This window comes from Mytilus californianus, unplaced genomic scaffold (genome assembly GCF_021869535.1).
Source record: "Mytilus californianus isolate M0D057914Y unplaced genomic scaffold, xbMytCali1.0.p SCAF_6, whole genome shotgun sequence".
Classification (NCBI taxonomy): Eukaryota; Metazoa; Mollusca; class Bivalvia; order Mytilida; family Mytilidae; genus Mytilus; species Mytilus californianus.
The window spans coordinates 22,107,670-22,251,848 of NW_026262712.1; the positions used below are offsets into that span (position 1 = coordinate 22,107,670).

Below are 144,179 nucleotides of genomic sequence, written 5' to 3' on the forward strand. Positions count from 1 at the left end.
GGGGGCAACTCGTTCTATAAAAGCCGTGACTGGTCGCATGTGTCTTGTGACATCATTTCATGTCTAAGCAGTCCCAAACAAGTACATTTTTGAGTATACGCCAAGACGAGCATCATATTTTCAACTTTTGTTTCATTTTGTAGACTGTGTACCTCAAATTTTTTAACTGAAAAAAAAAATGTCTTCATCGGGAACTCTCCAGCTGAAACCTACACTCTTCAGTTTAGCAGGGACAATACTCTGTTTTTTTAATTTTGTCATTTTTGCGCATGGGATCGTTAAAGACACTGTCAGTGGTTCAAAGTATTGCTTGTCAAAGACATGTCTACTAAGTTAGCGAATGCTGCATTCGAATAGGGACTGTTCTATTCATTCTCAGAAATTTTGCAATCTTTTGACATAGAAATTACCCTTTTCTGTTTAAAATAGATATTCTACATTATAAGGTGTCGACATTAAGTTAGTAATGGAACTTGAATAACTTTGAAAAGTTTAATTTGTTTTAAGCCTTAAACAAAAGGTTGCCACATATGTAATATGATGGACACACCAACCTTTAAAGTCAGGTCCCTTTAATGTTGCCTTATCCTCGGAAATCTGAAATATCTGCTCAATACTTATTGCTTTCCCCTAAAATAGCTGACAAATATTTAAAATAGTTCTGCTTTAAAATTCATCTATTCTCCTAGTTATTCAAAATTATTAGAGGTTAAGCTTTTTCATGTCCAACGGCACATATTACAGTGTTATCTGGATTCACCATTATACGATGCGGGAAAATTGCTATTGTCAAATTCAATTTAAAAAAAATAGATTCGTGTTTAAAAAAACTACGAGATGTGTTTGAAACGTCTAAGATATACAATGATTGATGTATTCATTGTTGGTCTTTAACGCCACTTTTATCATTATTTTTCTATTTCATGGTGACCAGGTTTTTTTGTGTGTAGAAAGCTGGGACGCCCGGAGAGAACCACTGACCTTCGGCAAGGAAACTGTCAATCCTAGTCAATTAAGATTGGAGTCGAACCAAGCTACCACGTGTAGGGTTCGAACTCTGAGATAAAGCAATGAAGCAGTAATTTTCACTAATAAAAGAAACTTATTTCTCACTTTATCCAGTTTTCGTTTGATATATAGTTTTATTTTCTATTATTCAAGTTGAAGAAGCCAAGACGTTTTAAAAACGAATTGAAGAAAAAAGGTAGCCAAGTGCATAGTTCTTTCAAACATATTCTTTTATCGCTGAGATGCTGTCTCGTCATGCCAAGAAATTGCCTCCGTTGAAATTTTGCAAACATCCCATAGAGCAAATTACATGGATGATTAATATTGACCATTTGGTATATGGCCGTTTTCTAAGCGACACGTACTTGCAGGTCATAAATTAGTTTGTTGAATGAAATCAAATCTTTAACTACTAATAGGTGCCGTAGGAGGTCCACCGGAATTTTTAGCGAGGATTTCTTGGCATGTAACAGATAGAAAACTCAGGATTCCAATTTATAGAACAGACAAGGGGCAGTGGCAAATATTTCGTGTATATTATGAACACAGAGAAGATTACCCCGGCACCCTTTGAAAAAAAAAAATCCTTCTTTTTCTTCTATGTGCCTTCGGACTTTATGTTTTGAACTGTAGTTTCACTTTCCATATTCGGTATTCATTCTAATGTAAGCTCCACGTGGCAAAAATCACGTGATGCAGGAATGTAGTATCTTGGAGTTAGGCTATTTCTTTCTTTTCGGGCGGGGACTCCAAGCAGACAACATGCATTTATATAACGGCACTGTAGATTTTCTTATTAAATAAAGAAAGTTCCCGGTCCGGTACATGAATAGATTGGTTAGAAAGCAAGATTTTAATTTTAATTAGATTGGAAAGCCTTATTTGGGGGTTGAAATTGGAGAGCACCAAAAAAAGAAAGGAAGGGGGGGGGGGGGGGTTCCACAGGGAATATTTTTATCTTATGAACTCAACATTCGAAAGTTTTTTTTTTATTTAATTAAAAGAGAGAAAAACAAATGTAAGACAAATTGTGAATGATCTTTCTTCCTTTATCACGTGAGGGAATCTCGCATATATCTGGTTTACCGTCAAACCGAGCACATGTCTTTTGGTTATTTCTGTCACTAGGTGGCTGTCTCATTGACGTTTACCCCATATTTTTTCATTGAAGCACAATGCACACGTATATGTTTTAGAACATGAAGTTAAGGTTAAAACTTTCATGTCATGAATAATAAAGTGAAAAAAAAAGCAAAAAAGAGACTCAAAGAACTAAATAGAAAAAGACGAAATGATCTGATTTTCAAAAATGACCTGTTTGGTCGCTCGTAATCGATTGTCTACAAATATAGTTCCTGTCATTTGTAATGAATGTAAACTTTAATATCTGTGGGGTTTTTTTTCATATAAAATTTTATGGTTAAAATTATTAGTTATGTTATTTCTTTTATAGTGGATTTTAAGATATTTTTTATTATGCTTTAGAACATTAGGGCATTGTGGGACTATGTGTCAAAGGTGTATGATTGAGGGGGCAACTCGTTCTATAAAAGCCGTGACTGGTCGCATGTGTCTTGTGACATCATTTCATGTCTAAGCAGTCCCAAACAAGTACATTTTTGAGTATACGCCAAGACGAGCATCATATTTTCAACTTTTGTTTCATTTTGTAGACTGTGTACCTCAAATTTTTTAACTGAAAAAAAAAATGTCTTCATCGGGAACTCTCCAGCTGAAACCTACACTCTTCAGTTTAGCAGGGACAATACTCTGTTTTTTTAATTTTGTCATTTTTGCGCATGGGATCGTTAAAGACACTGTCAGTGGTTCAAAGTATTGCTTGTCAAAGACATGTCTACTAAGTTAGCGAATGCTGCATTCGAATAGGGACTGTTCTATTCATTCTCAGAAATTTTGCAATCTTTTGACATAGAAATTACCCTTTTCTGTTTAAAATAGATATTCTACATTATAAGGTGTCGACATTAAGTTAGTAATGGAACTTGAATAACTTTGAAAAGTTTAATTTGTTTTAAGCCTTAAACAAAAGGTTGCCACATATGTAATATGATGGACACACCAACCTTTAAAGTCAGGTCCCTTTAATGTTGCCTTATCCTCGGAAATCTGAAATATCTGCTCAATACTTATTGCTTTCCCCTAAAATAGCTGACAAATATTTAAAATAGTTCTGCTTTAAAATTCATCTATTCTCCTAGTTATTCAAAATTATTAGAGGTTAAGCTTTTTCATGTCCAACGGCACATATTACAGTGTTATCTGGATTCACCATTATACGATGCGGGAAAATTGCTATTGTCAAATTCAATTTAAAAAAAATAGATTCGTGTTTAAAAAAACTACGAGATGTGTTTGAAACGTCTAAGATATACAATGATTGATGTATTCATTGTTGGTCTTTAACGCCACTTTTATCATTATTTTTCTATTTCATGGTGACCAGGTTTTTTTGTGTGTAGAAAGCTGGGACGCCCGGAGAGAACCACTGACCTTCGGCAAGGAAACTGTCAATCCTAGTCAATTAAGATTGGAGTCGAACCAAGCTACCACGTGTAGGGTTCGAACTCTGAGATAAAGCAATGAAGCAGTAATTTTCACTAATGAAAGAAACTTGTTTCTCACTTTATCCAGTTTTCGTTTGATATATAGTTTTATTTTCTATTATTCAAGTTGAAGAAGCCAAGACGTTTTAAAAACGAATTGAAGAAAAAAAGGTAGCCAAGTGCATAGTTCTTTCAAACATATTCTTTTATCGCTGAGATGCTGTCTCGTCATGCCAAGAAATTGCCTCCGTTGAAATTTTGCAAACATCCCATAGAGCAAATTACATGGATGATTAATATTGACCATTTGGTATATGGCCGTTTTCTAAGCGACACGTACTTGCAGGTCATAAATTAGTTTGTTGAATGAAATCAAATCTTTAACTACTAATAGGTGCCGTAGGAGGTCCACCGGAATTTTTAGCGAGGATTTCTTGGCATGTAACAGATAGAAAACTCAGGATTCCAATTTATAGAACAGACAAGGGGCAGTGGCAAATATTTCGTGTATATTATGAACACAGAGAAGATTACCCCGGCACCCTTTGAAAAAAAAATCCTTCTTTTTCTTCTATGTGCCTTCGGACTTTATGTTTTGAACTGTAGTTTCACTTTCCATATTCGGTATTCATTCTAATGTAAGCTCCACGTGGCAAAAATCACGTGATGCAGGAATGTAGTATCTTGGAGTTAGGCTATTTCTTTCTTTTCGGGCGGGGACTCCAAGCAGACAACATGCATTTATATAACGGCACTGTAGATTTTCTTATTAAATAAAGAAAGTTCCCGGTCCGGTACATGAATAGATTGGTTAGAAAGCAAGATTTTAATTTTAATTAGATTGGAAAGCCTTATTTGGGGGTTTAAATTGGAGAGCACCAAAAAAAGAAAGGAGGGGTAGGGGGTTCCACAGGGAATATTTTTATCTTATGAACTCAACATTCGAAAGTTTTTTTTTTATTTAATTAAAAGAGAGAAAAACAAATGTAAGACAAATTGTGAATGCTCTTTCTTCCTTTATCACGTGAGGGAATCTCGCATATATCTGGTTTACCGTCAAACCGAGCACATGTCTTTTGGTTATTTCTGTCACTAGGTGGCTGTCTCATTGACGTTTACCCCATATTTTTTCATTGAAGCACAATGCACACGTATATGTTTTAGAACATGAAGTTAAGGTTAAAACTTTCATGTCATGAATAATAAAGTGAAAAAAAAGCAAAAAAGAGACTCAAAGAACTAAATAGAAAAAGACGAAATGATCTGATTTTCAAAAATGACCTGTTTGGTCGCTCGTAATCGATTGTCTACAAATATAGTTCCTGTCATTTGTAATGAATGTAAACTTTAATATCTGTGGGGTTTTTTTTCATATAAAATTTTATGGTTAAAATTATTAGTTATGTTATTTCTTTTATAGTGGATTTTAAGATATTTTTTATTATGCTTTAGAACATTAGGGCATTGTGGGACTATGTGTCAAAGGTGTATGATTGAGGGGGCAACTCGTTCTATAAAAGCCGTGACTGGTCGCATGTGTCTTGTGACATCATTTCATGTCTAAGCAGTCCCAAACAAGTACATTTTTGAGTATACGCCAAGACGAGCATCATATTTTCAACTTTTGTTTCATTTTGTAGACTGTGTACCTCAAATTTTTTAACTGAAAAAAAAAGGTCTTCATCGGGAACTCTCCAGCTGAAACCTACACTCTTCAGTTTAGCAGGGACAATACTCTGTTTTTTTAATTTTGTCATTTTTGCGCATGGGATCGTTAAAGACACTGTCAGTGGTTCAAAGTATTGCTTGTCAAAGACATGTCTACTAAGTTAGCGAATGCTGCATTCGAATAGGGACTGTTCTATTCATTCTCAGAAATTTTGCAATCTTTTGACATAGAAATTACCCTTTTCTGTTTAAAATAGATATTCTACATTATAAGGTGTCAACATTAAGTTAGTAATGGAACTTGAATAACTTTGAAAAGTTTAATTTGTTTTAAGCCTTAAACAAAAGGTTGCCACATATGTAATATGATGGACACACCAACCTTTAAAGTCAGGTCCCTGTAATGTTGCCTTATCCTCGGAAATCTGAAATATCTGCTCAATACTTATTGCTTTCCCCTAAAATAGCTGACAAATATTTAAAATAGTTCTGCTTTAAAATTCATCTATTCTCCTAGTTATTCAAAATTATTAGAGGTTAAGCTTTTTCATGTCCAACGGCACATATTACAGTGTTATCTGGATTCACCATTATACGATGCGGGAAAATTGCTATTGTCAAATTCAATTTAAAAAAAATAGATTCGTGTTTAAAAAAACTACGAGATGTGTTTGTAACGTCTAAGATATACAATGATTGATGTATTCATTGTTGGTCTTTAACGCCACTTTTATCATTATTTTTCTATTTCATGGTGACCAGGTTTTTTTGTGTGTAGAAAGCTGGGACGCCCGGAGAGAACCACTGACCTTCGGCAAGGAAACTGTCAATCCTAGTCAATTAAGATTGGAGTCGAACCAAGCTACCACGTGTAGGGTTCGAACTCTGAGATAAAGCAATGAAGCAGTAATTTTCACTAATGAAAGAAACTTGTTTCTCACTTTATCCAGTTTTCGTTTGATATATAGTTTTATTTTCTATTATTCAAGTTGAAGAAGCCAAGACGTTTTAAAAACGAATTGAAGAAAAAAAGGTAGCCAAGTGCATAGTTCTTTCAAACATATTCTTTTATCGCTGAGATGCTGTCTCGTCATGCCAAGAAATTGCCTCCGTTGAAATTTTGCAAACATCCCATAGAGCAAATTACATGGATGATTAATATTGACCATTTGGTATATGGCCGTTTTCTAAGCGACACGTACTTGCAGGTCATAAATTAGTTTGTTGAATGAAATCAAATCTTTAACTACTAATAGGTGCCGTAGGAGGTCCACCGGAATTTTTAGCGAGGATTTCTTGGCATGTAACAGATAGAAAACTCAGGATTCCAATTTATAGAACAGACAAGGGGCAGTGGCAAATATTTCGTGTATATTATGAACACAGAGAAGATTACCCCGGCACCCTTTGAAAAAAAAATCCTTCTTTTTCTTCTATGTGCCTTCGGACTTTATGTTTTGAACTGTAGTTTCACTTTCCATATTCGGTATTCATTCTAATGTAAGCTCCACGTGTCAAAAATCACGTGATGCAGGAATGTAGTATCTTGGAGTTAGACTATATCTTTCTTTTCGGGCGGGGACTCCAAGCAGACAGCATGCATTTATATAACGGCACTGTAGATTTTCTTATTAAATAAAGAAAGTTCCCGGTCCGGTACATGAATAGATTGGTTAGAAAGCAAGATTTTAATTTTAATTAGATTGGAAAGCCTTATTTGGGGGTTGAAATTGGAGAGCACCAAAAAAAGAAAGGAGGGGGGGTGGGGGGTGGGTTCCACAGGGAATATTTTTATCTTATGAACTCAACATTCGAAAGTTTTTTTTTTATTTAATTAAAAGAGAGAAAAACAAATGTAAGACAAATTGTGAATGATCTTTCTTCCTTTATCACGTGAGGGAATCTCGCATATATCTGGTTTACCGTCAAACCGAGCACATGTCTTTTGGTTATTTCTGTCACTAGGTGGCTGTCTCATTGACGTTTACCCCATATTTTTTCATTGAAGCACAATGCACACGTATATGTTTTAGAACATGAAGTTAAGGTTAAAACTTTCATGTCATGAATAATAAAGTGAAAAAAAAAGCAAAACAGAGACTCAAAGAACTAAATAGAAAAAGACGAAATGATCTGATTTTCAAAAATGACCTGTTTGGTCGCTCGTAATCGATTGTCTACAAATATAGTTCCTGTCATTTGTAATGAATGTTAACCTTCATATCTGTGGGGTTTTTTTTCATATAAAATTTTATGGTTAAAATTATTAGTTATGTTATTTCTTTTATAGTGGATTTTAAGATATTTTTTATTATGCTTTAGAACATTAGGGCATTGTGGGACTATGTGTCAAAGGTGTATGATTGAGGGGGCAACTCGTTCTATAAAAGCCGTGACTGGTCGCATGTGTCTTGTGACATCATTTCATGTCTAAGCAGTCCCAAACAAGTACATTTTTGAGTATACGCCAAGACGAGCATCATATTTTCAACTTTTGTTTCATTTTGTAGACTGTGTACCTCAAATTTTTTAACTGAAAAAAAAAATGTCTTCATCGGGAACTCTCCAGCTGAAACCTACACTCTTCAGTTTAGCAGGGACAATACTCTGTTTTTTTAATTTTGTCATTTTTGCGCATGGGATCGTTAAAGACACTGTCAGTGGTTCAAAGTATTGCTTGTCAAAGACATGTCTACTAAGTTAGCGAATGCTGCATTCGAATAGGGACTGTTCTATTCATTCTCAGAAATTTTGCAATCTTTTGACATAGAAATTACCCTTTTCTGTTTAAAATAGATATTCTACATTATAAGGTGTCGACATTAAGTTAGTAATGGAACTTGAATAACTTTGAAAAGTTTAATTTGTTTTAAGCCTTAAACAAAAGGTTGCCACATATGTAATATGATGGACACACCAACCTTTAAAGTCAGGTCCCTTTAATGTTGCCTTATCCTCGAAAATCTGAAATATCTGCTCAATACTTATTGCTTTCCCCTAAAATAGCTGACAAATATTTAAAATAGTTCTGCTTTAAAATTCATCTATTCTCCTAGTTATTCAAAATTATTAGAGGTTAAGCTTTTTCATGTCCAACGGCACATATTACAGTGTTATCTGGATTCACCATTATACGATGCGGGAAAATTGCTATTGTCAAATTCAATTTAAAAAAAATAGATTCGTGTTTAAAAAAACTACGAGATGTGTTTGAAACGTCTAAGATATACAATGATTGATGTATTCATTGTTGGTCTTTAACGCCACTTTTATCATTATTTTTCTATTTCATGGTGACCAGGTTTTTTTGTGTGTAGAAAGCTGGGACGCCCGGAGAGAACCACTGACCTTCGGCAAGGAAACTGTCAATCCTAGTCAATTAAGATTGGAGTCGAACCAAGCTACCACGTGTAGGGTTCGAACTCTGAGATAAAGCAATGAAGCAGTAATTTTCACTAATGAAAGAAACTTGTTTCTCACTTTATCCAGTTTTCGTTTGATATATAGTTTTATTTTCTATTATTCAAGTTGAAGAAGCCAAGACGTTTTAAAAACGAATTGAAGAAAAAAAGGTAGCCAAGTGCATAGTTCTTTCAAACATATTCTTTTATCGCTGAGATGCTGTCTCGTCATGCCAAGAAATTGCCTCCGTTGAAATTTTGCAAACATCCCATAGAGCAAATTACATGGATGATTAATATTGACCATTTGGTATATGGCCGTTTTCTAAGCGACACGTACTTGCAGGTCATAAATTAGTTTGTTGAATGAAATCAAATCTTTAACTACTAATAGGTGCCGTAGGAGGTCCACCGGAATTTTTAGCGAGGATTTCTTGGCATGTAACAGATAGAAAACTCAGGATTCCAATTTATAGAACAGACAAGGGGCAGTGGCAAATATTTCGTGTATATTATGAACACAGAGAAGATTACCCCGGCACCCTTTGAAAAAAAAAATCCTTCTTTTTCTTCTATGTGCCTTCGGACTTTATGTTTTGAACTGTAGTTTCACTTTCCATATTCGGTATTCATTCTAATGTAAGCTCCACGTGGCAAAAATCACGTGATGCAGGAATGTAGTATCTTGGAGTTAGGCTATTTCTTTCTTTTCGGGCGGGGACTCCAAGCAGACAACATGCATTTATATAACGGCACTGTAGATTTTCTTATTAAATAAAGAAAGTTCCCGGTGCGGTACATGAATAGATTGGTTAGAAAGCAAGATTTTAATTTTAATTAGATTGGAAAGCCTTATTTGGGGGTTGAAATTGGAGAGCACCAAAAAAAGAAAGGAGGGGGGGGGGGGGGGTTCCACAGGGAATATTTTTATCTTATGAACTCAACATTCGAAAGTTTTTTTTTTATTTAATTAAAAGAGAGAAAAACAAATGTAAGACAAATTGTGAATGATCTTTCTTCCTTTATCACGTGAGGGAATCTCGCATATATCTGGTTTACCGTCAAACCGAGCACATGTCTTTTGGTTATTTCTGTCACTAGGTGGCTGTCTCATTGACGTTTACCCCATATTTTTTCATTGAAGCACAATGCACACGTATATGTTTTAGAACATGAAGTTAAGGTTAAAACTTTCATGTCATGAATAATAAAGTGAAAAAAAAAGCAAAACAGAGACTCAAAGAACTAAATAGAAAAAGACGAAATGATCTGATTTTCAAAAATGACCTGTTTGGTCGCTCGTAATCGATTGTCTACAAATATAGTTCCTGTCATTTGTAATGAATGTTAACCTTCATATCTGTGGGGTTTTTTTTCATATAAAATTTTATGGTTAAAATTATTAGTTATGTTATTTCTTTTATAGTGGATTTTAAGATATTTTTTATTATGCTTTAGAACATTAGGGCATTGTGGGACTATGTGTCAAAGGTGTATGATTGAGGGGGCAACTCGTTCTATAAAAGCCGTGACTGGTCGCATGTGTCTTGTGACATCATTTCATGTCTAAGCAGTCCCAAACAAGTACATTTTTGAGTATACGCCAAGACGAGCATCATATTTTCAACTTTTGTTTCATTTTGTAGACTGTGTACCTCAAATTTTTTAACTGAAAAAAAAAATGTCTTCATCGGGAACTCTCCAGCTGAAACCTACACTCTTCAGTTTAGCAGGGACAATACTCTGTTTTTTTAATTTTGTCATTTTTGCGCATGGGATCGTTAAAGACACTGTCAGTGGTTCAAAGTATTGCTTGTCAAAGACATGTCTACTAAGTTAGCGAATGCTGCATTCGAATAGGGACTGTTCTATTCATTCTCAGAAATTTTGCAATCTTTTGACATAGAAATTACCCTTTTCTGTTTAAAATAGATATTCTACATTATAAGGTGTCGACATTAAGTTAGTAATGGAACTTGAATAACTTTGAAAAGTTTAATTTGTTTTAAGCCTTAAACAAAAGGTTGCCACATATGTAATATGATGGACACACCAACCTTTAAAGTCAGGTCCCTTTAATGTTGCCTTATCCTCGGAAATCTGAAATATCTGCTCAATACTTATTGCTTTCCCCTAAAATATCTGACAAATATTTAAAATAGTTCTGCTTTAAAATTCATCTATTCTCCTAGTTATTCAAAATTATTAGAGGTTAAGCTTTTTCATGTCCAACGGCACATATTACAGTGTTATCTGGATTCACCATTATACGATGCGGGAAAATTGCTATTGTCAAATTCAATTTAAAAAAAATAGATTCGTGTTTAAAAAAACTACGAGATGTGTTTGAAACGTCTAAGATATACAATGATTGATGTATTCATTGTTGGTCTTTAACGCCACTTTTATCATTATTTTTCTATTTCATGGTGACCAGGTTTTTTTGTGTGTAGAAAGCTGGGACGCCCGGAGAGAACCACTGACCTTCGGCAAGGAAACTGTCAATCCTAGTCAATTAAGATTGGAGTCGAACCAAGCTACCACGTGTAGGGTTCGAACTCTGAGATAAAGCAATGAAGCAGTAATTTTCACTAATGAAAGAAACTTGTTTCTCACTTTATCCAGTTTTCGTTTGATATATAGTTTTATTTTCTATTATTCAAGTTGAAGAAGCCAAGACGTTTTAAAAACGAATTGAAGAAAAAAAGTAGCCAAGTGCATAGTTCTTTCAAACATATTCTTTTATCGCTGAGATGCTGTCTCGTCATGCCAAGAAATTGCCTCCGTTGAAATTTTGCAAACATCCCATAGAGCAAATTACATGGATGATTAATATTGACCATTTGGTATATGGCCGTTTTCTAAGCGACACGTACTTGCAGGTCATAAATTAGTTTGTTGAATGAAATCAAATCTTTAACTACTAATAGGTGCCGTAGGAGGTCCACCGGAATTTTTAGCGAGGATTTCTTGGCATGTAACAGATAGAAAACTCAGGATTCCAATTTATAGAACAGACAAGGGGCAGTGGCAAATATTTCGTGTATATTATGAACACAGAGAAGATTACCCCGGCACCCTTTGAAAAAAAAAAATCCTTCTTTTTCTTCTATGTGCCTTCGGACTTTATGTTTTGAACTGTAGTTTCACTTTCCATATTCGGTATTCATTCTAATGTAAGCTCCACGTGGCAAAAATCACGTGATGCAGGAATGTAGTATCTTGGAGTTAGGCTATTTCTTTCTTTTCGGGCGGGGACTCCAAGCAGACAACATGCATTTATATAACGGCACTGTAGATTTTCTTATTAAATAAAGAAAGTTCCCGGTGCGGTACATGAATAGATTGGTTAGAAAGCAAGATTTTAATTTTAATTAGATTGGAAAGCCTTATTTGGGGGTTGAAATTGGAGAGCACCAAAAAAAGAAAGGAGGGGGGGGGGGGGGGGGGTTCCACAGGGAATATTTTTATCTTATGAACTCAACATTCGAAAGTTTTTTTTTTATTTAATTAAAAGAGAGAAAAACAAATGTAAGACAAATTGTGAATGATCTTTCTTCCTTTATCACGTGAGGGAATCTCGCATATATCTGGTTTACCGTCAAACCGAGCACATGTCTTTTGGTTATTTCTGTCACTAGGTGGCTGTCTCATTGACGTTTACCCCATATTTTTTCATTGAAGCACAATGCACACGTATATGTTTTAGAACATGAAGTTAAGGTTAAAACTTTCATGTCATGAATAATAAAGTGAAAAAAAAAAGCAAAAAAGAGACTCAAAGAACTAAATAGAAAAAGACGAAATGATCTGATTTTCAAAAATGACCTGTTTGGTCGCTCGTAATCGATTGTCTACAAATATAGTTCCTGTCATTTGTAATGAATGTAAACTTTAATATCTGTGGGGTTTTTTTTCATATAAAATTTTATGGTTAAAATTATTAGTTATGTTATTTCTTTTATAGTGGATTTTAAGATGTTTTTTATTATGCTTTAGAACATTAGGGCATTGTTGGACTATGTGTCAAAGGTGTATGATTGAGGGGGCAACTCGTTCTATAAAAGCCGTGACTGGTCGCATGTGTCTTGTGACATCATTTCATGTCTAAGCAGTCCCAAACAAGTACATTTTTGAGTATACGCCAAGACGAGCATCATATTTTCAACTTTTGTTTCATTTTGTAGACTGTGTACCTCAAATTTTTTAACTGAAAAAAAAAATGTCTTCATCGGGAACTCTCCAGCTGAAACCTACACTCTTCAGTTTAGCAGGGACAATACTCTGTTTTTTTAATTTTGTCATTTTTGCGCATGGGATCGTTAAAGACACTGTCAGTGGTTCAAAGTATTGCTTGTCAAAGACATGTCTACTAAGTTAGCGAATGCTGCATTCGAATAGGGACTGTTCTATTCATTCTCAGAAATTTTGCAATCTTTTGACATAGAAATTACCCTTTTCTGTTTAAAATAGATATTCTACATTATAAGGTGTCGACATTAAGTTAGTAATGGAACTTGAATAACTTTGAAAAGTTTAATTTGTTTTAAGCCTTAAACAAAAGGTTGCCACATATGTAATATGATGGACACACCAACCTTTAAAGTCAGGTCCCTTTAATGTTGCCTTATCCTCGGAAATCTGAAATATCTGCTCAATACTTATTGCTTTCCCCTAAAATATCTGACAAATATTTAAAATAGTTCTGCTTTAAAATTCATCTATTCTCCTAGTTATTCAAAATTATTAGAGGTTAAGCTTTTTCATGTCCAACGGCACATATTACAGTGTTATCTGGATTCACCATTATACGATGCGGGAAAATTGCTATTGTCAAATTCAATTTAAAAAAAATAGATTCGTGTTTAAAAAAACTACGAGATGTGTTTGAAACGTCTAAGATATACAATGATTGATGTATTCATTGTTGGTCTTTAACGCCACTTTTATCATTATTTTTCTATTTCATGGTGACCAGGTTTTTTTGTGTGTAGAAAGCTGGGACGCCCGGAGAGAACCACTGACCTTCGGCAAGGAAACTGTCAATCCTAGTCAATTAAGATTGGAGTCGAACCAAGCTACCACGTGTAGGGTTCGAACTCTGAGATAAAGCAATGAAGCAGTAATTTTCACTAATGAAAGAAACTTGTTTCTCACTTTATCCAGTTTTCGTTTGATATATAGTTTTATTTTCTATTATTCAAGTTGAAGAAGCCAAGACGTTTTAAAAACGAATTGAAGAAAAAAAGTAGCCAAGTGCATAGTTCTTTCAAACATATTCTTTTATCGCTGAGATGCTGTCTCGTCATGCCAAGAAATTGCCTCCGTTGAAATTTTGCAAACATCCCATAGAGCAAATTACATGGATGATTAATATTGACCATTTGGTATATGGCCGTTTTCTAAGCGACACGTACTTGCAGGTCATAAATTAGTTTGTTGAATGAAATCAAATCTTTAACTACTAATAGGTGCCGTAGGAGGTCCACCGGAATTTTTAGCGAGGATTTCTTGGCATGTAACAGATAGAAAACTCAGGATTCCAATTTATAGAACAGACAAGGGGCAGTGGCAAATATTTCGTGTATATTATGAACACAGAGAAGATTACCCCGGCACCCTTTGAAAAAAAAAAATCCTTCTTTTTCTTCTATGTGCCTTCGGACTTTATGTTTTGAACTGTAGTTTCACTTTCCATATTCGGTATTCATTCTAATGTAAGCTCCACGTGGCAAAAATCACGTGATGCAGGAATGTAGTATCTTGGAGTTAGGCTATTTCTTTCTTTTCGGGCGGGGACTCCAAGCAGACAACATGCATTTATATAACGGCACTGTAGATTTTCTTATTAAATAAAGAAAGTTCCCGGTCCGGTACATGAATAGATTGGTTAGAAAGCAAGATTTTAATTTTAATTAGATTGGAAAGCCTTATTTGGGGGTTGAAATTGGAGAGCACCAAAAAAAGAAAGGAGGGGTGGGGGGTTCCACAGGGAATATTTTTATCTTATGAACTCAACATTCGAAAGTTTTTTTTTATTTAATTAAAAGAGAGAAAAACAAATGTAAGACAAATTGTGAATGATCTTTCTTCCTTTATCACGTGAGGGAATCTCGCATATATCTGGTTTACCGTCAAACCGAGCACATGTCTTTTGGTTATTTCTGTCACTAGGTGGCTGTCTCATTGACGTTTACCCCATATTTTTTCATTGAAGCACAATGCACACGTATATGTTTTAGAACATGAAGTTAAGGTTAAAACTTTCATGTCATGAATAATAAAGTGAAAAAAAAAAGCAAAAAAGAGACTCAAAGAACTAAATAGAAAAAGACGAAATGATCTGATTTTCAAAAATGACCTGTTTGGTCGCTCGTAATCGATTGTCTACAAATATAGTTCCTGTCATTTGTAATGAATGTAAACTTTAATATCTGTGGGTTTTTTTTTCATATAAAATTTTATGGTTAAAATTATTAGTTATGTTATTTCTTTTATAGTGGATTTTAAGATATTTTTTATTATGCTTTAGAACATTAGGGCATTGTGGGACTATGTGTCAAAGGTGTATGATTGAGGGGGCAACTCGTTCTATAAAAGCCGTGACTGGTCGCATGTGTCTTGTGACATCATTTCATGTCTAAGCAGTCCCAAACAAGTACATTTTTGAGTATACGCCAAGACGAGCATCATATTTTCAACTTTTGTTTCATTTTGTAGACTGTGTACCTCAAATTTTTTAACTGAAAAAAAAAATGTCTTCATCGGGAACTCTCCAGCTGAAACCTACACTCTTCAGTTTAGCAGGGACAATACTCTGTTTTTTTAATTTTGTCATTTTTGCGCATGGGATCGTTAAAGACACTGTCAGTGGTTCAAAGTATTGCTTGTCAAAGACATGTCTACTAAGTTAGCGAATGCTGCATTCGAATAGGGACTGTTCTATTCATTCTCAGAAATTTTGCAATCTTTTGACATAGAAATTACCCTTTTCTGTTTAAAATAGATATTCTACATTATAAGGTGTCGACATTAAGTTAGTAATGGAACTTGAATAACTTTGAAAAGTTTTATTTGTTTTAAGCCTTAAACAAAAGGTTGCCACATATGTAATATGATGGACACACCAACCTTTAAAGTCAGGTCCCTTTAATGTTGCCTTATCCTCGGAAATCTGAAATATCTGCTCAATACTTATTGCTTTCCCCTCAAATAGCTGACCAATATTTAAAATAGTTCTGCTTTAAAATTCATCTATTCTCCTAGTTATTCAAAATTATTAGAGGTTAAGCTTTTTCATGTCCAACGGCACATATTACAGTGTTATCTGGATTCACCATTATACGATGCGGGAAAATTGCTATTGTCAAATTCAATTTAAAAAAAATAGATTCGTGTTTAAAAAAACTACGAGATGTGTTTGAAACGTCTAAGATATACAATGATTGATGTATTCATTGTTGGTCTTTAACGCCACTTTTATCATTATTTTTCTATTTCATGGTGACCAGGTTTTTTTGTGTGTAGAAAGCTGGGACGCCCGGAGAGAACCACTGACCTTCGGCAAGGAAACTGTCAATCCTAGTCAATTAAGATTGGAGTCGAACCAAGCTACCACGTGTAGGGTTCGAACTCTGAGATAAAGCAATGAAGCAGTAATTTTCACTAATGAAAGAAACTTGTTTCTCACTTTATCCAGTTTTCGTTTGATATATAGTTTTATTTTCTATTATTCAAGTTGAAGAAGCCAAGACGTTTTAAAAACGAATTGAAGAAAAAAAGGTAGCCAAGTGCATAGTTCTTTCAAACATATTCTTTTATCGCTGAGATGCTGTCTCGTCATGCCAAGAAATTGCCTCCGTTGAAATTTTGCAAACATCCCATAGAGCAAATTACATGGATGATTAATATTGACCATTTGGTATATGGCCGTTTTCTAAGCGACACGTACTTGCAGGTCATAAATTAGTTTGTTGAATGAAATCAAATCTTTAACTACTAATAGGTGCCGTAGGAGGTCCACCGGAATTTTTAGCGAGGATTTCTTGGCATGTAACAGATAGAAAACTCAGGATTCCAATTTATAGAACAGACAAGGGGCAGTGGCAAATATTTCGTGTATATTATGAACACAGAGAAGATTACCCCGGCACCCTTTGAAAAAAAAAAATCCTTCTTTTTCTTCTATGTGCCTTCGGACTTTATGTTTTGAACTGTAGTTTCACTTTCCATATTCGGTATTCATTCTAATGTAAGCTCCACGTGGCAAAAATCACGTGATGCAGGAATGTAGTATCTTGGAGTTAGGCTATTTCTTTCTTTTCGGGCGGGGACTCCAAGCAGACAACATGCATTTATATAACGGCACTGTAGATTTTCTTATTAAATAAAGAAAGTTCCCGGTGCGGTACATGAATAGATTGGTTAGAAAGCAAGATTTTAATTTTTAATTAGATTGGAAAGCCTTATTTGGGGGTTGAAATTGGAGAGCACCAAAAAAAGAAAGGAGGGGGGGGGGGGGGGGGGGGTTCCACAGGGAATATTTTTATCTTATGAACTCAACATTCGAAAGTTTTTTTTTTATTTAATTAAAAGAGAGAAAAACAAATGTAAGACAAATTGTGAATGATCTTTCTTCCTTTATCACGTGAGGGAATCTCGCATATATCTGGTTTACCGTCAAACCGAGCACATATCTTTTGGTTATTTCTGTCACTAGGTGGCTGTCTCATTGACGTTTACCCCATATTTTTTCATTGAAGCACAATGCACACGTATATGTTTTAGAACATGAAGTTAAGGTTAAAACTTTCATGTCATGAATAATAAAGTGAAAAAAAAAGCAAAAAAGAGACTCAAAGAACTAAATAGAAAAAGACGAAATGATCTGATTTTCAAAAATGACCTGTTTGGTCGCTCGTAATCGATTGTCTACAAATATAGTTCCTGTCATTTGTAATGAATGTAAACTTTAATATCTGTGGGGTTTTTTTTCATATAAAATTTTATGGTTAAAATTATTAGTTATGTTATTTCTTTTATAGTGGATTTTAAGATATTTTTTATTATGCTTTAGAACATTAGGGCATTGTGGGACTATGTGTCAAAGGTGTATGATTGAGGGGGCAACTCGTTCTATAAAAGCCGTGACTGGTCGCATGTGTCTTGTGACATCATTTCATGTCTAAGCAGTCCCAAACAAGTACATTTTTGAGTATACGCCAAGACGAGCATCATATTTTCAACTTTTGTTTCATTTTGTAGACTGTGTACCTCAAATTTTTTAACTGAAAAAAAAAGGTCTTCATCGGGAACTCTCCAGCTGAAACCTACACTCTTCAGTTTAGCAGGGACAATACTCTGTTTTTTTAATTTTGTCATTTTTGCGCATGGGATCGTTAAAGACACTGTCAGTGGTTCAAAGTATTGCTTGTCAAAGACATGTCTACTAAGTTAGCGAATGCTGCATTCGAATAGGGACTGTTCTATTCATTCTCAGAAATTTTGCAATCTTTTGACATAGAAATTACCCTTTTCTGTTTAAAATAGATATTCTACATTATAAGGTGTCGACATTAAGTTAGTAATGGAACTTGAATAACTTTGAAAAGTTTAATTTGTTTTAAGCCTTAAACAAAAGGTTGCCACATATGTAATATGATGGACACACCAACCTTTAAAGTCAGGTCCCTTTAATGTTGCCTTATCCTCGGAAATCTGAAATATCTGCTCAATACTTATTGCTTTCCCCTAAAATAGCTGACAAATATTTAAAATAGTTCTGCTTTAAAATTCATCTATTCTCCTAGTTATTCAAAATTATTAGAGGTTTAGCTTTTTCATGTCCAACGGCACATATTACAGTGTTATCTGGATTCACCATTATACGATGCGGGAAAATTGCTATTGTCAAATTCAATTTAAAAAAAAATAGATTCGTGTTTAAAAAAACTACGAGATGTGTTTGAAACGTCTAAGATATACAATGATTGATGTATTCATTGTTGGTCTTTAACGCCACTTTTATCATTATTTTTCTATTTCATGGTGACCAGGTTTTTTGGTGTGTAGAAAGCTGGGACGCCCGGAGAGAACCACTGACCTTCGGCAAGGAAACTGTCAATCCTAGTCAATTAAGATTGGAGTCGAACCAAGCTACCACGTGTAGGGTTCGAACTCTGAGATAAAGCAATGAAGCAGTAATTTTCACTAATGAAAGAAACTTGTTTCTCACTTTATCCAGTTTTCGTTTGATATATAGTTTTATTTTCTATTATTCAAGTTGAAGAAGCCAAGACGTTTTAAAAACGAATTGAAGAAAAAAAGGTAGCCAAGTGCATAGTTCTTTCAAACATATTCTTTTATCGCTGAGATGCTGTCTCGTCATGCCAAGAAATTGCCTCCGTTGAAATTTTGCAAACATCCCATAGAGCAAATTACATGGATGATTAATATTGACCATTTGGTATATGGCCGTTTTCTAAGCGACACGTACTTGCAGGTCATAAATTAGTTTGTTGAATGAAATCAAATCTTTAACTACTAATAGGTGCCGTAGGAGGTCCACCGGAATTTTTAGCGAGGATTTCTTGGCATGTAACAGATAGAAAACTCAGGATTCCAATTTATAGAACAGACAAGGGGCAGTGGCAAATATTTCGTGTATATTATGAACACAGAGAAGATTACCCCGGCACCCTTTGAAAAAAAAAATCCTTCTTTTTCTTCTATGTGCCTTCGGACTTTATGTTTTGAACTGTAGTTTCACTTTCCATATTCGGTATTCATTCTAATGTAAGCTCCGTGTGGCAAAAATCACGTGATGCAGGAATGTAGTATCTTGGAGTTAGGCTATTTCTTTCTTTTCGGGCGGGGACTCCAAGCAGACAACATGCATTTATATAACGGCACTGTAGATTTTCTTATTAAATAAAGAAAGTTCCCGGTCCGGTACATGAATAGATTGGTTAGAAAGCAAGATTTTAATTGTAATTAGATTGGAAAGCCTTATTTGGGGGTTGAAATTGGAGAGCACCAAAAAAAGAAAGGAGGGGGGGGGGGGGGGGGGGGGGGGTTCCACAGGGAATATTTTTATCTTATGAACTCAACATTCGAAAGTTTTTTTTTTATTTAATTAAAAGAGAGAAAAACAAATGTAAGACAAATTGTGAATGATCTTTCTTCCTTTATCACGTGAGGGAATCTCGCATATATCTGGTTTACCGTCAAACCGAGCACATGTCTTTTGGTTATTTCTGTCACTAGGTGGCTGTCTCATTGACGTTTACCCCATATTTTTTCATTGAAGCACAATGCACACGTATATGTTTTAGAACATGAAGTTAAGGTTAAAACTTTCATGTCATGAATAATAAAGTGAAAAAAAAGCAAAAAAGAGACTCAAAGAACTAAATAGAAAAAGACGAAATGATCTGATTTTCAAAAATGACCTGTTTGGTCGCTCGTAATCGATTGTCTACAAATATAGTTCCTGTCATTTGTAATGAATGTAAACTTTAATATCTGTGGGGTTTTTTTTCATATAAAATTTTATGGTTAAAATTATTAGTTATGTTATTTCTTTTATAGTGGATTTTAAGATATTTTTTATTATGCTTTAGAACATTAGGGCATTGTGGGACTATGTGTCAAAGGTGTATGATTGAGGGGGCAACTCGTTCTATAAAAGCCGTGACTGGTCGCATGTGTCTTGTGACATCATTTCATGTCTAAGCAGTCCCAAACAAGTACATTTTTGAGTATACGCCAAGACGAGCATCATATTTTCAACTTTTGTTTCATTTTGTAGACTGTGTACCTCAAATTTTTTAACTGAAAAAAAAAATGTCTTCATCGGGAACTCTCCAGCTGAGACCTACACTCTTCAGTTTAGCAGGGACAATACTCTGTTTTTTTTAATTTTGTCATTTTTGCGCATGGGATCGTTAAAGACACTGTCAGTGGTTCAAAGTATTGCTTGTCAAAGACATGTCTACTAAGTTAGCGAATGCTGCATTCGAATAGGGACTGTTCTATTCATTCTCAGAAATTTTGCAATCTTTTGACATAGAAATTACCCTTTTCTGTTTAAAATAGATATTCTACATTATAAGGTGTCGACATTAAGCTAGTAATGGAACTTGAATAACTTTGAAAAGTTTAATTTGTTTTAAGCCTTAAACAAAAGGTTGCCACATATGTAATATGATGGACACACCAACCTTTAAAGTCAGGTCCCTTTAATGTTGCCTTATCCTCGGAAATCTGAAATATCTGCTCAATACTTATTGCTTTCCCCTAAAATAGCTGACAAATATTTAAAATAGTTCTGCTTTAAAATTCATCTATTCTCCTAGTTATTCAAAATTATTAGAGGTTAAGCTTTTTCATGTCCAACGGCACATATTACAGTGTTATCTGGATTCACCATTATACGATGCGGGAAAATTGCTATTGTCAAATTCAATTTAAAAAAAATAGATTCGTGTTTAAAAAAACTACGAGATGTGTTTGAAACGTCTAAGATATACAATGATTGATGTATTCATTGTTGGTCTTTAACGCCACTTTTATCATTATTTTTCTATTTCATGGTGACCAGGTTTTTTTGTGTGTAGAAAGCTGGGACGCCCGGAGAGAACCACTGACCTTCGGCAAGGAAACTGTCAATCCTAGTCAATTAAGATTGGAGTCGAACCAAGCTACCACGTGTAGGGTTCGAACTCTGAGATAAAGCAATGAAGCAGTAATTTTCACTAATGAAAGAAACTTTTTTCTCACTTTATCCAGTTTTCGTTTGATATATAGTTTTATTTTCTATTATTCAAGTTGAAGAAGCCAAGACGTTTTAAAAACGAATTGAAGAAAAAAAGGTAGCCAAGTGCATAGTTCTTTCAAACATATTCTTTTATCGCTGAGATGCTGTCTCGTCATGCCAAGAAATTGCCTCCGTTGAAATTTTGCAAACATCCCATAGAGCAAATTACATGGATGATTAATATTGACCATTTGGTATATGGCCGTTTTCTAAGCGACACGTACTTGCAGGTCATAAATTAGTTTGTTGAATGAAATCAAATCTTTAACTACTAATAGGTGCCGTAGGAGGTCCACCGGAATTTTTAGCGAGGATTTCTTGGCATGTAACAGATAGAAAACTCAGGATTCCAATTTATAGAACAGACAAGGGGCAGTGGCAAATATTTCGTGTATATTATGAACACAGAGAAGATTACCCCGGCACCCTTTGAAAAAAAAAATCCTTCTTTTTCTTCTATGTGCCTTCGGACTTTATGTTTTGAACTGTAGTTTCACTTTCCATATTCGGTATTCATTCTAATGTAGACTCCACGTGGCAAAAATCACGTGATGCAGGAATGTATTATCTTGGAGTTAGGCTATTTCTTTCTTTTCGGGCGGGGACTCCAAGCAGACAACATGCATTTATATAACGGCACTGTAGATTTTCTTATTAAATAAAGAAAGTTCCCGGTCCGGTACATGAATAGATTGGTTAGAAAGCAAGATTTTAATTTTAATTAGATTGGAAAGCCTTATTTGGGGGTTGAAATTGGAGAGCACCAAAAAAAGAAAGGAGGGGGGGGGGGGGGGGGGGGGGGGGGGTTCCACAGGGAATATTTTTATCTTATGAACTCAACATTCGAAAGTTTTTTTTTATTTAATTAAAAGAGAGAAAAACAAATGTAAGACAAATTGTGAATGATCTTTCTTCCTTTATCACGTGAGGGAATCTCGCATATATCTGGTTTACCGTCAAACCGAGCACATGTCTTTTGGTTATTTCTGTCACTAGGTGGCTGTCTCATTGACGTTTACCCCATATTTTTTCATTGAAGCACAATGCACACGTATATGTTTTTGAACATGAAGTTAAGGTTAAAACTTTCATGTCATGAATAATAAAGTGAAAAAAAAAGCAAAAAAGAGACTCAAAGAACTAAATAGAAAAAGACGAAATGATCTGATTTTCAAAAATGACCTGTTTGGTCGCTCGTAATCGATTGTCTACAAATATAGTTCCTGTCATTTGTAATGAATGTAAACTTTAATATCTGTGGGGTTTTTTTTTCATATAAAATTTTATGGTTAAAATTATTAGTTATGTTATTTCTTTTATAGTGGATTTTAAGATATTTTTTATTATGCTTTAGAACATTAGGGCATTGTGGGACTATGTGTCAAAGGTGTATGATTGAGGGGGCAACTCGTTCTATAAAAGCCGTGACTGGTCGCATGTGTCTTGTGACATCATTTCATGTCTAAGCAGTCCCAAACAAGTACATTTTTGAGTATACGCCAAGACGAGCATCATATTTTCAACTTTTGTTTCATTTTGTAGACTGTGTACCTCAAATTTTTTAACTGAAAAAAAAAATGTCTTCATCGGGAACTCTCCAGCTGAAACCTACACTCTTCAGTTTAGCAGGGACAATACTCTGTTTTTTTAATTTTGTCATTTTTGCGCATGGGATCGTTAAAGACACTGTCAGTGGTTCAAAGTATTGCTTGTCAAAGACATGTCTACTAAGTTAGCGAATGCTGCATTCGAATAGAGACTGTTCTATTCATTCTCAGAAATTTTGCAATCTTTTGACATAGAAATTACCCTTTTCTGTTTAAAATAGATATTCTACATTATAAGGTGTCGACATTAAGTTAGTAATGGAACTTGAATAACTTTGAAAAGTTTAATTTGTTTTAAGCCTTAAACAAAAGGTTGCCACATATGTAATATGATGGACACACCAACCTTTAAAGTCAGGTCCCTTTAATGTTGCCTTATCCTCGGAAATCTGAAATATCTGCTCAATACTTATTGCTTTCCCCTAAAATAGCTGACAAATATTTAAAATAGTTCTGCTTTAAAATTCATCTATTCTCCTAGTTATTCAAAATTATTAGAGGTTAAGCTTTTTCATGTCCAACGGCACATATTACAGTGTTATCTGGATTCACCATTATACGATGCGGGAAAATTGCTATTGTCAAATTCAATTTAAAAAAAATAGATTCGTGTTTATAAAAACTACGAGATGTGTTCGAAACGTCTAAGATATACAATGATTGATGTATTCATTGTTGGTCTTTAACGCCACTTTTATCATTATTTTTCTATTTCATGGTGACCAGGTTTTTTGTGTGTAGAAAGCTGGGACGCCCGGAGAGAACCACTGACCTTCGGCAAGGAAACTGTCAATCCTAGTCAATTAAGATTGGAGTCGAACCAAGCTACCACGTGTAGGGTTCGAACTCTGAGATAAAGCAATGAAGCAGTAATTTTCACTAATGAAAGAAACTTGTTTCTCACTTTATCCAGTTTTCGTTTGATATATAGTTTTATTTTCTATTATTCAAGTTGAAGAAGCCAAGACGTTTTAAAAACGAATTGAAGAAAAAAAGGTAGCCAAGTGCATAGTTCTTTCAAACATATTCTTTTATCGCTGAGATGCTGTCTCGTCATGCCAAGAAATTGCCTCCGTTGAAATTTTGCAAACATCCCATAGAGCAAATTACATGGATGATTAATATTGACCATTTGGTATATGGCCGTTTTCTAAGCGACACGTACTTGCAGGTCATAAATTAGTTTGTTGAATGAAATCAAATCTTTAACTACTAATAGGTGCCGTAGGAGGTCCACCGGAATTTTTAGCGAGGATTTCTTGGCATGTAACAGATAGAAAACTCAGGATTCCAATTTATAGAACAGACAAGGGGCAGTGGCAAATATTTCGTGTATATTATGAACACAGAGAAGATTACCCCGGCACCCTTTGAAAAAAAAAATCCTTCTTTTTCTTCTATGTGCCTTCGGACTTTATGTTTTGAACTGTAGTTTCACTTTCCATATTCGGTATTCATTCTAATGTAAGCTCCACGTGGCAAAAATCACGTGATGCAGGAATGTAGTATCTTGGAGTTAGGCTATTTCTTTCTTTTCGGGCGGGGACTCCAAGCAGACAACATGCATTTATATAACGGCACTGTAGATTTTCTTATTAAATAAAGAAAGTTCCCGGTCCGGTACATGAATAGATTAGTAAGAAAGCAAGATTTTAATTTTAATTAGATTGGAAAGCCTTATTTGGGGGTTGAAATTGGAGAGCACCAAAAAAAGAAAGGAGGGGGGGGGGGGGGGGGGGTTCCACAGGGAATATTTTTATCTTATGAACTCAACATTCGAAAGTTTTTTTTTTATTTAATTAAAAGAGAGAAAAACAAATGTAAGACAAATTGTGAATGATCTTTCTTCCTTTATCACGTGAGGGAATCTCGCATATATCTGGTTTACCGTCAATTCGAGCACATGTCTTTTGGTTATTTCTGTCACTAGGTGGCTGTCTCATTGACGTTTATCCCATATTTTTTCATTGAAGCACAATGCACACGTATATGTTTTAGAACATGAAGTTAAGGTTAAAACTTTCATGTCATGAATAATAAAGTGAAAAAAAAGCAAAAAAGAGACTCAAAGAACTAAATAGAAAAAGACGAAATGATCTGATTTTCAAAAATGACCTGTTTGGTCGCTCGTAATCGATTGTCTACAAATATAGTTCCTGTCATTTGTAATGAATGTAAACTTTAATATCTGTGGGGTTTTTTTTCATATAAAATTTTATGGTTAAAATTATTAGTTATGTTATTTCTTTTATAGTGGATTTTAAGATATTTTTTATTATGCTTTAGAACATTAGGGCATTGTGGGACTATGTGTCAAAGGTGTATGATTGAGGGGGCAACTCGTTCTATAAAAGCCGTGACTGGTCGCATGTGTCTTGTGACATCATTTCATGTCTAAGCAGTCCCAAACAAGTACATTTTGAGTATACGCCAAGACGAGCATCATATTTTCAACTTTTGTTTCATTTTGTAGACTGTGTACCTCAAATTGATAACTGAAAAAAAAAATGTCTTCATCGGGAACTCTCCAGCTGAAACCTACACTCTTCAGTTTAGCAGGGACAATACTCTGTTTTTTTAATTTTGTCATTTTTGCGCATGGGATCGTTAAAGACACTGTCAGTGGTTCAAAGTATTGCTTGTCAAAGACATGTCTACTAAGTTAGCGAATGCTGCAATCGAATAGGGACTGTTCTATTCATTCTCAGAAATTTTGCAATCTTTTGACATAGAAATTACCCTTTTCTGTTTAAAATAGATATTCTACATTATAAGGTGTCGACATTAAGTTAGTAATGGAACTTGAATAACTTTGAAAAGTTTAATTTATTTTAAGCCTTAAACAAAAGGTTGCCACATATGTAATATGATGGACACACCAACCTTTAAAGTCAGGTCCCTTTAATGTTGCCTTATCCTCGGAAATCTGAAATATCTGCTCAATACTTATTGCTTTCCCCTAAAATAGCTGACAAATATTTAAAATAGTTCTGCTTTAAAATTCACCTATTCTCCTAGTTATTCAAAATTATTAGAGGTTAAGCTTTTTCATGTCCAACGGCACATATTACAGTGTTATCTGGATTCACCATTATACGATGCGGGAAAATTGCTATTGTCAAATTCAATTTAAAAAAAATAGATTCGTGTTTAAAAAAACTACGAGATGTGTTTGAAACGTCTAAGATATACAATGATTGATGTATTCATTGTTGGTCTTTAACGCCACTTTTATCATTATTTTTCTATTTCATGGTGACCAGGTTTTTTTGTGTGTAGAAAGCTGGGACGCCCGGAGAGAACCACTGACCTTCGGCAAGGAAACTGTCAATCCTAGTCAATTAAGATTGGAGTCGAACCAAGCTACCACGTGTAGGGTTCGAACTCTGAGATAAAGCAATGAAGCAGTAATTTTCACTAATGAAAGAAACTTGTTTCTCACTTTATCCAGTTTTCGTTTGATATATAGTTTTATTTTCTATTATTCAAGTTGAAGAAGCCAAGACGTTTTAAAAACGAATTGAAGAAAAAAAGGTAGCCAAGTGCATAGTTCTTTCAAACATATTCTTTTATCGCTGAGATGCTGTCTCGTCATGCCAAGAAATTGCCTCCGTTGAAATTTTGCAAACATCCCATAGAGCAAATTACATGGATGATTAATATTGACCATTTGGTATATGGCCGTTTTCTAAGCGACACGTACTTGCAGGTCATAAATTAGTTTGTTGAATGAAATCAAATCTTTAACTACTAATAGGTGCCGTAGGAGGTCCACCGGAATTTTTAGCGAGGATTTCTTGGCATGTAACAGATAGAAAACTCAGGATTCCAATTTATAGAACAGACAAGGGGCAGTGGCAAATATTTCGTGTATATTATGAACACAGAGAAGATTACCCCGGCACCCTTTGAAAAAAAAAATCCTTCTTTTTCTTCTATGTGCCTTCGGACTTTATGTTTTGAACTGTAGTTTCACTTTCCATATTCGGTATTCATTCTAATGTAAGCTCCACGTGGCAAAAATCACGTGATGCAGGAATGTAGTATCTTGGAGTTAGGCTATTTCTTTCTTTTCGGGCGGGGACTCCAAGCAGACAACATGCATTTATATAACGGCACTGTAGATTTTCTTATTAAATAAAGAAAGTTCCCGGTCCGGTACATGAATAGATTGGTTAGAAAGCAAGATTTTAATTTTAATTAGATTGGAAAGCCTTATTTGGGGGTTGAAATTGGAGAGCACCAAAAAAAGAAAGGAGGGGGGGGGGGGGGGGGGGGGGGGGTTCCACAGGGAATATTTTTATCTTATGAACTCAACATTCGAAAGTTTTTTTTTTATTTAATTAAAAGAGAGAAAAACAAATGTAAGACAAATTGTGAATGATCTTTCTTCCTTTATCACGTGAGGGAATCTCGCATATATCTGGTTTACCGTCAAACCGAGCACATGTCTTTTGGTTATTTCTGTCACTAGGTGGCTGTCTCATTGACGTTTACCCCATATTTTTTCATTGAAGCACAATGCACACGTATATGTTTTAGAACATGAAGTTAAGGTTAAAACTTTCATGTCATGAATAATAAAGTGAAAAAAAAAGCAAAAAAGAGACTCAAAGAACTAAATAGAAAAAGACGAAATGATCTGATTTTCAAAAATGACCTGTTTGGTCGCTCGTAATCGATTGTCTACAAATATAGTTCCTGTCATTTGTAATGAATGTAAACTTTAATATCTGTGGGTTTTTTTTTTCATATAAAATTTTATGGTTAAAATTATTAGTTATGTTATTTCTTTTATAGTGGATTTTAAGATATTTTTTATTATGCTTTAGAACATTAGGGTATTGTGGGACTATGTGTCAAAGGTGTATGATTGAGGGGGCAACTCGTTCTATAAAAGCCGTGACTGGTCGCATGTGTCTTGTGACATCATTTCATGTCTAAGCAGTCCCAAACAAGTACATTTTTGAGTATACGCCAAGACGAGCATCATATTTTCAACTTTTGTTTCATTTTGTAGACTGTGTACCTCAAATTTTTTAACTGAAAAAAAAAATGTCTTCATCGGGAACTCTCCAGCTGAAACCTACACTCTTCAGTTTAGCAGGGACAATACTCTGTTTTTTTAATTTTGTCATTTTTGCGCATGGGATCGTTAAAGACACTGTCAGTGGTTCAAAGTATTGCTTGTCAAAGACATGTCTACTAAGTTAGCGAATGCTGCATTCGAATAGGGACTGTTCTATTCATTCTCAGAAATTTTGCAATCTTTTGACATAGAAATTACCCTTTTCTGTTTAAAATAGATATTCTACATTATAAGGTGTCGACATTAAGTTAGTAATGGAACTTGAATAACTTTGAAAAGTTTAATTTATTTTAAGCCTTAAACAAAAGGTTGCCACATATGTAATATGATGGACACACCAACCTTTAAAGTCAGGTCCCTTTAATGTTGCCTTATCCTCGGAAATCTGAAATATCTGCTCAATACTTATTGCTTTCCCCTAAAATAGCTGACAAATATTTAAAATAGTTCTGCTTTAAAATTCATCTATTCTCCTAGTTATTCAAAATTATTAGAGGTTAAGCTTTTTCATGTCCAACGGCACATATTACAGTGTTATCTGGATTCACCATTATACGATGCGGGAAAATTGCTATTGTCAAATTCAATTTAAAAAAAATAGATTCGTGTTTAAAAAAACTACGAGATGTGTTTGAAACGTCTAAGATATACAATGATTGATGTATTCATTGTTGGTCTTTAACGCCACTTTTATCATTATTTTTCTATTTCATGGTGACCAGGTTTTTTTGTGTGTAGAAAGCTGGGACGCCCGGAGAGAACCACTGACCTTCGGCAAGGAAACTGTCAATCCTAGTCAATTAAGATTGGAGTCGAACCAAGCTACCACGTGTAGGGTTCGAACTCTGAGATAAAGCAATGAAGCAGTAATTTTCACTAATGAAAGAAACTTGTTTCTCACTTTATCCAGTTTTCGTTTGATATATAGTTTTATTTTCTATTATTCAAGTTGAAGAAGCCAAGACGTTTTAAAAACGAATTGAAGAAAAAAAGGTAGCCAAGTGCATAGTTCTTTCAAACATATTCTTTTATCGCTGAGATGCTGTCTCGTCATGCCAAGAAATTGCCTCCGTTGAAATTTTGCAAACATCCCATAGAGCAAATTACATGGATGATTAATATTGACCATTTGGTATATGGCCGTTTTCTAAGCGACACGTACTTGCAGGTCATAAATTAGTTTGTTGAATGAAATCAAATCTTTAACTACTAATAGGTGCCGTAGGAGGTCCACCGGAATTTTTAGCGAGGATTTCTTGGCATGTAACAGATAGAAAACTCAGGATTCCAATTTATAGAACAGACAAGGGGCAGTGGCAAATATTTCGTGTATATTATGAACACAGAGAAGATTACCCCGGCACCCTTTGAAAAAAAAAATCCTTCTTTTTCTTCTATGTGCCTTCGGACTTAATGTTTTGAACTGTAGTTTCACTTTCCATATTCGGTATTCATTCTAATGTAAGCTCCACGTGGCAAAAATCACGTGATGCAGGAATGTAGTATCTTGGAGTTAGGCTATTTCTTTCTTTTCGGGCGGGGACTCCAAGCAGACAACATGCATTTATATAACGGCACTGTAGATTTTCTTATTAAATAAAGAAAGTTCCCGGTCCGGTACATGAATAGATTGGTTAGAAAGCAAGATTTTAATTTTAATTAGATTGGAAAGCCTTATTTGGGGGTTGAAATTGGAGAGCACCAAAAAAAGAAAGGAGGGGGGGGGGGGGGGGGGGGGGGGTTCCACAGGGAATATTTTTATCTTATGAACTCAACATTCGAAAGTTTTTTTTTTATTTAATTAAAAGAGAGAAAAACAAATGTAAGACAAATTGTGAATGATCTTTCTTCCTTTATCACGTGAGGGAATCTCGCATATATCTGGTTTACCGTCAAACCGAGCACATGTCTTTTGGTTATTTCTGTCACTAGGTGGCTGTCTCATTGACGTCTACCCCATATTTTTTCATTGAAGCACACTGCACACGTATATGTTTTAGAACATGAAGTTAAGGTTAAAATTTTCATGTCATGAATAATAAAGTGAAAAAAAAAGCAAAAAAGAGACTCAAAGAACTAAATAGAAAAAGACGAAATGATCTGATTTTCAAAAATGACCTGTTTGGTCGCTCGTAATCGATTGTCTACAAATATAGTTCCTGTCATTTGTAATGAATGTAAACTTTAATATCTGTGGGTTTTTTTTTCATATAAAATTTTATTGTTAAAATTATTAGTTATGTTATTTCTTTTATAGTGGATTTTAAGATATTTTTTATTATGCTTTAGAACATTAGGGTATTGTGGGACTATGTGTCAAAGGTGTATGATTGAGGGGGCAACTCGTTCTATAAAAGCCGTGACTGGTCGCATGTGTCTTGTGACATCATTTCATGTCTAAGCAGTCCCAAACAAGTACATTTTTGAGTATACGCCAAGACGAGCATCATATTTTCAACTTTTGTTTCATTTTGTAGACTGTGTACCTCAAATTTTTTAACTGAAAAAAAAAATGTCTTCATCGGGAACTCTCCAGCTGAAACCTACACTCTTCAGTTTAGCAGGGACAATACTCTGTTTTTTTAATTTTGTCATTTTTGCGCATGGGATCGTTAAAGACACTGTCAGTGGTTCAAAGTATTGCTTGTCAAAGACATGTCTACTAAGTTAGCGAATGCTGCATTCGAATAGGGACTGTTCTATTCATTCTCAGAAATTTTGCAATCTTTTGACATAGAAATTACCCTTTTCTGTTTAAAATAGATATTCTACATTATAAGGTGTCGACATTAAGTTAGTAATGGAACTTGAATAACTTTGAAAAGTTTAATTTATTTTAAGCCTTAAACAAAAGGTTGCCACATATGTAATATGATGGACACACCAACCTTTAAAGTCAGGTCCCTTTAATGTTGCCTTATCCTCGGAAATCTGAAATATCTGCTCAATACTTATTGCTTTCCCCTAAAATAGCTGACAAATATTTAAAATAGTTCTGCTTTAAAATTCATCTATTCTCCTAGTTATTCAAAATTATTAGAGGTTAAGCTTTTTCATGTCCAACGGCACATATTACAGTGTTATCTGGATTCACCATTATACGATGCGGGAAAATTGCTATTGTCAAATTCAATTTAAAAAAAATAGATTCGTGTTTAAAAAAACTACGAGATGTGTTTGAAACGTCTAAGATATACAATGATTGATGTATTCATTGTTGGTCTTTAACGCCACTTTTATCATTATTTTTCTATTTCATGGTGACCAGGTTTTTTTGTGTGTAGAAAGCTGGGACGCCCGGAGAGAACCACTGACCTTCGGCAAGGAAACTGTCAATCCTAGTCAATTAAGATTGGAGTCGAACCAAGCTACCACGTGTAGGGTTCGAACTCTGAGATAAAGCAATGAAGCAGTAATTTTCACTAATGAAAGAAACTTGTTTCTCACTTTATCCAGTTTTCGTTTGATATATAGTTTCATTTTCTATTATTCAAGTTGAAGAAGCCAAGACGTTTTAAAAACGAATTGAAGAAAAAAAGGTAGCCAAGTGCATAGTTCTTTCAAACATATTCTTTTATCGCTGAGATGCTGTCTCGTCATGCCAAGAAATTGCCTCCGTTGAAATTTTGCAAACATCCCATAGAGCAAATTACATGGATGATTAATATTGACCATTTGGTATATGGCCGTTTTCTAAGCGACACGTACTTGCAGGTCATAAATTAGTTTGTTGAATGAAATCAAATCTTTAACTACTAATAGGTGCCGTAGGAGGTCCACCGGAATTTTTAGCGAGGATTTCTTGGCATGTAACAGATAGAAAACTCAGGATTCCAATTTATAGAACAGACAAGGGGCAGTGGCAAATATTTCGTGTATATTATGAACACAGAGAAGATTACCCCGGCACCCTTTGAAAAAAAAAATCCTTCTTTTTCTTCTATGTGCCTTCGGACTTTATGTTTTGAACTGTAGTTTCACTTTCCATATTCGGTATTCATTCTAATGTAAGCTCCACGTGGCAAAAATCACGTGATGCAGGAATGTAGTATCTTGGAGTTAGGCTATTTCTTTCTTTTCGGGCGGGGACTCCAAGCAGACAACATGCATTTATATAACGGCACTGTAGATTTTCTTATTAAATAAAGAAAGTTCCCGGTCCGGTACATGAATAGATTGGTTAGAAAGCAAGATTTTAATTTTAATTAGATTGGAAAGCCTTATTTGGGGGTTGAAATTGGAGAGCACCAAAAAAAGAAAGGAGGGGGGGGGGGGGGGGGTTCCACAGGGAATATTTTTATCTTATGAACTCAACATTCGAAAGTTTTTTTTTTATTTAATTAAAAGAGAGAAAAACAAATGTAAGACAAATTGTGAATGATCTTTCTTCCTTTATCACGTGAGGGAATCTCGCATATATCTGGTTTACCGTCAAACCGAGCACATGTCTTTTGGTTATTTCTGTCACTAGGTGGCTGTCTCATTGACGTTTACCCCATATTTTTTCATTGAAGCACAATGCACACGTATATGTTTTAGAACATGAAGTTAAGGTTAAAACTTTCATGTCATGAATAATAAAGTGAAAAAAAAAGCAAAAAAGAGACTCAAAGAACTAAATAGAAAAAGACGAAATGATCTGATTTTCAAAAATGACCTGTTTGGTCGCTCGTAATCGATTGTCTACAAATATAGTTCCTGTCATTTGTAATGAATGTAAACTTTAATATCTGTGGGGTTTTTTTTCATATAAAATTTTATGGTTAAAATTATTAGTTATGTTATTTCTTTTATAGTGGATTTTAAGATATTTTTTATTATGCTTTAGAACATTAGGGCATTGTGGGACTATGTGTCAAAGGTGTATGATTGAGGGGGCAACTCGTTCTATAAAAGCCGTGACTGGTCGCATGTGTCTTGTGACATCATTTCATGTCTAAGCAGTCCCAAACAAGTACATTTTTGAGTATACGCCAAGACGAGCATCATATTTTCAACTTTTGTTTCATTTTGTAGACTGTGTACCTCAAATTTTTTAACTGAAAAAAAAAATGTCTTCATCGGGAACTCTCCAGCTGAAACCTACACTCTTCAGTTTAGCAGGGACAATACTCTGTTTTTTTAATTTTGTCTTTTTAGCGCATGGGATCGTTAAAGACACTGTCAGTGGTTCAAAGTATTGCTTGTCAAAGACATGTCTACTAAGTTAGCGAATGCTGCATTCGAATAGGGACTATTCTATTCATTCTCAGAAATTTTGCAATCTTTTGACATAGAAATTACCCTTTTCTGTTTAAAATAGATATTCTACATTATAAGGTGTCGACATTAAGTTAGTAATGGAACTTAAATAACTTTGAAAAGTTTAATTTGTTTTAAGCCTTAAACAAAAGGTTGCCACATATGTAATATGATGGACACACCAACCTTTAAAGTCAGGTCCCTTTAATGTTGCCTTATCCTCGGAAATCTGAAATATCTGCTCAATACTTATTGATTTCCCCTAAAATAGCTGACAAATATTTAAAATAGTTCTGCTTTAAAATTCATCTATTCTCCTAGTTATTCAAAATTATTAGAGGTTAAGCTTTTTCATGTCCAACGGCACATATTACAGTGTTATCTGGATTCACCATTATACGATGCGGGAAAATTGCTATTGTCAAATTCAATTTAAAAAAAATAGATTCGTGTTTAAAAAAACTACGAGATGTGTTTGAAACGTCTAAGATATACAATGATTGATGTATTCATTGTTGGTCTTTAACGCCACTTTTATCATTATTTTTCTATTTCATGGTGACCAGGTTTTTTTGTGTGTAGAAAGCTGGGACGCCCGGAGAGAACCACTGACCTTCGGCAAGGAAACTGTCAATCCTAGTCAATTAAGATTGGAGTCGAACCAAGCTACCACGTGTAGGGTTCGAACTCTGAGATAAAGCAATGAAGCAGTAATTTTCACTAATGAAAGAAACTTGTTTCTCACTTTATCCAGTTTTCGTTTGATATATAGTTTAATTTTCTATTATTCAAGTTGAAGAAGCCAAGACGTTTTAAAAACGAATTGAAGAAAAAAAGGTAGCCAAGTGCATAGTTCTTTCAAACATATTCTTTTATCGCTGAGATGCTGTCTCGTCATGCCAAGAAATTGCCTCCGTTGAAATTTTGCAAACATCCCATAGAGCAAATTACATGGATGATTAATATTGACCATTTGGTATATGGCCGTTTTCTAAGCGACACGTACTTGCAGGTCATAAATTAGTTTGTTGAATGAAATCAAATCTTTAACTACTAATAGGTGCCGTAGGAGGTCCACCGGAATTTTTAGCGAGGATTTCTTGGCATGTAACAGATAGAAAACTCAGGATTCCAATTTATAGAACAGACAAGGGGCAGTGGCAAATATTTCGTGTATATTATGAACACAGAGAAGATTACCCCGGCACCCTTTGAAAAAAAAAATCCTTCTTTTTCTTCTATGTGCCTTCGGACTTTATGTTTTGAACTGTAGTTTCACTTTCCATATTCGGTATTCATTCTAATGTAAGCTCCACGTGGCAAAAATCACGTGATGCAGGAATGTAGTATCTTGGAGTTAGGCTATTTCTTTCTTTTCGGGCGGGGACTCCAAGCAGACAACATGCATTTATATAACGGCACTGTAGATTTTCTTATTAAATAAAGAAAGTTCCCGGTCCGGTACATGAATAGATTGGTTAGAAAGCAAGATTTTAATTTTAATTAGATTGGAAAGCCTTATTTGGGGGTTGAAATTGGAGAGCACCAAAAAAAGAAAGGAGGGGGGGGGGGGGGTTCCACGGAATATTTTTATCTTATGAACTCAACATTCTTAAGTTTTTTTTTTATTTAATTAAAAGAGAGAAAAACAAATGTAAGACAAATTGTGAATGATCTTTCTTCCTTTATCACGTGAGGGAATCTCGCATATATCTGGTTTACCGTCAAACCGAGCACATGTCTTTTGGTTTTTTCTGTCACTAGGTGGCTGTCTCATTGACGTTTACCCCATATTTTTTCATTGAAGCACAATGCACACGTATATGTTTTAGAACATGAAGTTAAGGTTAAAACTTTCATGTCATGAATAATAAAGTGAAAAAAAAAGCAAAAAAGAGACTCAAAGAACTAAATAGAAAAAGACGAAATGATCTGATTTTCAAAAATGACCTGTTTGGTCGCTCGTAATCGATTGTCTACAAATATAGTTCCTGTCATTTGTAATGAATGTAAACTTTAATATCTGTGGGTTTTTTTTTCATATAAAATTTTATGGTTAAAATTATTAGTTATGTTATTTCTTTTATAGTGGATTTTAAGATATTTTTTATTATGCTTTAGAACATTAGGGCATTGTGGGACTATGTGTCAAAGGTGTATGATTGAGGGGGCAACTCGTTCTATAAAAGCCGTGACTGGTCGCATGTGTCTTGTGACATCATTTCATGTCTAAGCAGTCCCAAACAAGTACATTTTTGAGTATACGCCAAGACGAGCATCATATTTTCAACTTTTGTTTCATTTTGTAGACTGTGTACCTCAAATTTTTTAACTGAAAAAAAAAATGTCTTCATCGGGAACTCTCCAGCTGAAACCTACACTCTTCAGTTTAGCAGGGACAATACTCTGTTTTTTTAATTTTGTCATTTTTGCGCATGGGATCGTTAAAGACACTGTCAGTGGTTCAAAGTATTGCTTGTCAAAGACATGTCTACTAAGTTAGCGAATGCTGCATTCGAATAGGGACTGTTCTATTCATTCTCAGAAATTTTGCAATCTTTTGACATAGAAATTACCCTTTTCTGTTTAAAATAGATATTCTACATTATAAGGTGTCGACATTAAGTTAGTAATGGAACTTGAATAACTTTGAAAAGTTTAATTTGTTTTAAGCCTTAAACAAAAGGTTGCCACATATGTAATATGATGGACACACCAACCTTTAAAGTCAGGTCCCTTTAATGTTGCCTTATCCTCGGAAATCTGAAATATCTGCTCAATACTTATTGCTTTCCCCTAAAATAGCTGACAAATATTTAAAATAGTTCTGCTTTAAAATTCATCTATTCTCCTAGTTATTCAAAATTATTAGAGGTTAAGCTTTTTCATGTCCAACGGCACATATTACAGTGTTATCTGGATTCACCATTATACGATGCGGGAAAATTGCTATTGTCAAATTCAATTTAAAAAAAATAGATTCGTGTTTAAAAAAACTACGAGATGTGTTTGAAACGTCTAAGATATACAATGATTGATGTATTCATTGTTGGTCTTTAACGCCACTTTTATCATTATTTTTCTATTTCATGGTGACCAGGTTTTTTTGTGTGTAGAAAGCTGGGACGCCCGGAGAGAACCACTGACCTTCGGCAAGGAAACTGTCAATCCTAGTCAATTAAGATTGGAGTCGAACCAAGCTACCACGTGTAGGGTTCGAACTCTGAGATAAAGCAATGAAGCAGTAATTTTCACTAATGAAAGAAACTTGTTTCTCACTTTATCCAGTTTTCGTTTGATATATAGTTTCATTTTCTATTATTCAAGTTGAAGAAGCCAAGACGTTTTAAAAACGAATTGAAGAAAAAAAGGTAGCCAAGTGCATAGTTCTTTCAAACATATTCTTTTATCGCTGAGATGCTGTCTCGTCATGCCAAGAAATTGCCTCCGTTGAAATTTTGCAAACATCCCATAGAGCAAATTACATGGATGATTAATATTGACCATTTGGTATATGGCCGTTTTCTAAGCGACACGTACTTGCAGGTCATAAATTAGTTTGTTGAATGAAATCAAATCTTTAACTACTAATAGGTGCCGTAGGAGGTCCACCGGAATTTTTAGCGAGGATTTCTTGGCATGTAACAGATAGAAAACTCAGGATTCCAATTTATAGAACAGACAAGGGGCAGTGGCAAATATTTCGTGTATATTATGAACACAGAGAAGATTACCCCGGCACCCTTTGAAAAAAAAAATCCTTCTTTTTCTTCTATGTGCCTTCGGACTTTATGTTTTGAACTGTAGTTTCACTTTCCATATTCGGTATTCATTCTAATGTAAGCTCCACGTGGCAAAAATCACGTGATGCAGGAATGTAGTATCTTGGAGTTAGGCTATTTCTTTCTTTTCGGGCGGGGACTCCAAGCAGACAACATGCATTTATATAACGGCACTGTAGATTTTCTTATTAAATAAAGAAAGTTCCCGGTCCGGTACATGAATAGATTGGTTAGAAAGCAAGATTTTAATTTTAATTAGATTGGAAAGCCTTATTTGGGGGTTGAAATTGGAGAGCACCAAAAAAAGAAAGGAGGGGGGGGGGGGGGGGGGGGGGGGGGGGGTTCCACAGGGAATATTTTTATCTTATGAACTCAACATTCTTAAGTTTTTTTTTTATTTAATTAAAAGAGAGAAAAACAAATGTAAGACAAATTGTGAATGATCTTTCTTCCTTTATCACGTGAGGGAATCTCGCATATATCTGGTTTACCGTCAAACCGAGCACATGTCTTTTGGTTTTTTCTGTCACTAGGTGGCTGTCTCATTGACGTTTACCCCATATTTTTTCATTGAAGCACAATGCACACGTATATGTTTTAGAACATGAAGTTAAGGTTAAAACTTTCATGTCATGAATAATAAAGTGAAAAAAAAAGCAAAAAAGAGACTCAAAGAACTAAATAGAAAAAGACGAAATGATCTGATTTTCAAAAATGACCTGTTTGGTCGCTCGTAATCGATTGTCTACAAATATAGTTCCTGTCATTTGTAATGAATGTAAACTTTAATATCTGTGGGTTTTTTTTTCATATAAAATTTTATGGTTAAAATTATTAGTTATGTTATTTCTTTTATAGTGGATTTTAAGATATTTTTTATTATGCTTTAGAACATTAGGGCATTGTGGGACTATGTGTCAAAGGTGTATGATTGAGGGGGCAACTCGTTCTATAAAAGCCGTGACTGGTCGCATGTGTCTTGTGACATCATTTCATGTCTAAGCAGTCCCAAACAAGTACATTTTTGAGTATACGCCAAGACGAGCATCATATTTTCAACTTTTGTTTCATTTTGTAGACTGTGTACCTCAAATTTTTTAACTGAAAAAAAAAATGTCTTCATCGGGAACTCTCCAGCTGAAACCTACACTCTTCAGTTTAGCAGGGACAATACTCTGTTTTTTTAATTTTGTCATTTTTGCGCATGGGATCGTTAAAGACACTGTCAGTGGTTCAAAGTATTGCTTGTCAAAGACATGTCTACTAAGTTAGCGAATGCTGCATTCGAATAGGGACTGTTCTATTCATTCTCAGAAATTTTGCAATCTTTTGACATAGAAATTACCCTTTTCTGTTTAAAATAGATATTCTACATTATAAGGTGTCGACATTAAGTTAGTAATGGAACTTGAATAACTTTGAAAAGTTTAATTTGTTTTAAGCCTTAAACAAAAGGTTGCCACATATGTAATATGATGGACACACCAACCTTTAAAGTCAGGTCCCTTTAATGTTGCCTTATCCTCGGAAATCTGAAATATCTGCTCAATACTTATTGCTTTCCCCTAAAATAGCTGACAAATATTTAAAATAGTTCTGCTTTAAAATTCATCTATTCTCCTAGTTATTCAAAATTATTAGAGGTTAAGCTTTTTCATGTCCAACGGCACATATTACAGTGTTATCTGGATTCACCATTATACGATGCGGGAAAATTGCTATTGTCAAATTCAATTTAAAAAAAATAGATTCGTGTTTAAAAAAACTACGAGATGTGTTTGAAACGTCTAAGATATACAATGATTGATGTATTCATTGTTGGTCTTTAACGCCACTTTTATCATTATTTTTCTATTTCATGGTGACCAGGTTTTTTTGTGTGTAGAAAGCTGGGACGCCCGGAGAGAACCACTGACCTTCGGCAAGGAAACTGTCAATCCTAGTCAATTAAGATTGGAGTCGAACCAAGCTACCACGTGTAGGGTTCGAACTCTGAGATAAAGCAATGAAGCAGTAATTTTCACTAATGAAAGAAACTTGTTTCTCACTTTATCCAGTTTTCGTTTGATATATAGTTTTATTTTCTATTATTCAAGTTGAAGAAGCCAAGACGTTTTAAAAACGAATTGAAGAAAAAAAGGTAGCCAAGTGCATAGTTCTTTCAAACATATTCTTTTATCGCTGAGATGCTGTCTCGTCATGCCAAGAAATTGCCTCCGTTGAAATTTTGCAAACATCCCATAGAGCAAATTACATGGATGATTAATATTGACCATTTGGTATATGGCCGTTTTCTAAGCGACACGTACTTGCAGGTCATAAATTAGTTTGTTGAATGAAATCAAATCTTTAACTACTAATAGGTGCCGTAGGAGGTCCACCGGAATTTTTAGCGAGGATTTCTTGGCATGTAACAGATAGAAAACTCAGGATTCCAATTTATAGAACAGACAAGGGGCAGTGGCAAATATTTCGTGTATATTATGAACACAGAGAAGATTACCCCGGCACCCTTTGAAAAAAAAAATCCTTCTTTTTCTTCTATGTGCCTTCGGACTTTATGTTTTGAACTGTAGTTTCACTTTCCATATTCGGTATTCATTCTAATGTAAGCTCCACGTGGCAAAAATCACGTGATGCAGGAATGTAGTATCTTGGAGTTAGGCTATTTCTTTCTTTTCGGGCGGGGACTCCAAGCAGACAACATGCATTTATATAACGGCACTGTAGATTTTCTTATTAAATAAAGAAAGTTCCCGGTCCGGTACATGAATAGATTGGTTAGAAAGCAAGATTTTAATTTTAATTAGATTGGAAAGCCTTATTTGGGGGTTGAAATTGGAGAGCACCAAAAAAAGAAAGGAGGGGGGGGGGGGGGTTTCCACAGGGAATATTTTTATCTTATGAACTCAACATTCGAAAGTTTTTTTTTTATTTAATTAAAAGAGAGAAAAACAAATGTAAGACAAATTGTGAATGATCTTTCTTCCTTTATCACGTGAGGGAATCTCGCATATATCTGGTTTACCGTCAAACCGAACACATGTCTTTTGGTTATTTCTGTCACTAGGTGGCTGTCTCATTGACGTTTACCCCATATTTTTTCATTGAAGCACAATGCACACGTATATGTTTTAGAACATGAAGTTAAGGTTAAAACTTTCATGTCATGAATAATAAAGTGAAAAAAAAAGCAAAAAAGAGACTCAAAGAACTAAATAGAAAAAGACGAAATGATCTGATTTTCAAAAATGACCTGTTTGGTCGCTCGTAATCGATTGTCTACAAATATAGTTCCTGTCATTTGTAATGAATGTAAACTTTAATATCTGTGGGGTTTTTTTTCATATAAAATTTTATGGTTAAAATTATTAGTTATGTTATTTCTTTTATAGTGGATTTTAAGATATTTTTTATTATGCTTTAGAACATTAGGGCATTGTGGGACTATGTGTCAAAGGTGTATGATTGAGGGGGCAACTCGTTCTATAAAAGCCGTGACTGGTCGCATGTGTCTTGTGACATCATTTCATGTCTAAGCAGTCCCAAACAAGTACATTTTTGAGTATACGCCAAGACGAGCATCATATTTTCAACTTTTGTTTCATTTTGTAGACTGTGTACCTCAAATTTTTTAACTGAAAAAAAAAATGTCTTCATCGGGAACTCTCCAGCTGAAACCTACACTCTTCAGTTTAGCAGGGACAATACTCTGTTTTTTTAATTTTGTCATTTTTGCGCATGGGATCGTTAAAGACACTGTCAGTGGTTCAAAGTATTGCTTGTCAAAGACATGTCTACTAAGTTAGCGAATGCTGCATTCGAATAGGGACTGTTCTATTCATTCTCAGAAATTTTGCAATCTTTTGACATAGAAATTACCCTTTTCTGTTTAAAATAGATATTCTACATTATAAGGTGTCGACATTAAGTTAGTAATGGAACTTGAATAACTTTGAAAAGTTTAATTTGTTTTAAGCCTTAAACAAAAGGTTGCCACATATGTAATATGATGGACACACCAACCTTTAAAGTCAGGTCCCTTTAATGTTGCCTTATCCTCGGAAATCTGAAATATCTGCTCAATACTTATTGCTTTCCCCTAAAATAGCTGACAAATATTTAAAATAGTTCTGCTTTAAAATTCATCTATTCTCCTAGTTATTCAAAATTATTAGAGGTTAAGCTTTTTCATGTCCAACGGCACATATTACAGTGTTATCTGGATTCACCATTATACGATGCGGGAAAATTGCTATTGTCAAATTCAATTTAAAAAAAATAGATTCGTGTTTAAAAAAACTACGAGATGTGTTTGAAACGTCTAAGATATACAATGATTGATGTATTCATTGTTGGTCTTTAACGCCACTTTTATCATTATTTTTCTATTTCATGGTGACCAGGTTTTTTTGTGTGTAGAAAGCTGGGACGCCCGGAGAGAACCACTGACCTTCGGCAAGGAAACTGTCAATCCTAGTCAATTAAGATTGGAGTCGAACCAAGCTACCACGTGTAGGGTTCGAACTCTGAGATAAAGCAATGAAGCAGTAATTTTCACTAATGAAAGAAACTTGTTTCTCACTTTATCCAGTTTTCGTTTGATATATAGTTTTATTTTCTATTATTCAAGTTGAAGAAGCCAAGACGTTTTAAAAACGAATTGAAGAAAAAAAGGTAGCCAAGTGCATAGTTCTTTCAAACATATTCTTTTATCGCTGAGATGCTGTCTCGTCATGCCAAGAAATTGCCTCCGTTGAAATTTTGCAAACATCCCATAGAGCAAATTACATGGATGATTAATATTGACCATTTGGTATATGGCCGTTTTCTAAGCGACACGTACTTGCAGGTCATAAATTAGTTTGTTGAATGAAATCAAATCTTTAACTACTAATAGGTGCCGTAGGAGGTCCACCGGAATTTTTAGCGAGGATTTCTTGGCATGTAACAGATAGAAAACTCAGGATTCCAATTTATAGAACAGACAAGGGGCAGTGGCAAATATTTCGTGTATATTATGAACACAGAGAAGATTACCCCGGCACCCTTTGAAAAAAAAAATCCTTCTTTTTCTTCTATGTGCCTTCGGACTTTATGTTTTGAACTGTAGTTTCACTTTCCATATTCGGTATTCATTCTAATGTAAGCTCCACGTGGCAAAAATCACGTGATGCAGGAATGTAGTATCTTGGAGTTAGGCTATTTCTTTCTTTTCGGGCGGGGACTCCAAGCAGACAACATGCATTTATATAACGGCACTGTAGATTTTCTTATTAAATAAAGATAGTTCCCGGTCCGGTACATGAATAGATTGGTTAGAAAGCAAGATTTTAATTTTAATTAGATTGGAAAGTCTTATTTGGGGGTTGAAATTGGAGAGCACCAAAAAAAGAAAGGAGGGGGGGGGGGGGGGTTCCACAGGGAATATTTTTATCTTATGAACTCAACATTCGAAAGTTTTTTTTTTATTTAATTAAAAGAGAGAAAAACAAATGTAAGACAAATTGTGAATGATCTTTCTTCCTTTATCACGTGAGGGAATCTCGCATATATCTGGTTTACCGTCAAACCGAGCACATGTCTTTTGGTTATTTCTGTCACTAGGTGGCTGTCTCATTGACGTTTACCCCATATTTTTTCATTGAAGCACAATGCACACGTATATGTTTTAGAACATGAAGTTAAGGTTAAAACTTTCATGTCATGAATAATAAAGTGAAAAAAAAAGCAAAAAAAGAGACTCAAAGAACTAAATAGAAAAAGACGAAATGATCTGATTTTCAAAAATGACCTGTTTGGTCGCTCGTAATCGATTGTCTACAAATATAGTTCCTGTCATTTGTAATGAATGTAAACTTTAATATCTGTGGGTTTTTTTTTCATATAAAATTTTATGGTTAAAATTATTAGTTATGTTATTTCTTTTATAGTGGATTTTAAGATATTTTTTATTATGCTTTAGAACATTAGGGTATTGTGGGACTATGTGTCAAAGGTGTATGATTGAGGGGGCAACTCGTTCTATAAAAGCCGTGACTGGTCGCATGTGTCTTGTGACATCATTTCATGTCTAAGCAGTCCCAAACAAGTACATTTTTGAGTATACGCCAAGACGAGCATCATATTTTCAACTTTTGTTTCATTTTGTAGACTGTGTACCTCAAATTTTTTAACTGAAAAAAAAATGTCTTCATCGGGAACTCTCCAGCTGAAACCTACACTCTTCAGTTTAGCAGGGACAATACTCTGTTTTTTTTTTAATTTTGTCATTTTTGCGCATGGGATCGTTAAAGACACTGTCAGTGGTTCAAAGTATTGCTTGTCAAAGACATGTCTACTAAGTTAGCGAATGCTGCATTCGAATAGGGACTGTTCTATTCATTCTCAGAAATTTTGCAATCTTTTGACATAGAAATTACCCTTTTCTGTTTAAAATAGATATTCTACATTATAAGGTGTCGACATTAAGTTAGTAATGGAACTTGAATAACTTTGAAAAGTTTAATTTGTTTTAAGCCTTAAACAAAAGGTTGCCACATATGTAATATGATGGACACACCAACCTTTAAAGTCAGGTCCCTTAAATGTTGCCTTATCCTCGGAAATCTGAAATATCTGCTCAATACTTATTGCTTTCCCCTAAAATAGCTGACAAATATTTAAAATAGTTCTGCTTTAAAATTCATCTATTCTCCTAGTTATTCAAAATTATTAGAGGTTAAGCTTTTTCATGTCCAACGGCACATATTACAGTGTTATCTGGATTCACCATTATACGATGCGGGAAAATTGCTATTGTCAAATTCAATTTAAAAAAAATAGATTCGTGTTTAAAAAAACTACGAGATGTGTTTGAAACGTCTAAGATATACAATGATTGATGTATTCATTGTTGGTCTTTAACGCTACTTTTATCATTATTTTTCTATTTCATGGTGACCAGGTTTTTTTGTGTGTAGAAAGCTGGGACGCCCGGAGAGAACCACTGACCTTCGGCAAGGAAACTGTCAATCCTAGTCAATTAAGATTGGAGTCGAACCAAGCTACCACGTGTAGGGTTCGAACTCTGAGATAAAGCAATGAAGCAGTAATTTTCACTAATGAAAGAAACTTGTTTCTCACTTTATCCAGTTTTCGTTTGATATATAGTTTTATTTTCTATTATTCAAGTTGAAGAAGCCAAGACGTTTTAAAAACGAATTGAAGAAAAAAAGGTAGCCAAGTGCATAGTTCTTTCAAACATATTCTTTTATCGCTGAGATGCTGTCTCGTCATGCCAAGAAATTGCCTCCGTTGAAATTTTGCAAACATCCCATAGAGCAAATTACATGGATGATTAATATTGACCATTTGGTATATGGCCGTTTTCTAAGCGACACGTACTTGCAGGTCATAAATTAGTTTGTTGAATGAAATCAAATCTTTAACTACTAATAGGTGCCGTAGGAGGTCCACCGGAATTTTTAGCGAGGATTTCTTGGCATGTAACAGATAGAAAACTCAGGATTCCAATTTATAGAACAGACAAGGGGCAGTGGCAAATATTTCGTGTATATTATGAACACAGAGAAGATTACCCCGGCACCCTTTGAAAAAAAAAATCCTTCTTTTTCTTCTATGTGCCTTCGGACTTTATGTTTTGAACTGTAGTTTCACTTTCCATATTCGGTATTCATTCTAATGTAAGCTCCACGTGGCAAAAATCACGTGATGCAGGAATGTAGTATCTTGGAGTTAGGCTATTTCTTTCTTTTCGGGCGGGGACTCCAAGCAGACAACATGCATTTATATAACGGCACTGTAGATTTTCTTATTAAATAAAGAAAGTTCCCGGTCCGGTACATGAATAGATTGGTTAGAAAGCAAGATTTTAATTTTAATTAGATTGGAAAGCCTTATTTGGGGGTTGAAATTGGAGAGCACCAAAAAAAGAAAGGAGGGGGGGGGGGGGGGTTCCACAGGGAATATTTTTATCTTATGAACTCAACATTCGAAAGTTTTTTTTTTATTTAATTAAAAGAGAGAAAAACAAATGTAAGACAAATTGTGAATGATCTTTCTTCCTTTATCACGTGAGGGAATCTCGCATATATCTGGTTTACCGTCAAACCGAGCACATGTCTTTTGGTTATTTCTGTCACTAGGTGGCTGTCTCATTGACGTTTACCCCATATTTTTTCATTGAAGCACAATGCACACGTATATGTTTTAGAACATGAAGTTAAGGTTAAAACTTTCATGTCATGAATAATAAAGTGAAAAAAAAGCAAAAAAGAGACTCAAAGAACTAAATAGAAAAAGACGAAATGATCTGATTTTCAAAAATGACCTGTTTGGTCGCTCGTAATCGATTGTCTACAAATATAGTTCCTGTCATTTGTAATGAATGTAAACTTTAATATCTGTGGGGTTTTTTTTCATATAAAATTTTATGGTTAAAATTATTAGTTATGTTATTTCTTTTATAGTGGATTTTAAGATATTTTTTATTATGCTTTAGAACATTAGGGTATTGTGGGACTATGTGTCAAAGGTGTATGATTGAGGGGGCAACTCGTTCTATAAAAGCCGTGACTGGTCGCATGTGTCTTGTGACATCATTTCATGTCTAAGCAGTCCCAAACAAGTACATTTTTGAGTATACGCCAAGACGAGCATCATATTTTCAACTTTTGTTTCATTTTGTAGACTGTGTACCTCAAATTTTTTAACTGAAAAAAAAATGTCTTCATCGGGAACTCTCCAGCTGAAACCTACACTCTTCAGTTTAGCAGGGACAATACTCTGTTTTTTTTAATTTTGTCATTTTTGCGCATGGGATCGTTAAAGACACTGTCAGTGGTTCAAAGTATTGCTTGTCAAAGACATGTCTACTAAGTTAGCGAATGCTGCATTCGAATAGGGACTGTTCTATTCATTCTCAGAAATTTTGCAATCTTTTGACATAGAAATTACCCTTTTCTGTTTAAAATAGATATTCTACATTATAAGGTGTCGACATTAAGTTAGTAATGGAACTTGAATAACTTTGAAAAGTTTAATTTGTTTAAAGCCTTAAACAAAAGGTTGCCACATATGTAATATGATGGACACACCAACCTTTAAAGTCAGGTCCCTTTAATGTTGCCTTATCCTCGGAAATCTGAAATATCTGCTCAATACTTATTGCTTTCCCCTAAAATAGCTGACAAATATTTAAAATAGTTCTGCTTTAAAATTCATCTATTCTCCTAGTTATTCAAAATTATTAGAGGTTAAGCTTTTTCATGTCCAACGGCACATATTACAGTGTTATCTGGATTCACCATTATACGATGCGGGAAAATTGCTATTGTCAAATTCAATTTAAAAAAAATAGATTCGTGTTTAAAAAAACTACGAGATGTGTTTGAAACGTCTAAGATATACAATGATTGATGTATTCATTGTTGGTCTTTAACGCTACTTTTATCATTATTTTTCTATTTCATGGTGACCAGGTTTTTTTGTGTGTAGAAAGCTGGGACGCCCGGAGAGAACCACTGACCTTCGGCAAGGAAACTGTCAATCCTAGTCAATTAAGATTGGAGTCGAACCAAGCTACCACGTGTAGGGTTCGAACTCTGAGATAAAGCAATGAAGCAGTAATTTTCACTAATGAAAGAAACTTGTTTCTCACTTTATCCAGTTTTCGTTTGATATATAGTTTTATTTTCTATTATTCAAGTTGAAGAAGCCAAGACGTTTTAAAAACGAATTGAAGAAAAAAAGGTAGCCAAGTGCATAGTTCTTTCAAACATATTCTTTTATCGCTGAGATGCTGTCTCGTCATGCCAAGAAATTGCCTCCGTTGAAATTTTGCAAACATCCCATAGAGCAAATTACATGGATGATTAATATTGACCATTTGGTATATGGCCGTTTTCTAAGCGACACGTACTTGCAGGTCATAAATTAGTTTGTTGAATGAAATCAAATCTTTAACTACTAATAGGTGCCGTAGGAGGTCCACCGGAATTTTTAGCGAGGATTTCTTGGCATGTTAAAAACAAAAACCAGCATCTTAGAATTGAACATCAAGTGGGTGACTTAACATGATGTCTTTCGGGAGTTAAGATAAGATATAAGATAATTTTATTGGTTCAAAATCCAAAACTATAGGATTGTTACCAAGACAATACAAAAACATACAAACAAAATCTGACCACATTTATAAACATTATATATATATATAACTGTATATCCCCTCCATTATAAAAAGAAAATATTGTTACAATAATAAATGAATGTATATAATCTCTGCTGAGGAGGTGGTACCACAAAGTTATTAAGAACTTTCGGGAGAGAGGAGAGAAAAAAATATTCCTTTAACAAGAATATTTCACCCCACATTGAACAGTATTGTAAACAGTCACTGTCAGTTTCTAATTCTTATATAACAAAAATGATATAAAACAATAAATCTTTTTTTTTTAAACAATTATCTTATATATATAATGCCAAACAAGCATTTGGGTTTACGATTGCATTTCTTTTTTTAAAGAAAGCAACTTGTTTTATATAATCATTGCCTCTGTGTTAGACTGACAGGTCAATCTGAAAGAATTATACTGATCTATACTGACCAGGAAACAAAGTCTCACTTTTATTGTCTGGGGTTTTTATATTGTGAATTCATCAATTAAATAAAATTAAGGTCAGTATGATGCTTCTGCATACAAAGTTTTGTCAATCTTAGTGCTACAGTTATGCACTAATCACATATCAGACAATGTTTTACTCTCATATGGGTAAAGGTCAAATCATCAAGGTCAGAGTGACCTGACGTTGATATATGACAAATCCCCATCCTATGATGCATCAGTTTATTCAAGGAATAGTATATTTAAATATACAATTCCTTGGTTTATTATAGGAGAGTTTAGAATATGATTCGGATTCAGAAACTTTATAGCTGACAGTTGAATTTTAAAGTGCAGATTAGGTCTGTTTTTCTCTGCTAGACAAGCAACATTTGTGATTTTGCATTGCCCTCCTAAAATTTTAAGGCTTTTTATAAATTTTATAGGCGGTAGATGTTCAAAGGGGTCAGAATCCGTCTAAACATATATCAACCAAACCAAGCCCTTCTCAGTGTCTGTTTGCATAAGAATTCCATTGGAAGGACTTAGTTTGGCCTGTAAAGTTTCAAATGATTTTAATTCCAAGATAGCAGTATGATTTAACGGTCTCCAGGTATTCATTTTTCTAATTTAAAATAATTACACTTGCAGTGTGACTTTCCACTGAGATTTATACTAGCTGTGTTCTATTAGTTTCAGCTTTCCATTTAGAGTCATTAGAATACTATTATTTTAAAATTTTGTTTATTATTTAATATCAAGCTTCCATTTATACAACAGAACTGCTTTGTTGTAATTTAAAGTAGTCTCAAGTTCTTTTTTTGCTTTTTGCCTTCTGGTAAACTAATCAAACTTGATATATCTTCTTACGATTGCATCCATATTTACATGAATGACAGGCGAGTTTCCAAACACTGACCAATAACAAACCAAGAAAGGTAAAAATAGTATTTCCTGTTGTGTACACACCTTATGATGACGTAATTCACAGAAGGTGTTAGAAGACAAGTGAAATGTGTAATACTTTTTAATTCAGCTTTCACAATACACAATCCCACATATATAAACTATTGAGTAACTGTCGTACGCACAACTGCATTGGCCATTATAAGGGTCAAAAACGCATTATGTAAATACTGTACTTCACATATTATTGTCACTCATCATCATGACTATTCTTGGTTGTATATCAGACTCTTTTTTTTATTATCAATGCTGGACCGTGGTTTGCATTCAATGTTTTTTATCAGATATTTTTTATTACATGTCATGCATGTACTATCAAATGCTGGACCATGTTTTTTTCGGGTTGAATGCAAACGATATGGACCAAAGAAGTCTTATATTATCATCATTATCATGATTATAGGACTAAGTCCGGATTCTACTTCGTCAAAATTATCTTCCCATTATGCCAGCTTATATTTTCAATCGTGAAAATGGAAGTCATTGTAAGGATGACCCACTGTTAATTATGATCTTGAAAACTGGTAAATTTATCCACATGACATCATTACAATCCTTACATACATTGCACATAACAGTTCCACTGTCAAATGTATGGCTTACAGGCTGATATCCAGTTGTAACTTAAAACAAAAGAAATGGAACTCTTTATTAGAGAAGGTATAAATGGTCAAGTTGGTATATTTGAAATGTTTACATCAGTTTCTATGGGCTTTAAAAGTATGATGCAGGTGTATAACTAAATTTTTTTTTTCTTCTTATATATGTAAATAAACACTATATTGACTGTCTGATAACGACATGCAAAACTTGTGTATTATTACATGAGGTAGTGGAAGACGCAAATACAGAGTGATCTCGATTATAGGTGACATAATCGTGGAATATAGTATGTATCATTTTACATGTTGATACTTTTATTATAGTATGGAGCTTCAAGATATTTTTAAACTTTTAAATTAGGGGAAAATCGCCTAATTGCGGACAGCGCCGATATGCGGACGGAAAACGAATATCTCACTTTTCAATAAAATTATGAAAAATTGAAATAAAATAGATATAAGAAATAAGGTGTTTTGTTTACAATTGAATCTCTTTTTTGTTGCAATAAAGTTATTATGTCTATTGCTTACGATTTACTTTTATGTCATGTGATTGAAATTGCATGCTATAAATAGCTGATGTCAACAAGTTTGAAAACCGGAAATTTTTGAAAAAGGTCCAAAGTCAGCGTGTCACATTCAATACACAGTTGCTCATGTAAGAATGGCAATTTATGTGTTGAAAAGCGATAGGCATTGCGTATTTTATGCAAGGAAACATTTCTTTTAATTATTTTTACTGATTTGTCTAAATTTTGATTACAAAACAGGAATAAGCAAGTGTCCGCATTTTCACCACCGAAAAAAATATGATAGCCGAAATGCGGACACACGATATTTTGAACAACTAACACGTGCAGTGGTGCATATATCAATACCATGATTTCGGAAATAAACAAAACTCTCTTATAATCTAGCATTATTAGTTTCAATCCGGTACATTTATATCAATAAAGTTTTTATTTGGGTTTATTTGATTTGCTTTCATTTTGCATATTACGAACATAATGCGTTTACAAGTCTGATTTCCACTCCAGTTGGCAACTTGCACACATCTTCAATAGGTCAAAAACTGTAAACGTCATCCCCGGGATGGCAAGCCAATCTATTTCTCTTTCTTTACAGAATGTCTACATGTTTAGGACATTTTGCGAAAGCAAATGGAATGAAATAAAATGTACAGAAAACAATCACCCGAATGAAATTGCAACAATGTCTCGTGGACGAGTGGCTATTTGACAATGATGTTATTGGCTATTTATTTATGAAATTAATACGTTTATCAAAACATGAATATGTATCAATACTACTATGCGAAAAGTGATAAGGGAAATGAATTCAGCAGCATTGTGTTTATTGCTAGAAAATCAAGTATAAGAGGTAAAGAGTTGGACATTCGTACTGCGGAAGAAACAGATGAAATTATTGATATCACGAATATTCTTTTGAAAGAAATGTTTTCATAAAACTTTTCAAAACATGATAGAAATAATGTAACTAATACATTGGTTTTAAAGACCTCTTTGTCTGTTTGTCCATCCGTCTGTGGCAAATCGAAAAACAAACGAGGCCCCTCATGGGGAGATACCAGTAATCGCATAATCACCAAATTTTTGCCAGCATAATCACATAATCATTAAATATTTGCTTTGGTAATCAAACACTTATTTTCTTTAGTTATGAAATAATCATAAACTAAAAGCTTTGTAATCATATAACAATTCAAATGTAACTATTTAATATCTAAAAAGTTTTGATAAGCTCTTCCTCGTCCTCATCCTCCTCCTCGGGTGAAACTATATCACCTGCATCTTCCATATTTGGTTCGGTAATTTTCTCATGTTAGACATTTCATCTAAGGCACAGAACTAGGTATGCATGTTCTACACACGCTGGTATCCTTTCGCCAGTCGGATAAAATCCGATGTCATTATTTGTCAGAGAACAGGCATTATATAGAAAAAAGTATATATGTGACGAAATGCAACGAACGCCAATAGCGTATCATCATGCGTGACCACAATCTCCAGCACTACGTCTTTATTATGGCCTGTCGACTTTTGGCGGGTGCCCTATTATAGTAATCACTCTGCCCGTCTTTTCATCCGTCCGTCTACACTTTCTATGTCGTAGGATAACTCAAATTTACTCCGACAGATTTTAAAAGAAATTTTAGCACAACACTTAGTAACATTAGGGGAAGCTCCCTTTCATTTTTTTGTTTACTTTATATTTTCGAGATATTGGACTTAAGCCAGCAAGACCCTTCAATGAGGAGTGACATGGGTCAGTATTCATAAGAGAAAATAAAGGATATAGAGTAAATGTACATGGGACAAAATCGCAAACAATGCATAGAAACAAATAAAAAGTTATCAATGAACAGGGCTTTTATTCCTGTTCTTCATCTTGACAGTTGAAGTAGGGTCTTCAACAATAAACGAATCATTCATATCCTACAAGGTCAAGACGGCCCCTAGCGTCGACTTAAGCGGTACTATTGATAAAAATAAACCAAAGTTCACCTTTTTGCTCCCTACCCGCCTCGGAGTGCCAACTTGTGCGATGCTTGTGTACGACGGTTCTCAAGTCGAAAGCACCAGGGATACAAGAAAAGTGCAGTAATTTTGAAAGACATCGATCGCCGCTAAACTATGCTTTGAAGTTACACATGTCGGGAGCGGTCAATGAATTACATAATTTATAATTACGGGCTAGGTTCTTCAACATATATTTGTCATACATTGCCCAACAAAAGAACAATACATTAGAAACAACAAATGATAGACAATACATATAAAACTAAACATAATACTGACTTTTCCATAATTCCTTAAAATTTTTGGTGTCTATTTTTCCATATTCTTATTTTTTTTTTAACATTCCAATTTACAAAATTTGCATGTTCCCTCACACCTTGCGTTTTCCCATTTTTGATTTAACAATTCTTAAAAATTAAGCCTTTTTACCCATTCCATAAACTGTTTTCAGATGTTCATGGTGTTGGATGGGCCGCAAAAAATCATGTTTGTCAAAGAGTACATAGAAACCCGAGGATAAACTAGATATCATTGAGATGGGAGCCATCTCTGTGGGCCCCGCTGTGAATAATGTGTGGTAAAAAATGTGTATATCATTGGACATGGGGTTGTCAGCTGAAACCAAAGTTTTTGACCTTGACCTTTGACCTAGGAAGTTGTACATAAATTATGACACACCCTCTGGTGTTGGTTTATATACATGTCAAGTATAAACTTTGAAAGCATAACGGTTCTCAAGATATAGAGCGGAAACGATTTTTACCATAGGACATGGGGTTGTCAACTAAAACCAAAGTTTTTGACCTTGACCTTTGACCTAGGAAGTTGTACATAAATTATGACACACCCTCTGGTGTTGGTTAATATACATGTCAATATAAACTTTGAAATCATAACGGTTCTCTAGATATAGAGCGGACACAATTTGTTACGGACGGCCGGACGGACGGACAGACTGATCACTATAGGGCGTCCGCCATTCGGCGGGGCCTTAATCAAATTATCTTATAAGTATCGGAAAATGCAAATAAAAAAATCTCGCCTCAAGGCATCTTATGCTCTTGAGTGAGGGCTACGGATTTTTAAGTGATTGGGACATTAAAACACATTACAATGAATGCCATACGATTTGAAATTGAAAGTTATCACAACTATATCTCGTATATATGCACGCATGCATCTTGGAAGACAATATCCCGATGGAAGTTGTCAGTACCATCTTATATCATTTAATAATTGGTGTGGTATAGGATATTTAATGTACTTTTTTAATCTTATTTTTTCTCACCTTTCCACATGTATTACCAGTTAATGCGAGAAAACCATTCTCAAACATGCTTTAAGATGCACTGAAAGGGTATTCCTGAGGGGTATTCATGAGAGCTTATGTTATATATGCATAATACCTGCGTTTTGAATACGGCAAGAAATGTTTAAAAATAAGTGTCCGCAATTTGACGACAAGGTGTCCATATTTTAACTCCCCCTGTCCGCATTTACGCTACTCGGCATTTCCGTGGGTTTTAAGAGTTTGCAATCTACAAATCAAGAGAGGACACCTGAAAACGCGGGAAATAGTCCATTTGATACCCCTCTATCCTCTCCTGTCAAATGCAACCACCAGTATGTCCGCAATTGGCCTCGACGGTATCCAAACTTCCGGTTTTGAAAAAGTGTCCGCAATTAGGCGAATTTCCCCTATAGACAAATTTTCACAAAACAGGCGATTAAGGTATACATGTGCAAATACATGTGGATCTGTTTTGTGCATAAGCATAATTTCTGCCAAAAAAAAATTAACAGAAAGAAAGATAAAAGATTGATTTTTTTAACATGTTTGAAGCATTAATTTGCATCTCTGCTCCTGGTAACAGTCTTATAGTGAAAACATCCTAAAAATAGGTAATAATCTCATCAGAAAGAGAAAGTCAGGTACACCTTTTTATGTTCAGGCATGTTTGAGTCTTTAGTGTTTTGTCTTGAAAACGCATAAAGCAAAAATAGTTGATACAGCGTCTCGCTTGTATATATGGGTCAAGTGAAATACCTTTGTTATGAGTTATTACAACATAGTAGGTACGTTTGAATAACAAATATTTACTAAAACCACTTGACCAGACGGCAGATTTTACTTGTGGATATTTTTATGCCCCGTTCGTTCGTCCATCCGTCTGTCCCGCTTCAGGTTAAAGTTTTTGGTCAAGGTAGTTTTTGATGAAGTTGAAGTCCAATCAACTTGAAACTTAGTACACCTGTTCCCTATGATATGATCTTTCTAATTATAATGCCAAATTAGAGTTTTGACCCCAATTTCACGGTTCACTGAACATAGAAAATGAATGTGCGAGTGGGGCTCCGTGTACTATGGACACATTCTTGTTTGTGCATAACTTCAAAAAAATTTCATTTGGTGTGTGTGTGTAATCTAGGGTAATTAGTCTTCAACCTCTGAACATTTTTTAGTCTGCCCTTCCACGAAATATTTGATCGGTATTTTTTAGTGTTTTCTTAACTTAACCTTTTTTTAGGCATAAAAGTGTACTAAATGATACTTAAAGGGAAACTTTGCCAAAAAATGAAAAATTGATATTATGTTCATTATGTATAAAAAAGCACAAATTCATAGATATTAACATTTTATTCCACTAGATAAGAGATCAGCATCGATTTTAAATTGAGATTATCAATTCTCTACATGTCGCCATCTTAACGGCTTGCCGATAAAAAAACCATGTGATATCTATAAACCACAAAGTACCAAAACAAGCAGGGACTAACATAGTCGTTATTCAGTGTCAAAATCACTTGTCAGGCGTACGGTTGTTTAAACCCGACAATATAATGACAAAAGCAATCCCAGTTTCCTGGATCCCCCCCCCCCAAAAAAAAAAAGAATTGTACCAAACATGTTGTACTACCTATCGGCAAAGTTTTTAGCTCACCTGGCCCAAAGGGCCAAGTGAGCTTTTCTCATCACTTGGCGTCCGTCGTCGTTAGCTTTTACAAAAATCTTCTCCTCTGAAACCACTGGGCCAAATTTAACCAAACTTGGCCACAATCATCATAAGGGTATCTAGTTTAAAAAATGTGTCCGATGACCCCCCCAACCAACCAAGATGGCCACCATGGCTAAAAACAGAACATAGGGGTAAAATGTAGATTTTGGCTTATATCTCTGAAACCAAAGCATTTAGAGTAAATCTGACATAGGGTAAAACTGATCATCAGGTCAAGATCTACATTGTATCTGCCCTGAAATTTTCAGACAAATCTGACAACCCGTTGTTGGGTTGCTGCCCCTGAATTGGTAATTTTGCAGTTTTTGGTTATTATTATGCGACCGCTTTTTGCGGTCATATATTGGTATGACGTTGGCGTCATCGTCCAAAGACACATTGGTTTTCGCACTCTAACTTTAGTTTAAGTGAATGGATCTCTATGAAATTTTATCATAAGGTTCAATACCACAAAAGGAAGGTTGGGATTGATTTTGGGGGTTTAACCGTAAATAATTTCAATTGTTTTAACTTTAACGAATTTGTAAAGTTTCGTTTATATCTATCTACCAAAAATAGGATTAAACAATAATAAGCACGGAAGGGTAATGTGAAACTAAGGAAACTGGTCAGCTGTTCATTTATAAAAAAAAATTGTTTTAAAAAGTTGTATACCAAATATCTTAACCATATTTGATTTTATTAATTCTGAATGAACATGTTCTCTGCAAATAACAAAGGGGTGAATTATAAGCAAAAGGTGGATGATGGAAGTAGAAGTTTTTTTCAGACCAATGACTTCTATTGAAAAGGGGAATACACCTCCGTCTACACTGTCAGTATAAGCAGATTTCATTGCTTCTCCTAATCCCAACCAAGCTCAAGTTTTAGCAATTGATAAAAGCAAGCACCATGTTTCTGGTTTCAATGACAAGTGGCTGACTGAGTTTTCATGGCTTAGAAATGTTAAAGGGGGTATAAGCAAAAGTTATTGTGAGTGGGGGTTTAATTTTTAACCCTGAAGAGGATAAAGACAAAGTTGAGGAACAGACTGTCCAACAAAATAACACTATCTTGAAACAATATCCCTAGAGGAGGAGCAGAGAGTAGAGATGAATATTTATATTTAGACTTCTTTAATTGACTGAATATAAATAACTTTTGTGTTTAAAATCAATTTATTTCATATATATATTCTTGTAATTCATTAATACTCTGCATTATTAAACACATAACACAAAGCATTATAATTCATATTACATGTCATGATTTATGACTTATTGCTTCAGATCACAAACGTTCACTCTAAAAAAAAAGTTATGCACCCTTGAATTTTGCGCCTTAAAAAAATCCTGGGGAGAACACTGGGTTATGGTACCAACAGTTAAGGAATTAGGGGCCAAAAATAAGCATTTTTGTAACTTCCAGACATTACTTGTGTGTTAGTGTATGGATCTCTCTGACATTGTACCACAAGGTTCCATATCACATATTGAATGCTGGGATTGATTTTGGGGTCATTGCCTCAAAATACTGTAGATTCATTTATTTTCGTGGGTATCAATTTTCATGGATTGAGGAAAACTTACACTTTCGTGGATATTTAATTTCGTGGTTAAGCTAAAGTCTGCATACACCCCTATGAAAAATTTGTAACTCGTTGAACATTTGACTTCGTGGTTCACCTGTACCCACGAAATCCACGAAAGTTGGTATCCAACGAAAAATAATGAATCCACAGTATTAGGAATTAGGGGCCCAAAAAGGGGCAAAAAACAAGCATTTTTCTAGTTTCATGACAATAACTTGTGTGTAAGTGTATGGATCTTTCTGAAATTGTACTACAAGGTTCCATATCACAAAGGGAAAGCTGGAATTGAGTTTGGGGGTAATTGCCCAAACCGTTTAGGAATAAGGGGCCAAGAATAAGCATTTTTCTAGTTTCCAGACAATAACTTGTGTTCAAGTGTATGGATCTCTCTGAAATTGTACTGCAAGGTACCATACCACAAAGGGAAGGCTGGGATTGATTTTGGGGGTAATTGCTTCAAAATTTTAGGAATTAGGGGCCAAAAAAGGGGCAAAAAACAAGCATTTTTCTAGTTTCAGGACAATAACTTGTGTGTAAGTGTATGGATCTTTATGAAATTGTACTACAAGGTTCCATATCACAAAGGTAAAGCTGGGTTTGAGTTTGGGGGTAATTGCCCTAAAAGTTTAGGAATTTGGGGCCAAAAAGGGGACAAAAAACAAGCATTTTTCTAGTTTCCAGACAAAAACTTGTGTTCAAGTGTATGGATCTCTCTGAAATTGTACTGCAGGTACCATACTACAAAGGGAAGGCTGGGATTGAGTTTGGGGGTGATGAATCATAAGGGTGTTCAAAAAATTTGGGGGGGGAGGATTTTTTTTTCTTTAAAATTTTCAATTTTAAATTGTTTATTTCTGATTTATATATAAAAGCAAATAATAATGATATGGTTTGAATATGTAAATTATAAATTTTTAAGTTCTTAGACCACATTCATTCTGTGTCAGAAACCTGTGCTGTGTCAAATATTTAATCACAATCCAAATTCAGTGCTGTATCAAGCTTGAATGTTGTGTCCATACTTGCCCCAACTGTTCAGGGTTCGACCTCTGCGGTCGTATCAAGCTGCGCCCAGCGGAGCATTTTATCTTGAATATTATTATAGATAGAGATAAACTGTAAACAGCAATAATGTTCAGCAAAGAAAAATCTACAAATAAGTCGTCATGACCAAAATTGTCAGTCGACCCCTTTAGGAGTTATTGCCCTTTATAGTCAATTTTTAACAATTTTTCGTAAATTTTTGTAATCTTTTACAAAAATCTTCTTCTCTGAAACTACTGAGACAAATTTAACCATACTTGGCCATAATCATTATTAGGGTATCTAGTTTAAAAAATTTGTCCGATGACGGCCTGCCTTCCAACCATCATGTCCGACATGGTTAAAAATAGAACATAGGGGTAAAATGCAGTTTTTGGTTTATATCTCTGAAACTAAAGCATTTAGAGCAAATCTGACAGGTGGCAAAAATGTTCATCCAATTTAGATTTATCTGCAATGAAATTTTCAGACGAATCCAACAACCCGTTGTTGGGTTGCTGCCCCTGAGTTAGTAATTTTACAGAAATTTTGCAGTTTTTTGTTATTATCTTAGATATCATTATAATATCTAATATCTACTACTATTAATTATGATTTTAACCTTATTTTACATGATTTCCAAAGCATTAGTAAATACAGGTGTGCGACACAGGCTCTTGAGAGCCTCTAGTTAGACTAACTTGATACAAAAGAATGTTTTAAAAAAAGGTTTAAAAGTCGGAAAAGTCGGCTGATTGGACATCTCTTTTTTCTTAAATAACTAGTCTGTCGTTTTTAAACTGTTATTTTTTACTAAGTTTATGAAACAAGTAAATATATAGGGCAATTACTTTTATGGATTCTTTCAAAGTTAAAAGTCATAATTAAGTCTCCCAAATGAAGTTTGGGAAGACTTATTGGTTTTGCTCAGTTCTTATTATTCTTATTCTTCTTCTTCTTCAGTTCTTATTATTCTTATTCTTCTTCTTCTTCTTCTTCTTCTTCTTCTTCTTCTTCTTCTTCTTCCGCCGCTTTTAAATTTGAACTTGTCCGCACCCGTTCTCCAAAACCGCTTGTCAGATTAACTTAGGGTTTCACAATATGCTAGACTAACATGTCTAGTGGTGCAATCAGGGTTTTGTTTGTGCATTGGGGTTTATAAAGGGGTACTTTGAGGGGCAAAAAGAAAGGAGGGTTTTACTATAGAACCCTATGGGATTTTATTTTTAAAAATTTTCAAATGATTATAAATTGAAAACCGTTTGTGATAGACACAATCTTTTTAATTGAAAATGTTCTAAATGATAAAGCACATTAAATGAAATACAGGGTTAGTCCCCAGGGGTCATCCCGACCCCCTGCCATTTGAGAAAGTTCTAATATCTTGTAAATGGTCGAGATCCCCACCCCTAAACCATATATATTCTGGTTTGTCATGCTAAGATGGTTTGAATGATATACAGGGTTAGTCCCCAGGGGTCATCCCAACCCCCTGCCATCTGAGAAAGTTCTAATATCTTGTAAATGGTCGAGATCCCCACCCCTAAACCATATATATTCTGGTTTGTCATGATAAAGCACATCAAATGAAATACAGGGTTAGTCCCCAGGGGTCACCCCCACCCCCTGCCATTTAAGAAAGTTCTAATATCTTGTAGGTGGTCAAGATCCCCACCCCTAAACCATATATATTCTGGTTTGTCATTTGAAGATGGTTTGAATGATATACAGGGTTAGTCCCCAGGGGTCATCCCGACCCCCTGCCATCTGAGAAAGTTCTAATATCTTGTAAATGGTCGAGATCCCCACCCCTAAACCATATATATTCTGGTTTGTCATGATAAAGCACATCAAATGAAATACAGGGTTAGTCCCCAGGGGTCACCCCCACCCCCTGCCATTTAAGAAAGTTCTAATATCTTGTAAGTGGTCAAGATCCCCACTCCTAAACCATATATATTCTGGTTTGTCATGCGAAGATGGTTTGAATGATATACAGGGTTAGTCCCCACGGGTCATCCCGACCCCCTGCCATTTGAGAAAGTTCAAATATCTTGTAAATGGTCGAGATCCCCACCCCTAAACCATATATATTCTGGTTTGTCATGATAAAGCACATCAAATGAAATACAGGGTTAGTCCCCAGGGGTCACCCCCACCCCCTGCCATTTGAGAAAGTTCTAATATCTTGTAAATGGTCGAGATCCACACCCCTAAACCCTATATATTCCTGTTCGTCGTGTCTCGAACATTTGAATGATGTATAGGGTCAGTCCCCAGGGGTTCCCCCCACCCCAATGTTCTAGTATCTTTTAAATGGTCGAGATCCCCACCCCTAAACCATATATATTCTGGTTTGTCATGCCAAGATGATTTGAATGATAAACAGGGTTAGTCCCCATGCATCACTAATGCATATAACTTTACTGGACCAAACCAATTTTCACTGAACTTTGTCCAATGTCAGGCGACACTGGGAATTACGTATTATGGGAGCTTCGTTTGGGAGACTTCGTAACAGCATCCTGTTACAATCATTTCTTGTTAACTAGTGGTCTGTGTAAAATTGTTTTCTAAAATCTAATTTGGTCCCAACAGTTTAGGAATTAGGGGCCAAAAAGGTGCCCAAATAAGCATTTTTCTAGTTTCATGACAATAACTTGTGGAACAGTGTATGGAACTCTCTGAAATTATACCACAAGTTTCCATACCACAAAGGGATGGTTAGGATTGGCTTTGGGGGGTTATGGCTCAAACCGTTTAGGAATTAGGGAAAGTGAAAAAAAAACAAGAGTGTCCTGGTTAATGGACAATTAAGTACAAATTACAGTGTAAGGGAGGTAATTCAAGCACAACTTTGAATTACCTCCCTTACACTGCTTTTAAATTATGTATAAAGAATTTTTGTATTGTCTTGAGGTGATTAGCTGTCAATTCATATTTAGAAGTTACTATTTTAATAATTTTAAAAATGCTTATTAAGGGAAATTAATTTTAGCTATGATTATGTATACATGTCATTTTCTATTTTTAAGACTTTTATGATGTATTTAAATGGGTTATTATGGTATTATGGTTGCAAACTCCATTGGAAATTTGAATTGAAATTATGACCATGACTGAGGTAAAGAATTTTTTTTTTGGAAAAAGGGGGGGGGGGGATAAAAAAAATTGGCGGGGAGGGACAATTTTTTCTCCTCAAGATTTCAGAAATCAGAAAGAAAATCCTTTAAATTTTTTTTTTTTAAAAGGGGGGGGGGGGGGGGGGGGGCAAAAAATTGAATATAAATTCAAATCATATAACCAATTCTAAGTTCTTTGACTACAGTTATTCTGTGTCCGAAACCTATTATGTGTCAAATATTGAATTATAACCAAATTCAGACCTTGTATCAAGCGCGAATATTGTGTCCATTTTTGCCTCAACTGTTCAGGGTTGGACCTCTGCGGTCGTATCAAGCTGCGCTCATCGAAGCAATTTATTTTGAATTAAATATATATTACCCAGCATCTAAAAAGGCTTTTGCATTACAACTGTTACAGTGTTATTTCCTTGCCTTGTGTATAAATAAATTGGTGAAGGATATGAAAAATAATGCATTGATCAAATTTTGCTGCATCTCTAAGCCTTTTTCAAACCAATGTCTGACTGTCTGTTTAAATATGCCCTCAGTTTTGCTTAACATACAAAATTAAATACAGTAAGAAGCTAGCACCCCCTCACCCCTTGAAAAAAATCTAGATGTTTTAAGTATAAAATATCTTGAGGTTAAAAGGAAGTAATTAAAGATGACTGGTGCCACCTAGATTTCACACCCAAGATAATAGGCAGAAGTAAATTTATTTTCTGCTGCCCTGGTAATTAGAAATCAAAATTGAAATAGTAAGAAATGAGTGTTGGCCATTGGTGTAGAAATAGCGAGAAATTTGGAGGAAACTCTCTGTGACGAGCAACATTTTCTGTTGCAAATTAAGCAAGGGGTTTTCTTCATTTATACTATTTCGAAAATTCTATAACTGTTGAGTACCCTTAAAAAATGCCATTTTTCTATCAAAAAAGCTGCGGCACCATATGTATTAAGCAGTTTGATTTACACCCAAAGGTGTTAATTCAGAATTTGACATTTTTATCAACGGATCTTTTATAGTGAAAATGCAGGACCCAAAAAGGCTACCATTGTCGCCTATGTAAATAATTACTTCATTGTAACCTTAAATACAGTTTCACTCTCTGTCTTTGCAAAGAACTGATACAAAGAGGGATAACTCCATTTGTTCAATTTAACTTTTATCTTTTTTTTCCCTATCTCATTGTACAAATTAACTTTTATGTCTTTTTTTTCTGTCTCATGTGAACAAAATTATTTAGATAAAGACTTACTTTTGTCTTTAAATCTTAATCTTCATTTGTCATGATTCAGATACAAACATTTCTTTTTTTTTTACTCTGATCTGTATTAAAGGGGCATTAACTTCGAGATATAAAATCATTAATGAAAGTGAGAAAGTGAAATAATAATTTGCTTTTAGCAGCCAGTTTGGTTCAATTTTGTCAAAATAAGCTAAGAAACGTCGCTGATGAATTATTCACCCTTAAGTAATAATAATAATGAATAATTCAACCTCATTGAATCTGTATTCATGTGATCTTCAATTTAACCTCTAAGCTAGAGATGGGTTACGCATAAACTAGGCCTGTTCATTAAAAGGAAAAGAATGTCAACATTGAAAGTGAAACAAGAGTAAACCATTTGGTTGACAGGTAAAATCGATGATAAACATTTTTTTAGCCTATAATATGAAATCAAACAGACCTAGGAAATTCAAGATGTACTGTTCGCTATCTATTTATATTTATATCTATATTTTTGTTTATATCAGGTTATATGACCGTCAGCAGTCTTCTGAGGTCACCTTGATGGTTAATAAAAAGTTGTCAAGACTAAAATACACACGAAATGCTGATACATATTATCGATATAAAAATAAGGAGATGTGGTATGATTGCCAATGAAACAACTATCTACCAAAGTTCAAATGAAGTGGATGTAAGCAATTATAGGCAACTGTACAGCCTTCAACAACGAGAAAAACCCATACCCTATAGTCGGCTATAAAAGGCCCTGAAAGAAAAAATATGAGTCCATGCATCATAAATTGTTTATTTTAGGTAGACTTTTTATATGACCGCAAGAAATTTTGCGGTCGTATATTGGTAACACGTTGTCGTTGTCAGCGTCATCCGAAGACATTTGGTTTCCGGACAATAACTTTAGAAAATTTTAATAGAAATCTATGAAATTTAAGTATAAGGTTTATAACCACAAAAGGAAGGTTGGGATTGATTTTGGGGGTTATGGTCCTTACAGTTTAGGAATTAGAAGCCAAAAAGGTGCCCAAATAAGCATTTTTCTAGTTTCCAGACAATAACTTGTGGAACGGTGTATGGATCTCTCTGAAATTATACCACAAGTTTCCATACCACAAAAGGATGGTTAGGATTGGCTTTTGGGGGTTATGGCTCAAACCGTTTAGGAATTAGGGGCAAAAAAGGGGGGAAAAAAAGGGTTTCCTCCCAGGTTAATGGACAATTAAAAAAAAGTACAATGTTATGTTTGGATTACCACCCTTACACTGCTTTTAAATTATGTATAAAGAAATGTTGTATTGTCTTGAGGGGATTAGCTGTCAATTTATTTTCAGAAGTTACTTTTTAAAAATGCTGATTAAGGAAAATTAATTTTAGCCATGATTATGTATGTCATTTTCTATTTTAAGACTTTTATCATGTATTTAAAAGGGTAATTATGGTTACAAACTCCATTGGAAATTTGAATTCAGATTATGACCATATCATGAGGGAAATATTTTTTTTTTTTTTGAAAAAGGGGGGGGGGGGGAGGTGAAATTTTTTTTCAGATTTCAGAAATTAAAAAGAAAATGGTTTTTTTTACTACAGTTATTCTGTGTCAGAAACCTATCATGTGTCAAATATTTAATTACAATCCAAATTCAGACCTGTATCAAGCGCGAATATTGTGACTTTTTTTGCTCCAACTGTTTAGGGTTGGACCGCTACGGTCGTATCCAGCTGCGCTAGGCGAAGCAATTTATTATAATTTGGATAAAAGTAATAAGATTTGTGTGTACATGTATATAGAATGTCTGTCCTAAATTTGTCACATGTGTAGATGTATATCAGGTTTTTTCAGGTGTGTTAAATTTTTGCTTTGTTCGTGACACCTACAGAAACGCAAAAATTTGACAGTGTAAATTTCCTTGCCTATTTTTTCACTGGTATTTTCCCATTCAGCAAAAATATACATAGTGAAAATTTATGACCTTATGACATCAGACAAGCAGTGATACAAACTTCATTGAGATCAATTTCAAATGCATTATTATAACCAAATAGAAAAAGCCAAATTGGCTGTTATTTGAATAGTATATAAACATTCTTTATTTCAGAATAAATGTGAAGGCAAAATAATGTAGTATGGGCCATGGACACAGTTTACCTGATCCTGAAAGAGTCTTTAAAAAACTTCATTTACATATTGGTATTATCAAAAGGATTGCACATCTCTCATATGAAGATTTTCTGAAGTCAGTTTTGGAATTAAATGACATGTAAGTAAATTGTAAAATATAGATAACTCTGTAAAAGAAATGTAATAATGACTAAACAAGCTGTCTGTTAGGCAGCAAATAGTAAAGAAGACTTTTTGTTTAATAAACTGAATGTGATTTTTATGCCCCTTCTGTAGTCAAGGGGGGTATTAAGTGTTAATCTTGAACGTCCATCCGTCCCTCTGTATGTCAGTCCTATTCTCATTTCTGCAATCTCCATTATAAGGTTCCTTTTTGTCTATTTATACCTCTAATTTCCTCAAAATTTGAACTTTTTATACAACCGCATAAATTTTTGGTATGACGTTGGCGTCGTCGTCTTCCGAAGACACATTGGTTTTCGCACTATAACTTTAAGTGAATGGATCTCTATGAAATTTAAACATAAGGTTAAATACCACAAAAGGAAGGTTGGGATTGATTTTGGGGGTTATAGTATCAACAGTTAAGGAATTAGGGGCCAAAAATAAGCATTTTCTAGTTTCCAGACAATAACTTGTGGAACAGTGTATGGATCTCTCTGAAATTATACCACAAGTTTCCATACCACAAAGGGATGGTTAGGATTTGCTTTGGGGGGTTATGGCTCAAACCGTTTAGGAATTAGGGGCAAAAAAGGGGGAAAAACAAGGTTGTCCTGGTTAATGGACAAATACTTTAGTACAAAACATAATTTAAAGCAGTGTAAGGGAGATAAATCAAATACATCATATGAATTACCTCCCTTACACTGCTTTTAAATTATGAATAAAGTAATGGTTAATGAACAATTAAGACAATTTAAAAGCAGTGTAAGGGAGGTAATCCAAATACAATGTTTTGATTACTTCCCTTACATTGCTTTTAAATTATGTTTAAAGAAATGCATATTTATAAAGGAAGACCAGTAAAAATATCTGCAAATGTTGCATCTTTTTTTTTTTACAAAAAAATCCATATGAAAGATTTGACACCATATTTTAAATTCTATTATAAAATAGATTAAGTTAGCACTATGTGATATGGTAAATTTAAATGGGTAATTATGGTTGCAATCTTTAATTGCACAGTATGGCGCAAATGATTTGTAAAATCTTTGACCACATTTATTTCTTTGTTATGCCGAATCTAACTGTATTTAGATTTTTAATTTTGGGTCCAGTTTTCAAATTGGTCTACATTAAGGTCCAAAGGGTTTGATTTTAACAAAAATTGAATATATGGGGTTCTTTGATATGCTGAATCTAAACATGTATTTAAATTTTTGATTTTGGGCCCAGTTTTCAAGTTGGTCCAAATTAGGGTCCAAAATTAAACTTTGTTTGATTTCAACAAAAAAATTGAATATATGGGGTTCTTTGATATGCTGAATCTAACCATGTATTTAGATTTTTTATTTGTGGGCCCCGCTATCAAATTGGTTCATATCGAGGTCAAAAGGGTCCAAAATTAAACTTTGTTTGATTTCATCAAAAATTGAATTATTGGGGTCCTTTGATATGCAAAATCTAACCATGTATTTAGATTTTTAATTTTGGGTCCTGTTTTTTAAATTGGTCTACATTAAGGTCCAAAGGGTCCAAAATTAAACTTTGTTTGATTTTAACAAAAATTGAATTCTTGGGGTTCTTTGATATGCTGAATCTAAACATGTGTTTAGATTTTTGATTATGGGCCCAGTTTTCAAGTTGGTCCAAGTTGGGGTCCAAAATTAAACTTTGTTTGATTTCAACAAAAATTGAATATATGGGGTTCTTTGATATGCTGAATCTAACCATGTATTTTGATTTTTTGGCCCCGTTATCAAATTGGTCCACATTGAGGTCAAAAGGGACCAAAATTAAACTTTGTTTGATTTCATCAAAAATTGAATTCTTTGGATTCTTTGATATGCAGGAATCTAACCATGTATTTAGATTTTGGATATTGGACCATAATAGGTAAATTAAAAAATTTTAAGTTCTTAGACCACATTCATTCTGTGTCAGAAACCTATGCTGTGTCAAATATTTAATCACAATCCAAATTCAGAGCTGTATCAAGCTTAAATGTTGTGTCCATACTTGTCCCAACTGTTCAGGGTTTGACCTCTGCGGTCGTATCAAGCTGCGCCAAGCGAAGCATTTTATTTAGCTAGTAATTATTACACATTTATGTAAGAAATGTGATAATAAATGAATAATTGAAGTGTTTAAGCTGAATGAGTTATCCGTATAAAAGTTTACTGACTCAATGAAGGTGTCAATAAGTCCTTTGTGTAAAACTTAAGTTTACGGCTATTGAATGATTGTAATACATGTCAGTCTAGCAAGTTCATCTGACCTTGACCTTATTTTCATAGTTCATTGATCAATGTTAAGTTTTTGTGTTTTGGACTGTTTTTCAAATACATTAAACAATAGGTCAACTATATTTGGTGTATGGAATGATTGTAAGGTGTACATTTCTTTCCGGAAGGTATCATCTGCCCTTGACCTTATTGTCATAGATCATTGATTTACGTTTATGTGAAACCTTTATCTCATGTATCTTTAAAACTTCCATCATAAAATCAATCGTGACTAGTAAAAAAGGCTAGCCATTTTAGCATGTGCACTCTTGTTAAAATGTACTTTTCTAATTTCCCTTTCTTGTAAAAGAAAATTATCATCTTATGAATGGGCTTATCTAGATGGCAATTTTTTGTCTCGCCTGCAATGAAAGTCGCGGAAAGCGAGACATAGCTATAGGGATTGCTTTTGCGGTGACGGCGTCAACAATTGTTAAGTTTTCTGCTAAAGTTAGATTGATAGGATCTACTTGTGATAGATCAATGACATTTTGTATGAAGTTGCATTACTATCAGTACATATCAGTTTAACGACTATTTTGAGGCTCTGCCCTCTAGGACATGGTCCAGTAACTTTGAATTAATTAGCAATTCTAAATGTTAAGTTTTCTGCTTAAGTTAGTTTGATAGGATCTACTTGTGATAGATCAATGACATTTGTATTATCAATGACATTTGTATTATGAAGTCGCATAACTATCAGAACATATCGGTTTGACGACTATTTTGAGGCCCTGCCGCCTAGGATATGGTCCAGTGACTTTGAATTAATTAGCTATTTTCAATTTTAAGTTTTCTGCTTAAGTTTGATAGGATCTACTTGTGATAGATTAATGATATTTTGTAGGAAGTTGCATAACTATCAGTTCATATCAGTTTAATGACTATTTCGAGGCCCTGCCCCCTTTGTCATGGTCCAGTGACTTTGAATTAATTAGCAATTTTCAATGTCAAGTTTTATTGATAGGAACTATTTACAATAAACAACGATATTTTCTATAAAGTTACATTACTGTCTGTACATCTCAGTTTGTCGACCATTTTCAGGCCCTGCCCACTAGATAATGGTCCAGTGACTGAATTAATAAGCAATGTTGCTGTCCCTCAGATTGTCTTTTTCTGAATTTTATGCCGATAGGTGAGACATATCTCTGTGTCAACAGTTTATTTTTCTATGCAATTAACCAAAAAGACGCTTGTCAAGCTCTGCAAATAAACTTTTTTATGCCCCTGCCGTGTTTGAGGGGGCATAAAGTTTTACCCTTGTCCGTCTTTACGTCCGTCTGTATGTCCCAAAATTGGTTTCCCTTCTCTAACTTTAGTTTGCCTCAAACAAATGTAATAAAACTTATACACAATGCTTATTACCACAAAACACAGATCAAGTTTGAATTTGGGTGGTGTCACTTTTACATTTCTAGAGTTATGCCCCTTTACAAATGGAAAAATTGCTAATTTTTTTCGCTCCCGTTCTCTAACTTAAGTTTGCCTCAACCAAATGTTATGAATCTTATACACAATGCTTATTACATGGTAGACCTTCTTATGAAGTTATCACATTCCTTGGGAACCAAACAAGAAATTGGAAGATTCTTAAGATAAACCATCAGTAAATTATTGAGAGCAAATACTATGTTGTGTTGTGTTGTGATTTGTGAATGAAAGGAGAACACAATAGAACATAAAAAAAAATCAACAAGATCTTCATGAATAAGTACATGAATAATGATAAGATATAATATATATATTATATATGTTTTACAGAACATCATCATTTAGTGACCAGAGAGGTAAACAGCTAAAGTTTACTGTACAAGATGGGACAGATACCTCAGTTTTTTGGAAGACTACAGTCAGAATATGCTGTACAAAGGTTTGACATTCACAACATCATCCCATGAACAGATTGTACTCACACTGGAAAATGTTACAAAACTTATACTTCAAAATAATAACATTTAGCCATGATATATATTTTGTCCTTGTCAATTTTGAAGACTTTCTTCACAAAGTAGGGAAAACAAAACGTTCACAAAGTAAAATTGTTGAAAAATGTAGGATTACATATTTCAAAACTAACACTCCTTTTGATATTGAAATTAATTCAACTTTTTTGCTTTATGGTTAGATTGATTGATTGCTTTATGGTTAGATTGATTGATTGCTTTATGGTTAGATTGATTGATTGCTTTATGGTTAGAATATTAATACAATCAATCTTTCTCAGATGAATGACTTCTTCATCTCAAGACCTAATAGAAATTTATACAATGAGGAGGGTTAACATGTATCTGGCTAAAAGTAAATTTTTAAACATTAAAAATTATCTCTCCTTTATTTTAAGCAAACATTTATTTGTGGAAGTGAATTTTTGTAAAAGCATCCAAAATTTTCAATGTTTACAGTGTTAGACATGGTTAATACACCTCATGTTTCCAATGTTTCTAGTGTTAAGACAGTGTTAATACACCTGATGTTTACAGTGTTAGACAGTGTTAATACACCTCATGTTTACAGTGTGTTACGGCAAGAAATCACCTTTAAATTGTAGACAACAAAGGATACAAATCAATTATAAAATTTAACAAGATTTATTATACAATTTTACAAGAAATATTATATAAATTGAAATGTCAACTTAACTGTTAAAATATATGTAGGATCCTTTGTCTTTTCTTTATCCGGAATTCTTCTCTTAACTGTATGGAATCCAATGTAATATATACGTCCAATAAGTTCACAATCTAGTATGATGTTGTTTGTAAAAAAAAGTGTCAATCCAACAACTCCAGAGAACTTCTGAGAATACAAGTATATTAATGTCTGTCTGAAAGTCTAACTTTGGTGTCTGTATATATATAGTTGTCATGGAAACTTCTAGAACTCTGTAGAAGGTAAACACCTAGAAAACTGTAGAACGGAAACTTCTAGAATACCATAGAAGTTTAAATTACACATCATAGATTATGATCATTTAGGAATTATTATGCAAGTCAAATAGAAAGTTCTAATCATTCCATCAGTATCTATGATTGTTCCAGTGATTTCTAAACTGCACAATTATAACATAATTTTGTAAACAACTATAAATAGTAAACACCCCAATTATGTATCTTATAAGGCCACACAAAACATATTAGGCCAAGGCAAATAATTATAATAATACAATCTCATAACAAGTGTTAGATTTGGTTAATACGCCTGATGTTTACAGTGTTATAGACATGTTAATACACCTCATGTTTCCAATGATTCAAGTGTTAAACAGTGTTAATACACCTGATGTTTACAGTGTTAGTAGATAGATATAAGAAGATGTGTTATGAGTGCCAATGAGACAACTCTCCATCCAAGTCAAAATTTATAAAAGTAAACCATTATAGGTCAAAGTACTGTCTTCAACACGGAGCCTTGGCTCATACCAAACATGGTTAATACACCTCATGTTTCCAATGTTTCTAGTGTTAGACAGTGTTGATACACCTGATGTGTACAGTGTTAGACAGTGTTGATACACCTGATGTGTACAGTGTTAGACAGTGTTGATACACCTGATGTGTACAGTGTTAGACAGTGTTAATACACCTCATGTTTCAAATGATTCCAGTGTTAGACAGTGTTAATACACCTGATGTTTACAGTGTTGAACTGGATAATACACCACATGTTTCCAATGTTTTTAGTGTTAAGACAGTGTTAATACACCTGATGTTTACAGTGTTGAACTGGATAATACACCTCATGTTTCCAATGTTTTTAGTGTTAAGACAGTTATAATACACCTGATGTTTACAGTGTTAGACATGGTTAATACACCTCATGTTTCCAATGTTTTTAGAGTTAAGACAGTGTTAATACACCTGATGTTTACAATGTTAGACATGGTTAATAAACCTCATGTTTCTAGCGTTAGACAGTGTTACTGTAAATTCAGAAATTATTGCGATGTTTTTATTATTGTGAAAAATGCAACAGGATTATAATCACAATAATTTAAACTCACATTTTGAAATTTTTTATATGAATTAAACAGGATTTTTCTCAATATCGCAAAAATTAAAATCGCATTTTAGTCTAAAATGACAAAATTGCAATGATAAATGCACATAATAATTTCTGAATTTACAGTAATTTGCCTGCTATTTACAATGTTGGACACGGATAATACACCTCATGTTTCTAATGTTTTCAGTGTTAAGACAGTGTTAATACACCTGATGTTTACAGTGTTATACATGGTTAATACACCTCATGTTTCCAATGTTTCCAGTGATAGAAAGTGTTAATTTGCCTAATGGTAACAATGTTAGAAATGGTTAATACTCGTCATGTTTCCAATGTTTCTAGTGTTAGACAGTGTTAATTTGTCTGCTGTTTACAGTGTTAGACAGTGTTAATACTCCTCATGTTTCCAATGTTTCTAGTGTTAGACAGTGTTAATGTGTCTGCTGTTTACAGTGTTAGACAGTGTTAATACTCCTCATGTTTCCAATGTTTCTAGTATTAAACAGTGTTAATACACCTGATGTTTACAGTGTTAGACATGGATAATACACCTCATGTTTCCAATATTTCTAGTGTTAGACAGTGTTAATTTGTCTGCTGTTTACAGTGTTAGACAGTGTTAATACTCCTCATGTTTCCAATGTTTCTAGTGTTAGACAGTGTTAATTTGTCTGCTGTTTACAGTGTTAGACAGTGTTAATACTCCTCATGTTTCCAATGTTTCTAGTATTAAACAGTGTTAATACACCTGATGTTTACAGTATTAGACATGGATAATACACCTCATGTTTCCAATATTTCCAGTGTTAGACAGTGTTAATTTGCCTGATGTTAACAATGTTAGAAATGGTTAATACACCTCATGTTTCCAATGCTTCCAGTGTTAGACAGTGTTAATTTGTCTGCTGTTTACAGTGTTAGACAGTGTTAATACTCCTCATGTTTCCAATGTTTCTAGTATTAGACAGTGTTAATACACCTGATGTTTACAGTATTAGACATGGATAATACACCTCATGTTTCCAATATTTCCAGTGTTAGACAGTGTTAATTTGCCTGATGTTAACAATGTTAGAAATGGTTAATACTCCTCATGTTTCCAATGTTTCTAGTGTTAGACAGTGTTAATTTGTCTGCTGTTTACAGTGTTAGACAGTGTTAATACTCCTCATGTTTCCAATGTTTCTAGTATTAGACAGTGTTAATACACCTGATGTTTACAGTGTTAGACATGGATAATACACCTCATGTTTCCAATATTTCTAGTGTTAGACAGTGTTAATTTGTCTGCTGTTTACAGTGTTAGACAGTGTTAATACTCCTCATGTTTCCAATGTTTCTAGTGTTAGACAGTGTTAATGCACCTGATGTTTACAGTGTTAGACATGGATAATACACCTCATGTTTCCAATATTTCCAGTGTTAGACAGTGTTAATTTGCCTGATGTTAACAATGTTAGAAATGGTTAATACTCCTCATGTTTCCAATGTTTCTAGTGTTAGACAGTGTTAATTTGTCTGCTGTTTACAGTGTTAGACAGTGTTAATACTCCTCATGTTTCCAATGTTTCTAGTATTAGACAGTGTTAATACACCTGAATTTTACAGTGTTAGACATGGATAATACACCTCATGTTTCCAATATTTCTAGTGTTAGACAGTGTTAATTTGTCTGCTGTTTACAGTGTTAGACAGTGTTAATACTCCTCATGTTTCCAATGTTTCTAGTGTTAGACAGTGTTAATTTGTCTGCTGTTTACAGTGTTAGACAGTGTTAATACTCCTCATGTTTCCAATGTTTCTAGTATTAGACAGTGTTAATGCTCCTGATGTTTACAGTGTTAGACATGGATAATACACCTCATGTTTCCAATATTTCTAGTGTTAGACAGTGTTAATTTGTCTGCTGTTTACAGTGTTAGACAGTGTTAATACTCCTCATGTTTCCAATGTTTCTAGTGTTAGACAGTGTTAATTTGTCTGCTGTTTACAGTGTTCGACAGTGTTAATACTCCTCATGTTTCCAATGTTTCTAGTATTAGACAGTGTTAATACACCTGATGTTTACAGTATTAGACATGGATAATACACCTCATGTTTCCAATATTTCCAGTGTTAGACAGTGTTAATTTGCCTGATGTTAACAATGTTAGAAATGGTTAATACACCTCATGTTTCCAATGCTTCAAGTGTTAGACAGTGTTAATTTGCCTGATGTTTACAATGTTAGACATGGTTAATACTGTCGGAATTATTTATTTATTCATGGCATCAACAACTTGTATTGACAGTTTTGTCGCATTTACTTCATGAAGTTTTTGACTGTTTCTCTAAAAAAACGATTTATGGAAAGCAACAGTTTAAAATTGAAATTATTTTAATGACTCAAAATGGAAAATTTCTCAGGAACTGTTAACGCTACTATTGATTTTGAGGTTGAAATAGAAGCAGAAAAGTTTCAAGTTAATACAGTCGAACCTGTACTAAGCAGTCATTCTTGGAAAGAATCAAAAGTGACCGTTCAAGAGAGGTGACCTTTTAAATGAGGTTCAGAAAAAAATTCTTATTCCGACATCGCCTTATAGTTGGTATTGGGGCAAATTGTTTTAGTGTTATCAATCCGTAGAGTTATGGTTCTTGCATCAGTGAATTAAACAGTGGTGGATTCCGGCTGTAAATTTGAAGAAAACATTCAAAATATTTTAATATTCGTGGAGAAATAAGTCAGTGATACGGTTTTCAATGGAAACGGAAGGGAGTAGAACACAAGAAATTCATGATTTCGCCTCATATTGCACAATCTCTGTTGCATATGGATTTCGATGTCATAATAATTTCGGTAGTTTTAAAAATTAAAATGACCATTGTTGAAAATTGAAATATAGATTTCCTACTTCAAATAGCTGATCATGACTGCGTTATACAAGTGACCGCTGATTTGAGTTAAATTATATTGAGAAAACGATTGGGAGGGTCTGAAAGTGGCCGTTGGAGGCAGGTGACCACTTAAACGAGGTGACCATTAAGGCAGGTTTGACTGTACTAATTTACAAGTGATTTTGGACTCATTTACTAGATTTTTTCTGTTTATCAAATGACAGGAAATCATAATATTTTTAGTTTTATACCTGTGAAAGTGTTTGTATATAACTTAAAATAGTTTCACTCCTTTAATGAAGCATGAAACCATTTTGCATTTTACGAATAAGTGTCTAATCTGGAGAAATATTCCTCATGCATGCTTATTACATAGCAAGTACAGCACACGTTTGACACATGAAAAATTACCATTTTCCAAGTTCATTTAATAAAAGTTTTTATTTTTAAATCAGAATTGGCCATTGTCTTTGCTGAAAAGTTATTGAATATTGAAATGATAATAATTTGTCTAGAAATATCATACTATACTCAAGTGGCAGTTTTATTACTGAAAAAGCATTTCTAAACAAAAACTAGGGCAAATTGGCAACCCGGTCTCAATAAAATGACCGAGGTTATTTCTGTAAAAAATAATTTTGGACCTAAATCCCAATCTGCCATTTCAGACATTGGTCGTTCAGTTTAGGTCATTTCTGGAAAATATGACTGTTTCACCTAATTTGATATTGGCTAAACGAATATATCAAACAAATTGATAGGACAAATCTTTTGTTTTGTTTTTGTGGACATGTATTTATTTTTATATTCCAGGTTCTTGCAATCAGAAATCAAATTCTGTCAACTAGACTCCTAACCTTAAAACAGTACATTGAAATATACAAGGAAATAACAGAACAAGTATCTGCCCTGCCAACAGACAGAAGTCGTGTAGATATATGTGCTTCAGTGATATTTGAGCAGTGGGTATTGAAATATAGATTCACATATGTCATCTTATTGGGCTCATAGATGTTTGATTCTTGTATGGATATATTCTTAGGGCAATATTAATAGAGTTTATCTGCAAAAAAAATTATTCCATCTTTCAGTAAAATATGGAAAAATTTTGAAAAATATTTTCAAGTTCCAGAATTTTTTTGATACTAGTAGATGGACTTAAAGTTTTTGCAATTAAGATTTACATACAGTCTTGAGTGTAAGTTTTAGCAGAATTTTTATGTTGGATGACATAATTGAAGTTTACTATGATTTATTAAAAATTTCTTTTTTTTTTTTGCCATTTCGTATTGTATATTTTCATTATTTGTTTTCAGTTGGAAAAAACCTATGGAAAATGTAAAAAAAAGACAAGAAATTTGTCATTATATTTTATAGAACTACTGTTCTGTAGACGTTTTAACTCTTGTCTCAGAAATATAACAAGATTGCAAGCAAATATTTATCTTCATCCAGCTTATCTTCCCTACAGGGATCTCCAACAAAAGCTGCCTTAAAATAAAAACATTTCACACAGCTCACATTCTATTATATCTGCATTCATAAATTTACCTATGTCATTTAGACTATGTCTGCCGTCTAATCTACCTATTTAATAGAAAGTGGTAGAAGAGAGACAGAAGATCTTCCAAATGCAAAAAAAAAAAATGAATCTCTTCTGGCTCACTACCGTCGAACAAAAAAACACGCCCCTGGTTTGTACTCTGATAATGATGAGTTGTACCATGTAAGAATTTTTTACATCTGCTGTGCAGCCACTTCCTGTTTGCTGATAGTTTGAACACCATTTCTTGGCTTGTATGCAAGGGAATGATTTTATATTTGGTCTGCAGGTGGATAATGTTGTATTGAAGTGTGTTACCAATTTTAACATTTAATAGTTGAATAGTATTTTGAAGATTTAATTTCTGTATTTTACTGATAAATGGATTTTTTTGGATTTGCTTAGATACAGTCTAGGATTAAAGTTTTTAAACTTGAATTACAGGTTTTTTAGAGCTGATGCTATCACTTGGCATCCTGTGTTGTTGTTGTAACTTTAAAAAAATCTTCTTCTCTAAAACTACTTGACCAATATAAACCAGCCGAAATGATTCTTACGGTATCTGTTGTTAATGCACTCAGAAAGACATCAATAAGTTTTTATACTTACTTAATTATTAGCACATGTTGCACAAATGATCATTAACAGGAAGAGGACTCACTTCAACAGGAAGTGAGTACTTGTAGATTCATGTAATAGAGTTATCTCTCTTTATATAGTTAAAGTAACATCAGATCAACATTCCCTCTACTTTCTTTTGTTTGATACAATTACAAGATTGTCATAGGGTTTAGACTACCCTCAGATCTTAGGGGATTATTTTGCCTCATATGAAAACATAAAACTTGCTTAATTAAAATTACAAGATCGTCACAGGGTTTAGACTACCCTCAAATCTTAGGGGATTATTCTGCCCCATGTGACAAACATAATTGATAAAATTTTATGACTTATTTCACTATTTAAACATTTTTAGTCCTTGAATATTTTTCCTGTTTGAATAACTAACAAAAGTTCATAATAGAAGCCCCCAACTTTGTCATGCAATTTGTTAATTGTTTATCTCCTGGACACCATTTATTATTGTCTTCTTCTTTTGACGCCAATGATTCAGCTATACCTGCAATGTCAATTCTGAGATGCTTGTCATCTACGAGTTTAGTTGCATAAACAGCGTCAACTACACTTTTATTATACAACCGCAAAAAAATTTTGAGGTCGTATATTGGTATGACGTTGGCGTCGTCGTCGTCGTCGTCGTCGTCCGAATACACAATGGTTTTCGCACTCTAACTTTAGTTTAAGTGAATGGATCTCTATGAAATTTTACCATAAGGTTCAATACCACAATAGGAAGGTGGGGATTGATTTTGGGGGTTATGGTACCAACAGTTAAGGAATTACGGGCCAAAATGGGGCCGAAAATAAGCATTTTTGTAACTTCCAGACATAACTTGTGTGTTAGCATATGGATCTCTTTGACATTGTACCACAAGATTCCATATCACAAAGGGTCAATGCTGGGATTGATTTTGGGGTTAATTGCCTCAAAATTTTAGGAATAAGGGGCCAAAAGGGGGCAAAAAACAAGCATTTTTCTAGTTTCATGACAATAACTTGTGTGTAAGTGTATGGATCTTTCTGAAATTTTACTACAAGGTTCCATTTCACAAAGGGAAAGCTGGAATTGAGTGTTGTGGTAATTGCCCAAAACGTTTAGTAATAAGGGGCCAAAAAAGGGGTTTAAAATAAGCATTTTTTAGTTTCTAGACAATAACTTGTGTTCAAAATTGTATTACAATGTACCATACCACAAAGGCAAGGCTGTTATTGATCTTGGTTTGGGGGGAAAGGGGGGTGGGGGTGATGAATCATAAGGGGGGCGGGGGTCAAAAAAGGGGTAATTTTTTTTTTCCTTTTTTTTTTGTTTAAAATTTACATTTTAAGTTAGTTATTTTTTATCACGAAGAGAAAGTAGGAATTGAGTTTTGGGGTTAATTGCTCAAACATTTATGAATAAGGGGCCAAATATTGGTCGAAAATAAGGATTTTTTTAGTTTGCAACAAAAACTTGTGTTCAAGTCAGGGCTTCCAAAATTATTTTTAGCCAGCCGGACATTTTATATATTATCCCGATTTTAATCCCTTAAGACTAAATAAATAAAAGGCAATTATGGTAATCAGTTGCCGAGTTGGCCATCCCAATGATTGACATTAAAAAAAAAACGATATTAAACTTTCTTTGATTCAAATTCGAAGTTCTGACGTTAACTATTTAATTGGCAGTGCATCATTCGAAGTGTGCAACATCAGCGTACTTATATCTGCTTAGACTCTTTATTTGTGCAAAATAACGTTGTCAAAAACTTTACTTTCGTTTTGTAAATCTAAACGGGATGTTATCTTGACAATGGTAAAACATGGACCAGAGACGGATACGTAAATTCCGTGTACGTTTGCAAAGCATGAATGAGTGTAAGTAGCTCATTCTACGTTATTTCTTCAAGAAAATATTCGAAATAAACGTGAGATAAATATATCAATGACAATTTAAGCATTTTTTGAAGAAATTAGGATGCATAATTAAATTTCACACCTGCGCACACGTGTACTAGTTCAAACAGAGACATGTCTCTGGTTCAAACAACGTGGTTATGACGATTTTTCATTTTCACCTTTTTAATTTTTTCATCAAATCATATTTGTAAACGTATTTCTGATAATTTAAATCTTTTTAACTAAATTAATTAGATGCAAACCGCTGAAATGTAAGAAAATAACTTTGAATAGACCGATCAATGTCCGGTTCAAAATAGTTTACCTGTCACCTGATCAGGTAAATTTCAGCTGTTCGACAACTAATTAGCCTCGATTAAAATGAGAAGGTATTAAAGTAGGGGTTGTTTTGATAGTACTTAATGGTCATGTCACTTTTATGACCGGAAATGTGTGGCTGTTAAAGGCAAAAGGTTGGGTCAAAAAGATCGCGAATTATGTTAAAATGACCCGTCTCTTAAGACTTAAGCCTTGAAAACTAAAAAGTAGATGTCCGTTTCATGCTTTGCCCAGCCGGACTTTTACCGGACATTATACAAATGTCCGGAATATATGACCGTTTTGGAAGCCTTGGTTCAAGTGTATGGATCTCTGTGAAATTGTATTGCAATGTACCATACCACAAATTGAAGGTTGTGATTGAGGTGGGGGATGATGAATCAAAAGGGGGTTGAAAAAATGTGTGGGGGGTAGGATTTTTTTTTTTCCTTTTTTTTTCTTTAAAATTTTCCATTTAAAGATGGTTGTTTCAGATTTATATATGAAAGAAAATAATAATGATACGGTTATATATCATGAGGAATTGAAATTTTAAATTATGTATATTGGAAATTTAGGTTACATTGGAAAGTAATAATTGGCTTTGGGGGGGGGGGGGGGGGGTGGTTATGGCTCTAATGTTTAAGGAATAAGGGGAAAAAAGGTTAAAAAACAAGGGTTTCCATTTTAATAGACAAATAATTGAGTAAAGAACATTATTTAAAAGCAGTGTAAGGTTGGTAATTCAAACTCATTTAAATATCTCATCTACACTGCTTTTAAATTATGTAAATTGGAAATTTGCCAATAACTTTATTGTTAATAAATGCATTGGAAATTTGCCAACAATTTTAGTGTAATAAACTTCATTGGAAATTTGCCAATATAAAATTTTGCTGATGAAGGTTTTTTGTTTACCTTTAGCCTTGACTATGAAGTCATTTTCTATTTTTATAGCCTTATGATGTAGTTGAATTATTTAATACTTTTATGATGTGTTTAAATGGGGTTTTATCATGTTTATGGTTGCAAATTTATTGTTTTATAATAAACTCCATTTAAAATTTGCCAATAAAAAAAATTTTTGTTTATTTTTAGCTATGATTATGATGTCAATTTCTATTTTACTTTTATGGTTGCAAAGAAATTTTTATTTTTAGATATTACTGTTAAATGATGCTGATTAAGGTTTTTGCTATGTTTAGCCATGACTATGATGTCATTTTCTATTTTAATATCTGTTATGATGTATTTAAATGGGCTTTTATGGTTACAAAGGAATTTTATTTTTAGATATTACTATAAAATGTTGCTGATGCTGATTAAGGATTTTGTTTATTTTTAGCCATGACTATGATGTCATTTTCTATTTTAATACCTTTATGATGTAATTTCCATTTTTAGATATAACTGTTAAATGATGCTGATTAAGGGTTTTTTGCTATGTTTAGCCATGACTATGATGTCATTTTCTATTTTAATATCTTTATGATGTATTTAAATGGGCTTTTATGGTTACAAAGGAATTTTATTTTTAGATATTACTTTAAATGTTGCTGATTAAGGATTTTTGTTTATTTTTAGCCATGACTATGATGTCACTTTCTATTTAAATACCTTTATGATGTATATAAATGGGCTCCCATTATTTAGATTTTTGATTATTTATACATGTTACCAAATTGGTCCACATTGAACAAAAACGGTCCAAATTTCAACTTTATTACATTACATCAAACATTGAATTCTACATATTCTTTGATATATTGAAATTAACAAACAATTTAGTTTATGGATATTCCACCATAATAGGTAAATTAAATTTTTTCCAGTTCTTACACCACATTCATCCTGTGTCAGAAACCTATGCTGTGTCAAATATTTAATGACAATCCAAAGTCATAGCTGTATCAAGCTTGAATTTTGTGTCCATACTTGCCCCAACTGTTCAGGGTTCGACCTCTGCGGTCGTATCAAGCTGCGCCCCAGCGAAGCATTTTATTGTCAATGTAAGCTACAATTGGTATAGTCTGATGTTTTAATCCTAAAATGTCTTCAATTATTCGACGTGATAGAAACTAGACCCTTTATAGCTTGCTGTTCAGTGTGAGCCAAGGTTCCGTGTTGGAGGCCGTACTTTGGCCTATAATGGTTTACTTTTACAAATTGTGACTTGGATGGAGAGTTGTCTCATTGGCACTCATGCCGCATCTTCTTATATCTATCTAACCTATCTTGTAGGCTTATAGCTTCTGTTGCAATTGTGGATCTTATTACACATTTGATTTTGTTTGCTTGCCAAGTTATTGGACAGCTATTACTTTCATTATCAACTATCCAAATTACATGAGATTCTGTACTGCCCTTTCATTACTAATATTTCCCAGAGAGGTGTCTCTTAAAATGATAATTTTCCATTCTTTTATACATGTATCTTTATTCTTTTTTAACTGGATTTTCGAAAGAAAAATCTGTTATTGATTTTGGGATGTACGGCGGGCAGGCAGCGCTCTGGGGGCTGCCAAACAGTGTCCGTTCATTAACATAAAAACGCTTTGATGAAATCTTTTCAAATTTAGATATGTTGTTTTCTGTGACAGGTCAGGTTCAATTTTCACTATTTTAGCTGTTCTCGTTGTTGAGTTGTAGACCTTTTCAATAGCAAAAGTATTTATTGTATGATTTATTCAGTTTGAGTTATTTCCCTTTGAACAGAAAATTAATAAGTATATGGATAATATTAAACTGTGTTTCATTTCAACATAAATTGAATATATATAGGGTTCTTTCAAATGCTTAATCTAAACCTGTATTTAAATATTGTTTTTTGGGCCCAGTTTTCAAGTTGGTCCAAATCAGGGTCCAAAATTAGACTTTGTTTGATTTCAACAAAAATTGAATTTATGGGTTCTTTGAAATGCTGAATCTAACCATGTATTTAGAGATTTTGGATTTTGAGCTCCTTAATCAAATTGGTCCACATTGAGGTCCGAAGGGTCCTGAATTAAACTTTTTTGTTTGATTTCATCAAAAATTAAATTCTTGGGGTTCTTTGATATGCTGATTCTAACAATGTACTTAGATTTTGGATATTGGACCATAATTGGTAAATGTACAATTTCAAATTTTTCAGTTCTTTGACCACATTCATTTTGTGTCACAAACCTATGCTGCGTCAAATATTCAATCACAATCCAAATTCAGAGCTGTTTTAAGCTTAAATGTAGTGTCCATACTTGCTGAACTGTTCAGGGTTCAACCCCTGCAGGAAATCCAGTTTGCTGTCAATCTGAGAGCCTCTTGTTTGAAATGAAATTATTGATTGATTTTCTTAAGTCTATTACCTGCTTTGATTGCTCTTATCAAATGTGCCACTGTCCCTTCTTTAAGTTTAGTACTCATGTCTATCATTTCAAAAGCCATATCAGGTCTTGAAACTTGAACAGCCAATTTATTTGGCCAATTAACTTCCTGTACAAGGTTTACTCATTAGTATTGAGGACATCTTGTTTCATAGCAGCCCTTGATGGTTTTATAGTCGTGTTATCTATTTTCTTCATATATATATGTAGAATGATCCAGAATTATGCCATTTTTGTTCTGATGATTTGAAATCATACATTTCCGTACTCCATGAATACCTTACAACAAAATTATTTTTATTTAACTGTGTACGTTATTTTATTTGGTGGCATTTTTGTCCAAGGTTATGGTTGTCTTTCTGATATTGTTTTACGTCTAACCCCCTTGTTTTATTAATTTTGTATTTACATTGTGTCATAGATCAAATTCATTCCTTCAGTGTATGTTCACTTGTTTTTATATTGGTATGACGTTGGCGTCGTCGTCTGAAGACACATTGGTTTTCGCACAATAACTTTAGTTTAAGTGAATGGATCTCTATGAAATTTAACCATAAGGTTCAATACCACAAAAGAAAAGTTGGGATTGATTTTGGGGGTTATGGTACCAACAGTTTAGGAATTAGGGGCCCAAAATAAGCATTTTTCTAGTTTCATGACAATAACTTGTCGAACAGTGTATTGATCTCTCTGAAATTATACCACAAGTTTCCATACCACAAAGGGATGGTTAGGATTGGCTTTGGGGGGTTATAGCTCAAACCGTTTAGGAATTGGGGGCAAACAAGTGAGAAAAAACAAGGGTGTCCTGGTTAATGGACAATTACTTAAGTACAAATTACAGTGTAAGGGAGGTAATTCAAACACAACTTTGAATTACCTCATTTACACTGCATTTAAATTATGTATAAAGAATTTATTGTATTGTCTTGTGGTGATTAGCTGTCAATTCATTTTTAGAAGTTACTATTTTAATAATTTTAAAAATGCTGATTAAGGATAATTAATTTTAGCTATGATTATATATGTCATTTTCTATTTTAAGACTTTTATGATGTATTTAAATGGGTTATTATGGTTGCAAACTCCATATTATTGTGTCTATTTTTGGCCCATCTGTTCAGGGTTGGACCTCTGCGGTCGTTTCCAGCTGCGCTCGGCGAAGCAATTTATTGTTAATATGTCTTTTGATTGAGTTAAACCATTTCAATTGATATTTTATAGTGTATCTTTCTATGTTGTGATGTTACACTATTGTTTCAGGTAGGGTGAAGGTTGGCGCCTATTAAAACGTTTAAACCCGCTGTATTTGTTTGCACCTGTCCTAAGTCAGGAACCTGATGTTCAGTGGTTGTCGTTTGTTGATGTAGTTCACAAGTGTTTCTCGTTTCTCGTTTTTTATATAGATTAGACGGTTGGTTTTCCTGTTTGAATGGTTTTACACTAGTCATTTTTGGGGCCCTTTATAGCTTGCTGTTCAGTGTGAGCCAAGGCTCCGTGTTGAAGGCCGTACTTTGACCTATAATGGTTTACTTTTACAAATTGTAACTTGGATGGAGAGTTGTCTCATTGGCACTCATACCACATCTTCTTATATCTATATATGAAAAGTTTTGCTCTTCAATTTTTCCAACAACAAATCTTGTCCTTAGTTTTCTTATAACTTCCTCAAATTGTTCATTCCCAGTATGTAGAAAATCATCTACATGACAACAAATTATTCTACTTAGACGTTGGACAGTATGTTTGGCAAACACTGCAGGGTCCAAACTACATTGTTTACATCCAATTTCATTCTCATCACTGTCACCTGTGACCTTTTCCCACTCAACTTTTATCTAAATCTACACTTTTCTGATCTTCATCAACATCATCTTGAACATTATACCAATGTTTATTTTTCTCGGTTGTTTTTCCTGCTTTACTTAGTACAGTAGCTTTAGTCCATGTGTTTGAATTAGGCAGTTTGTACTGAATTTTGTCATTTTCTTTTAGATTAGGTTTTATTTTTGCCTGAATGTTTTCCATCTGATGAATGCTTTCTTTTGATGTTGATATCAACTTGGAAAAACAATCTTTCTTTTCTACACGGGATACTTCATTATTTTTATTGGTACCTCAGGGTTCATAATTTCCTGTTTCATTTGTATCAGGTGTTTCAAAATTGTCATTTTGTTCCCAAAAATTAACATCTTTAGTTTTAGTTAATCTGTTTGGTGAAACTCTCACAAAGACTCCTCCATGTCGTACAAAAATTACTTATCCGTCCTGGAAAACTACCTTTCCTGGTCCTAGCCAGCGATTTTTTCCCTCTCGCTTATAAAAACGCTGTCACCATGATCAAATATCTGCTCTGATGCTCGTATTTTGCCTCGTAGTGCTCCCCTAATGCGTTCATCTAACTCTGATTGAATGTAAGCTTTTCAAGAATCATGTAAAATATTCAAATGTTTTGCAAGTTCTTCACTTGAAGTTTTTCTTTCTAAAGCTGGCAAAGTGTCTTTCAAAATGTTCGGAAGATTAGGAGTCCCAAAACAAGTTGATTACTACTGAATTCATTCCACATCTGTAATTCATTTCCTGCCATATTTGCCCAACAAAGAAAGCTCTGATCATTCACCTGTCTATTATCTGCTTCCAGCTTCATAAGCATTGTATCAGTAATTGTATGGACTCTCTCACATAGTCCATTTTGGAAAGGACTTTCACCAGCTGTTGTATAGACTTTAACATTCAGTATTGACGCATCTTCTCTTATTTCATCTGAGCTGAATTCACCGTTATTATCTGTTAATATAGTTCCCATAACACCAAATATTCCAATCCAATTAGTCATCATTTTCTCAATAACACCTGTAGTCTTCTTCCTATCAATAAAACAGATACAGTGTATCGTGACCATATGTTGATCATGTGCAAAATCCACCGTCCATTCCACTGTTTTAGGTCCATTGCCACTTTTTCATTGAATTGAGATGCCATAGGTAGGGACACTACTGGTCTTGGTGGTGTTTTTGCATATCGCTTACAAATTTCACATTGTTCCTCTATAGTTGACATTTCTTGTTCATATTCCTCTTTCAAGACTCCAGCATCCTTCAAAAGTGCAATTAAATGCTTCATTGGTGGGTGTGCAAATTGTCTGTGCAACTTAAATACGGTTGCATATCTTTTTTTCAAGTCTGATTCTTCAAGTTTCACAGCACTTACATCTGCGACTGGAATTTCTTCAGTTTTATCTATTGGAATGCAATAGTGACCTGACGAAGTTAAATTCAATGAGATATGTTGACCAAGTATTTCTGCAGTATCATTTTCCAGGTCCATTTTCACACTTGCCTTTTTCATAGCTGTTCGAGACAATAAAAGGGGAATGTCAGAATCTACAACATCAGTTTTTATTGTGACATCTTTACCTGCAATAACTGCAGGCAGACTATACTCTCCAATTGATTTTAAATGTGTTCCACATCCAAATTTAAATACCTTGTTGCCATCCTCCTTCAAAATCTTTGCTTTATCCTTTCTACTTAAGGAGTCAACATAACTCCTCATCCATAATTGTCCACAAACAGTGCTACTACAGGCACTATCAAGAACAGCACAGTTTTGTGCATTAATTCCAAGACAAGTGATATCCTCACGCACATTTCCTGTAAACATGACTACTTCTTCTTCCTCTGTTATATTTACTCTCTCCTGCATATTCTCCCAGCTGTGTGGACAGTTTGCCAACAAATGTCGGAAAAATCCACAAGATCTACATGTCATTAATGTGCCGTCTGCACCTGTTGGATTTACACTCTTATTTACTGTAGAGCTGCCTCCCCTTGTCCAATTTGTTTGTCCACCCCTTTGACTTTTATTAAATCCTCTACTATAGAAATTGCCTCTACCTCTTGAAAAATCTCCCTTAACATTATAATGAAATGGTTTGTGTCTATTTCTTGTATATCCTGCTGCCAGGAGGGCTTCTTTATTCTCAGCCAAAAATGCAGGTTCAAGTTTAATGCTTCCTATTGAGGCAGAGATTTTGTCTGAATCACACATTTCACCCTTAAATTTTTTTTAGAGATCTCTTTGCTTCATCATACAATGTTGGTTTGTTTTCATAATTCATGCCTGTTAGAACTAACATTTTTTCTTCTTTGGTAATTTTGGCTCTTCTCAGTAGTTTAAATGCCAATATTTCGGAGGGCAACTTCATATTTTTCTTTTCAATTTTTCGATACTTAGCATCAAATGTATCTACATAATCTTGAATTGATTGATTAGGGGCCCTTTGAAAATCTTCAAAGTCTTCAAACATTGCAAGACTGTCAGCTAAGTCATCTGTTGCAAGATGTTTGTCCATAAATGCAGTTAGTGTGGTCAGTCCACAGTGTCTTTCTTTAAATCTCTACACTTATCTGATCAAATGCTTTTTTTTTTATTGTGGATTCATCATCTTCAGGCAGGGATAAGGCAATTACAACACTGTTTTTTCTTATCTAACTCAGTTATTTCTTTCCAGGCCAGAAGTTCTTGCTTGTAAAGTTCATATGATTTCAGTTTTGCATTGTAATAAGGGGGGTTTATTTTTGTTGACATTTTGTCCACCTTTGAATTTTCTCTCCACTTTAAACTCTATTGTAATACACTCTGATGTCTTCTTTTCAACCACGCTCTGCTACCATTTGTTAATGCACTCAGAAAGACATCAATAAGTTTTAATAGTTTAATAACTATAAGCACATGTTGCACAAATGATCATTAACAGGAAGAGGACTCACTTCAACAGAAAGTGAGTACTTGTAGAAACATGTAATAGAGTTATCTCTCTTTATATAGTCAAAGTAACATCAAATCAACATCTGTTTCGTGTCATGTCTATCAACCAACATGGCCACTGTGGCTTTAAATAGAATATAAAGGAAAAATGCCAAAGTTGTCAAAGTTCTTGAAAAACCATGATAGATAGAAAATCTGACTGGTGCAAAATTGCCCAGAATAGAATTGAGAATAGAAATGGGTAATGTGTCAAAGAGACAACAACCCGACCAAAGAGCAGTGAGAAAATCCAGCACCCTGAGGCAGGCTTCAGCTGGACCCTTAAGACTAATGTATACTCGATCAGCAAAATGGATGCCACACTAAACTCAGAAAGTCAAGATCTACATTTTCCCCATTTTCCCATTTCCACCAAAAGAATCAGATGAGTCCTTGTAGGAGTTATTGCCCTCAATGAGAATTTTCATGTTTTTGTTGAATATCTTTAAATCTATAATAGATAAGCTGAAAATGTTCATATCCAAAAGGATCATCAAAACAAGATCTACAAAAATGAAAATAAGACTGAAAACCAACAGACAAATCCTTATAGGAGTTATTGCCCTTAAGGTAGATCAGGTGTCTTCAGCCATCTTTGTTGTAAAAAAGCATAAAAAAGTTGGTCTAGATCTTCAATGAAATGTGCAAATTTCGAGAGAAGAATGTAATTTATTTGTAAGAATTTGCATTTTAATGAAGAAAATCATGTATTATATCATATTTTTAGGACTGTTTTTTTTCACAAATACTGAATTTTTTTGTTTGATTAAATTGACATTGCCATATAAGGATAGATAACTCAGACAGAGTCATTTTTATAAAGGAATGACTTAGGAATTTACCTATTATGAACTTTACAAAAGCACCATACATATGAGAACAAGCATTGATAAATAAATAATGCTAAATGAGAAAATTTTAAGAAGAAATTGGAATTGCATGTGTAAAAATTTGTATTGTAATTGTAATCAGTAACATGTTTACCCTTATATTGTAACATCAGTAATATTTTCAGATCAAGAAATGACGTATCAGCAGAGGAGGAGGAAGAATGTTGTATCTGTATGGAAAGCAAACCAGAACTGATACTCCCATGCACACATAGATTCTGTGAAGGTTGTATAAAGGAATGGTATGTATATACATTCCCATGCACACATAGATTCTGTGAAGGTTGTATAAAGGAATAGTATGTATATAAATTCCCATGCACACATAGATTCTATGAAGGTTGTATAAAGGAATGGTAGGTATGTAAACTCTCATGCACACATAGATTCTGTGAAGGTTGTATAAAGGAATGGTAGGTATATAAATTCCCATGCACACATAGATTCTATGAAGGTTGTATAAAGGAATGGTAGGTATATAAACTCCCATGCACACATGGATTCTGTGAAGGTTGTATAAAGGAATGGTAGGTATATAAATTCCCATGCACACATAGACTCTGTGAAGGTTGTATAAAGAAATGGTATGTATATAAACTCCCATGCACACATAGATTCTGTGAAGGTTGTATAAAGGAATAGTATGTATATAAATTCCCATGCACACATAGATTCTGTGAAGGTTGTATAAAGGAATGGTAGGTATGTAAATTCCCATGCACACATAGATTCTGTGAAGGTTGTATAAAGGAATGGTAGGTATATAAATTCCCATGCATACATAGATTCTGTGAAAGTTGTATAAAGGAATGGTAGATATATAAACTCTCATGCACACATAGATTCTGTGAAGGTTGTATAAAGGAATGGTAGGTATATAAATTCCCATGCACACATAGATTCTGTGAAGGTTGTATAAAGGAATGGTAGGTATATAAACTCCCATGCATGCATAGATTCTGTGAAGGTTGTATAAAGGAATGGTAGGTATATAAACTCTCATGCACACATAGATTCTGTGAAGGTTGTATAAAGGAATGGAAGGTATATAAACTCCCATGCATACATAGATTCTGTGAAGGTTGTATAAAGGAATGGTAGGTATATAAACTCCCATGCACACACAGATTTTGTGAAGATTGTATAGAGGAATGGTAGGTATATAAACTCTCATGCACACATAGATTCTGTGAAGGTTGTATAAAGGAATGGTAGATATATAAATTCCCATGCACACCCAGATTTTGTGAAGGTTGTATAAAGGAATGGTAGATATATAAATTCCCATGCACACCCAGATTTTGTGAAGGTTGTATAAAGGAATGGTAGATATATAAATTCCCATGCACACACAGATTCTGTGAAGGTTGTATAAAGGAATGGTAGATATATAAATTCCCATGCACACATAGATTCTGTGAAGGTTGTATAAAGGAATGGTAGGTATATAAACTCCCATGCACACATAGATTCTGTGAAGGTTGTATAAAGGAATGGTAGGTATATAAACTCCCATGCATACATAGATTCTGTGAAGGTTGTATAAAGGAATGGTAGATATAAAAATTCCCATGCACATCCCAGATTTTGTGAAGGTTGTATAAAGGAATGGTAGATATATAAATTCCCATGCACACACAGATTCTGTGAAGGTTGTATAAAGGAATGGTAGATATATAAATTCCCATGCACACACAGATTCTGTGAAGGTTGTATAAAGGAATGGTAGATATATAAATTCCCATGCACACACAGATTCTGTGAAGGTTGTATAAAGGAATGGTAGATATATAAATTCCCATGCACACATAGATTCTGTGAAGGTTGTATAAAGGAATGGTAGGTATATAAACTCCCATGCACACATAGATTCTGTGAAGGTTGTATAAAGGAATGGTAGGTATATAAACTCCCATGCACACACACAGATTTTGTGAAGATTGTATAGAGGAATGGTAGGTATATAAACTCTCATGCACACATAGATTCTGTGAAGGTTGTATAAAGGAATGGTAGATATATAAATTCCCATGCACACCCAGATTTTGTGAAGGTTGTATGAAGGAATGGTAGATATATAAATTCCCATGCACACCCAGATTTTGTGAAGGTTGTATAAAGGAATGGTAGATATATAAATTCCCATGCACACACAGATTCTGTGAAGGTTGTATAAAGGAATGGTAGATATATAAATTCCCATGCACACATAGATTCTGTGAAGGTTGTATAAAGGAATGGTAGGTATATAAACTCCCATGCACACATAGATTCTGTGAAGGTTGTATAAAGGAATGGTAGGTATATAAACTCCCATGCATACATAGATTCTGTGAAGGTTGTATAAAGGAATGGTAGATATATAAATTCCCATGCACACCCAGATTTTGTGAAGGTTGTATAAAGGAATGGTAGATATATAAATTCCCATGCACACACAGATTCTGTGAAGGTTGTATAAAGGAATGGTAGATATATAAATTCCCATGCACACACAGATTCTGTGAAGGTTGTATAAAGGAATGGTAGATATATAAATTCCCATGCACACACAGATTCTGTGAAGGTTGTATAAAGGAATGGTAGATATATAAATTCCCATGCACACATAGATTCTGTGAAGGTTGTATAAAGGAATGGTAGGTATATAAACTCCCATGCACACATAGATTCTGTGAAGGTTGTATAAAGGAATGGTAGGTATATAAACTCCCATGCATACATAGATTCTGTGAAGGTTGTATAGAGGAATGGTAGGTATATAAACTCTCATGCACACATAGATTCTGTGAAGGTTGTATAAAGGAATGGTAGTTACATAAACTGCCATGCACACACAGATTCATTTACCTTTAATTTGTCTTCTTGTCTGATCAATTACATTACTACTCTTTGAAGTAATTTTTTATGTAATTTTTCTTGTTAAAAGCAAAATGTCAGTGTGAAATATGGGAACTCTTCCCCTCAAAGTTCAAACAGATTGCATAAGTTTTTCTTTTCTAAAAACCATTGAAAGTTCTAAGTTAAATCAGTATCTGATGTATATGTTTATTATATCTAGGCACCTATATATTTTATATACTACCAGAAAGTAATATATTGCTTTAAGACACAAGGATTATGATAGCTTTTTCTTTTCAAACAAAGGAATGTACACTTCAAAAAAATGTGTGGACCTTTTGGTTGTTATAAGAACATCATTCAGTTTCAGTTGTTTAAATAGAATAAGATATAATGGCCAACTTTACATTTGATGTATTTTATAACTTTTTAGTAAAATACTTTTACCTTTGGGTAGAGACTTTTAAAGATGGAATTGTAGAAATGTAAAATCAGTGATGGGTAACATATTTGGAAACTGAACTCTATAAATTGAGGGTATTTAATTAAAAGATAGTCCTGTATTTGAAAGAAAGAGGATTTTTGTTTTTGTTTTACAAATCAATTGTTATATTCTTCTGCCAGCTTAAAATGTAACAGCACAAAGAGAGACACTCTAGTTGCACATGATTAGTGTTTGGGAAAGCCGTATTTGTTAATTATCAGTCATCACAAATAACACAAAGTGCAAGGGTCATTCACTATTGATTATATCTTTGCATTGAAGTACCTAGTATGAAGACAATTTTGACATCAAATTCTAAAAATTTCTATGGGTGGGAGAATTTAATTTTCAAAAGTGCATACAAAATGCATTTGTAAATGAACTCAAAAAAGTTATGCTTGTAAGATTTTATATGATAATGTGAGAATAATCTACACAATCTTATCTATACATTTGTGTATTTCTTTCAGTTTGAGTCTCTGATTTTTATCAATATTTGCTCTTTTGGGAGATCACTCTCCTGGCTGTTTGTATATATATTGAAGGTGTGCATGTGGTCAGGGTTTTGATTTTTATTAATATTTGCTCTTTTTGGGAGATAGTTGAACTTTGTCATTTTTGGAGAATATACTTGCATAAGAGGTGCATAGCATTTCTGGATAACTTCTCCTACAGTTTGAATGCTAGGAAGTTTTCACTTTGCTGGCTGTTTGTACATATATTGAAGGTGTGCATGTGGTCAGGGTTTTGATTTTTATTAATATTTGCTCTTTTGGGAGATAGTTGAACTTTGTCAATTTTTGGAGTATTTTCTTACATAAGAGGTGCATAGCATTTCCAGATAACTCCTCCTACAGTGAACAATAGACCTATGTGCTCCCATGCTCAACTTTGTGTATTTTACTTTGCATCTGCAGGGGTATCAATTGTGTCTCCCAAACACAATAATATCTCAAAGAAAGTCCTACATTGACTTTGTTATAATACAGTTACTTCAGAGTGGAGTGCGGGGGCATCACTTTCTCTAGTTTGAGGTTGCCTACCCATGCCTTGTAGGGATGGGAAGGTAGGTAGTGATTTTATTATTTTTTTTAGGCCAACAACATAAGTTACATGTTTAAGACAAGAAATGACGTTAAAGCAGGAAAAAATCTTTTAAAAAAAATTTGAAACAATTTGTATCATTAAATTTTTTCGTGTAGGCTGGATTTTAGGTGGGTAGGTAGGCAACATCAAACAATTTAAATGTTTGGCCTAGAAGCTCTCAAAATGGTGTCCATAGTTCTTTTTCTTTCAGGATATAGACAATCTTCTAATGATCTCCATGAATGTCAGGAAAAAAAACAATAAAAAATGCTCACCCTTTTATAAGGGGCAGGAACCAAAACAAAACACCCGATTTTCTGGGAAATACAGTATTTTTTTAATTTTTTTAAATGCATTAGATTAATGTCAGTGAATCAGTAAATTAATAACACAATTTTCTTTAAACTTTTTAATGTCCTGCAGAGCTTATTCTGAAAGAAAGTGTCTACTCAACAGATCTGAAAATCACTTAAATGGCACAACTCATCTGATAAAATTAAAGACTAAATATCAAATGATTTCTCAATTCAGAAGTTAGTAGACATAATGCATGTTATAAACAAACTGACTGATGGACAAGCTGATTGCAGTATACCACTGAGTTGGTGAATGGAACAATGCATATTTTTTCTTTGTAAATTACATCTAAGCCATGTTAGTGATTTGTCTGTTGTTAGATATCATCTTTTATCACATCATACCTCCTCAAAAAGTCCAACATTTATTTATAAATTTATAAATTGTTTTACTGATTTATGATTCCTATTGCTGTGAATTCATTATTATTTGTTGGATACCAGTTTTCATGGGCATAGGGGAACCACAAATTTGAATATTTATAACAAATCACAAATTTTCTATAGGAATGTATACATTAATTTTTAAAACCATGAAATCAAATATCTACGAAAATGCAGTGTACCTCAATCCATGAATATTGGTACCCACGAATACAAATGAATCCACAGTTTATTTTATACAGTTTTGTAGGAAAAGTGGTATGCAGAGTACTTTTATTTGTGATTATCTGTTTCAGGAATGTGACAAGTAAGACTTGTCCAATCTGTAGAGAAAGGGTGAACAGTGTGGAAGACACTTGGGTATTAACAGAAAAACCAGATACAACAGAATATGAAAAAGATGTCAAAGGTTACCTGGTCAGTCTAGCTGATAGGAAAGATTCCTGATGTTGTTAACTGCTCAATAGTTTACATACTATCATTATAATATACAGTATATTTTGTGTGATTGAGATGGTACATTTAAAGGGTAAAATTGTCTCTGAATGTAAACTTTTTAATTAATTTTCAAATTAGCAATAGCTGATTTTTATTCAATGAACTGATTTATTTATGGTCTTCCAACTAGCAAAAGTATGATGACTGCACTTATTTAGAAACAAAAAGATACGAGAAGCCAAGCTACATGTATTTTAAAAGAACTTTGCTTAAATCCAAATGTAAGAAGTAACAGATAGGTCTGATACATTAGTAATACAGTTGACTCAATTTTAACTTTTGAGTCATTGTTGCTAGCATTAACTATTTTCTTACAATGACAGACTGTAAATTTTTTCTTCCTTTCTGACTCAGTACACATATAAATAAAATCTTCCATGATTTATAGCAATAATTTAGTTTTTGTAAATAAAATTAGTTACTCATATTCTATAATTAAATGGTCCCAGAATTTTGGTGTACAAAGTAAATTAATCTACAATATTCCTTCAGTTTAAGCTTGTTTTAGTTAAAATATTAATCACTGACAAAAAAGTTGTGAATATTTTATAAATGGTGGCTTTTTGATATATGATTTGCTGATTCAGCCATGATTTCCATATGCAATCTTGTAAGCAGACTTAGCATAATTGCTTGCTGACTGCCTGTCAGTCTTTTTGTAGTAAACTTTTTAAAAAATGATTTTCTGAAATTATCTGACTAATTAACCAAAGTTATTTACCTAGATGATCACCATACATTTTTGGTTATTTTTAATTATAGAGTTAGACAAATATTTGCATAGACCAGAACAACGATCCACATTTCTTAATTTTATTACATACAAAATATACTAAGAAGAACAACAAAAGTCTTCATAAATTTACAAATATTCTACAAATTAACTCAAATTTTGAAAATGCATTGTGATTGTATGTTTTGTAGTTGTCCACTAACAGACAACATATGGCAGCCTTTTGAAGACACAGTTATTTCATTAATTGTCCAGTCCAGCAATTATTCAATATTGATTTTAACAAAGAATCATTTAATGCTAGCAACCATCTTGATGTTGTTACAATAATTATTGAAGACCATATAAACATGTGTATATCAATTGTGCAGATAAAAATAATCGATCCTATTATATATGACTGTTTTCTATTAGAATAATGTCTCGTGTGCAGCCAACTTATTATCCCCTATTTCAAAAGTTCAGGAAGTGTTTCATTTTATAAGAACTATTTTTCTTACTGTGTGTGTTTATTATAGAGAAAGACATCAAATTTTATTTATTCATCAGCATTGAAAGATTCGTTTTTCATACAGTAGACTGGTAATTATACCATTACATGTTTTAGAACAAATGTTATTTAATTTAACATTAGTACATATTGAATGTATATTTGGATTAGACTTTCTTTCTGTTGTTCAAGAAGAAGATCTTCATACTTGTATATACTGGCACATGTATGTAGTTTTAAATCACATGGCCATATAATATATTCATAACTGGGTGTCTATTGCCTGTCTGTTGTCCATGATTTACTTTTCCAATTTTTAAGGATGGTTTGCAAAACAGCATTTGAATTAACCATTGGCTAACCTTTATTATGGTATAATATCTAGGAAGGTTTAAAGGGGTTCGGGAAGTCTAATAACTTTTTTTCCAATCATAAAAAAGAATGTTTTTTGCCATTCAGGCTTATAGAATTTAGAATTATACTTTATTTGTTAAGCTACACTTGAAATGTTCTATTGAAATAATTTAAAAATCATAAGAATTATGTTTGATATAAAAAATATGTAAAGGGTTGCATGGAACCCTGTTTCTCACCTGGGATTGCTGTTGTCAGTGTAAAAGTATAATGTTGACTGTAAAAAGTGAGTACATTTATCACTAACATACCGGCACAGAATTTAAAAAAAAAATTTCTTCAAATGCTTTTTCCTTATCTTCAAAATTAGCTTCTGTCCAAGTTTTATAAAGGAAGGTTTACAAATTTATCATGTCAAAGAAATTTTGTCAAATATGCACACTGATCTTAGCAATTGATTATTGATGGGATTGTCTTAAACTTAAAAAAAAATTTAGTTTATTTCATTTTTATACGCCCATTTACGGGACGTATTATGATATACTTCTGTCCGTCGTCAACACATCTGACAATAACTCAAAAAAGGCTTTAACCAATTTTTATGAAACTTTGGTGAATTTTTTATAGCTATTGACGTAAGCTCTCTTTCGATTTTTATAAATTTTAGATTTTACTTTTCCGAGTTATGGGATTTTATTCAGAAAAAGGGGGATTTTCCAGTTTTCAGACAATAACTCAAAAATGCTTTGAGCAGTTTTCATGAAACTTTGGTGTTTGGTTTATATCTATTAAAATAACCTCCCTTTAGTTTTTATACGACCGCAAAAATTTTTTTTTTGCGTCGTACATTGGTATGATGTCGACGTTGTCTGCATCTGCCTTGTCGTCCGAAGACAAATTTGGTTTCCGGAACATTAACTTTAGTTTAAGTGAATGGGTCTCTATGAAACTTTACCAGAAGGTTCAATACCACAAAAGGAAGGTTGGGATTGAGTTTGGGGGTTATGGTACCAACAGTTTAGGAATTAGGGGCCAAAAACAAGTATTTTTGTTGTTCCCAGACAATAACTTGTGTGTAAGTGTATGGATCTTTCTGAAATTGTACCACAAGGTTCCATATCACAAAAGGAAGGCTGGGATTGAGTTTGGGGGTAATTGCCCTAAAAGTTTAGGAATTTGGGGCCAAAAAACAAGCATTTTTCTAGTTTCCAGACAATAACTTGTGTTAAAGTTATGGTTAATTGCCCTAAATGTTCTGGAATTAGGGGCCAAAAGCATTTTTCTAGTTTCCAGACAATAACTTGTGTTTATGTGTATGGATCTCTCTGAAATTCTAATGCAAGGTACCATACCACAAATGGAAGGCTGGGATTGAGTTTGGGGGTAATTTCCCCAAATGTTTAGGAATTGGGGGCCAAAAAGGGGTGAAAAACAAGAATTTTTCTAGTTTCCAGACAATAACTTGTGTTTAAGTGTATGGATCTTTCTGAAAGTGTACTGCAAGGTACCATAACACAAAGGGAAAGCTGTGATTGAGTTTGGGGGTAATTGCTAAAAGAGGCGTTAGAAAATATTGGGGGGGGGGGGGGGGGGGGGGGGGAATTTTTTAAATTTTTTTTTTCATAATTTTTTTTGTTTTTACACGAACGCAAAATTTTTGTGATCGTATATTGGTATGAAGTTGGCGTCGTCGGCGTCATCGTCCGAAGACACATTGGTTTTCGCACTCTAACTTTAGTTTAAGTGAATGGATCTCTATGAAATTTTACCATAAGGTTCAATACCACAAAAGGAAGGTTGGGATTGATTTTGGGGGTTATGGTACCAACAGTTAAGGAATTAGGGGCAAAAAAGGGGCCAAAAACAAGCATTTTTGTAACTTCCAGACATAACTTGTGTGTTAGTGTATGGATCTCTCTGACATTGTACCACAAGGTTCCATATCACAAAGGGAATGCTGGGATTGATTTTGGGGATAATTGCCTCAAAATTTTAGGAATTAGGGGCCAAAAAAGGGGCAAAAAACAAGCATTTTTCTAGTTTCATGACAATAACTTGTGTGTTAGTGTATGGATCTTTCTGAAATTGTACTACAAGGTTCTATATCTCAAAGGGAAAGCTGGAATTGAGTTTGGGGGTAATTGCCCAAAACGTTTAGGAACAAGGGGCCAAAAAGGGGCCAAAAATAAGCATTTTTCTAGTTTCCAGACAATAACTTGTGTTCAGGTGTATGGATCTCTCTGAAATTGTACTGCAAGATACCATACCACAAAGGGAAGGCTGGGATTGATTTTAGGGGTAATTGCCTCAAAATTTTAGGAATTAGGGGCAAAAAAGGGGCAAAAAACAAGCATTTTTCTAGTTTCAGGACAATAACTTGTGTGTAAGTGTTTTGATCTTTCTGAAATTGTACTACAAGGTTCCATATCACAAAGGGAAAGCTGGAATTGAGTTTGGGGGTAATTGCCCTAAACGTTTAGGAATTTGGGGCCAAAACACAAGCATTTTTCTAGTTTCAGACATTAACTTGTGTTCAAGTGTATGGATCTCTCTGAAATTGTACTGCAAGGTACCATACCACAAAGGGAAGGCTGTGATTGAGTTTGGGGGTGATGAATCATAAGGGGGTTCAAAAAATATGGGGGGGGGGGGGGATTTTTTTTTTCTTTAAAATTTTCCATTTAAAATTGGTTATTTCTGATTTATATATAAAAGCAAATAATAATGATATGGTTTGAATAGGTAAATTAAAAAATTTTAAGTTCTTAGACTAGACCACATTCATTCTGTGACAGAAACCTGTGCTGTGTCAAATATTTAATCACAATCCAAATTCAGTGCTGTATCAAGCTTGAATGTTGTGTCCATACTTGCCCCAACTGTTCAGGGTTCGACCTCTGCGGTCGTATCAAGCTGCGCCCAGCGGAGCATTTTATTTTTCTTAAAATTGTCCATTTTTGCATTTATTATTTCTGATTTATATTTAAAAGCAAAAAATACTGATATGGCAGGAGATACACACCAAAAATAACCTGTAAATTATTGTATGAAGTATTGTGCAACAGCACACTATTGCGCATTAGCAGGAAATCTTCGATTGCATTGTATTGTGCAATAGCAAGAAATCTTCAATTGCATAGTATTGCGCAATAGCATAATTTTGCACAATAGCAAGAAATCTTCAATTGCACAGTATTGCGCAATAGCAAGAAATCTTCAATTGCACAGTATTGCGCAATAGAAAGAAATCTTCAATTGCACAGTATTGCAGAATATCAAGAAATATCCAATTGCACAGTATTGTGCAATTGCAAGAAATCTTCAACTGAAAATTAATACAAATATTTCAACCCATTTCAAATTTTTAAGATTTTTCACTACATTTATTTTGTGTCAGAAACCTATATTTTGTCAAAAATTTGATCACAATCCAAATTCAGACAGTATCAAGCTTGAATATTGTGTCCAAACTTGCACCCAACTGTTCAGGGTTCGTCCTCAGCGGACGTATCAGGCTGTTCTCAGCGAAGCATTTTATTTTATAAACTTCTGATATGACATTGAGGAATTATGGAACTTTATTCATTGAAAAAGTGACAGGCATATCATGTGCTCATGGCTTAGCTCTTTATTCCCTTGAAAAGTTGATTTGCTTCTAATTCGTACAGGCATGTAGCTTTCTTGAATATTTGAAACAAATAGTTATCTGACTGACATTCAGCATCCCAGAAAATGTGCAATAAATTTTTTTTAAAAGCATTTAAAAAGAGTGAGGGCTTTCCTGTAAAAGAGAAACTGTGGTCTATTTTCGGCTAGATACACAATTAAAAGTGTACTTTAAGATTACACACATAAACCCTTAATAAAGCATCATCAATTTGTATTTACTTTCTGTGTGTCTGTGTTCAAAATTGAAGACCTATTTAACTGATAGAAAAGAAAGCTGAACCTTCTTTGTGTTGCTATTTAGTTCCTATATTGAAAAAGGTAGATAAATATATGGGTAGGGTTAAACTATTTTTTTGAGCACTCTTCTTTCCCAATTCATTATCTTGGTCATTTGAGTAATGAAAGGTATAGAGGACGCACATAAAAAAAATTAGTGTAATAAAGCCTTGAACTCAGTTATATAAGTATAATAATTGACAAAAACATATGTACAAGTAAATCAGTTCTATATAATTCTGTATGCAAAAACCTTGTAGTTACTGTAAGCAACCTCAGTCTTTTAATCTGCTGACATCAAGTTATACCTTTTTACACTCTTGTAGTGTGTTAGCTGTGCACCCAAGTTAGTGTCATACAGTATGAAGAATGACTCTATTTTCACATAAGCATTTCTTATTTTCTAATGAAGTTTTACAAATAAGATGCAACTTAATTGATTATTTTGCAGTGAGCTCGAGTCTGATGCTTATTATAAAATAGAGGATGCACAAATTTTAATTTGTTTAGCTTTTTACTCATTTTTGTCGAGCCTTCGACTTTTGTCGAAAAAGCGAGACATAGCGATCCTAAATTCCGTCGGCGTCGTCGTCGTCGTCGTCGTCGTTGTCGTCGGCGGCGTCCACAAATATTCACTCTGTGGTTAAAGTTTTTGAAATTTTAATAACTTTCTTAAACTATCCTGGATTTCTACCAAACTTGGACAGAAGCTTGTTTATGATCATAAGATTATATTCAAAAGTAAATTTTGTAAAAAAAAAATTGCATTTTTTCCGTATTTTACTTATAAATGGACTTAGTTTTTCTGCCAGGAAACATTACATTCACTCTGTGGTTAAAGTTTTTGAAATTTTAATAACTTTCTTAAACTATCCTGGATTTCTACCAAATTTGGAAGGAAGCTTGTTTATGATCATAAGATAGTATCCAGAAGTAAATTTTGTAAAAAAAAAATTCCATTTTTTCCATATTTTACTTATAAATGGACTTAGTTTTTCTGCCAGTTAACATTACATTCACTCTGTGGTTAAAGTTTTTAAAATTTTAACAACTTTCTTAAACTATCCTGGATTTGTACCACACTTGGACAGAAGCTTGTTTATGATCAAAAGCTAGTATCTAGAAGGAAATTTTGTTCCATTTTTTCCGTATTTTACTTATAAATGGACTTAGTTTTTCTTCCAGTTAACTTTACATACAGTCTGCAGTTAAAGTTTTAAAAACATTTATTAGATTCAAAAACCATCCTGGATTTTTACCAAACTTGGACAGAAGCTACTTACAATCAAAAGATAGTATAGAGAGGAATATTTTTATTAATTTTTTTCCTCATTTTTGTTGAGCCTGCGATTAACAGCAAAAGTAGGCGAGACACTGGGTTCCGCGGAACCCTTACGAATTTTTCAAGACAAGATGATAAAAAACTCTTGGAGAAAATCAACCTGCTAATGTTCAAGTTCACAGAATTTTTTCTGTTTAATATGTCAAGTAAATTAGTGAAATGCAACAGGAATGTTCACATTGAACAAAATTTATTCAAAAATGATATTAGATTTAAAATACACTCCTCAAATGTTTTGTTCATATTAAATCAATCTAAGAATAGAGGAGGAAATTTACATCAAAAGAGAAAAAAATTGTTGATAAAATATTACAATTGATATAAAAGGCAAATTAAGAACAGTTTCAGTGGTTGAAATTCCCATTTTTATAACAGAAAAATGTCCATAATTAAGCACTTTATTATTCTAATTATATCAAGAACTGGTATCAAAAATAGGTTTAAACAAAGTTGAGTCAATATTTTTTGGCCCTAGACTGTTGGAAATGGTTCTGTGCTTTTTTTATACGACTGCAAAAATTAAAAAATTTTGGTCGTATATTGGTATGACGTTGGTGTCGTCGTCGTCGTCGTCTGGCGTCGTCCGGCGTCGTCCGAAGACACATTGGTTTTCGCACTCTAACTTTAGTTTAAGTGAATGGATCTCCATGAAATTTTACCATAAGGTTCAATACCACGAAAGGAAGGTTGGGATTGATTTTGGGGGTTATGGTACCAACAGTTAAGGAATTTGGGGCCAAAAATAAGCATTTTTGTAACTTCCAGACAATAACTTGTGTGTAAGTGTATGGATCTCTCTGACATTGTACCACAAGGTTCCATATCACAAAGGGAAGGCTGTAATTGATTTTGGGGGTAATTGCCTCAAAATTTTAGGAATTAGGGGCCAAAGAAGGGGCAAAAAACAAGCATTTTTATAGTTTCATGACAATAACTTGTGTGTAAGTGTTTGGATATTTCTGAAATTGTACTACAAGGTTCCATATCACAAAAGGAAAGCTGGAATTGAGTTTGGGGGTAATGCCCGAAACGTTTTGGAATTGGGGGCCAAAAAGGGGCCAAAAACAAGCATTTTTCTAGTTTCCAGACAATAACTTGTGTTCAAGTGTATGGATCTCTCTGAAATTGTACTGCAAGGTACCATACCACAAAGGGAAGGCTGGGATTGAGTTTCGGGGTGATGAATTATAAGGGGGTTTTTCTTTTTTTCCTTTTTTTTTTTCTTTTAAATTTTCCATTTTAAGTTGGTTATTTCTGATTTATATTTAAAAGCAAATAATAATGATATGGTAGGAGATACACACCAAACAGGATGTGTAAATTATTATGTAATAAGTATTGTGCAATAGCAAGAAATTTTCAATTGCACAGTGTTGCACAATAGCAAGAAATCTTCAATTGCACAGTATTGCGCAATAGCAAGAAATTTTCAATTGCACAGTATTGCGCAATAGCAAGAAATATCCAATAGCACAATATTGCGCAATAGGAAGAAATTGTCAATTGTACAGTATTGCGCAATAGCAAGAAATATTCAATTGCACAGTATTGTGCAAAAGAAGATACTTCGTATAAATTGCTTATTTCTTGATCAATTTCAATGGGGTTTTATTCTTGAATTCTTGGGGTTCTTTAATATGCTGAATCTAACTGTGTATTAAGTTTTTGGATTTTGGGCCGTTTTTAAATTGGTCCACATTGAGGTCCAAAGGGTCCAAAATTTAACTTTTTAACAAAAATTGAATTTTTAGGGTTCTTTGATATGCTGAATCTAAACATGTATTTAGATTTTTGATTATGGGCCCAGTTTTCAAGTTGGTCCAAATCGGGATCCAAAATTAAACTTTGTTTGATTTCATCAAAAATTGAATTATTGGGGTTCTTTGATATGCCGAATCTAACCGTGTATTTAGATTCTTAATTTTTGGTTCCGTTTTCAAATTGGTCTACATTAAGGTCCAAAGGGTCCAAAATTAAACTTAGTTTGATTTTAACAAAAATTGAATTTTTAGGGTTCTTTGATATGCTGAATCTAAACATGTATTTAGATTTTTGATTATGGGCCCAGTTTTCAAGTTGGTCCAAATCGGGGTCCAAAATTAAACTTTGTTTGATTTCAACAAAATTTGAATATATGGGGTTCTTTGATATGCTGAATCTAACCATGTATTTAGATTTTTGATTTTTGGGCCCCGTTATCAACTTTGTCCACATTGAGGTCAAAAGGGTCCAAAATTAAACTTTGTTTGATTTCATCAAAAATTGAATTCTTGGGGTTCTTTGATATGCTGAATCTAACCATGTATTTAGATTTTGGATATTGGACCATAATAGGTGAATGTCCAATTTAAAATTTTTAATTTCTTAGACCACATTCATTCTGTGTCAGAAACCTATGCTGTGTCAAATATTTAATCACAATCCAAATTCAGAGCTGTATCAAGCTTGAATGTTGTGTCCATACTTGCCCCAACTGTCCAGGGTTCGACCTCTGCGGTCGTATCAAGCTGCGCCCTGCGGAGCATTTTATTCTGTATTGAAAAAACAAATCTATTCAGTATGTTCTTTTTTGACCAGGCCCGATTAGGTGGTGTTACATCTTACAAAGTCTATCCAAATTTATTTTTGCCAAAAATTCCGCCCAAGCCAGTGCTAGGGGCCATCTTAAACTTGCAGTGAGGTGACAGTTTTTATACGCCCGTTTACGGGACGTATTATGGTATACCGTTGTACGTCCGTCTGTCCGTCCGTCCGTCCGTCCGTCTGTCCGTCCGTCCGTCCGTCCGTCTGTCCGTCCGTCCGTCGTCAACATGTCGGACATTAACTCAAAAACGCTTTAACCAATTTGCTTAAAACTTTGGTGAATTGTTTATATCTATTGACGTGAGCTCCCTTTCGTTTTTTATAAATTTTAGATTTTACGTTTCCGAGTTATGGGGTTTTATTCATTAAAAAAGGGAGGATTTTCCAGTTTTCTGACAATAACTCAAGAATGCTTTCACCAACTTGCAAGAAATTTTGGTTAATTGTTTATATCTATTGACATGAGCTCCCTTTGGATTTTTATAAATTTTAGATTTTACGTTTCCGAGTTATGGGGTTTTATTCATAAAAAAAGGGGGATTTTCAAGTTTTCGGACAATAACTCAAAAATGCTTTCAGCAGTTCTCATAAAACTTTGATGAATTGTTGATATCTATTGATGTAAGCTCCCTTTAGAATTTTATAAATTTTAGATTTTACATTTTCGAATTATGGGGTTTATTCATTAAAAAAGGGGGGATTTTCCAGTTTTCAGACAAAAACTCAAAAATGCTTTCAGCAATTCGTATGAAACTTTGGTGAACTGTTTATATCTATTGATGTAAGCTCCCTTTAGAATTTTATAAATTTTATTTGTTTATAGTCTGACAACAGATTTACTAAGTATTGCGCAACAGCACAGTGTATTGCACAACAGCAAGAAATCTTTAATTGAATATAAATTCAATTCATATAACCAACTTCAAGTTCTTTGACTACATTTATTCAGAAACCTATAATAGATGTATGTCAAATATTTAATTACAATCCAAATTCAGACCTGTATCAAGCTTGAATATTGTGTCCGTTTTTGCCCCAACTGTTCAGGGTTAGACCTCTGCGGGCGTATCCAGCTGCGCTCAGCGAAGCAGTTTATTTTTTTTTGCTCCGTGTTGAAGGCCTCACTGTGACTTTGAGATGAAGAACAGCAATAAAAGACTGTTCCTTTGCTTATTGTGGGTTTTTTTGCTGTGCATGTGCTGATTTTGTGTCATGGATGGATACCCCATATCCTTTGTTTTTCTACTATCTATATATATATACTTATCCAGTAGGTTTTGATGCCATATTCAGTTTGATTGTAATACAGATCCGGTGTCCATGAATCACAAACAAGGATCTGACTCCGTTTCACTGTCTGCTCTTATTGTAATACAGATCCTGTGTCCATGGAAACTAACAAGGATCTGATGTTTCACTGTCTGCTCTTATTGAAATACAGATCCTGTGTCCATGGAAACTAACAAGGATCTGGCATTTCACTAAGCTGGTTCTTGACTGACTACTACACTTTGTTCATAGACAGCCGGTGAGATCCGATCTATTGTAGAATCTGATTAGTCATCCAATCAAATTATTTGTATTATACCGCACTTCCATTTGTAAACATTAAATTTTAATTTATGCTACAATCCAAGAAATGTTATCGCAAATCAACTAATAAAGATTGAAAGAATATTCTTTTTTTCAAACCAGCAATTTTATGGAACATTTTTTTCATTGGCTAAAATTTATTGTCAAATCCACAGTTGACATATCGTAATAGCCTTCAGTTCAAAAATTTCCATTTTGTATGACGACACGTTTAACCATCACGTTGATGTGCCAAAATCATTCATGAAGTTTAGCGGAATTTTATTATTTTATTTCAAATTGATACCTTTTTCAATATTTATTTTCTTTTTGTATGATGCAACAGATTGTTTAAATTTAGAATAGGAATTTATTTTACGCATTAGTTTTATGCTTTATGCAACAGGAAACAAATTGTTCTATTTGTTTACATTTTCAGATATTGTACGTTGCTATGTAACAAAGTATCGTCCAATCTGGTTAAAATCTCCAGGGCAAAATTTGTCCCTACAAGATTGGGCAGTACCTGTTGTTTGAGTGTAGCGTAGTACAAGCAGATTCCAGTTTAGCATTTCACTGTCTGTTCTGATTGTAATACAGATCATGTATCCATGGATACTAACAATGATCTGACACTATTTCACTGTCTATTCTGATTGTTATGATGTCAAAAAATGAAAACTCTGCCTTCAAACATTGGAAGGTTTGCAATTACGACAAACCCACAGATTCTGAAAAGGTCTTTTTGGCAGAAATTGAAACAGCTCTTTCAGATCCTTGTAAGCAAAGTGTGTACACAGAATCTGTATTTTAATCAGATTGTGTCACATGTAAAATTAATGAAAATGCCTATGCACATATTTGCAATTTATTATTAAATCATATAAAAGCTATTGGTGAAGAGAATTTTGCTTCTAAGTGGCAGTATGCATTGAGTTAAGCTTTTAAGTGTGTATGCATTCAGTGTACTTTTTTACTTTTGGTGTCTCTTAATTGTCTTGAAAATGTGTTTGTGATATTTTCATTGGCTTGAACTTACTTTTTTTCATTTTTATTGATCTATTTTACAAGTCCTTTATTAGGTTTTTGTGACATAGTTACTTCCAGTATAACGTACACACATCTGTGATAATTCATTTTGTAGTAAATAATTTGCTGTTACTGGCATTCATTTTGTTGTATTTATTTATATTGTTATTTAGTATATGAATTTTTCATTTGAAATATTAAGTATATGGTTATTCATATTAATTAATGAGAAAAATTAAAATTTTCAGTATTTCAATTTTTTCTCCTTTTTCTTATAGAATATTATACAATGATGGCCCCGTAGAAAAGGTGAATATCCAAAATTGTCAACACGATATGGTTATTTCACTGAGGGCTCAGCCCCAAGTGAAAAAATTTTAAGGGTTGACAATTTTGGATATTCATCGCTTCTAAGGAGCCACAATTGTTTTATTATACCGAACTAACAGTAGCAGGTCCTTTTGAACCATTGAAAAAGCACTTACCTTACTGTATCTAAACAAACACAATTTAACGTTCGAAAATGTACAAAAAAGGTAAAATATTGATGGCCCTGAGATATCCTTTCATAAGAGATAACCTTGGCACTAGATGCATTTCCAAAGCCTTGTTTCCTCGTCACTCGATGGGCGTCCTGTAACGTTGCCATTTTGTTTACTTACGTCTGTGACATCATTTTCATGGGAGATAACTCTTGTACAAATTAAAAAATTCTAAAGGTTATTCACCGGTGAATAATAGGGTTATTCACCGCTGGTGTAAATTTTTTCGGGTTATTCGTCCTACCTTGCAATTAAATGAAAATTAACTGAATTATTCCATGTCACATGATAGCGTGTTACCCAATAGAATTGTTTATAATATATGTAAGGTATAATAATATATATAATTAATTGAAATTGAAGGTAGGACTAACAAACAACAGCATGAAATAGCCTTTTTATTTCACCTGGCCTAAATGGACATATAAGCTATTGCCACCATTTGGCATCTGTTGTTGTCATCCATCCATAGATCTGTTGTCATAATCCTTTAAAAAAATCTTCTTCTGAAACAACTGGGCCAAAATCAAATGTTACCAAATTTTACTGGAATGTTTCATATGGAGTCTAGTTGAATATTTGAACCTAGGGATTTGACCCTTCATAGCGGTTAAACTGCAGGTTTTAGCTTATATCTATAAGACTAAAGCAGTTAGAGCAAAACTAACTTGGGTGCAAAATGGAAATTTTTGAAAATTCGAACAACCTGTTTTGGACTTATTGCCCCAGAAATGTCCATTACATGTAATAGCATATTTCACAGTTTTTATACGACCGCAAAACATTTTGCGGTCGTATATTGGTATCACGTTGTCGTCAGCGTCGTTCCGAAGACAGTTGGTTTCCGGACAATAACTTTAGTAAAATTAAATAGAAATCTATGAAATTTAAACACAAGGTTTATAACTACAAAAGGAAGGTTAGGATTGATTTTGGGGGTTATGGTCCATACAGTTTAGGAATTAGAAGCCAAAAAGGGGCCAAAAATAAGCATTTTTCTAGTTTCCAGACAATAACTTGTTGAACGGTGTATGGATCTCTCTGAAATTATACCACAAGTTTTCAAGGGATGGTTAGGATTTGCTTTGGGGGGTTATGGCTCAAACCGTTTAGGAATTAGGGGCAAAAAAGGGGGGAAAACAAGGGTTTCCTGGTTAATGGACAATTTGAAAGCAGTGTAAGGGAGGTAATCCAAACACAACGTTTTGATTACCTCCCTTACACTGCTTTTAAATTATGCATAAAGAAATGTTGTATTGTCTTGAGTATCGTCTTGAGATGATTAGCTGTCAATTTATTTTAAGAAGTTACTATTAAGGAATATTAATTTTAGCCATGATTATTAGGCGAGTGACTTATTTCAAAAAGACTCTTAGTTTACGACTTTAATGCACCCACCTAACACACAGCTGTATTATATATCATTCGAAAGCTAATAACCTGTACTTTCTGTTTTGTCCGGTCGTAAAAAAATCGTACGGTGCATTTTCTGTTAAATCAAGGTCAAAGGTCATGAAAAAACATTCCAATTTTTGCGATTACTAAACAAAAAGCTATTTTCTAATTCTTGTACCATAAATTTTTTCAAAAGATCATATGAACTTTATATAACATAATACATTTCTTCCAAATCAAACAAAAAATAAGAGGTTATATGCGCAATATTTCCCGAAAATTAAAATTCATCTGCAAATAGCGATCATTTTGTTATTCTATGTTAAGATAGCACATCGCTAATTGTCAATATCAGGGAGGAGAATGATTTTCCTTAATAAAAGAAGGGGTATTTAAAGTTCGAAAAGAATAAATACGAGCTAATTGAGGTAAAAATATGTTTTTTACGAAGTCAAACTTATTCACTTTTTTTAATCATGTTTAAATGCAAACATGACTTTGCGACTAAATCGCAGGCAACATTGAAATAAGTAACCTTGTTTAGAAACACTTGGTTGTCTAAAGCGGGATGTAAACGAACTACATATAATGCTGCTGCTTCTTATTTAGTTTAAAACCGTGTTAGACATATTAAATGTGTTTAGAAGTTTAATCTCTTTAATTATTTGAATAAAAGATGCTTCTATATATCTTTATTCTCACAAACCAAATTTCAAATGTATAGAGATAGGATTGAGTATTTTCAACATAAGCTTTTAAAATACAAATGCAGGTCATTGTGTATGTAAAACACTATAAGCAGTTGTGAAATAAAAAAATGAAAAAGTTGAATACCTTCCTGACCTCATAAAATCAGTCGCTGTTTTAGGCAGTGATCATTTTCATGCTGTGCTGTGTTTTGTGGACTGTTGTTCGTCTCTTGGACTTTAATTTTATTTTGTTCATGGTTTTAATTAAGTTTATTTGATTCATGGTTTGAGATGTTGATTGTCCCTTTGGTATTATTTCACTTTAAAGATATTAACTTGCAGTAATGAAAATCGGTAAAAAAATCGCCTCAAAGTAAAGTGAAGAAGATTAACGCAATAAGACAAATATCCGCGAAAATAACTTAATTTGCTCACGGTGATATATATATAGAACCAGAGACATATAGTATTATATGTCTCTGATAGAACCAAATCGTTATCATGATACATTTAACTACAATGATCTACAATTTTAAAAACTTTTACTACTTGTACGATTCGCTCGTGTATGTAACAACGTATTAGATTTTAGCGAGAGAAATTTATGTATTACTGAAAAATTATTACACCAGTGTTTTCGATATCATAAACTAGTCAAAACATTTACTAAATTTTATTATCGGTATAAGGACATCATTCGTAAATATAACTCAACATGCAGACATCTTATACGTTCGGGTATTTCACATCCAATCGTTTATGGTAATATTCTTTACAAAGCACAAAAATGTCAGTATTCACCTCAAAAGCTAACAAAACCTTTAAACAGACTTATTAAGAAGGGATATAGTTACCATACTGTTGTCAGGTCATTAAAGATTGCATATTTTTGCTTAAATATTGATTCACTTATAGGGTCTTTGCATCGGAATTAAACATATTTATTCTAAAACCAGTTGTTAGCATGACACGGGTTATATTCTTCTCATATATTTTATGATGGTATAATACTAAACCCCTAACAGGAGGGATTGTGCCTGATATTCATATGATGAAGACATAATCTTTCAATCAGTTTAATTGAGGTCTGGAGCTGGCATGTCAGTAACTGCTAGTAGTCTGTTGTTATTTATGTATTATTGTCATTTTGTTTATTTTCTTTTGTTTCCTATTCTGACATCGGACTCGGACTTCTCTTAAACTGAGTTTTACTGTGCGTACTGTTGTACGTTTGTTTTTTCTACATTGGCTAGAGGTATAGGGGGAGGGTTGAGATCTCAAAAAACATGTTTAACCCCGCCGCATTTTTGCGCCTGTCCCAAGTCAGGAGCCTCTGGCCTTTGTTAGTCTTGTATCATTTTTAATTTTAGTTTCTTGTGTATAATTTGGAGTTAAGTATGACGTCCATTATCACTGAACTAGTATACATATTTGTTTAGGGACCAGCTGAAGGACGCCTCCGGGTGCGGGAGTTTCACGCTGCATTGAAGACCCATTGGTGGCCTTCGGCTGTTGTCTGCTCTATGGTCGGGTTGTTGTCTCTTTGACACATTCCCCATTTCCATTCTCAATTTTATTGAAGAGTGACGAAATATATCAAAGGGACATCAAACTCATAATTGAAAACAAACTGACAAAGCCGGGCAAAAAACGAACAAGACAAGCAACAGTATACAAAGCACAACATATAAAACTACAGATTGAGTAACACAACCCCCCAAAAAATATTTGGGGTGAACTCAGGGGTTCCAAAAGGGTGAGCAGATCATGTTCCACATGTGACACCCGTCTTGTGGCTCGTGTAATTCCTACCTCGGTGCCAAGCCTTATTCGGTAGGTGACATTCAAGGCAGAAATGACGATATTTTGGTTACGTCGATTGGAACTTATCAGTCGTCATCTGGCAAAACAGATATTTCATAATTGTCAACCAACTCGTTGTGGCGTCCATAAAATTTTCAAAGGGATGATTTCAACTTTGCATTTGAACTCATTTAAAACCATATTCAAACCACCATTTTTCTTCAAATGTCCTGTACCAAGTCAGGTATATGGCAGTTGGTATCGAATAATCTGTTTCTTTGTATGTTAATGTTTGTTTTTTTAGCAGTTCAGTGTTTCTGTTATTCCGTTGTGTTTCTCTTATAGTTGATGCGTTTCCCACGGTTTTGGTTTGTGACCTGGATTTGTTTCAGTTACTAGTAAATCGATTGATGACTATTGAATAGCGGTATACTATAGTTGCCTTTATTTAATATCTTCATTGTGAGCAGTTACGCACTATCACGACAATCGTGAAAGTAAATGCAAGCTCTGGAATATTGTATCAACTTGGAGATATATACTCCACATGAAGATGCCGCGAAATCGCGTTACAATTGGGCAAGTGTTTAAATAAAGAGTTTTATTTAATTTCGCGGGCAGTATCATCAGAAGCTCTTGCATTAAATCATCCTCGTATGAAAAATGAAATAGTCATTCAAGCTATTCAGAAAGTCTAGTTGTAACTAGAATCGTTGCGTATTAATGGATTTTTTTCTTCAAAATTATTCTTATTTGATGAATTAATGCATTTAAACAATGAACAACGCAATTTAAGTAATCAAGAAGTCAAGTTTTATAATGTGTTTACTGGTTTTTAAATTCTTTTAAATTTCAATTTTCATCAATTTATTTTTTATTTATTTTTGTCTAAATTTTCAATTTACTTTTTATGGTTCACATTAAATAAATAAAAGGTCTTTTCACTACATCAATATTTATAATGAAGCTACAAATCAAACAATTAGAAAAGTCAAAAGATGTTTATTTCAGTCTGGTAGTTACAATGCAGATTGCAATCTCTTAGTTTCGCCCCCTTTATTTCAAGCAATAGTATGATTCGCACACATATTTTTTTACTTTAAATTTTTCAGATTCTTAAGAATTTGTTTATTAAATCTTATATTGACCACATACAATGTTTAAATAGGAAGAAATGCTTAAAAGCTGTTTTTTCGCATATGGCGATATTTTGGGCAACTGCATGAGTTGTTATGATTTGCTGTTTGATTAGAAGTAAGCATAATTTTAGGAAATCCATGATGTCAAAAACTTCTTTGATAGTTATTACAAGGTTTTACTTAGTTTTAAGTGATTAGCAGTTGCATCAGAAAGAAAAATTTGGGTTTTCACACATTTTGTTAACTTTTACTGGAATTTCAGGAAACATGTGCTGTCTATCGAAAACACGTTTTAAATATTTTAAAATGCATTTGATTAATGACCGTTAATCTCTCTGCTAAAAGTTTAAATGGTTTGCATATGTGAATTTAGTATATAAAAGTCATATTATGCAATCAAGCTGAAATCTTAGAAAATATGCACTTATTCGTCCTTGGCCTTTGATCTTGATTTGTCGGAAATTGCACCGTACGATTTTTTTTACGACCGGGCAAAACAGATAGTACAGATGTGTAGCTTTCAAATGATATATAATTTAGCCGTGTGTTAGGTGGGTGCATTAAAAATTTAATTTTATGGTTAAAGTCACTCGCCTATATGTATGTCATTTTCTATTTTAAGACTTTTATGATGTATTTAAATGTGTAATTATGGTTGCAAACTCCATTGGAAATTTGAATTGAGATTATGACCATATCTTGAGGGAAAGAATTTTTTTGGGGGAAAAAGGGGGGGGGGGTGAAAAAAAAAAATTTTTTGGGGGGGGGGGTGGTAAAAAGAAATTATGGGTGGTCAATTTTTTATCATTTCAGATTTCTTCAGAAATTAAAAAGAAAAATTCTTCAAATACTTTTTTTGTCAAAAAAAGGAGGGGGGTCAATACGCAACAGCTTATTGTATTGCACAAAAGCAAAAAAAAAGGGAAGGCAATTTTTTTTTGTGGGGGGAAGGGGGGGGGGGGTCAATTCGCAACAGCAAAGTGTATTGCACAAAAGCAAAAAATTGAATATAAATTCAAATCATATATCCAATTCTAAGTTCTTTGACTACATTTATTCTGTGTCAGAAACCTATTATTTGTCAAATATTTAATTACAATCCAAATTCAGACCTGTATCAAGCGCGAATATTGTGTCCATTTTTGCCCCAACTGTTCAGGGTTGGACCTCTGCGGTGGTATCCAGCTGCGCTCTGCGAAGCAATTTATTGGCTGATATCTCAAAATTGAAAAAGCAACACGGCTGTCATTTGGTATATCGAGAAAAACTATCATGAAAGAATAAGTAACGGTGGTCAAGTATTGCGATAGGATCGTGAATGAAATCTTATTGAGAAGATACATGCAAGGTCAATAGATAATCTGATATATTAAATTTTAAGGACAAATTTTGAAAAAGAATAAAACTGTCTGTCAAAATGGTTCAAACATTACAATCAGTGTCTTAGAAAATCAGAGTTTAAAATATCACTGTTTTTACAAAACTACAAAAGGGAGATTGTCCTTAAAAATTTCAATGACATAAAAAATGTAAACAAGATGATATTTATCATTATATGAATGACTATACAACTATTGAAAATGTTGTTCTATATCAATGTTTAAAATGGCTCTAAAAATTAGTTGGAAGTAGCTTAATCTGAAAGTGGGTCAAAATTGGAATATTTGTGTACATTTGATATTTATGATCGTGAAAGATCGAGTACCCTTTTTTGAGATTGTGAAAGATCTGGTGTCACTTATTTGTCATTGCCCAAATTATTGAAAGTGATCTAATCATTTTTTAATTGTATGCAAATTTATTATGTCATTGGTATTTCAAAAGTTTGGATTTCCATGACTTTTCTGGTTCACTTTTTGTTCAGGAATAATCTAACCATGTTAAATGCATCATTTTCTTCAGAAAATGCCTGTTCCAAGCCAGGAATATGTCAGTTGTTTTTCACTTGTTCCGTTGATTTTTATAGCGTTTGATATTGTCAGTTTTCTGGACTTCCCCTTTTTGAATTTGACTTGGAGTTCAGTATTTTTGTTATACTCTTTTATGCTCTGATGGTTAAATGCTATTTGGTCTGGATTTTCTTATAAGACCCTGTCAACTAGTCCATGTTGTCATAAAGCAATCTGCGGCATGTGAAAATTTGAGGGAAATGTCCTTTAAAACTAACAAATTATGGTTTTCATCTTTATGTGATTGGATTTCGACAACAATTTATGTTTAGGTAACTTGTGGAATTGCAGATTCATTTTCAATTAAAATTGTTTTGAATAAAAGAAATTTGTAAAACAATCACAAACTTATAGAACTCTTTCTGTTCTAGGACTGGATCAAAATAAAATTAAGTGTATATCGCTATCCTAATTGATTACCGTTGTCCAAACTTTGGTAAAAACTGAGCTTTCACAAAAATACAAAAATTTGAAAAACAATTTTTTGTTATAGAATTTATATGCCATGTCAAAAATTATGCGTTTGCTGCCATTCGTGGAATAACTCAAAATGTAAAAACAGTTCCTTATGTTCTTCTCATATATCTTATGATGGTATAATACTAAACCCCTAACAGGAGGGATTGTACTTGATTTTCATATGATGAAGGCATAATCTTTCAATCATTTTAATTGAGGTCTGGTGCTGGCATGTCAGTAACTGCTAGTAGTCCTTTGTTCATTTATGTATCATTGTCATTTTGCTTAGTTTCTTTTGTTACCTATTCTGACATCGGACTCGGACTTCTTTTAAACTGAGTTTTACTGTGCGTATTGCAATGTGTTTCTTTACTCTACATTGACTAGAGGTATAGGGGAAGGGTTGAGATCTCACAAAACATATTTAACCCCGCCGTATTTTTGCGCCTGTCCCAAGTCAGGAGCCTCTGGCCTAGTCTAGTATGTTTTTTTAATTCTAGTTCATTTATATGTTTTGGAGTTTAGTGTGACGTCCATTTTCACTGAACTAGCACACAATTTTATTTAGGGGCCAGCTGAGGACCACCAGGATTTTCTCGCTGCATTGAAGACCCATTGGTGGCCTTCGGCTGTTGTCTGCTCTTTGGTCGGGTTGTTGTCTCTTTGACATATTCCCCATTTCCAATCTCAATTTTATCATAGAGAAAAAATTATATATAAATAGAAATTCTCCCCAAATAATTCCTGGTTTAAATTTGTTGCGTTTAAAACGTCTCAATTCCACATAATGTCTAAATACCGGCGGTGGAAACAATGAATGATACGATTAAAAAAAAGTACTTTTTTATTGTAATAGTTTTGCATGCCATACTTGTTACGATTGAAAATAGAACACAGTTGATAAATTTACAGACAAAGCTTGAAAAACAATCTCACCACACTCATGTTGCGTACCTTCAAATTTTCACCACCTATTTGGGTACTATGACATATATCAATGAGCACACATTCAATGTATTTCCAGGAAGACCCTCTAGATCACCTATCGCTTCGCACATTTGCAAATCATTTAACATTATATATAAAAAGATACTTATTTTTGACAAATTAGGCTCCTAGTGGCCTTATTATCTTGAATGTCAAGTTATGATTGAATCTAAGGTGAAAACAAATCTTGATACAAATAAAAGAAAATGATTTTTCATCAGTAATGAACAGAAAGTGCTATACTTTAAATATTTATATGTAAATGTGTTTAATTTTTCCTTTGTGAATGATTCTGGAAGTGCTACTTGTATATAGATATGAATAAGCCTTATTTTATAATTAATTTCTTTTTAAAGATTTTTAAATGGTGATCAATTGCATCGCAAACAAAACGTTCTTGAAAAGATATCACATACTTCAATCAATTCAAAGTAAATCAGTGGTAAAAGAAATTTAATTTTCTGATGATAAATAGCAGGAAAATAAGAAGATGTGTTTTGATTGCCAATGAGACATTTATTTACCAGAGACGTAAGCATTTATAGGTCACTGTACAGCATTCAACGATGAGCAAAACCTATGTGGTCTTGTCTGGTTACGCGTTGCCTGATCTTTCATGATAAATTATGATTAAGAATGTTATGTGTCGCCTTTTGTGTTATTTTTAAAAAGTACTGCATGTTTTCTTTACCTTATTGCACAGTTTTATTAAGGAAGTTGAACCATTTTGACAGACCTATTTATTTTTTCTGATTTTTCTGCATGTTCATAATACAACAGATATTTTCACAGATTTTGCAGTTGAATTGTATTTAATTGCTTTCACGATCCGATCGCAATGCTTGACCACCATTACTTATTCACTCACGATAATTTTTCTCTACATACCAAATGACAGCCGTGAGTAAGAGCAAAACTGACAACAGTAAAATGATCAGAAAATTTAGGGATATATCTTCTGGAATTTTCAGAAAACTCATACAACCCATTTGGATTATTTTGCTGCAAAAAGGTCCATTTAAGCAAATTTTACAGTTTTTGGAAAGTTTGCCATAGCTTGCTATAGCAATATACTTTCCTAAGGCATCGGCCTCAAACCGGAAGTTGGACCGTGAGACTATCTTACTGTGTCTACTCCTAGATAATGTAGTACTAGTGTTTGAATACTAATTCTAAGAAGATGCTTTTGAAATTTTGAGTTACTTCTATTTTGATTAGCTTACAGCTTGAATAAAAATAGACTGAATGTTCATCGATAATTCAAATGAATTCAACTTCATTTTGAAAATGGCTATCAAAAACACTACTTCGCGGATCTGCGCTGCGCGGAAAATAAAATCAATACACATCTACACGAGACAGCAGTTTCTACGTTATGCTTTTTTCGCCATTCCCCAGACATGCGTGAGATCCATATATGTGTGCCTCCTGACGGGAGTACAATAATCCCGGTTTCAGCGGTTTCCTCTCGTCCTCCGGCTGAAGATAAAATAGATACCGTGTTTAAAATATTTCATGAATGAACATTTTTCGACGCTATTTTTACTACGATTTTTTTCAAATGTTTATTAAAGACGTAAAAGCCCGAGTGTATCGGAAGTATCCTGGTATCTCATCTCGGCCCACAATAGACTCGGACTTTAACAAACTCGGCCTATTACATAATCGGCCTCACAAAATCGGACTATTACAAAATTCGTATATATACTATTTGTTATTAAGTTTCCCAAACAAAGTTTGGAGACTTATTGTTTTTGCTCAGTTCTTATTTTCTTCTTGGTGTCTATTTAGGGGTATTTTTAGGGGCCTACAGAAGAGAGGGATTTACTATAGAACCCTATGGGATTTTTTTTTTTTATTTTCAAATGACTTTAACCTGAAAACAGTAAGTGACAGACACACGCGGTCTTCAGTAATGGTCACAGGACAATAAAACAAATCAAATGAAATAAAGGTTGAGTCCCTGGGATCACCCACCCCCTTCTGTTTGAGAACTTGTAAACGGTCGAGATCCCCACCCCTAAACCATATACATTCATGTACGGGGCATTAATACAAATCAAATGAAATATAGCGGGAGTCCCTCTGGGTCACCCCCATCCCTTACTGTTTGAGAACTTGTAAGTGGTCGAGATCCCCACCCCGAAACCATATATATTCTTGTATGGGACAATAAAACAAATCAAATGAAATATAGGGGAAGTTCCTGGGGGTAACCCCCACCCCCTCCTGTTTGAGAACTTGTTAATGGTCGAGATCCCCACCCTAAACCATATACATTCTTGTATGGGACAATAAAACAAATCAAATGAAATAAAAGGCGGGTCCCCTGGGGGTCATCCCCCACCCCATCCTGTTTGAGAATTCATAAACAGTCGTGAGTCCTCATTTCTAAACCATATATATTCTTGTACGGGACACTAAAACAAATCAAATGAAAAAAAAGGCGAGTCCCATGGGGTCACTCCCACCTCCTTCCTGTTTGAGAACTTGTAAACGGTCGAGATCCCCACCCCTAAACCATATACATTCTTGTATGGGACAATAAAACAAATCAAATGAAATATAGGGGAGTCCCTGGGGGTCACCCCCACCCCATCCTGTTTGAGAACTTGTAAACAGTCGTGAGACCCCATTTCTAAACCATATATATTCTTGTACGGGACAATAAAACGGATCAAATGAAATAAAAATCGGGTCCCCTGGGGTCACTCCCACGCCTTCCTGTTTGAGAACTTGTAAACGGTCGAGATCCCCACCCCTATATCATATACATTCTTGTATGGGACAATAAAACAAATCAAATGAAATATAGGAGTCCCTGGGGGTCACCCCCACCCCATCCTGTTTGAGAACTTGTAAACAGTCATGAGTCCCCATTTCTAAACCATATATATTCTTGTACGGGACAATAAAACAAATCAAATGAAATAAAAGGCGGGTCCCCTGGGGTCACTCCCACCCCTTCCTGTTTGAGAACTTGTAAACGGTCGAGATCCCCACCCCTAAACCATATACATTCTTGTATGGGACAATTAAACAAATCAAATGAAATATAGGAAGAGTCCCTGGGGGTCACCCCACCCCATCCTGTTTAAGAACTTGTAAACAGTCGTGAGTCCCCATTTCTAAACCATATATATTATTGTACGGGACAATAAAACGAATCAAATGAAATAAAAATCGGGTCCCCTGGGGTCACTCCCACGCCTTCCTGTTTGAGAACTTGTAAACGGTCGAGATCCCCACCCGTATATCATATACATTCTTGTATGGGACAATAAAACAAATCAAATGAAATATAGGAGTCCCTGGGGGTCACCCCCACCCCATCCTGTTTGAGAACTTGTAAACAGTCATGAGTCCCCATTTCTAAACCATATATATTCTTGTACGGGACAATAAAACAAATCAAATGAAATAAAAGGCGGGTCCCCTGGGGTCACTCCCACCCCTTCCTGTTTGAGAACTTGTAAACGGTCGAGATCCCCACCCCTAAACCATATACATTCTTGTATGGGACAATTAAACAAATCAAATGAAATATAGGAAGAGTCCCTGGGGGTCACCCCACCCCATCCTGTTTAAGAACTTGTAAACAGTCGTGAGTCCCCATTTCTAAACCATATATATTATTGTACGGGACAATAAAACGAATCAAATGAAATAAAAATCGGGTCCCCTGGGGTCACTCCCACGCCTTCCTGTTTGAGAACTTGTAAACGGTCGAGATCCCCACCCGTATATCATATACATTCTTGTATGGGACAATAAAACAAATCAAATGAAATATAGGAGTCCCTGGGGGTCACCCCCACCCCATCCTGTTTGAGAACTTGTAAACAGTCATGAGTCCCCATTTCTAAACCATATATATTCTTGTACGGGACAATAAAACAAATCAAATGAAATAAAAGGCGGGTCCCCTGGGGTCACTCCCACCCCTTCCTGTTTGAGAACTTGTAAACGGTCGAGATCCCCACCCCTAAACCATATACATTCGAGTGTTTGAATACTAATTCTAAGAAGATGCTTTTGAAATTTTGAGTTACTTCTATTTTGATTAGCTTACAGCTTGAATAAAAATAGACTGAATGTTCATCGATAACTAAGTTCCTTTATAGAGTATTTAAAGAACTTAGCTAAAATTGTCCATTACAATATAAATCATTTAATAAATTAATTAAATTCTTGGTGAACTTGGATATGCTGAATCTAACTGTGTATATAGATTTTGGATATGGGCAATATAAGGTAAATGTCCAATTTTATTCTGTGTCCGAAACCTATGCTGTGTTAAACATTTACTCACAATCCAAATTCAGAGCTGTATAAAGCTTGAATGTAGTGTCCATACTTGCTTAGACAGTATCCAGAGCAAAATTTTAAATATATTTTTATTTTCACATTTTCAATTTTTTAAGGTTTTTCTGTTTAATGGACTTAAGTTTTTTGGCCTGGTTGGACAAAGTAAAAACTCAAAAGTTGTGCACCTGCTATTATCGAATTGTTTGAGGATTTTTTTTCTCATTTTCCAGACTTGTAAACTTTAGTCTTTATGAAAGATCTGTGTAAGCACCTCCTACAGTTTTCAACCCTGATCCCTGAAACTTCACAGGAAGATTGAATAGAGAATGGAAATGGGGAATGTGTCAAAAAGACACCACAAACGAGTAGAAAACAGCCCAAGGCCACCAATGGGTCTTCAACGCAGGGCGCAAAGCCCGCACCAGGAGGCTGCCACAACAATAAGTATACTAGTTCAGTTAAATGAACTCCACACAAAACTCCGAAACATACAACTGAACCAAAATTTTAAAAAACACACACAAGACTAACAAAGGCTAGAGGTTACTGACTTAGTACAGGCGCGAAAATGCGGCGAGATTTTGTGACGGGATTTTTCAACCCTCCCCTATACCTCTTGCCACGGAATTAACAAAAACACAGCAAAATGCACAGTAAAAATCAATTTAAAAGAAGTCGGAGTCTGATGTTAGAATGGTAACAGAAGAAACTAAGTAAAATGACAATGATAAACGTAAATAAACAAAGGACTACTAGCAGTTACTGACATGCCAGCTCCAGACCTCAATCAAAATTATATGAGAACATATCCCGTATCATGCCAACAACTGGTTTTAGAATTAATGTGTCTATTTCCGATGCAAAGACCCTATGAGTGAATCGATATTAATTAAAAAAGTGCCATCTTTTATGAATTGACAACAAAATCGTAACGATATCCCTTGTGAATAAGTCTGTTTAAAGGTTTGGTTAGCTTTTGAGGTGAATGAAGACATTTTTGTGCTTTGTATAGAATATTACCTTAAAAGATCGGATGTGAAATACCCGAATGTATAAGATGTCTGCACGTTGATTTATATTTACGAATGATGTCATTGTAGCGATGATAAAATTTAGTAAAATTTGTGATCTTGAAAACCCTGGTGTAATAATTTTTCAGTATACAGAGATTTCTTACGTTAAAATCAAATACGTTGTTACATACATGAGCGATTGAACAAGTTTAAGTACATTGTATATAAACACAATCCGATGGTGCCAGGGGATCGTCACCATCTAAACACAGATAATCAACAATAGGAAATGAAAAATCATCTCTTTTATCGTATTTTTTTTTGCATTAAGCTTCCCGTTAAAGATATAATATATCAAGATCCTGGAAAAGGCAGTGTTCATCGTTAGTATTAGCTTTATTTAAAGTAAGTTCAACATGATATATCTTTTTGGTGGACACACTGACGTTACGCACGATATTGCGTTTCAATTGGTAACGTCAAAATTTGACGTTTTACGCCGATTATCGAGGGTATTTTTTTATTTTGGCAAAGATTTTTCTGACCAATTTCAGAATCGTATTGCAGAAGAATACACATCGCAGTTTTACGCTTCACAAGTTTGAAAATAAATGGCTGATTTTTTATCCTCTCGTAATACGTACAGTCCTTTCGCAACTTTAGAACCTCGGCTAGACGAACAACCCCAATCTTTGGAATTTTTTTTTAAATAGTTTATGGTCTTGTTGATACTTTTAATACTCATAATCTATATCGTCTGCCAAAACATCCATTATCATGTCCTTTTCAACAATGTCTTCGATTATATTATCATTTTTTTTTCGGAATTCGAGTTCCTACAATATTTGAATCACGTTTACCTTTTTGAAATTTCCTATAAATTGCGTTTTCTCGAAATCGTTTATTGCTCCATTTAAATAGCTATCGGACAAGGAGATTTGTATCAAAATTTGGGAATCTTATTTGGTATATTTTGCGATTCTGGTCCACGGGTTTAAAGTTTATATTATGCGGTGGCAGACCGGTCTAAGTGGTTCATATAAAGTGATCAATGATACAACCAAGGTTCTCCGGCTTCCTCCACAAATGAACACTGTCCGATATGAAACAACCAAGGTTTCACCGCCTTCCTCCACCAATGGAAACTGTCCGATATGATACAACCAAGGTCGCTAAAAGTGGCGTTTAACACCAAAACACAAAACAAACAAACATTTCGATTTTATTTAAAAAGACATAAATTGCGTCCCGAATCGACAACGTTCAAAACGTAAAAAAATCGTTGAATGGACAAACTTGCAAGACATTGGATTTGTTAAAAAAATAAGTAACTGTTTTGTAGGGTTAAAGTACAATTATAGAAAAGCACTATTTTGTATGCAGCAAATCGAAATTTTTAATAAATGACTGACAGTTTATATGTAAAAAGCGGCGAAATTCGACATTGGAAATGCCAGAAGCCGTTGCGTTTTTATTTGTAGTGAGAGGGCTGTGAAAATCCAGTTTTGAAATGGTCTATCTATGTACTTTTGTGAGCATAATTTATGAAAACGAAATTTCATATCATCTTATATTTTAAAAACCCCAAATTTTGATAACTTACCACTTTCCGAAATCTGACCATTGTGAAGACTATTTATTTTTGTAAATAATCAACTTTGGCCGTTGCATCAACGCAAATTCAGTTATGTCGTAATACTGTATATACGACGCATATCATTCATTCGATTTTTCGCGGATTTTACACTGTTTCGAAGAGTACAAACACCCCTGTGAAAGTTATTATGCGTATTACTAGTATTTGTTACGTCTGACACGCATATTTTTGACCTTTTGTCAATATGTTTGTCCTTATTCTAAACTATTTTAAACAGTTATAAAACAATTTATTGATAATTGGAAACAGTCATACATGCCTAGTCTATGGATATACATTTTATATAGCTTAACTGTAACTTTATAGAAAAGCTGTTTATCAGTGTGGTCTGGTTGATTTCACCGTATTAACGCAATAACGTGCGTAACGTCAATGTCTTCATTTTTGAGAGCCAAAATATCACCCAAATATCTAAAAGTGTTATTAAATTTTTGTATCAGATTTTGTTTCAATGGGCTTTTGCTGATTTCAGCAGGTTCGCAATAAGTGGTGCACAGTAAGTCCCCATTGGAATTCCAATAACTTGGCGATATATGGAATCTCCATAGCGAACAAGAATGTTAATTTGTAAAAATCTAAGTGCAGTTATTATCACATATGTTGAACTTGTGCACCTGATATTATTGAATTGTTTGAGGAATTTTTACATTTCATATTTCAAATATTTAAATGTTCAGTATAGAGCATTATCCATTGTTTAAGAAACATTCTGGGCTACCCAGCCATTTGAGTCTATTTTTGAGATATAAACCAAAAACTCTGAAATTTACTAACAAAAAATGACATTTGAGGGGCAGCAACTCCAAAATAGATTGTATGATTTTTCTGTAAATTTATTAGGAAATAGTCTTGCTTAACATTTTTACCCTGTCAGATTTGCACAAACTGCTTTAGATTTTGAGATATAAGCCAAAAAACTACATTTTACCTTTATGTTCTATTTTGGCCATGTTTGTTAATGTACGAAATCTCTAGATACATTTTAAAACTAGATATTCTAAGGAACATTCAGGTAAAGCTTGGTTTGTATCGTCAATAGACCCATTATAGGAGTTATAAGTGATGTTAACCCTTTTTGAATTTTTTTATGAGACTACAGTAGAAAGATAGAATCTTTAAAAGTAAAAGTGTTCAGTAAAATGTGATCTTCAAATAAGTCAAAGTCAACATGGATGAAATTGTCAATTGACCCCTTTAGACGTTTTCCCCATTATTTGCAGTTTTTCGAAAACTATAGAAGATAATCATATAAGCAGGTCAAATGGTTGAAATCATTAATTGTAAAATACCATTTGTCTATCATCTCGAAAACTATGGTAAAAAGTTGAAGCTGTAAATAGTACTTGAAAAATTATCAGCAATACAAGATCTACATAAACAGCAAATAGGAGGGACATCACTGGGTGAATCCCCAAAGAAGTTTTTGGGTTTAAATGTCAATACTTGACTTATTTCCTATGTAATATTATAGATTGATGAAATCAGGCTCTTATGAGCCTCTTGTTTTATGAAAAAAAATGACCATCATTAATTTGTCACGATCAATGTCTGGTTACGAATTTGTGTGTATACATCTGTATCATATAACACCGAATTTGACATTTAATTAAACTAGAAGTAGCAAATCATCTTCCTTATTTTAAGCCAAATAAATTATACTGAATAAAATGCCGGACCCTATTACATACTTAAAAGAGTATAGCTCTCTTAAATGCCAGTCATGACCCTTCAAGAATTCTCCCAGAAACCATGAAGGAGGCTACATGTATGAGAAATTCATTGAAATTGTGCAGTTAAATATAGGGAATTAAAAATCTGCCCTTCAATTGAGATAAAATTGGGTCCCTGTTCCATATTCTTCTTTTCTTTGTATGAGATTCCTCTATTTGGGAACACTCCTCTTTTGAGGGTAAATTAGGTGAAACTATGCACACACACTATTTACATTCGATCTTGCTTGTAATGAACAAATCTTTAGAATTAGTACAGTCTAGCATAAGGGTTGTGATCTTATTCCTGTATAAAATCTCCTTCCACTATACATCACTTTATGTTTACACAGTTTTGGCTGCTGGATCCCAATTATTGTCACATTAACCTATTATGTTTGCCTGGATTGCTCAACCCTGCAATTTTGTCAATATAACGGAAATATAAATAACTGTGATACAAGTGGGAGGTTTAGTTAGCTATAAAACCAGGTTTAACCCATATTTTTTCTCTCTCGGAAAATGCAAGTACCAAGTCAGGAATATGCCAGTTGTTTTTCACTTGTTCTGTTGATTGATGAAGTTTGTTTGTCAGTTTTTCTGGACCTTCCCTTTTTGAATTTGCCTTGGAGTTCGGTATTTTTGTTATACTGTTTTATACTTCTTTATGTAGTCTCTTTTCTTGTATCGCTTAACGCTGGGCATGTAGTTCTTCTGATTTTTTGTTACACAGTTGACAAGATGCTGCCACTGGAAGTGAGTGTTTAAACTTTAAATCGGAAGATGCAACTTTCTCCATATTGTTAATAAAAGTGAATTGCCAAACAATCTTAAATTCAATATGATTTTTTGCATATCATTATCAGAGTTCATTGAAACCTATATTGTCAACAAATATGAATTGGAAAATCGGTGAAAAGACTTTCAATTTTTCACGGATCAAGCGGTTTTTATTTTAAACCATAAACATATAGCTTTCTTCATAGATGTTTGACCGTTGGAATTACCACTCGCTGCAATTTTGTCTTGATTTTTTTTGTTAAAATAATTAAATTGAGAATGGAAATGGGGAATATGTCAAAGAGACAACAACCCGACCAAAGAGCAGACAACAGTTGAAGGCCACCAATGGGTCTTCAACGCAGCGAGAAAATCCCGCACCCGGAGGTGGTCCTCAGCTGGCCCCTAAAAAAAATTGTGTACTAATTCAGTGAAAATGTACTTATACTAATACCAGACAGGTGTAGAACTATTAATTTACCGTAATCTGGACAACTGCGTAAAAATTGCAACAGCAAATGCAAAGGATCCGCCTAGCCATAGGACAAAAAACCAAAGCTCCCTCCATTAGACAGGCACAACAACATATGACCGGGCTAAACTCGACCCTACTCCTCCTCAAAAGTTAATATCTATAAATATTGCTGTAAAGGGGAAATCTTAGTGTTACACATTAATAATCGAACATATATATAAATATATGTATATGTAGTTTCAATGCAATAAAATGCAAAATTATTGCCGTCGCTACCTTGGATATCATGTGTGCTTTATATAACTGCTGGGCCACACGAAAGCTGGTATGGCATTGGTGCCGCTGTTTAATGGTTAGTATCGTCAGTAGAAATATCAGTTTAGGTTTCTTTTGTATCAATTTATCCAGATCTTTGTCATAAACATAATAAAACAGAAACCCTATCTTTCCTCTATATTCCTACTCAGCATTCTGGAGTACAACTACGTTTTTGATAGGATTTGTTGTTTAAAAAAATCCTTGGTTTGTTGTGTAAAACGGTTAGCAACTAATGTGCATGTACAGGATTGAATTAAAATAATGTTGCTGTTACGAGTATAATTTATAATTTATTCATTCAAATGCTGATACAACCATAGAGGTCTGTGTAAACAAGAACAAAACATACATCTGACAGAAAAGAAATAGTGCAAAACATCAACAGGATACACTTCATATATCAACATGATACACTTTATATATAACAACAGGATACACTTCAGACATCAACAGGATACACTTCATATATCAACAGGATACACTTCATATATAGCAACAGGATACACTTCATATATCAACAGGATACACTTCATATATCAACAGGATACACTTCATATATCACCAGGATTCACTTCATACATCAACAGGATACACTTCATATATCATCAGGATACACTTTATATATAGCAACAGGATACACTTCATACATCAACAGGATACACTTCATATATCAACAGGATACACTTCATATATCAACAGGATACACTTCATATATCACCAGGATTCACTTCATACATCAACAGGATTCACTTCATACATCAACAGGATACACTTCATATATCATCAGGATACACTTCATACATCAACAGAATACACTTCATATATCAACGGAATACACTTCATATATCAACAGGATACACTTCATATAACACCAGGATTCACTTCATACATCAACAGGATTCACTTCATACATCAACAGGATACACTTCATATATCATCAGGATACACTTCATACATCAACAGAATACACTTCATATATCAACGGGATACACTTCATACATCAACAGGATACACTTCATATATCATCAGGATACACTTCATACATCAACAGAATACACTTCATATATCAACGGGATACACTTCATATATCAACAGGATACACTTCATATATCAACAGGATACACTTTATATATAGCAACAGGATACACTTCATACATCAACAGGATACACTTCATATATCAACAGGATACACTTCATATATAGCAACAGGATACACTTCATATATCAACAGGATACACTTCATATATAGTAACAGGATACACTTCATATATCAACAGGATACACTTCACATATCACCAGGATTCACTTCATACATCAACAGGATACACTTCATATATCATCAGGATACACTTCGTATATCAACAGGATACGCTTCGTATATCAACAGGATACACTTTCAGATGTAGACCCTATATTTGCAATGCTAATGACTGCTTTCTAAAGTCAAAGAAAAAATTAGGATTTACAATTTCTTCTATACGTAAATCTATACAAATATTGTGTCAAAACTCAATACTAACGGCATTTTTTCGAAGCTCCGTTTGAATAAATTATCCCTTTCAATATTATGGTAGAATGAAATGACTGATTAATTGTTGGTTGCTTAACGTCCTGGTAGAATGAAATGATGGAAATAAATGATATTCAATTTTAACTTCATTACAACTATAATTATAGTACATAGTCTGTGTCCCCTTGATATATTTTTATATTGTTCAGTTTCTTAATTTAAGTTATGATTTCTGAACGAAATTTTGTGAGTAATTGTCTATTTTGATACTGCAAGCCTTTACTAGATACACATAATACATAGCGGTTCGTAGTATTATGTCTCTGGTTTTACCAAGTGGCACAAAAGACAAACACAGGACTAACGTTTGGTGCTGATCGGATAGCTAACATTGCCAGCAATGATGTATGGAAGGTTCTTTATATAAGTATTTAAATCTCGATAACAATTTTTATATCCCATTTACGCAACTTAAAACTTGTTTACCAATTTATAAATAATATCTAAGTTTTGTCATAAGCTTCAGGTTTTTTTTGCAGATAAATTTCTAAGAGAAGTTCAAAATTATCATGAAAAACGTTATTGATAACGACGTTTAATCAGAGACATATAATAAAATTGTATTATATGTCTATGGTTAAATAAATCACAAATATAAAATATTATTGCCACTGATAAGTATATTTTAACTTATCTATGAAGAACTGGTAAATGATCTGATTTATTCTCCAGAATACGTTGATAGAGTCAGATCATCTGTTAGCGTCATTTTCTTCGTAACATAATTAACTTACTTAAGGCTTCATTTAAATAATGTTCTTCTAAGTGTGAACTCTTAAAAAGATCAAGAGGGCGAAAATATTCTTTAATGGCAAAAAGGTAGGTGATTTTTTAGATAATTTATTGTAAACATTTTCGTATTGTCTTTAAATTTCGCGGTGGAAATGTTGATCTGGAATATGTATACGTATTTATTACAACATGTGATTGTAGCATTTATAGGAAGATTTCATATGTTTTACTAATTACTCCGGCATATGTGTCTTCACAGGCATAATAATTGGTTATAGTATAAGTACATGTCCGACTTAAAGGGGCATTAGGTACGAAGTTGACAAAAAAACAAAATTAAATATATATATTTTGTTTGTTTCAAACATTCATAAAAGCGGAATTGAGAAATATTATTTCGCTTTTAGCAGTCAGTTTTGATTTAATTTTGTCAAAATAAGTTAAAAAACATCGATGATGTATTATTGGCTTGCAAGTCAATAATTCAACTCATCTGTACCCGTATTCATGCGAATTTTAATTTAACCCTTAGGTTAATAACTGGGGTGGGCTACGCATGGGCTAAACATATGTCTAGTGATTAAAAAGAAAAGAATGTCAACATTGAAAAGTGACATAAGGAATCCACCGGGGAGATCCCATTAGTATTCTGTCCACAGAAAATCAATCAAATACAGATAAAACGATGATCTACATAGTTTTTCAATCTATGACATGAAATCAAACAGATCTTTAAAACAAGTTGCTTTCTTTAAAAAAAGAAAAACAATACGTGAACCTAAGACCGCTGACTGGTCACCAAAAGATTGTTGCTGAAATTTTTTGTTTGCTTTTGAATTGAAATAATTAACTGTGGATAGAAGGAGATAATGATGAAGTTAAACTACCTTTATTAAAAATATGTAATAGTGTGTACATTCTTGCACAAGTCAGTTGAAAGCAATGTTGGATAGGTGTGAATAGAAAAGTGTATATACAGCTACTATTTGAATATACATTTTAAAGCTCGAATATTTCATTTATTACTTGAGATTGTACATCATTTTTCATAATCCTATTGCATATCCCAGTTTCTACAAACCGGATGTATAATGCAAATTGCACAAACCAATCGCAATATAAATTTAAGCACTCAGTTTGCTTTATAATCTGGATGCATTTATTTTATCTATCACATCTTTATATTTTGTTTCCTGCATGGATGCTTTCATATTCTCAACTCGTTATTGAAGTTGTCTGTACTCATGGTAGATGTTGTACAGATAAATTTAAGTCCATTTTTCATGTGAAGTGAAACCCTGTGACATGCAACTTATAAGAAGGTTTCGTATATTTTTTCTTGAGAGTAACACACCAGCTTCATTTGGACTTCTTATATAGAGACTTATTTTGGTCTCATAAAATATCTCAAATTTTAAGGATTTCCTGATTTTACTTAAATCAATCCAAATATTTTACAGGGAAACTTGGTTTTGAAGAATATCTTATTTTCAGAAGGTTTATGATTACCTGAACAAACTCTCAAAAGAATCAATTTATATAAAAAGACATGTAGATATAAAAAAAAAATACCAGGATTAACATGTTGTACGCCAGACGCGAGTTAAGTCTACAAAGAATCATCAGTGACGCTCGAATAAAAATAGTTAAAAAGGCCAAATAAAGTACGAAGTTAAATAATCTATTCCTTGGGTAGAAAATCCTTGGTATTTCGAAAATGTCAAAGTTTATAAAAGGACAGTGGTTCAAAAAAGAAAATGAAAGAGAAACAGCTAGAGGTCAGAATACCGTAAGCAATGATGACCGTGCTTGAAAGTCACATGGCAAGCTCTTATTGCCATGTCCTGAATTTAGATAAGAAAAGCGAAAATTTGCATTCGCGAGTGAAATTAATAAGATAAGATAAGATAAGATATTTTATTTCCAATTATGGGCCCCAAAGGGCATAAACATTACAACATCAATAATTTTTTCATAATACAATACAAACAATGAGATAAAAAAAAAAAAAAAAAAGTTAAACGAGAACTATTTAAGTTCTTAAAGAATACGTAGATAAAGAATCTATAGTATGTTTTTTTTTTTTTAATACTAATGCATTTTATTGCAAGTGTGGTTGATATAGATAACAAACAAGCAGCCCAAAAAGAAAAAAAAGAAAAATAGATATCCACATATGTATAGTACACAAAAAGTTGGATCAATTAAATATATAATAATTAGCCAAAAAGAAAGTAGAAATTAAACATGTCCATGACTCATCCTGTGTCAGCAGCAAATAGGAAAGCATTATGGTTTCCTAAAGGCAGCTGACACCAGGGGGCGATACCTTATGGGCCATAGGCATGTAAAATGTGTGTAAATGTCTCTTTCCTACCTGTATCAAAAGCAAACAAGGAAGCATCATAGGTAACTTGAATGCAGTTGATACCAGGGGACGATGCCTCAAGGATATAAGAGAACATTTGAATAAATAATATATCTTAATTATTTTTTTTTTTTAATCGGCTAGTATGTTTGTGATATTCAGATGAATATAATTTTCTATGTCCAATCAAATGTATATACACACATAGATTTCCTTTAACTAATCTTCACTAAGGAAGATGTTTGTATATAAAATTACATATTATTTTAAGTAACTCAACATTTTCTACACTAAATAACCAGATAATTTTGCTTTGACTGTTCATATGATTAAAATAAGAATTATATTGTGCAATACTAGCTAACATACAATTTCTATCATCCTCAAATTTGTTACAATCAAATAGAAAATGAGCCTCATCTTCGACAGTATTGGAAGAACATTTATTACATATTCTGTTAATTCGGGGAATACCCTGATATCTACCTAATTCTATTTGTAATCTATGAGAAGATACACGTAATTTAGTAAAACTTCTTCTAAGTTCAAAATTCTTGATCAATGTTAGATATTTTTCAAAACCAAAATTTGTTTTATATAAAAGGTAGGTTTTCAGTTTACTGTCTGAAAATTTATCTATTTGTTTTTTCCAACAGCTAATAAACAATATTGATAGCTTGGTTTGTATATATTTCTTAAATTTGTATAAGGATTCACAAAATGGAGCATTTATGGCATTTGTATAGTCAATACCAAGTATTTTAAAAACAACATTTATTGAACCATACCATGATGTTATATTCATGTGATGTAGTGTCTTTGATTGTGTATATGCCTCTTTTAATAGAGGAAAATTATTACCTAAATTCTCTAATCTATACCAGTACAATAACATTCCTTTTATAATATTAAAATATATTGGAAATCTTCCAAGTTCAGATAACACTGCAGCATTTGTTGTTTTCTTGTGTACCCCAAGTATAAATTTACAAAATTTTATATGAAGTTTCTCACAGGGTAAACCTGAATATAATTTTTCAAAAGATATATCTTCCTTCTTACATTTAGAGGAAAGAGAATTAAACATCCCCCATATTTCGCTACCATATAATAAAATAGGTTTTACAGTGTGGTCAAAAACATGAATACTTGTTTTTACATCAGGATTAAGTGATAAAAGATCTTTCCTTAATTTGAAATGAGCTTTCAGGGATTTTTTGTATAGTTCATTTTGAGCATAACTGAATGAACCAGATGAGCTTAAATATAAACCTAGGTATTTGTATTTTGAAACACATTCCAGATTTATATTCTGAAATGTGAATATCTGTTTTACATGTCTGCCTGCCTTGTTGAAAATCAGCACCTTTGTCTTATTAGTATTCACATTGAGACACCAATCTTTGCAAAATTTATCAAGCATTCCCAGCTTTTCTCGTAGTCCTTCAGCTGATGTAGATAATAAAACAATATCATCAGCATACATTAAACAATGTAGATCTTTGTCATTGACATTAACTGGGTCTCTAGTATCTGACAAATATCTGGGCAAATCATTTATGAATATCTTGAATAAATTCGGACTGAGGTTGTCACCTTGTTTGACTCCAATATCTAATGGGAAAAAATCACTTACTTGATTTTGAATTTTGACACATGATTTGCTAATTTCATACATACTTTTAATAATGTTATAAAAATAAGACCCAGCCCCAATATCTAGTAGTTTAATCTTGATCCCTGTATGTATAACAGTATCAAAAGCCTTCTGAAAATCAACAAAACAGGCAAACAGTCTACCTTCTTTTGAATTACAGTATTTGTTAATAAGACAGTTTAAAATAAACATATGATCTGCAGTTCTGGCTTTCCTTGTGAATCCAATTTGACTATCATGTATAATATTATGTTCCTGAAGAAATTTGTCCAGTCTTAGACTTAATATTCTATTAAAAAGCTTTCCAATTGCACTTGTTATTGTTATTCCTCTATAATTGTTAGGGTCACTTGTATCGTTGCTTTTAAAAATTGGTGTAATATAACCTTCAGCCCAAGATGTTGGGTATATACCTGAAGACAGACAAGTATTAAACATCTGTTGAAAACTTTTTAAAAGGAAAGTCTGTCCATTCTTTATCATATTATTACTAATGTTATCCAAGCCTGATGATTTATTGCATTTTAAGTGTGAAATGGCTTTGGATATTTCAGACTCAGTGATAACGGAGTCCAACTCGATGAAACATTTTGAGTTTTCTAACTGTTTCAGTTTTTCACATAGCTCTGTATATCTACTTTGAAATTCACCTTTCAGTTGTGACAACTTTTGGAAATGTGATATCAAAGTTGATGGTTGTACTCCACATTTTTTTTTAGTTTCATTTTTTTCCTGTAGTTCATTAATTAAGTTCCAATACAGTTTTGGATTCTCTTCGTGCAAGGAGTCCAGCTGACTAATCAATGATTGTTTGTATTGTTTGTATTTATATTTCCTTAGTTTGGAGTATTCACGATTCAGTTTATAAAAGTGATTTTTGATAATTGGATCATATGGAAATCTTGAATAAATTTTTCCATAATTAAGCAAGTTAGTTCGAGCTTGTTGTAAACTTGCGTCAAACCACTTTTTGTTTTTTTGTTTGTTTGTGTGTTTTTTTAAAGGTCGTTTAAGTGATAGATTTGCTGCTGATAAAAAGATGTTTGAAAGTTTTGATGATGCTTCATCTACTGATGTCTGAGTAAATTGAATTGTGCTGTTGTTGAATTCTAGTATGTAGTTTTGTAGTGTATCTGAAGAAAGTGTTTCTTGAAATTTTATTGCTGAACAGTCAGTCCAGATATAATTAGGTGTCATATTTTTCAACTGGATTGGAATATCATTTTCTCCAGGAACACAATATTTTGCAGATAATTCCCACTCAAGTTTACAATGACAATCAGATAATGTGGGAATAAATCTGGATACTTTAAAATACAGTACATTTTCAAGAATTTCTTCCGACACAGCAACATAATCAACCACACTTGCACCATTGGGGGTATAGCAAGTAAAATTACCAAATGTATCACCAAGAACTCTGCCATTTAAAATTCTTATTTGTTTACTAATGCAAAAATCCAAAACTTCTTTGCCTCTTTGATCAATTTTTTGGTCTCGACTTTTTCTTGTCATAATGTTTTTGTCAGTAGGGTATGTATCAAAAATTGGAGTAAATTTTGAATCATCGTTTACTATAAAGTCATTTTCAGAGCCTATTCTGGCATTAAAATCTCCACATAACAAAATTTCACCCATTTTTTTATACTGAAAGATATCTTTTTCTATGCATTCAAAAACATCAGAAGAGAGTTCTTGGGTATATTTAGACGTAACAGGGGGGTTGTACAGTACACAAATAAATAGGTCACTTTTAAATCCAAAAAAGGATTTTTCTAATTTAATCCATTGATAATCTGGATTACTGTTAATCAATATTTTGACATGAGGTTTAACGTGACTTTTCTGTAGAATTGCTATACCCCCAAAATGACGGTTATTATTTGATAATTTTCTACATATTGGATGATAATGAAATTTACCAATATTGTGTATTTGGGAATTATATCCCACATGAGTTTCGACTAAAAAAACAATGTCGTAATTCTCTATATGTTTCAGAAAAAGGGGATCCTCTGCTTTATTCATGTCCTTTGAAAATAAGCCACCTATATTCCAATAACCAAATTTTACAGATGATTGGTTTGATTTTGGCATTTTGGTTGATACAATTAAATCTGGTATAAATAATAGAATAGATTTTCTATCTATAAAAAAAAAAATAATAAAAATTTGTCTCTAAATAAAAGGAAGAGACAACAAGGAAAATATTCAGAAATGTAAATATTTGAAATAAGTAGATTTATTTAGAGGATAGTTTTTACAATGGTTTTCTAAATACAAATAGTCTATGATATAATGACAGATAATTTCTTTTCTATGTATCCTCTTTTAACTGAATAACTATTAAACTGATTTGGGTTGAATAACCTGATATCCTGGGTTAATTCAAGATCAAAAGTATGATTCAAATGTGAAAACTAAAAATAAAAATGAATAAAATAAAATAAAAAAGGCGAACTTTTATACCTAGCAGAGGTTACATATATATGACCATGTAATAGTGTGACTTCTTCACATAATGGCTGTTTCATTTGAAAAATCTATTCAAATGTGAATATGAATTTATCAGCCCAAAAAAAAGAAGAAATATATAAAGTTGTACATGTATATAGAAATTATATGTAAATGACTTTAAACATGTTAAAGGAAGTCAACATAATGATATGGTAATATGTATAATATTAAAAAGCAAGTTATTCATGATGACCTCTGCCACGTCCACGTCCACGTCCTCTTGTGTTGCGCGATTTGGATCTACCTCTTGAATTTGGCATGGGAATGTTTAAGGCAGTGTGTATTCCACGCTTTAAGTTTGCCGATAGCTGAGACACGCCAGAGTCAGAGAGATGAAATTTATCTTCACTTAGTAGCTCTGCAATTGGGTTTCCATTTCGCAACATATTGCCATGATCAACAAGTAGAACATCTTTATTGTCATCATATATTTGTTTCAACAAGGCATTTATGATTTGTCCATTTGTGTTGAAAATTACACTGTCGAGTCGAGGAGTAGTAAGAGAGATGATGCAACCACTATTTTGCCATTTTTGAAGTGCAAGCATTTTTGGTTTGTAGGCTTACCGATAGAAAGTCGATCTCAGAGTTTGAAGTAGTTAATACCTTTTTCATTTCTGCTCTAGTCTCCTCCAGTATTTGATTGTGACATTTCATTTGATCTTCATTTTGAGCTTTAATTAACATAATATTGCTTTGCTCGTGTTTTAATTTAACTTCCAAAGTCTGTTTTTCTGTTTGTACGGTTTTATATTTTAATTGTAATGTTGATATCTCATTGTCGTCTTTTCTACCTTTTCCCAAGACTAGAACATCATCATTGCATTGTTTAACAGCAGTTAATACTTTGCTGAAGTTTTCATTGTGACTGTGTTCTATTTTAGCCAGCGTGTCAACTAAATTTAATTCAAGCCTTTGAAAATCATCTTTTTGAGGTTGATCTTCTTGTACTAGTACTGATTTTAACCCAGTCTGGGAGTCAGGTAATACACAAGTGACCTTGTCAACAGGGCATAATTCATTAATGTGTGTATTGTTATTGTCATCATGACATTCGTGTGAAATACATGTATTAGTAGGACTGGTTTGTGATATGTTTGTAAGAACTTTATCAAGAATATCTTTCAGAATTGGAAAATGAATATCCACAAACTCATAATAATGACTGCCTTGTACTCTTATTGTTCCTGTTGTGACAAAAAATGTAATATTAAATTGAAGTTCCCCCTTTTTTAATACTTCAATCATCACAGAATTTCCACTGTTGTTTCGGTTTTCCCATGTTTTGGGTTCGTCATACCATTCAATATCATAATCAGGTTCCTTTCCAAGATTGTCATAATAGTAAATATCTAGTGTTTTTATCCATGGTTGGATTCTGTCAAGGTTTGTGTAGAATGTGATGATTTTAGCATGTTCATCATACAAGTTTGGGTCAATTTGCTCGAAAAGGCTTAATTTTGCTTTACCAGTCCTCTTGTTTTGCTTTGATAGGAGAGATGAAAGAGGAAAGTCATTAATGGTTTTGTCCATCGATAGGTCAATTTTCAATTTGCCTAAATCTACCATGATGACCGGCTTGTAGTCAACACGTGTTTATATAGTTATATGTGCACACACGTAAATCAGCGTAAATAAATGTTTGTAAATATAATTGATCGATCGGAAGTTATCTTAGTGTTTCTTCCTCTCTGATATAAATATTTGGTGTATTTTAAATGATGGAAACTGTGAAAAAACCCAGGATTCTCAGAATATTTTACCAGTGAATTTTTCCACCAACCGCCATTAATCAGGGGCGATAATGACATATGTATGCATGAACGTGGTGTTTTTGCGCAAGAAATAGTAAATAGAAAGCATACGCACAAATACTCTGGATAAAAATTCGCATTTGCGTCATCACATATATTAATCTAATAGTTGAATTCGGATGTCAAACTACCTACCTCAAGTGTTTTGACTCCGGATTCATTGACATTTTATCCGGAATTTTTGTGAACGCAAACCGATAGTGTGCGTGTGAACAGGGTGATGTATAATGTGAATGAATCAAGTCGTGTAGGATAGCTGACCAACACAATGAATACAATTTTCAAAACCGTACCATAGTACAAATATTTAGATACTATAAGCTTGAACTAATAAAAGAAAAAAAAAAAGAAAAAAAGAATAATTAACATTATGATAGTAATTACATTTTGTTATGATTATTGTAAAATATTAATTACGTTTTTGTGAGATGCAAGGATTTAAAATCCTTGTGAATTGAAACCACGCAAGTATTTTTTTCATTCACGACCGTTTAAAATTTAGATATTTAGCTAACTTTGGGTACGCATCCCTGCTCATTGGTGCTCATACGTTACATATAATTTTCATAAATGTAATGACTGATCAAACCTGTGAGACATAATGCACGTATCCATTACAATTTTTATTATATTCTATAATTATTAGGAATAAATTCAGTCTCAGTTACACCTTAACAATGAATATTCTCTTAGTCTGGTAGAATCTATTAATGAAATTAGACATGTTTTTTTACAGAAAAATCCTTTTGTTTGATTATCTTTCTGCTTTCCGACCACTGTGTTTCCGACCTTAGATAAATATTCTTAACAGAAATATCGTTTTCTTAATTTTCTTCATTCTTTCCAACATTTCCTCATGCTATAATTGAAATACTAAATATCAAATGATAAACGTTCAGAAATAATCAGTTTATTCTGGGTCATTGTATATCAATAAACTATTCCCAGGTTTATTAAATACAACACACACAACGCGTAGAGGGACCGTTTCAAAGCATGAATTATATAATTGCGTTATCATTATTGCGTGAACCCCCTGAGGGGTTCACGCTTATATATTGGCGAGTTTTGGAAGTGTCTATGGGCCACTCGATATCCTTGATATTTAATAAACATTCACATTATTAAAAACATATATGTTTTGTCAAAAGGCAAATAGGTTCTAACATATAAATGATTTTAGAATGCAACCTAGTCTTTATTGTTTTACTTTCAATTCTACAAATGAACCGTTTGTCGGATTGTCAAAATATACAATGTCACATTGTAGCCTATCCATAAAGGGACCGTATCAAAGACATATATAACTACCCATATAAATGATGGAAAATTTTCGAGACGTTCCGAGAATCGTGATTCCGAGGATATCGAGTGGCCCATAGACACTTCCAAAACTCGCCAATATATAAGCGTGAACCCCTCAGCACGCAAAAATCGTCATTATACGATTGCACGCTCTTGCCGGTGTAATCATATTTATCTTTATGTTTACATCAGATCATATGACCAACGGAATTCTTCGAAGATCATCTCAATGGTCAATTATATGGCGTCTATTCTAAAATACACACGAAATGTTGATACTTTATAACGAGTCCATGCATTGTAAATTGTTTCTTTGTGACTTTTTGTAATTTGGATAGACGTTTAAGTATGTTAAAAATAAAATTTGAAATCGAATCGGTGACCATAAATTTGACAGCTAATGACTCTTTAAGCCTTTCTCGTGATGTGGTCTCAGGGAGAAGGTTTGGTACCATTAAAACGTTTAATCCCGCTGCAAATGTTTGCACCTGTCCTAAGTCAGGAATCTGATTACAGTAGTTGTCGTCTGTTTATGTAGTTCATACGTGTTTCTCGTTTCTCGTTTTTATATAGATTAGACCGTTGGTTTTTCCGTTTGAATGGTTTTACACTAGTAATTTTTTGGGGCCCTTTATAGCTTGATGTTCGGTGTGAGCCAATGCTCCGTGTTGAAGGCCGTACCTTGACCTATAATGGTTTACTTTTATAAATTGTAACTTGGATGGAGATTTGTCTCATTGGCACTCGTACCACATCTTCCTATATCTATCAGTTAACCACTATAGTATGTAAGTCCATAAGGATCAGTTTAAGAGCTCAAAATGATATCCTGGATACAAAAATTGAGATTCAATGTTCATCAAATTTCTATCATTCAATGTTTGATTTTGGAATATACGGACGATTAGAATATTATTTTTTTTCATGGAATAGAATATTAACTGGGGATATTTCAAACTACTACAGAATTAAACAAAAATATATGAGTATTCAACTGAGTGTGTTGTGGTTACGATTAAAAGTAAAACTATAACTAAATATTGGAATCACAGCGTAACAGCGTAATGAAAAATGAAAACTTAATTTAATGAAATTTTCGATGCAGAAATAAAATTGCCTAAAATGTATTTAAAACTCTTAAATAAGATGAAATAGCTTACTGTCTTATCATATATCATGTATATGCTTGCTTGTGGTTTATGTTGAAACCACCTTCATTTAAATTTAGGATTAAATGTATATTAAGGAACTTTGCTTAAAATAATGTGTAAACCACGTTACTTGGAAACACAAATGCATATTGATTAAACAATTAGAAAATCATGTACATATCAGTACATAAAGGTCTTTGCATACAATATTTCCAGAGCGTAAGTCCATGCAAGATACCATATCTCGAAATCTGCCTTTTATCCAAAATCAAGTTTTCGAGCACGCCAGAACATTGTTCTGTGTACTTTCAATATAAAACATCGTCTTTTAAATTTTGACAATTTAATATTAAACTTATCTTGCACAAAACTCTGTGTAGCCTGTAAACGTTATGGTGTTCTTATCATGTGCTATATTAAAAGAGAAATGATAGCACTACATGTTATTTTTTTTTCAATAACTAAATACCAGAATGCCGTGTTTATTGTATCAAAAGCATACAACTACTATAACACGACGATTCCCTGGTAACCCTATAAATGCAATGCATTTTTCAATTATTTTAATTCCACTTAGAATAGTCTTCTAAATCAAATCACTGCCATATTCACTGTTGCATTAGTGCACTTATCGTTATCTGACACGAAATGAATGATCCCAAAAACAATTAATTTTCCAGTCATGGATAATACTATACATACAGATACCCTTTACTTCAAAGTTACAGCATTAATTATGATATTGATTAAACAACTTTGTTATACCGTCTGCTGTTTATCTAAGAAACAGCTCTAGTCTTTTTTATCGTAATTTGTTTTTGCTATCATGATTCGACGCATAAGTAAAAAATTGAAAAAAAAATCGAAATGTCGTTAGGGATCATAGTTTTGAATGTTGATAGTAAAATTAACAAATGTTTGATCTATCTAAAATAAACAGCCGATAAGTTGTACAACAAAGTTTAACGTTTTTACGTTTGAAAATGAACTTTCTTTAAGTCTTTTGAAAACTCATGTAATTTACCAATTTACCATCCATAACCTTAGTCTTATATGATTCTCCTCCATGAATCCAGGGCGCTGTATATCTATGTCTCGTTTCCTGTCTACAAGCACCCGAATTTTTTTGAATGTATTTGAGGATAATGCATGCATGTTACAGACGACGTATATATTGGGATGATATATCTAAGTCTGTTCTAATCACCGTCTTCATATGACGCACATATTGGGTTGAGACATTAATATCTGTTCTAATAACTGTCTACAGATGACGTATATTTTGGAATGACATATTGATATCTGTTCTAATAACTGTCTACAGGTGACGTATATATTGGGATGACACATTGACATCTATTCTAATAGCTGCTACAGATGACATATCTATTGAGATGGCATACTGATATTTGTTCTAATAACTGTCTACAGATGACGTATATTTTGGTATGACATATTGATATCTGTTCTAATAACTGTCTACAGATGACGTATACATTGGGATGACACATTGATATCTGTTTTAATAAATATCTACAGATAACGTATATATTGGGATGGCATATTGATATCTGTTCTAATAACTGTCCACAGATGACGTATATATATTGGGATGACATATTGATATCTGTTTTAATCACTGTCTACAGACAACGTATATGTCGGGATGACATAAACAACTCAGTGTCAACAGATGACGTGTATATTGGGATGAAATATTAATATCTGTTCCAGTAACTGTCTACAGATTAAGTATTTATTGGGATGACATATTATGTTTGGTCTAATACCTACACTAGAAATATACCCTATCTACACCGTACATTCATAATATAGTTACAAAATAAGAAAAAAAGGGATAAAAAAGCGTCAGACAAAGATGAAAACACGACCCATGACCAAAAGAAAACAACGAACTGATAAGCAATATTTTCGCGACGTCACACGACATTGAAAACTAAATATGGAACAACACGAATCTCACCATAACCCGATAGTAAACTAGGGTGAACCAAAAAAATAAGCAGTCCCTGTTTCCTTGATAATAATAGTGATGCTATACACAAATAGACGTATGTTGATTAATTCTAAGATAAAGACATTTCTGTTGCTGACGTTGCTGTGATAAGAACGACAAAAAGAGACTATAAGAATGTTTTGTGAGTAATATGTTTGGTTTCATAAGACTGTCTTTGTTTTTACATCATGTCCACCTACTTGTTACTGGGCAGACATCACTTCATTACACAGCCTTATCAGTACTATTAGTTGTAATAATGAAACATTGAAACAAAATAATCAGGGTAGTCAGTATCTCCAACTGAATAAAATACTCTACAAAAGTATGATATAAACATAAGGTGTTGAAAAGCAACCTTAAATTGGGTTGTAATAGACAATGTCGTAAGACAAAGTATGTTATAACATGAATGTATGTTGAACTAATGGTTCGTTTCCAAATAAAATCAATGTACTGATGTACTGTTTACTCGAATGGTTCGAAGAAAGAACTGATGTACTGTTTACTCGGATGTTCAGAAGAATGTACCAATGGACTATTTACTCGAATGGTCAGAAAAATGTACTGATGTGCTGTTTATTCGAATGGTCAGAAGTATGCGTTTATGTACTGTTTACTCGAATTTTTCGAAGAATGTACTGATGTACTGTGTACTCGAATGGTCCGAAAAATGTACTTATGTGCTGTTTACTCGAATGGTCAGAAGTATGCGTTTATGTACTGTTTACTCGAATTTTTCGAAGAATGTACTGATGTACTGTTTACTCGAATGGTCCGAAAAATGTACTTATGTACTGTTTATTCGAATGATCCGAAAAATGTTTTTATGTAATGTTTACTCGAATGGTTAGAAGAATGTACTGATCTTCTGTTTATTCGAATGGTCCGAAGAATGTACTGATGTACTGTTTACTCAAATGGTTCGAATAATGTGCTGAGGTACTGTTTACTCGAATGGTTCGAAGAATGTTCTGATGTACTGTTTACTCGAATGGTCAGAAAATGCACTGATGTACTGTTTACTCGAATGGTACGCGAATGTTCTGATGTACTGTTTACTCGAATGGTCCGAAGAATGTTTTGATGTACTGTTAACTCGAATGGTCCGAAGAATGCACCGATGTACTGTTTACTCGAATGGTCCGAAGAAAGAACTGATGTACTGTTTAATCGGATGGTCAGAAGAATGTACTAATGGACTATTTACTAGAATGGTCAGAAAAATGTACTGATGTGCTGTTTACTCGAATGGTCAGAAGTATGCGTTTATGTACTGTTTACTCAAATTTTTCGAAGAATGTACTGATGTACTATTTACTCGAATGGTCCGAAAAATGTACTGATGTACTGTTTATTCGAATGATCAGAAAAATGTTTTTATGTACTGTTTACTCGAATGGTTAGAAGAATGTACTGATCTTCTGTTTATTCGAATTGTCAGATGAATTTACTTATGTACCAATTACTCGAAGGGTCCGAAGAATGTACTAATGTTCTGTTTACTCGAATGGTCCTAAGAATGTACTGATGTACAGTTTACTCAAATGGTCCGAAGAATGTACTGATTTACTGTTTACTCAAATGGTTCTAATAATGTGCTGAGGTACTGTTTACTCGAATGGTTCGAAGAATGTTCTGATGAACTGTTTACTCGAATGGTCGGAAAATGCACTGATGTACTGTTTACTCGAATGGTCCGAAGAATGTTTTGATGTACTGTTCACTCGAATGGTCCGAAGAATGCACCGATGTACTGTTTACTCGAATGGTCCGAAGAATGTTTTGATGTACTGTTTACTCGAATGGTCCGAAGAATGCACCGATGTACTGTTTACTCGAATGGTCCGAAGAAAGAACTGATATACTGTTTACTCGAATGGTCAGAAGAATTTACTGATGTGCTGTTTACTCGAATGGTCAGAAGTATGCGTTTATGTACTGTTTACTCGAACGGTTCGAAGAATGTGCTGATGTACGACTGTTTACTCGAATGGTCCGAAGAATGTTCTTATGTACTGTTTATTCGAATGGTCTTAAGAATATTTTTAAGTACTATTTACTCGAATTGTTAGAAGAATGTGCTGATGTACTGTTTATTCGAATGGTCAGAACAATGTACTTATGTACCGTTAGTCGAAGGGTCCGAAGAATGTACTGATATACTGTTTACTCGAATGGCTCGAAGAATGTTTTGATGTACTTCTTACTCGAATGGTCAGAAGAATGCATTTTTGTACTGTTTACTCAAATCGTCCGAAGAATGTACTAATGTACTGTTTTCTCGAATGATCCGAAGAATGTTTTGAAGTACTGTTTACTCGAATGGTCAAAAGAATGCACTGAAGTACTGTTTACTCGAATGGTCAGAAGAATGCACTTATGTACAGTACTGTTTACACGAATGGTCCGAAAAATGTACTGATGTACTGTTTACTTGAATGGTCGAAGAAAGTACTGATGTACTGTTTAATCAAATGGTCCGAAAATGTGGTGGCTGATGAGTTGATGAAGATTTCATATCTCACCTTAGAATTGTTAGAAGCAACTTGCAGTATGATTAACTGTTCAGTATATTTTCCCAGTGCCAATTCAGAATGATAACAAATTAAATAACAAATCAATTACTAAAAACAACTGTATAACTGTATAAAGAATACATGTTTGGATGGTAAGACATTTTACCTTGCAACAGGGCACATAAGAATCCTGAAAAGTAACTGTAAGGTAGTTTTGTTTTAAGTTGAACCCTCTTTTTGGATTTGCAAGGAAGATTAGATCAGCTGACTTTTTTTTACCATTATTTCCTTGATTTATGAACACAGTTTTAAAATAGAGTTTAACCCCGCCACATGTTCCATATGTCTGTCCAAAGTCAGGATCCTTTCCATTTTTGTTGTTTTTTAATATCCCAACAAACAGTGAACATACAAGCAGCTAACGAAAAACTTAAACGTTATATTGAAAGTGAATGGAAAGAAAATACCACACTATCACCGAAACTAAGAACGTGTGTGACCCTCAACGGGTGATTATGAACTAAAGAATTACATTACGTCAAATCTTTCTAAATAAGAACGATCGTCTCTTGCCCAATTGAGATGTGGTAATCTTCCAATACACATTGAAACTGGAAGGTTCCGTAACGTGGCGCTACCGGACAGAAAATGTGTGTTGTTCGAGAAATATGTAGTCAAAGAAGAGAAACACTTTCTATTCATCAATCCATTCTATGATAAACTTAAACACAAATATTATGTACCTATGGCCGCATTAGACACATTTAGTGACGATAGCAAAAGGCTTATTCACTTACCGAAACACTATAAAATTTCAACTGCAAAATCATTCATTCACAGAATAAAAACCGTTACGTCTAATTCTACCTTTTCTATTTTGTAAACCCTTAATACGTTCTTTTAATATGATACACGAATAGTTAAGTGAAATGTGTAGGTCCAATCTTCCGGGTGTAAATATTGAATTACTGTGTATATATTTGTATAAATGTATGTAATGATACACATGTCACTATAACACTTACTTACTTACTTTCTCAGGCAAAGTTGACCTTAGATTGATTTGTCTATTTTTAGGTCTTATTTGGTCATATAGCTCTTCAACTGGTTCGGTTCATATACATTCTTGGCTTTCAAATATTCGGCTTTGAGGGTTCCTGATGAAGGTAAATTCAGTAAAGCGTTTCGGACGCATGAAATTTATAACGCGTTGTTTTAATTTTTTACTTACTTACATATTGATGTTTAGTCATTTTGGATTTTTTGTAGTCTCAGCTAAATATATTCATAAAATCTTTAAGACGCAGAGCTATTAAGAGCTTGACCTGATGAATAAACACATGTCTATCTTTGAAGACTATGTGTTGACCTATAGACGTGTTTTGGTTTGTTGTGTCATTGGGTTGCTGTCTAATCGACGTATACCCACAACTTCTTTTATTCGCAATGAAATATTGACTACCACTAACAATCACTTGATCGGTACCGCTCTGCCACTGTGGTATCAGTTCCCCAGCCAAAGTAGCCATTGATTCGGTATTGACAAGATTCAAATGATATATTTTGTTTTCACTTGCAAATTGTTTCATACAATGTATTTTGTCATACCCGACCCTTTTATAGCTTACTTTATCGGTTGTGCTCATTGCTGAAGGCTGTATGTTCGGCGACCTATAGTTGTTAACATCCTAGTTCTTTTCCTGGTAGGTAGTTGTCTATCTAGCAATCATACCTCATTTCCTTAGTTTTATACGACAGCAAAAAATTATTTGCGTTCGTATAATGCTATCATGTCGTCGTCGTCGTTGTATTAAGGTTTGAAGGGTCAAAATTAAACTTTGTTTGATTTCAACTAAAATTAAATTTTTAGTGTTTTTTTTATATGCTGAATCTAACCATGTTATTAGATTTTGGATATCAGACCAAACTAGGTAAATTAAATGTCCCATTTCACATTTTTAAAATCTTTGACCACATTTATTTTGTGTCAGAAACCTATATTATGTCAAAAATTTGATCACAATCCAAATTCAGACAGTATCAAGCTTGAATATTATGTCCAAACTTGCCCCAACTGTTCATGGTTCGGCCTCTGCGGTCGTATCAGGCTGCGCTCGGCGAAGCATTTTATTAGATATTGTGTTTTCTTCTAGACTGATACACTGAGTGTTATTTTTGACGTCACAAGGTAACGGCAAACATAAAGACTTGTCATTCTATCACATTATTCTGACTCCGAGCTAACCAGTCTTTGTTCAGACTCCTAAATGATGACTGGGAGAGAAGCAGCAAATTCCAAGTTTAAGTTTTTGGTTTGATAAAGCCGGGGATAAAACCCACGCTCTCGTACTCGAGGCAAGCTTGTTCCGAGAGACCACAGAGACGGTTTTATGGAGCAAGAAAAAATACGATTACCTTATTTTCTTTTTTTTCTGAAGACCTATCTTCTCATGTTCAATTTTTTAGAATTCCATCATTTATTTTTTTAACAAAGTAAATGAATCTGATATAATTACGTTTATGAACACCAAAACAGAGCACTCAAACTGTATAATGTTGAACCACAAAATCAAATGGTTCTAAATAGAACACTCAAACTATCTAATGTGGACCAACAAAACCACATGATCCTTAACAGAACACTAAAACTGTTATGTTGACCTACAAAACCTCATGATCCTTAACAGAACACTAAAACTGTTATGTTGACCTACAAAACCTCATGATCCTTAACAGAACACTAAAACTGTTATGTTGACCTACAAAACCACATGATCCTTAACAGAACACTAAAACTGTTATGTTGACCTACAAAACCACATGATCCTTAACAGAACACTAAAACTGTTATGTTGACCTACAAAACCACATG

The 144,179-nt window shown here is 33.7% G+C and overlaps 1 protein-coding gene across 1 annotated transcript; it reads left to right on the forward strand.

The window, feature by feature from the left end:
* The first annotated feature begins 48,754 nt into the window (after positions 1–48,754).
* On the forward strand, positions 48,755–94,636 carry LOC127704339 (RING finger protein 141-like). Its single transcript, XM_052208360.1, has 7 exons — positions 48,755–48,798; positions 63,968–64,129; positions 68,202–68,310; positions 74,133–74,281; positions 86,863–86,979; positions 92,185–92,305; positions 93,311–94,636. Exons 2-7 carry the CDS (start codon positions 63,996–63,998, stop codon positions 93,344–93,346), a joined length of 666 nt encoding a protein of 221 aa, XP_052064320.1. The 5' UTR covers positions 48,755–48,798; positions 63,968–63,995; the 3' UTR covers positions 93,347–94,636.
* The last annotated feature ends 49,543 nt before the right edge of the window (positions 94,637–144,179 follow it).

Coding starts and splice junctions, on each gene's coding strand:
- LOC127704339 (XM_052208360.1), top strand. CDS start 63,996: ATGGGCCATGGACACAGTTTACCTGATCCTGAAAGAGTCTTTAAAAAA. Junction 68,311..74,132: donor TCAGAATATGCTGTACAAAG/GTTTGACATTCA, acceptor TTTATATTCCAG/GTTCTTGCAATCAGAAATCA. Junction 86,980..92,184: donor GAAGGTTGTATAAAGGAATG/GTATGTATATAC, acceptor TATCTGTTTCAG/GAATGTGACAAGTAAGACTT.